The sequence below is a fragment of the Anabas testudineus genome, chromosome 7 (genome assembly GCF_900324465.2).
Source record: "Anabas testudineus chromosome 7, fAnaTes1.2, whole genome shotgun sequence".
Taxonomy (NCBI): Eukaryota; Metazoa; Chordata; class Actinopteri; order Anabantiformes; family Anabantidae; genus Anabas; species Anabas testudineus.
In genome coordinates, this window is record NC_046616.1 from 11,124,171 (window position 1) to 11,268,349 (window position 144,179).

At 40.7% G+C, this 144,179-nt stretch overlaps 6 protein-coding genes and 1 long non-coding RNA gene across 10 annotated transcripts; 3 read left to right on the forward strand and 4 right to left on the reverse strand.

Moving 5' to 3' along the window:
- Positions 1 to 424: 424 nt before the first annotated feature.
- Positions 425 to 20,495, reverse strand: ctnnbip1 (catenin, beta interacting protein 1). The gene is made up of 4 exons (XM_026368435.1): positions 20,365 to 20,495; positions 12,557 to 12,671; positions 11,320 to 11,410; positions 425 to 3,396 (listed from the first exon to the last, which is right to left on the reverse strand). The coding sequence occupies exons 2-4, from the start codon at positions 12,650 to 12,652 to the stop codon at positions 3,338 to 3,340; spliced, it is 246 nt and encodes an 81-aa protein (XP_026224220.1). The 5' UTR covers positions 12,653 to 12,671; positions 20,365 to 20,495; the 3' UTR covers positions 425 to 3,337.
- A 1,020-nt stretch (positions 20,496 to 21,515) lies between these two features.
- Positions 21,516 to 42,687, reverse strand: pik3cd (phosphatidylinositol-4,5-bisphosphate 3-kinase, catalytic subunit delta). Of its 3 annotated transcripts, none has more exons than XM_026367819.1 (23): positions 42,560 to 42,687; positions 36,380 to 36,561; positions 35,298 to 35,526; positions 34,278 to 34,507; positions 33,762 to 33,938; positions 32,451 to 32,606; positions 31,992 to 32,081; positions 30,787 to 31,008; positions 28,660 to 28,756; positions 28,355 to 28,485; positions 28,221 to 28,271; positions 27,933 to 28,100; positions 27,605 to 27,726; positions 27,365 to 27,508; positions 27,187 to 27,286; positions 26,922 to 27,088; positions 26,453 to 26,562; positions 26,213 to 26,291; positions 25,940 to 26,107; positions 24,535 to 24,658; positions 24,115 to 24,260; positions 23,892 to 24,024; positions 21,516 to 23,799 (listed from the first exon to the last, which is right to left on the reverse strand). In XM_026367819.1, exons 2-23 carry the CDS (start codon positions 36,518 to 36,520, stop codon positions 23,662 to 23,664), a joined length of 3,123 nt encoding a protein of 1,040 aa, XP_026223604.1. In that variant the 5' UTR covers positions 36,521 to 36,561; positions 42,560 to 42,687; the 3' UTR covers positions 21,516 to 23,661. The 3 variants fall into 3 exon arrangements, with proteins under 3 accessions (XP_026223604.1, XP_026223605.1, XP_026223603.1); XM_026367820.1 differs by lacking the exon at positions 42,560 to 42,687 and adding an exon at positions 37,550 to 37,882 and having other exon boundaries at positions 31,992 to 32,078; XM_026367818.1 differs by lacking the exon at positions 42,560 to 42,687 and adding an exon at positions 37,550 to 37,881.
- A 1,702-nt stretch (positions 42,688 to 44,389) lies between these two features.
- Positions 44,390 to 53,703, reverse strand: tmem201 (transmembrane protein 201). Its single transcript, XM_026368379.1, has 11 exons — positions 53,468 to 53,703; positions 52,838 to 52,958; positions 52,519 to 52,713; positions 52,255 to 52,434; positions 51,322 to 51,686; positions 51,018 to 51,218; positions 47,683 to 47,900; positions 46,732 to 46,794; positions 46,317 to 46,607; positions 46,050 to 46,178; positions 44,390 to 45,569 (listed from the first exon to the last, which is right to left on the reverse strand). The coding sequence occupies exons 1-11, from the start codon at positions 53,587 to 53,589 to the stop codon at positions 45,472 to 45,474; spliced, it is 1,983 nt and encodes a 660-aa protein (XP_026224164.1). The 5' UTR covers positions 53,590 to 53,703; the 3' UTR covers positions 44,390 to 45,471.
- A 1,117-nt stretch (positions 53,704 to 54,820) lies between these two features.
- Positions 54,821 to 58,190, reverse strand: zgc:194189 (forkhead domain-containing protein). Its single transcript, XM_026366853.1, has one exon. It carries the CDS (start codon positions 56,323 to 56,325, stop codon positions 55,372 to 55,374), a length of 954 nt encoding a protein of 317 aa, XP_026222638.1. The 5' UTR covers positions 56,326 to 58,190; the 3' UTR covers positions 54,821 to 55,371.
- A 1,310-nt stretch (positions 58,191 to 59,500) lies between these two features.
- Positions 59,501 to 61,443, forward strand: LOC113167736. Its single transcript, XR_003299303.1, has 3 exons — positions 59,501 to 60,120; positions 60,470 to 60,718; positions 61,317 to 61,443. It is a non-coding gene; the product is annotated as an uncharacterized LOC113167736 (long non-coding RNA).
- A 28,782-nt stretch (positions 61,444 to 90,225) lies between these two features.
- Positions 90,226 to 92,087, forward strand: her9 (hairy-related 9). Of its 2 annotated transcripts, none has more exons than XM_026366924.1 (4): positions 90,226 to 90,550; positions 90,673 to 90,768; positions 90,876 to 90,963; positions 91,074 to 92,087. In XM_026366924.1, exons 1-4 carry the CDS (start codon positions 90,443 to 90,445, stop codon positions 91,655 to 91,657), a joined length of 876 nt encoding a protein of 291 aa, XP_026222709.1. In that variant the 5' UTR covers positions 90,226 to 90,442; the 3' UTR covers positions 91,658 to 92,087. The 2 variants fall into 2 exon arrangements, with proteins under 2 accessions (XP_026222709.1, XP_026222710.1); XM_026366925.1 differs by having other exon boundaries at positions 91,077 to 92,087.
- Positions 92,088 to 140,132: 48,045 nt separating this feature from the next.
- Positions 140,133 to 144,077, forward strand: perm1 (PPARGC1 and ESRR induced regulator, muscle 1). The gene is made up of 3 exons (XM_026367922.1): positions 140,133 to 141,387; positions 142,988 to 143,104; positions 143,300 to 144,077. The coding sequence occupies exons 1-3, from the start codon at positions 140,157 to 140,159 to the stop codon at positions 143,410 to 143,412; spliced, it is 1,461 nt and encodes a 486-aa protein (XP_026223707.1). The 5' UTR covers positions 140,133 to 140,156; the 3' UTR covers positions 143,413 to 144,077.
- The last annotated feature ends 102 nt before the right edge of the window (positions 144,078 to 144,179 follow it).

Sequence of the window (144,179 nt, forward strand, 5' to 3'; positions counted from 1 at the left end):
TATGAACTTCTGAAAAATGGTTCAAAGTTGTCATATGAATGGGAAGTTTAAACTGACAAACATAAATAAAAATCAATAATATCATTTTTAAAAGCTCAAGAACAATTTAAATATATTTTTTATTAGCATCAGCAAGAATAATCTAAATGGACAAATTCTGAATTACTGCGTTTCTCCTGTAGTTGTGTGTCTTCGTCATTGCACCTTTCCGCAGTTATCCCCCAGCTTTGTGTACATTTTTAACTTATTAAATACTTACCAGATACCAGATACATTTCTTATGTGCATGACAATGAGACAATAACAGGAAGATCATCATTCTTTTTTTATTATGACTTTGCTGAACACTTTCTTCACTGGATGAATCCTTATCTGAAGACATGTTTGTTTAACTTGACTCTAGAGAAAAGAAGGAAACGCAACGTTTCACCGTTTAAATTTTCTTTAATGGTTCAGTTGGTATAGGATTTGGAAGCATTAAGTCAAGACATGGTCAGCAGCCATACAAAACCAACTAATCAATGTTGACTAAGAGGAAAATAAAATACGAAAGCAACACACACACACATACACACACACACCTCGAAAAAAGGACAATCAGGCAATGTCAGGTCATCACAGTAAAAACATAAATCGAGCTGAGTCAAACTCAAAAGCATGCTAAAAACAAACTGGTAGCAATTTCAATGATGATCTCACACACACAAACACACACACACACACATACTCATTCACAACTTGAACAAAGGCTGTAGAACAACCCTGATAGGTAAAATGTACAGTAAGACACATTTTAGAGAAAAATAAAACAAAACAAAACAAAACAATGCATAGGCAAATAAAGAATGTTTAAAATAATAGTAAACATAAAAAGGCAAATGTCTTTGTCGTAAGCGGACAGTGTGACAGATCTGTTGGCTGTTTACACTGCGATGATTGTTGAGGACATTCAAATTATTGCCAACAACTATACTGAAATACACTTACCCATACAAAAAAAATACAATTTTTTTTTTTCCTGAAACATTTTAAAAGACCTAGTAGCTCCCACAAACTCAGCTCAAGAATGTACAAACAATGGTCATTGTGGTAAGGCTTCGAAGATCCTCTACTTGAATGAGCCTTAGAAACCACGAGGCGGACATGCTTGGCTTCAAAACATTACGTTACAATTATTTTAAGTTATACAAGTTAATAAACTTAAAACACATTTAATATTCAGCATGTCACTAGAAAAACATGTGGGTTGTTAACAAATATCAGATTGAGCTATTCCAGTTGAGTCAATTGACACACAGAAGCTGTTGTTTCGTATTTTTTAAACCACAGAAGATTAAAAACATGGTTACAAAGTTTTCATTTACTTACTGAACCAAATATAGAATCTCTGTGCTAAAAATCCAAAATGTATTTTTTGCAAATATCCCATTGATAATAGTGCAAGAGATACAGTACAGCCGTAAATAGCACACAGCTCTTATGTCTGGTTCCACAAGTTTAGTTACAGGTAGTTAAAAATTAGAGTTTGTTTGATTTTTAGTGTGAACAAAGAGCCACTGCTGATGATATTAAAGAGCGACTTGTGTGGGGGTTCCACTATCTACTAATTCTCCATCTTTACTGACGCGTTGGAGGAAAAGTCAATTCAGTAGACAATAAATTACAACTACAGTTTGTCGCTCAATTTCCTTAATCCATGTAAATTTTATCTTACAGATTTAAAAAAAACAACAAAAATTACAATTGGCACAGTCAATTCATTATTGTATTTTCCCAAGTATCTGTACAATAATAATAATAATAATAAAAAAAAAAGGTTTTACATGTCACAATAACCCAAAACAAAACCGGTATTTGTTTGGGGAGAATGTGTACACCTGTGTTTCATGTGAATATGTCTGCTAGTGTCTTTAATTCTCTCCGCATGAGATAAGCTTTGTTGCACTCTCAACAGCCTACGGTTGAAAATAAAGCAGCAGAAAAACAACTGGAGCCTCATCTATAACACTGTGCAGCGATTCAACACGAGAAAAAAAACCAAACTATAATACTCTGAATACTCAGAAACACCTTAATGCAGTTTTCCATTTGTAAATCCCATCGATCACATCGTGAGCCTGGTTATTCTGGCTTGTTAACTCTGGTAATTAAACATGAATGATTAATGACAGGCCTGTTGTGCGTGTTGATACACACATCAATCAGCCTGTCAGCCTAGGATTTGTACAGGAGCACAAAGAAGTCAGACTGGAAACTACAAAGAGAACAGATACAGGGTGTAAAACGCTGCAGACCTTGAGCGAGATAGAGCAAAGCGGCGCGTCATAGCAACAGTGAGCGCCACAAGGTCAGACAAATTACTCTGAGATGAAAACATCATCAGTAAACACAACAGCCAGAGATGAGAGTCAGAAGTCATGAGAGCTCCCAGATAACGGTGTCTGCGCCAAACAACTTATAGCAAGACAGTGATAAAAACTGTGTGAGATTTTACAGTTACACTTCAAAGTCCTTTAAAACACACTGTAATGTCTGTGTTCACATCTATAAAAACATGTTTACGTGTTTGTTAATGTACAGTACATTATAATGTGTCATTTTAACAGGGGGACTTAAAGGATGATGTCTCTGATTTGATTTGTCTGCCTTCAGCACATAGCTTCCAGCAAATATGCATGGGAGACGGCATACACACCACTCACTGTGCCTGTTATGCACACTAAATGTTTATAAATGAGGCCCCAGCTGTGACAAAATCTGAATACAAAAGCCTTTATAACACAAGCAGAAATATTAAAATCTCCCCCCTAACACGATCAATTATCACACTCGCTGCTTGACCAAAACTAGATTTCTCTGTGCCTCAATCAGCTGCTGACTGGTCAGTTCCTCCAGTGGCCACAGAGGATTTAACACGTAACACTGCCTAAAGTCTCAACACAGAACAGATAATACAAAACAAAACTGACCCACCCACCCACGCACGCACAGAAAAACAAAAACTACACTTGACGCTCATCTGACTGCTCACTGACTGCCTTGGTGCCAAGGCTTCAACCCACAGTGACCCACTTGAGTGCATCTCAGGTAATGGTGTGGCAGCTGGTGTGAGGAGGAGTCGGGATGGAAAAGGATGGGGGAGAGCAAGGCAGCCACCTCCTGGTGTCTCTTCCCCTCCTCCTCTGTCCCTTCCAGGTGCCCCTCCTCTCCTGAGCTCGTCAGTGTTGTGTTTGTGGAGTTTGGGTCGTCGTGAATCACGTGCGAGGCAGAGCTGGGGCGGGGTGGGGTTGGGTGTGGTGGGATGCGATGCAGCGGGATGGGATGGTGGGGCCCAGGGTCACTGCCGTCGATCCTCCGTCTCTGACCGTGAGAACGCCATTACCACGTCCTCTGCACCTGAGAAACAACAGCAGGACGCCATGTTACCACACATGTTTTAATGAGTCAGAATATCTGCTTTATCTTGAATGGGATCCCCGATGCACCTGAGTTTATACTACATCACATCGCAGACCTGCCTGGATGTTTCTTGAATCACTGGATCCCAGTAAGTCTTCCACTTGTGATCGAATCCACCAAAACAAATTTTAAAGCAAAATGTGAACGAGTCAACTTTCTCCAGCTCTTTGGATACTGTCAGTATCCTGTAAATCCTGTCAGCTGTGACTCTACAGCCAAGAGGGAATACGTCGCCATGAAAATCCTTTGAGTGCATGCAGGTAATTTCATCTACCCCTATATTCACCTGTTGTGGTCTGCTGTCGCAGCTCCCTGATGGGAGCTGAAACACACCGAGTGGCCCAGTGACAGCAGCATCCTGCTCTGCCGTGATAACACTTAGATCTGAGGCTTCAATACCATTCAATCTTCCCTGCTGCTGCTGCTTTGGCTGTGATGCTCAAGACTCATCTGTGAGTAAACAATACTAGATGGTATGATCGTATCTGATTATATTAACCTTACTAAGCTGTGGGGAAACTGAGTCCAAAGGAGAGAGAGTGACACGATCAACAGCACACAGGGGCCTGATATCTTTCTGCTAAGTTAGTGAGGACCAACAAATAATTACAGCTTCATCTGGGTTGAGCCAACTAATAGATTCTGTCAGCTACACAACAGGACTGTGTCAGCTGGCTTTTGTTTAACAAGGAATCATTCACCAGTCTGTTTCCAACTGTGATTCATCAAGCCGTTCGGGCCTGCCTACACCTGCTGAGACACTGATAAATGAGTACACATTTTTCAATTCTGTTTGAGTAAGGTGAATTAAAATTACACAAAGCTATTTCAGCACCTCATACTGTATATTTCAATAGTTTTTTTTCATTCAAGCATAATTTATTTCGTATTTTTCAGCAAAGCTAAAAACTGTTTTTCCAGATTAAGCAGGAAAGTATCGAAAACTCCCTTTTACTGTCACGCTCAGCACACACGTGCTTCTTGGTAATGGAAAAAAAATGACAGTAAAATATATAAAACCATGAAGCAGATACAGTAATATTTCTGGACTCCTCAAATCCTCAACTAAAAAAGCATCTCTTAGAGATAAGGGGGTCAACAGCTCGATCAAATGCTGAGATAGAAGATATCAGACAAGCTACGATAAAAACCATTAACACCAAGCTCCACACCTTTACAGATAATCGAAAAGAATTGGCACCTCATGCATGTGTGCTATAAAAAGAATTTCTTGACTGCAGCCCCCCAAGTACTTGTTAGATTTAATTATTGTGGAGATATGAAAGTAGGCCAGGCCTGTGAGCTTCCACATGTGTTTGGCACAAACTGTGTGCTGTCTGCTCTCATCAGACGGCACAGACCCTCCAAACGCCAAAGTGTGCGTTTCATGCGGCTATCTCTACAGGATAAATATAATTAGCATGTTTCTGTGTTGCACTGAGATCGTCTTGGGACTGGCGGGATCAAGACTTTTGGGGGGAGGGCGTCTTTTAATATGAGCTTTCAATTCCTCTTCCCATGGGAGCTCATTGGTTTACCAAATGAGGTTATGGCAAAGAAAAAGCCAACAGGCAAAATCAAACACCAGGAGAGGAAACTGGAGACAAAGTGGGAAAAAAAAATATTGGCAGAGATGCTGTTAGATTTCAGTTTAAAACATCAATCTTATCTGCTTGGAGACATGCATGTAGGGATAACAATGATTGAACAAGAGAGGGTTATATAATAACATACAAAAGGAGACGCGGCCTGATTTACACCACAGCCGAATAGTACTTTTGTTTAAGATGATGTTCTAGTGCAGCAAAAACATCCATTTATCATAATAAAGAGTCATTTTGTGGTTTTCTGGAGGAGTTCACCCTGTCTACCAGGCAGTTCAAAGGAAGGACATGAGCTGCCTTGCAACTGGAGCCGAATGACCGGCAGAACCGTTCTCAAAATACATCTCCAGAGCCAGGCTGGGATATATCTGTTTTGCCTGAGAGTCATGTTTGGACCTCGCCCTGCTACAAATACACGCGCGCACACACAAAAACAAGCTCGAGCCATCACTATGAAAACGTCAGGCCCCTCAAAGCTGTTGCCTAGCGACTGATAAAAATCAGCCAGCATTAGTGGATGGCAGGTTCCTGCTGCCTATGAGCTAACTGGTTTTGTTTCTATTTTTTTTTAACACAGCTCAGAGTCTGGTCATTCTGTTTCCCCTCCCTCCGCTGTGCACTGATCCCATCCTCACACTGCACGATGGGGGTAAACAGGGCATCTCCGGACAGTGGATTACATAAATAACACCAACAACAGCCATGTCATCCGATTTGTCCTCCATAAATACTTTGAACGAAAGAAAAGCCTCAGTATTTATGACAGAAGGGTCCAGGAAAACTCATAAAAGTCGGTTTCAAAAAAATACAGCGCTGAGAATATTAGTGGAAACTAGGGAGAAACACAGCAGGCAGAGGTAAAGCCATGTCTTGCAACATCACACATATTTACTGCTGAAACAACTATCGAATTTGGTAATAAGTTTGTTCATTCATTAGGCAAGAATACCCTAGTTTTCTGTAATGTGGGGTTTTAATCTGTTTCTTCACTGAAAATGCAGGAGACATTATGATAAACATCTTGGGAAACCTCTTAATACAGAAAGCATTAAGACAAAGGAAGTGTGTTTGAAATTAAAGGCACCATGCTGTGTTCCTCCAGTCCCTCCTGAGAGAATGAAACAGAGTAGTAGCTATATGATGACTATAAAGTAAGGAGGCTGAGCAGCATTTGAGGTCACAAGCTGTCCACGGTGAGCTGAGAGGATAAAGACAGGACCACCTCCCACTCCCCCCAACCAAAAAGACAGCAGGGGTGGGTTAATAAGCACAACATAAAACAGGGAGGGGTGTGTGGTCCAGCCCAATACGTTGACATCGATAAACACAGGTTTCTTTTAATGTAAAAAAATTGTGTACATTTAACCCTATTTAATTTCAATCTTTATTTCCTTTCTCAATGATCGTTACTACAGTTGTGCGATTTCTATCCTGATTACAATTTATGCTGCTCCTTTGGTAGTTTACTATCATCCACCTCTTCTTTAAATGGTGAGAAAAGAGAGAGACTTGTGAATTTAAGTCTATTTGATCATAACAGTTAAAAAAACCTAACTATAACTTAAACATATTTTTAAAAAATTCCACAGGAATGTTTGCTCTTCTCTCCATGGTGATATGTCTAATATGTAATGAGTAAGAAACAGGTTTAGACAGTAAATAGTTTAAGTCATTGGAGAGAGTCAAATTCAGAAGTTAAATTAGATTATAATGCAGGAGAGAGCCGGTGAAGAAGTCAAAATTACTTTACTTTGACTTCTGTTGCACTGAAGAACTGAATTGACACTGGTGTATACAAAAGCATACACGATACATCTGAGACAGAGATGAGAAAATATTTAAGGAGAAACTCTTTAGAGAGTTGAACCAGGCAGACATGGTGGTTTATAAAGCGGAGTGTCTAGCTTTCATTGATGCTGCAGCAAGGAATATGATAAGAAGTAAGAATCAATACCACTCTGACCCTGACAGGTCGCCGAACAAAGACAAGTCCTTGCTATTGCTCACATGGCTTTCACTTGAAATGCAGGTTTAAGGATTATGTGATACACAGAAACAAAACATCATGTATTGACTGTGCGGGACTGTGGCAATATCTGAAATGAGAGAAGCCATATTTAAGACGGGATAGTTCTGTCAGAGAGATTGGAATATCACACTGTTGCTGTGTAATTAGCACTCCAGCTTGCCTCCAGGCTCCCTAATGACATCTGCTCCAATCTACTGATGCAGCACCTTGCAACAACACCAAAGCCCACAGGGAAGCTCAGCTTTCCTGGGACAACTGAGGTTGCTATGGTAACCCCTCGTCATCTCTCCTCCTTTGTTGAGGCACTCAGATGTCCTTCCAGGAGGAGTAAACTTTCCTCATCAAATCAGACAGGATAACAAGTCCTGAGACAAGTGGCTTTATTTGTGACTCTGGCAAACTGCACTGTTTAAAGTGACATGATGTCAGTTATAAAAAGCCGTGAATAATTATAATTGTCACAAGGAAAAATAACAGCTTGACTGTACAGACAACACTAATGCATTCACCAAATTATGCTGTGACTACTGTGCCACAGAAAACCCTCTGCACCACTGAGGCTCTCAGTTTTTATTCTGTATTACCAGAAAAGGAGCAATTTATACTGAAACAGAGCCCCTGAAAACCCAAGAATCACTTAATGAGTTCACACTTCATTTCCAATTATAATATCATTTAAACTCAGCATGTAAAGTCATGATCGCCCACAGTCCTCTCCCGGTTCTCTGTTCCACCAAAATTCAGCTACATCAAGGTATTCACAGCCAGAAATTTGAATGAATGAAGAAAGAAAACATTTCACTGCTCCAAAGCCGTTCACAAATAATTCCTCTTAGCCTGATTAAAATTGGAAAACTAAATTCTGCATTTGCACATATGGTAATCAGCCAATTAAAGCTATCTAACATGCAAATCCGGTGACCCATAGTGGTAAAAGAAATACTGTATGAGTAACAACCCCCATGCTGGTTTTCTCTCGATTTGCACTAGGAAAAAAAACACAAAACACACAGCTGAGCAGAGTCTCAGAGAACGATTCAAGCGCTGGGCACCATTTTCAATCAGTCCAATCAGATGTGATGAAGGATGACAACATTTGTGGATAGATTACCCACTTATTTGTTTTCTTACCAGAATACACTAAGCTGACAACAACATGGTGTTATCCATTCATTACATTAACTTTTAGGGTGTTCTTGCACCTACACTTCTATTTAACATTTCCTGCATACACCCCCGTCTGGACTTGGAGTATTCAATATGTGAGTGTGTCTCCACTACACCATTGTGCCCTCAGTGCCCTCTGAGCATGCTGCTACTCGATCAATGAGGTTGTGTCTGGCACGTGACACTATCTCTCCATGCTAAGACCCCCTGAGAACACTGGTTTCAAGGCATGCTGAATCGGCATGTTCAAACTACGCTCTGTTTCGCAGTGCTTGGGGTGGATTTTGTGGCTAAATGGGCTTAGTTTCACACTAAAGACGGATCAATTTTGTTGGCTGGGTCCATAAGACTTCTATATATTTAATTCATACTCACACGATGTATATTGTATAAAGTAAGACAGAAGATTCTATAAAGCAGACTAATGGCATTACTTGACTAGCTGAAATGGGTGAGTCATCCACTCTAGACTATTACTCTTTAAACCATCTGGCTGTGCAATGATAAAAAACAATGTGCTTTTTATTACAATCAAAACAATATTACTCTAGTTCCAGCAAAGGAAGAGGTTGGTTAGATTTTTAATACCGGCAAAACCCTTTTGGATAAATGGCAAGAAAAGTCAAGGTGGATTCAATCTTGACAGCTTTTCAAGTCATTTCACACAATTTTCCCAATTGTCTTCATCACAATGGAAAAGTATAGCTTGACCTGTAAAAGACAACAATATTTCTTATGTGGAGCTAAGCCAAGGTGTCTTCTGCACAAATCGGCCAGCATTGTATAAAGTCTTAGGGTTGAGCTGCTGTGAGCAGGAAAATTGATGATACAAGATTGGACACATAGACATCTCTTTCCTGGAAAACTGCTGGCTGGTCACAGAAAGTGTCTGTCAGGCTGCTGTACTGTCTAATGGTCAAGCGAGACAGAGAGTACTACTGCTGCTTTCAACAGGATGAGGGAAAAGGTTCACTGTCATCACGATGAAGTGAAGCACAGAGAACAAGCTAATTTATCTCCACAACCCTCTGGCACAGATGTCAAAAATTTGTCTTGTACAATTACCAGATTGAAATCAATCAACTGCGAATCACAGAAATGAATGAAGTTCACACAATTTTTGAACAGGAGTCAAATTTAATTTTATCTTTACATTTTTCACTCTGGTTATTTGCTGTTTGAAGCCTGTGCTTTTGTAAAATTGCATTTTAACATGCACAATGATTGTGCGTGTCGCTAGGCAATAAAATGTTTCCTTTCATCTATTTCTCCCTTATTACCAAGTCTAAACGAGATCAAATAGAGAACTTCCCTCTTCATGTAACTGAACCTCTTCACACCACCTCAAAGGATTCCCAATGTTCCTACAAACAGCTTTCCTTCAGTGCAGCATTCAGTTTTTAAAAGTGATCAACTCTCAGCTATTACCACATGCCCAATCACAGTACTTTAGAAAGGATGCACACCACAAATAATTTAGTGGCACACTGACAAGATGGCAGGCAGCCAAATTACACTAAATGTATCTGTTTTTGTAATGTATAATGCAAACTCCAAGCACCTTTCCCCAGTCATATGTGTCTATAATTAATGAGGCTCCTCGTAGCAGTATTGACCCAGTAAAGACAAGGAGTTCTGTATCTATTAAAGGGCATGAAGAAACAGAACAAGATGCAGCACAGATACTTTGCAGTTCTTCAACGACAGAAAACATCCATCATGAATTAATGACTAGATGCAATGATTTATATTCTGTAAAAATTAAATCTTAATCTGATTCACTGAGGCACATTCAAACTCTTGTGGTGTACACTTTACTGCAGAATGAATCTAACTGACTTTAATAGTTATATGATGCATGTTAAAACATAGAAGGAGAAAAAAAGCAGTGATTTTTACTTGCCTCCCTATATAATCATATACCTGATCCAACCTAGAAAATCACATAATAATCCATTCAAACAACTCAGATTGTTTCTTTGCAGCAAAAGGACACAGACAAGGACAGCAAGAAAACATAACATCTCTTTGAAGGTAAAGCGTCACAGGCAATTTTCCCAACTTAAAGCTCCACTGAGGGACTAATATAATATATAATATAGGACAAAGAAAGACCTGAGCTCCAGCAGGTTTACCACATGAAGGCAGCAGGATTTGTACCTGGAAGTCTACTTAGAAAATATAATCATCTGGAACAGTTTGCTCCCGATTTTTCAGACCACTGCAGTGCCTCTCCCCTTCAACTGTTTTTTTAAATCTAGCACCCTCTTGTGTTTTCAACTTGTGAAAACCACAGAGGACATAAAGGAAGGTCAACAGCACCCCCTGGTGCCTGGAAATAAGCATGACCATCACATGTAAGGTCATATAAACAAAGTCTAACAATAATGAATTATACTTGATCCCCTTGAGGAAATTGTTGTTTAGACAGCTGCAGTAGATGACAGTGCTACTGTGGGGTTTAGGTGTCTTGTCCAAGGACAGCCTGCCATATAGAACCAGGAATCGAACCAGTAACCCTGGGTTTGCAGATGACTGATGTACCAACTGAGCGACTGTCACCACAAAGAACACACATTTGGGAAGCAGTGGTGAAACTAGCAATGCACTCATGTTGAGATGAGTCACTTGGTTCCAGTCAGCCGCAGTGTTTGCAGTGTGAGTAATCTCACAGTGCCGGTGGGCCGCTGAGTCGGCTCAGTGCACAGTCAGGGAATCCTTTAGGCCTGTTGGGGTACAGACTAGAGAGGCGCTATGTGTGCACAGGGACTTTCCCTTGTTCTCAGGATACAGTAACACTGCTGTGACATGTGAGGGTGTTTGTGGGTTAAAGCTGTTTTAAACAGGGTTTGTATTAATCCACTATTATAAATATATTCTACACTTTAAACACCAATAAATAAAAATTAGAACCAAAGAAATTGGAAAAATATTGAAGTACATGTACCGACTTACAGTGAAAATCTTCACATTTGAAAATGTTAAAAACACATAAATGACTATATGAACTATAACAACAAAACAACATGTGTGCACTTTAAGTGTGTGTGTAATCCTTACCCTGGTCTATGTTGTGCTGTGGTAGCTGGCTCATCTGACTGTGGACCACACCTGCATAATTTCGAAGAAAAGCCTCTTCACTCGGCGTGAGCTGAAGAGGAGCAAACAAAGTGAAATCCTGAGTTGTAAAACAAACTCGTCTTGAAGGAGAAGTCAAGTATGTGTTGTTAATGCTGACAAAATTTCTATCAAATTAATAAAAGGTAAGCATGTGACACTGGATCCCACATGTTTGGAGTTTTTACATTAATTAATTCTCCTTCTCTGTTTTGTACACATCTTTCCTGTTTAGAAAGTGACAATTTGTTTAAATATTCTATGAGAAAACTTAATTAAAATAACATTCAGTCTGTATTTGAGTCACTGAAAATGGAACATAAGTTTCATGTCTCTGGGAATGATAGAGTATTGAACAGCAAGCTTAACTGTATAAAAATACCATTTATAGCAATAAACCTAAGAAAATTATTACCTTCAAGCTATTCTACTCACAATAACCGTTTTATTATTTTTTCTTCTGTAAGTTGCCGAAATCATAAAATGTAACTCATCAGTCATCTGACTCATATGCTGCTAACGACCTGCACCTGAGTGACTTTGCTGCTCAGAGTGTCAGGACTGTGGACTTTCGGTTTCTCCTCCAAACTGGTGCAAATATATCCTGCATAAACAAGTCTTTTTGACCTTTTATCTACTTGTTATACCTGAAAAAAAGTTTGAAGAAGGACACGTTTGCAGGATGCTACAAATATGTCCTCGCTTCTGTATTGTCTGTATAAACTCCTGTCTGCCCTGATATCTGATTTATTTACTTTTTGGCAAGTGATTCCGTCTTTCCTGCACAGTCACCTCTTCAACAAAGTAAGATTTGCTAATCTATAGTAAAACACACATTTTTTGGATAAGGGACCTGAAATGTGTCCAGAGTGTCCAGACATAAAACTGTCTGGTATGCACTCTTCTTGGCAGATCTATAAAGCGTCTGAAAAAACCCATCTTACAAATGACTTTTTTTTCATAATGATAGTTTCTAGCGTTGATGGGCAAATTGGTAAAGTTGCCTAGGTGCAGATTTCAGGAGATGATGATGTCTGACTTTGCTGAGTCAACAAAAGAACATGGTGTGTATGAGTATGTGCAACAGGCAGCATAAAAACTTGAATTTTAAAAAGGTGCATACTCCACACTGAAATATCACATGAACATAATTTGTGTTGTGCTTAGAGAACGTACTCACATTTGATCCCATTTTCTTTAGCATGAGCAAGACCCGAACTTTCTGTTGGATGTACATGTCTTCAGGAGACTTCCCCGGGGCCTCCTCACGGTTCATCCCCCCTGCTCCTGTAGCTCTGGATGGGCAAACAAAGCCACGTTAAAAGACAACACTGACTTAGTTTATGAGTAAACTAAATAAATAAAAAAACACACACACACACACACACACACACACACACACACACACACACACACACACACACACACACACACACACACACACACACACACACACACACACACACACACACACACACACACACACACACACACCTCTTTCAGCCACACTACCTGACTGGCTGTAAGCTAATATAGTAATAAAAAAAAAAGTTTGTTTTCTTTAGGATGACTATGATATTACGAGTTCAGTACTGGGTACAGCTCAGACAAAACCTTTCATATTATCCTTCACACTGTTATTTAGCAGATATAAGTTTCAGGCACATATAATCAGCAGCACAGAGCTAACATCTCCTGGGGTATTACTAGTTTAACATAAGTCTGTCTTTCAATTATAAAGTGTTTTCTAATCTAGATCTAGATGTTTTACTATTAGAAATTGACTGTGTGATAAGTGCTTCATTAATACAGTTCAAACACTGACGGTATTAGAAGTCAGGGGGCCTCGCCTCAATGCAGGCACTTTGCAGGTTTGGCACTTCACAGCATGAATGACTGTCATTAATATTGCATGGCAGTTTTCACGCAGATCTGGCCCCTGCCTACTCCATCCATCTCTTATTCAACATCTAACTAATGACCTACTTTCACTGTCAAGTCTGAAGAGATGCAAAATATAGGCAAAGGGGTAGAAAGAGGGAGGGAAAAGACGGCGATAAAAGAAGCTGCCAACGCTAATGTGGATGACAGAAAAGGGATAGGTTCCGCTGTGATAGCATACACTCGCTTCAAGGTCAGCTGCTGTCGCATTAGATCTCTGCTGTAATGCACCAACAAGACGATGCATACAGCACCGTTTGATATTCTAATCTTACTAAATTTTCTTATTAAAAATGCTGAACATGCAGTAGAAACATGCAGAAATGAGATGAATACATTTTAAAAAGGAAGTTTTTTGTGGAAAAAAAAAAATCAATGGAGAAAATCAGTATGCAAGTCACACTTGGTTCATTTCTAAGGATCTTTCATAAAAACCCAATAGGAGCCATAGTGACTACGATAGCCCTGGCAATTTATTTTAGCTTCTTGTCTATACAAAGGCGGACTAATGCATGTTGACAGGCCGTTTGATGTAGGGTTATATTTAATTGAGACGCTGGCTCACCGTCCCTCCTTTCAAGCGCCCAGGGGTGAAGGACGAATGTAGCACCGTGAGCCATTGGCAGGCGTTAAGGTGCCACTGTGAGTGTGTGGATTCATCCAGATCAGAGCAGCTGGACAGCATACTACTAGCTAACGTCACTGTTATTACGGCAATCTTTAGTGTCCGTCTACAGCAAGCAGCTAACAATTGACTTCGTCCTCTTGTCTGGTTTTCAGCCACACAAAGTGATATAGCAGGATCCTTAACAACAGGCTCATGAATACATTAGTTATTCACCTCAACCTGAGCGTCAGAGGTAATTTAATTGGAGAGCTAAAAGAAAGACAAGCATGAAAAAAAAAACAGAGCTTGACGGAGTCAGTTCAGTTGCTCAGTACACCTTCAAGGGATTGGCGGTAAATGTATTTGGATGGGGGTAGTGGTGGAGAGAGGATGTTCGGTGGAAATGGCTTCAGATCAGCACGAGTGACACGTTTGATCATGTCTTCAGGCTCTTCGTTTCATACAAACGAGAGAGCTGAGACTTAAGGCAGAGAGGCGACACACACGAAGAACGACAAAAAGTCAGAAGCACCAATGTGGTCGTCTCAGAAGCACACGGGGAATAAAATGGCCACTGCGTATTATTGATGAGGTTGAGTGAAGAACAGCATTTCTCTAGCTACCAGAAGGTGTCGTCTTGATTTGAGATTTTAAAAAACTGAAAATAATATACAACAAAGATCCATTAACATTTCAAATGATTTTGAGACTTGACAACTTGAACATTTTCTTGTGTGCTGCTGCACAAAAGGCCAATATATTCTACATTCATCTTCTGTATAAATAGGCCTACTGCTTTCATGGCTGAGGCATTTCTGATCCTCTGATGTTCGCTTTTGAAGTACGAAAACCAGCCATATTTAGCACCATCTCTGCCCAGACTCCTGACTGTTTTTAGGGTTGCAATTTGTATTTTTACTAGCATGAAAAATTGTTTTATCTTACCCTACTTCCACAGTGATATCTGCTATAAGAAGAACAAACACAGTGCATCAAAATCCATAGGGAGCATCTCTGTAAGAGGTAGAAACAAACTGGAATTGTAAATGAGGGTGATCAGTGATGTTCTTGTATAGTCATGACATGTTTGTGAGTCACGGGGAAAAAAAAAAAAAAAAAAAACAGGAAAGGGAATAGAGTCAGATCCTTTTGTGGATTTCACTGATTCTTCAGACCGCGGGAGGTAGAAAGACTGACTTGTAGATGACTATTTTGAGCAGCAGAGTAGCAATAGAACTGGAATCATTACACTTCTGGTAGTCAGTGAAATGCATGAGAGCATGTATACAACAGTAGTTAACATTGCTCATATGATTATGTAATAGGAAATTTCATCCATGAAATTCTACTGAGACATGCTCACTATCCAGCCACGTTTAAAATTCCAACAATGCTCCAGATGGTACTCGGGTGCCTGGCATACAATACCTCCCTGGAACAGGCTTAACCTCTAAATCAAGGCTTCCTGGTTATTACTGCTACTACAACAGCATGTTAAACACACTGGGTTCAGCTGAGGATAATTTTAAAGCAAAAAAATCACAGGCACGTGTACAATCAGTGGCCCATATGTTGAAATATTATACAATACAGTACAAACACCACTAACCAGTAATGTTAGTGTCATTGTTCTATATGTATATATAATAAAAAGAAAAAAATAATAATGCATAAATAAAATGTGAAATCAGGAAAACATTTTAGAATAAATAACACAAATTACAGTATGTGAAAACAAATGAGGTGAAAAACAGGTTCATTAAAGCTGTAAGGATAATCGTGACCAGGGAGAAGTGGAATGACAGGTACAAAATGTCCTAAAATGTCTTCAAATTAAGTTTGATTAAACTCTTCTGGTACCACAAAAAACACAAACTCTTCTATGTACAGAGGCCCATGACAGTTTAAACCAAAACTGTATATTTGTCTGATCTGACAGAGCAGAGAATGACTGGGGTTCTCATGTCTATTTAATAAACATTTTCAAACAGCAAGATATAGAAAAAGAAGACATGCTCATATCCATCACAATCAATGCACTGATGCAAGAAGCAGTGACAAAGAGAGTTTATACTATATTAGCAAGTTTATAAATAGTGTTTAAAGAAGAAGCCCTGCTATATATAACCTACTAGATTCATTCGAACACCATTCTGATGTAGCATGTCTTAAATCATTTCAAGAACCACAATAAGGATTCTGTCAGACTCCTCTGAGTGTGCTTGATGTTAGGTTCTAGAGGTGGGCAGGCTCAGCACTAATCCCTGGAGGGATGCTCAGCCAGCCTCAGACACATGCTGCTAATATTCCAGACATAATCAAAGGCTTCTTTAATGCTGATCTAGCCCCAATCCCCCCTCTCTGACCGTGTGGGGCTCTTGTCAGCGTTGTTGTGATGCTACGCTGAGCTGAGGCATCAGGCTCTTTGAGCAGAGCTAAACCAAAGCAGCAGAACTGAGAAAAGCTGGACACATGGTAATGGTGGGAGACATAATTGATATGGAAATATATTGATTGTAAATGTATCATGTATAAATTGTCATTACTTCTTGGGTTTCTTTAGAAGTACTATTTGACCAGTTTAGTTAAAACCTAAACATATTTAGTTTAATGTGATATATGACAAAGAAAAGCTGCAATGCTTTGAAACCTGTCAAAGAAGAGAAAATTTAGAAGAATTCATTTTAGTTTAACACCAATATGTAACTTTTAAGATAAATGTATACACAATCTTTTAGTAGTAAACCATTACAGGTAACATAAAATATAAGAGACAGATTTCTATATAATAACGTGATGAATAAAATGAACCATGGTCAACTATTGACTAACTGACATAATACATTCAGCAATGCCACTTTAAAAATAGAGACAAATCCAATCGGCATATGGCATCTGCATGTTGGATTACTCGTCTCTTAGAAACAAAAACATAGAGCGATGTGGCCAATCCTGGTCATCGAGAGCCACTGTGCTGTTTGTTTTTTCAACTCTCCCTGCCCTACCCAGTGCTTATTACCTGGATCAGATGTGTTCAGCCAATCAGAAGCTGTAAGGGCAAATTTGGTTAGAAAACAAGACAAGAGGCCCTCGAGGACCAGGATTGACCACCTCTGACACTGACGACTTCTCTAGACAGTTTTAACACACTGAGTAGGGCCACAAAGTGCAGTGAGGGTCTGCTGCCAGGGATTACACTATGCAATGTGATAGGCCTTCACATTTTCTGAGAGTCATGAAGGGCAGAAGCTGCCACAGCACGCCAGTCCAGTCACACACAGTTCAGATCCACTTATTGAGTTTATACGGGGCTGTGGAATCAGTTGATCGAATCGTTCAACAAATAAAAGAAACGGGGACACAGTCCTCTGCCACTGAGGAGTTTAACTTTACTCAAATGTGGATCCTAAGAGGTCAATAGTCGTCATGGAGAGAAAAAAAGACATCTCAAGCTAATGTGTGAGAAACTTAAGTAGGCTATGAGCCTGGTGTGGCTGCCAGCTGAGCTGCCAACAACCTGGCCTCGTTCAGCAGAACAGCTGCATCAGTGCAGGTACACACACACAGTCTCCTACTGACGGCTAACCATGTCCTGAAACCTATTAAAACAAGCTTCTGTATGACAAACACATCAAAAATTGAGAGAAATTGTAGGGGTATAGTAGGGGATTGTTTTGGAGATGGAGGGGATGAAGTCAAGCTTTTTAGCAGCTCAGCAGACACTACGCTTATGGGTTGTTTTTAGAGTTGCAATCAGTAAAAACAAACCTGACAACTGTTTTGATATGGCATTTGTCAAGCAAAAATAAAATTTGGTTCTATCTCTCAGCTTCCAGCATCTCAAATATCAGACCCAAGTATGTTTGGGGCTGTTTGAATAAAACAAGTCAGGTTAACACATCATGTTGCCTACAGCAAACTAATGATTATTTTCTTTACCTATTGATCAAGATATCCAATTAACATTCATTTCTGCCCATCACCTGTGATCCTCATGACTATAATCTAGCCATACTGCTCAACACAAAATAACTTATACATTCAAACCTGTAGAAAATATAATAAAATCTGTTTGACCAGCCAAACACCGAGCAGACTGACTACCTTTAGCCCAGGTCAGCATGGGGTCCTGAAACAGTGTGAGCCAGACAAGCAGATCAGAAACACTCTGGTTTGAACTTAATGGATGTCTACATACTGCTTTTGTGTGAACAACCTCATCACATGTAGAGTGCCCACAACAATAGCTGCAGTATTTGGGGACAATGGTGATGAACTGGATTGTGAAAACTGATTGATAAGTAGGTCATGTCTTGTTGTCACCTCATGAGGCATGCATTCAAACAATCCTGCTCAACTGTACAGGCTTGGGTTTCTACATGTGCTTTATTGTCCTTTGACTATTTCTGACCAACATCAGGTTGATAGTAAAACCTCTAGAGAGAGAGTTACAGTAGGCCTGACATGACATTTCAGAAATGCATATGTAGTGCCATTGGAAAGCTTTTCCTAGTTTAAAAGTACTTTAAAAGTAAAAATTTTGAGGTTCTTTTACATTATGATTCAGGTAACCTAATTTTGACAATGTTTTTAGGGGCCATACTATATAGCATAATTAAATCTAGTCTATGATCACAGAACATCTTTACCCACTCCTCAGGGTCTCTCAAAGGAATTGAAACAGAAGCTGCAGTCTTAAGCTGGTCCCTTGGGGGTGCGACTGCAAGATTTCAAAAGCGCCAGCGTCAAGGCAGGGCATAAAATTCTGATTCGCAAACAGTTATATGATCTCTGCACTTGGGACAAAGAAAAATGCAATGCAGTGAAATTGTGCAGGATGATATGGACAAAGAACTGTAAACAGAAAAGACAGCTATGGTTTTAGGTTGGATTTTGAAAACAGGTGAATCAGCCTGGAGGTTGTTTTTAATCATAACTCATCTGAAGTGAATGCATAAGCCAAGAATGGATGCAAGAAGCTCTTGTATCATTGTGTCAGGCCACAACTGCCTCCTCTGTGGCCTGGTTAATGCCGACAGGCTGACAAGTGCTTGTGCCAAACACAGAGCAAGAGACTGTGAGGCGAACCAGCCCGCCCTCCCTTCCTAACCCCTACTCGTGGACAGCTGATGAGATCCTCTCGGGGTTCAAGGGGGTTGAGCAGCCAGTAAAGAGCACCTGCCCTCAGCGTGAGGAGGTGAGGAAGCGAGGGAGGCGAGGCCATGGCGTCCTCTTCTCACTCCAAAATTTGGTGTGCATTGGGAATGTGCAAACTAAGGCAGGCTTGACATACTGTGGTCCACGAGCGAATCTACTAGTTGCCAGGAGGATTCAGAGTGCTTGCTTGTGGCCAAGCCCTGACACCCACTGGCTGCAGCACTCATCAATGCCCTACAGCTGGCAGGGTGCCAGCATCACCACTCAAAGGGATGTCAGCTATCTGACATGTGGGATGGGAGGGGGGGGGGGACACTGTAAAAGGCAAGGTGGCACAATGCATCCATGGGTGGCATGATCCAAAAATAGAAAACCAATGAAGCACTTAGGGTGAAAAACACATTTTTAACCAAATGTTTTAGACAGCTTTAGAGGCTGGAGCACTATTATAAATGTTAGCATCAAGCACAGCCTTGGCTGTGCTGTGGTAGGTGTTTGGGGAGTGGGACAAATGGGTCTGTAATTTGTACTTCCATGTAGGATTGTATCATGTATGTGGCATGCTACATTTCTTGTTAAAATAACATGTGTGTCGCTGTTTAAACACACTCTTGCTAACATCACCACTGCGGGAACAAGTAAACCAAACTATAACGTTAATGTCCGCTTCACGTACACTCACGTTAACCGAGATTTTCAGTTTTGACCGCAGTTTGCAGATTTTCTACCAACAACTTGAGTGAAAAATAACGACAGGATACAAAATACAGCAACACAAAAGAGCAGCAAACTAAAATAAAACGTGTTTTTGTACGAGATGGAAACAGAAGACTGAGAACAATACTTGTTAAAATCATGTTGCGGGACACAGGCTGCTCAAACTGTAGCAGCGCTCCTGCTAGCAAGCAACGAGCCCTCAACGCATTTTTTTTTCGATATGAATCTTAAACAATATCCTTCGTGGATAAATGTAAGGACGTTATTCTTTAGTGAAAAGTCGCCTACATGTTAACATCGGCGAACATTTCATTCAGTCCACAACAAACCCGCAATACCTTTGGCAAAGCAGCCAGTGCTAACCAGCAGAGCTAGCTAGCTAGCATGCCCGAGACAAAAGCCTGAATGAAGTTCCTATGGGTGCAAACACCATCCAGGTGCCGCTGCTCTGCCAGTGGTGTAAACACCGGGATTCAAACACACGGATCGCTACTAAAAACAAAACAAAAACAAAAAAAACCCTGACAATATGCGCCTCGTCAACAAAGCGACGCGTACGAGCTTACCCCTCCTTGTCCAGCTTTTCTTTCTTCTGTGCTCTGTTTGAATGGTGTGTTGTTGTAGCAGGGCGTCCTGTTCCTGGGTCACATCCCTCCAGTCGGCACAGCTACGGCGGACTGACTCAACGCTGCGAGTCCCTGCTGCTGGTTCAGCACCGCGTCCGACCACCGGAGGCGCCACCGGCACAGCAGCGGCCGGCGGCTGGGATCAACCGGGTCTTCAGCATGTCTCTAATGGGACCTGGGTCACGGACGGGCCGTGACAATACAGGACGGTGGGCACAGACAGAAAATAGCCCCCATCGTCATGTGTAGACGATGGGACCACTAGACTGACGTGTGTTTGTTTTTGGAATTTAAAATAATTAGGAAATATATAGAATAATTAAAATAATTAGATTAGTGTTGTTTTATTTTCCCTTCTGCTCACTTAATGTCTGCTTTTGGCCTTTTGTTCATTTTGCCTCTCTGTTAGTTAATGTGCAATGTTTTCTGAAACATTTCATATATTACCTGCTTTTTATGTATTTGTGTATTTGTGCTCAGAGATTCTCAAACAAGAAATATAAATGTCACTTCACACAGTGAACCTGACCACTGGGGATCCCGGGCCCGTTCCCAGTATCTACATTCAGTAATCCAGAGATGCAGGCCTGCATGAGGCCTACAGTGTTTTGTTTGTTAAAGTATTTTGTTATTAATTGGAATTGTATTAAGATTAATTTAATTTAAGTAGTTGCACTTACACCCATGCAGCCAGTAGTATGATTAGTTGATTATCCTCTTTTCTGCGATAGTAATCTTATCTTCTTTTCAGACGTGGTAGTGGTAATGATAATAAGTTGTTTCTGACTATTGTTCTGACATTTTACTTATTGAACAATCAACTGATTAATAAAGATATTAATTGTCTTGTGTATTGATAACAAAATAGGTAGAGTAGTTTACAAATTTACAACTATAAATATAAGTTCTACAGCCACAAATACACAAGCCATATATATATATATATATATATATATATCCCATAGTGTAGCGCTGACATACTGTCTAGCAGCTGTCCAACCACAATTTCCCCAAGGGGATCAATAAAGTCTTCATTATTATTATTATTATTATTATTATTACTATTATTATTAAATACATAAGCCCCAGTGTGACTGCTGTTGCAAACTTTTTATTTAGTATACATTTCCCTCCCAACAGAAAGTGAAGCAAATGTAAAAAAGGATGCAGATAAAGAACAGTTCTACCTGTGTTGACATGTTGTAGCTCCACACACGCAAATCAGGCCTGAGCGTTTTCAATTCATGAATTCAAATTAAAAAGGCAACAGCATACAGTATATTTTATTTTGCTAGATTAGCTCATAAACTCAACAGATCTGCTCCTCCTGGCTTAAAGCAGCAATGATTTGCTGAGTACATATTAAGAGATGTTGATGAATTATGTTTAAAGTATATTCCACAGTGATAATTTCAGTAGTTTAAGGTATTTATGCTGTGTAATCTACAGCTACACTTGCTCTTCTGTAAAAGTCGTTATTTTACAGAGACTTTTACAAATTGTAGAGATAGTTATAACTGTTATGCAAAACAAAAAGCTATGAAAATCACGACTGACAGCATGTGAAGTAATCTGAACACACTATAAAATTAAATCATCCCGCACACAGCCTCACTTAAATAAACAAAATACCATTTTGCACAGCATTGAAACAGTATGCAAATATAGACATGTTTGACACCACAAGCATGAAATCTCAATCATGAAACCTGGCACATCAGTTAAGAATGCAGTACAAATCACACTGCATAACTTAAATATCAGAAAACAACACAGGAACACACACATACACACACACAGCAGGACACACACACACACAGTACATTATTAGACTAGTACACACCGTCTTAATCAACACTTTAACAAGGCGCATGTGAACAGTACATATTTAGAAATGCAGTGATGTGTTTATGGCTTACATGAGTCCACAGCTTGTGTTCAGTATTTTGTTCTTTTCAACACACATCTGTGAGTTCATGTCTTTGTCTAGTTGCTAACAGTAGTTGTTGCATTTACGCACATTAAATGTCATTAAACATTTTTGGAGTAACTCTTTTGACAAGAGTTGAATCTATATCAGTTGTTAAACAAGAAGCTGGAGCCTGCAGACTGTTGGCTTAGCATAAATGCTGGAAAGGGGGAAACACTGAGCCCGACTCTGCCCAAAGGTAAAAACAATTTACTTAACAGAACCACTAAAGCTCACAATTATGTCATTTTTGAAAATGATGGCAAACACATTTACCTTCGGACAGAACCAGGTTATCTGTTTCCTACTAGTTACACTCTTTGTGTTCAGCTAAGCTTCTGGATGCTGCCTCCAGATTCACATATCACATGATTAAGTGTGCGAATGAACATCGCATCTAACTCTCTGCAAGATATCAAGTAAGTGTTCCTTCCAAATGGACAGTAGCTGTATGGTAAGGATCTACTGGGTATCACAGCCACGTACGCGGGGCTACTATCAAAATAAAGGTCCCATTCAAGGTTATTTTTAATAAATTGTAAATGTTAGAATGCTTACTGGCTACTGGCACTCCAAAGGCAACATACTGCACCACAAGGCAATATTACACATCAACAGGTTTTAAAAATATCCTTCATGACTTTGTACAAATACTTCAAAATTACCAAATTAAATAAAATACATTAAAATAAAATAAAATAATAAGACACAATGGCACGGAGGCAGTTGAAATCAGAGGAAATGACACAACCATGGAGGATTGTAAACTGTACAAAAGGCTTGAGGTGAAACTGCTGCCCTGTTATTATCCTCGTTGACTGAAGTTATCACCTACAGTCATCATAAAGTTTGTTTGCAGTTTGCGCTATGCTGAGTAATGCAGTCGGTGAGATGAACTTTCAGTCTCCGCTTCTGCTTCAGTGATGTTTGACACCTTTGCATAAGCAGGTGGTTTTCAAGTAGCAATTTTAACAAAAGATCTGATTTGATACTGTATATCATGAGGGCAAAGATCCTCCATTCTTTGATGGGAGAAAGACGAGTGTGACACATTACAACTGTATTGAGATGATGATGAAGAGTTGGCTCCTTGTCCTTGGATGCCTCCACTTAGTTGTTATTTACAACAGGCAGGCCCGTCGGATGTAAACATTTTCAGAGTGTCTTTAAATTCCACAAATAAAGTAAAATATTTGATTGTGTTTGCTTCCCTTTTATCCCATGTCATTTTTTTGGCTGGTTCTCATGTTTTATTGGTTCAGTGTTTTTCACGGTCTGTTATCTTTGGCCAAGGAGTGCATCATCCAGTTGACCTTGGTCTTCCAGCTCTCTCGCAGAGCTTCATTGAACTTTACTTTGAAATTCTTCAGTGCCTCATCGTCTGATTTGCCCAGGCACAAAGAGTCCTTTTGAAAACAAGAGACCAAAACATTGTCAATATTATTAACACCCTCATCAGCAGCAGCAGTAGCATCATCAGCATTAGTTTGTTGCATACCTTTAGATACTGGATGTCTTTGAAGGAGGTGAGCTCTGGTAGTCCTGCTGCTTTCATCATAGCAAAGAGATTCACGAACAGCGTCCCGTTTCGACACAGGATCTTATAGGCTCGCTCACAGTACTCCCTGAACCTGATAACAGGGATATAACAATAAATCACTGGTAAAGATATGTGAAATGAATCATGGATGAGTAAAGAGACTGATGCAAAGACACAGTACCTCTCAAACTTCTCGCTGTTGTTTGTTCTTCCTTGTTGGATCACATGGACAAAGTCATAAGTCAAGATGAAAGGCACACGCTCCCTATTGATCCCTAGTTTCCGCTTAAAGTTACCCAGGAAATGGCCAAAGTCAATGTGGAACAGCTGAGAAGTAAAGGTTAAACAGTTACGTTCTGTAGTTTGTGTCATTTACATAATTAAAGACACTCAAAAATCGTGACATACAATCAATACTACATTTGTTCTAGTGACAATACTATTACTTGTGTAATAAGTGTTAGCAGAGAACAGGTAAATTCAATGGAATAAATTATTAAATAAATCCCATATCCCTCCTTTCCCCCCTAATCGCCCCCTTGTGGTAGATTTCAGTGTTATAATTCGTCCTCATGAATAATATCACTGTAGGAGACCCCACCTGTCCAGTTTCCCTGATCATGATATTGTCATTGTGACGATCTCCAATGCCCAAGACATAAGTAGCTACACAGTAGCCAGCACACGACAGAGTGAACACTTCTATTGCTTGATCAAGTTTGTCCCTGTTGACAAAAAAGGTCAGAGAAAGAGGGAAGCAATGCATGAGTGGGTTTTGTTATTACAGTACATTTACACTTCTGCTATCTTTATATAGTCTGTATAACTACCAGACCAGACAGAAACTCTCTCTCACACACACATACAGAACGGTAGCGTGTCCCCATTGCAACATAAAACATTTAAAGAGTAGTTTCTGTGGCTGAATAAAAATCAACTGTCACGTCTTGTCATGGTCTACATGTGTATGACATTCATCGCGTTAAGCTTCATTTTCTCTGCTTCATTTCAGGCACTGCAGCATTTCAAGCTAATTACCTTTCTGTTCTGTCGTGCAGTCAGCTGGGCCTGTCTTGCCAATGTGATGTACAAAGGCTTATTCATTACATTGAATGGTTCTCTCTCTTCAAGAAGCTTTTAGAATAGACAAGACCTTCAGACTCTCTGGCACCAAATAAAATCGACTCTCACTTAATGTTGCTAAAGTTATAGCCGCCCATGCACTTTGTCTTAGTTCATTGCCGTCTTAAAACACAGGAAATATATTTGCAAACAATTTAAAGAACACACACATCAGAGAGCATTTACTGAAACACAAAACATGACTAAATACGAGGCTCCTGTGACAGATTTACTGTCAAGCAAAAGCTGTACCTGCATGTTTCAAATAAGGCTACAGCTTATTATGCATAATATATAATAAAAGGAAAAAGTTGAAATTTAACTAAAAGGAAAGCAGGAAATACCTAGAATTGTAACATTTAAAGATAAAGCATATAACACTCTAATTTAGCTGCCATTATCTGTTTATACACAAACAAGAGGAGACAGTTACAGGTCTTGACAAATAAATTAATAAAACCAATAAAAAAACATATTTCACATGATATTATACATGTGTAATTGAGGTCTCGGCTATTCTGATGACTCTGTCTAAACGCACTCATCTAAACTGACAAAACTTTAGAACCAGCGCACTAGAAGTGATGCATTTCACACTTGAACTGTGTTTTCATACTGAGTATAGAAACGATATAAAAATACGATGTATAAATACTATAGTTCATGACAGAGCTGGATGGATGCACCAACCAGTGGCTGGGCGCATTTACTCACTCTGTTGCCTTCATTCTCATTTATTGAGACAAACAATTAAACAATAAACTAATTCTGTGGCTATAAACATCTTTTGTTTGCAAATACTCAGTGCGGGATTGTTGGGTATAGTACAATATCTAAACAGAAGAGTGTTTGACTATTGTTCTGACGTAGTTCCTCATACTCACCCAGGATTCTTTGATTTGAGCCAGTTGAGCAGAGCGTCCTTGTTGAAGGCAGCAGTGGCGGCACTGTTACTGCAGTTTCGCTGGATATTGGCAATGGTGTCGGAGTTCTTCACTACTTCAATGAGCCCTGTCTTGTTCCCAGTGGACAAACAGCCATAAGGGATCATCCTGTGAGTGTAGGACAAACATCGACAGTATTACTGTAGGTTGTTGAAGAGGATATCATTATGCAAAATCATCAGCCGCTGCTACAGACAACTGTTCCTACTGTACCTGAGATCCAGGCCTTCTTTCTTCCATAAATTCTCCATAAGCTGGATCATCTGGATGGTCAACATGTCCTGTCGTAGATCTAAAGGCGATGAGTAAAAACAGTAACATTTTATGTAATGTACAACTGTTTTAAACCTTTAGCGTATCACTTTCATGATAAACTACAGTTTAAATCTTTATACTATTTGGCTCCTGTTTCTACAGTATGTGTTCATATATTCAGATTTTCTTGTATCTCACCATCTCCATTCTTGAAGATGATTCCCACCATGTCTCCTTGAGTCCCGGGGTTCTTGTACATCAGCCAGAGTGGCTTCATCTTGGAGTCCATAAATCTGCACTTATCTGCACTGCAACGGTAAATACACTCATTATCAACAAATGCTCGTCTCTGCCAGGTTGAGGACAAAATGAACTTGGGAGGTCAAAAATACTCTTTTTACAAACTAATGTACAACTTTTAGTTTTCATAAGACTACAAACAGCCTGTATTATATAATATAAAACAATTTAAAAATCCCTGATCAGTGTGATGAGAATGACCATCCGCAACTGTCTGGTTTAGTAAATATACTGTTTACTTCAGTTATATAAACTCAGAAAGAGGCCAAAAATGGCCCAGCGAATCATATTATGGAGGCAAAAAAATTAACTGCCAAAAATGATTATCCTACAGTACGTGTGTGTCTGCTGTGTGTCTGGCACTAACCAGATCCCAGAGAGGATAATGCTGGGGTTGAGTGGTGACAGAAGGTCTGACAGTGCCTCGAGATAGGATTCCTGTCTGATGCACAGCTTCAGATCCTCCACTGTCATTTTCTGGGAGCCCGACTTGACAAAGTCACTCAGGCTCTTCATTTTGGCCAGAGCCTCATTCTGTGTGGCAGAGAATTAAGAGATTAAGATTAAGACAAAATAAATACACACACACACACTTTCTGAGCTTGATGACAGTGTGTACAAGTAATGATTACCTGTTTGGTTAAGAGTCTGATGTGGTGGATGTTTCCCCTGCAATAGGCCTCCAGGATAAGGCCAAAACGCAAACTCACAGAAGCCACATGGATCTCTGACCTGCAATGGCCACAGATTATCCAGTCAGAGGCTGCAGATGCACATAATCATGTTTCTTTCTCATGGACCGTGTCTAACCTGAGATGCCAAAACAGGAAGTGTCCTATCCTCCTGTTGGACAAAGCCCTCTCTAGCAGAAAAGTGGTGAGGTCACAGTCTAGGTAGGACTCATACTTCAGGACCTGAACCAGCTGGATTAAGTACTGCAGCAGTTCATCGTCACTGTGTGCACAGACAATGTTTGACATGTGATTATACTATTACAACTTGAAATGTGAAACATCTGATGGATATAATAAAATATAAATCTCTGTGTACCTGAGGTTTCTGAGGCATCTGATAGTGAAAGAACGGACAGCTGGGTCAGGAAAACTGTAGTCCAGGAGCTCCAAGGCGTGGATTGCAGGAAGGTCCGGCCAGTTTCTCAGTAAACTCACCATCTGAGAAGAATCAAATATTTATATAGTATTTGAGAACAATTACAACACTGATGTGTAGTAAATGTGCAGATTAAAACTCTCTTCCATTAGCATTAGCTGTACTATGTGGTTGGTGGTCATTCGCAAATGTTAGCAACAAACACACAGGAAAGGAAACAAAATCGAGCAAACTGGGTAAACTTTCTTACGAAATGCTCCATTCCTACCTGAACTACGTCCTCACGCTTGTTCCACTTAGTGATGAGGAGCAGCTTGGACAGACTTTCGGGGTAAGAGCTGCGCACTTCAGCACGTAGTTTCCACAAGAGTTCCTTCTCATCCTCAAAAAACTCAGTGTAGTTTTTGTTGTCCATGATTTCTTTTAATTTCACGAACTAGAAAGAGAGCAATAGTTACACAACAGAGTCATGAACATGTGTGGTCAGCAAGTAACAGTTGCTGTTTTCTTTTTTTACTTTAACTGTGTAAAATATGAAATATACAGAGTTACTTACCTCCTCTTTAGTGCCAGTTGTTGCATCACCATTCCTCTCCACGTCACTTATCTGAAAACAGATTTAGTTTGTTTTTGACACAGTAATACAAATAAACATTTCAGACTCTGATAAAGCGTTTTGAGAACAAGTACCTTATCAAGTGGAGGGTAATAAAGAGGATATGGGCGAATGTTGGCGAAGCGAATGAGAAGCCCTGCAGCACTGTCCACATTGGGGTTCCTCTCGACTGTTCCCATCGGGTTCAACAGATCACTTTTGTCATCTGTGATAAAAATGTAATTTGCCATTTGACAGATGCTTTTAAGCCCTTAGTGAGTATATTCATAAATTTCACACCTATCTCTAAAAGTGACAGTTCACATTTGAGTTAATGTTCTTTCAAACCAGAGAGAAAGATAAATTCAATTGACTTGATCAGGGCAAACCCTGACAGTACCAGGAACAGATGGCCATGTGGACAAGAGGAACTCCCCAGTCTTCAGCTGGTCCTTGTAGTCAAACACCATGGTGTTTACCCAGGCTATAGGACAATCCTGAAAGAGAGAGGAGAAGGACACAGAGGATTAGGTTTGTTGATTTGCAAACCTCTTGTTCCTTCGTTAGAAAAAGAAAGAACATAAAGGACAGAAGGTGAGTCCTCGGAGTCTCTTCAATCTTCACCATATTCAGGTGAAATTAATGTTTGTTAGAAAAACTAAATCAGTATAATATAAAGCTGAAATAAAATAATATCTGCTCTTTCCACCCTAAAAGTGAAAATATGTCAAAACAACCAACCCATATTTGCAACAAGCAAAACAAATAAAAAGTCTAAAAAGATAAAGTATTTTCACCAAAAAAAAACTAAAATACTATGAATTAAGAATTCTCTTTTGCATAACACGTTTTATTTTGGAGGGCTTTATGATTTATAATGCAAAATAATAAACCGTGCAGCAAAGAACTTATAAATACTCAAGAGCGATGTTATATTTATAAGGTCTCAAGTGGCTAAAGTCGGAATGTAAAGCAGCAAAAATGGAAATGAGTTCCAGGCAGTGGTGCTCAGAAAAACAACTTGACCATCCAATGTGTTATACACAAATGAAGCACGTTTCGACTAACAGCATCAGCTAAAAAAGAGGTGTGCATAAACCAGAAGAGCTAAAATAGCTCAACTTCCGTCTGTCTTTCTGGAGTCTGACTGCAGGACTTCTCTTCCGGGCAAAAAAGAGAGAAGTGGCTCCGAAAGCAGAAGTGGCCATGAAGCCTGTAAAACACACCTGGGTGCCATGTTTAGGAGGTTCGCCAGCAGCCTACAGCTACGGCAACACTTCAAAACAAAAGATGCTGAGACCACAGCTGCAGAAAAAGGGGAATTTGTTGTACTCTACCTCTGTACCACTGTACACTGAGTGGGTTTGTGGAGGTTTTTTTCAAAGCGTCTCACAGTGCAGCGCTACACAATTGTTCACCATTAAACAGGATTTAAAGAGAAATAAATAAATAGTAATTTAATTTATTTATACTAATTAGTTTGAAAAGAATTACAGATATTTATAAGATGATCTTGGACTGGGTCACATTGTTGAGGCCTAGTTTCATACTTTTCTCACAGAACTTGATGATCTTAAATCAGCCTTCGCTGTATTATCTTGAGGTGTAATTTACATACATTTCAACCATTTTGACCATTTTTATTATATCATCATCAATAAATATGACACTGTCTGTTACATATTTTGTTCTAATCTATCTTTAACATTGTTCAGACTCCTCTAAGTACATCAAACTGACCCCAGGTAAGACAAACAAGTCTTATTATGGCAACACACATTACAGCTGTATGTCTCACTGCTACTGCCTCTTTGTGGCATTTCATTTTTGCATTTAGTGCATGCAGCACATACGCATACTGTACAATGATGTATAATCATAAACTAATAATTTACAACTGCAGGTTGTAAACGAATGGATGGATGGATATTTCCAACTGTACACAGGCACGCTGTCTACTATATTACACAATGTTGTGTTGTGACTGTTGCGGTGCCCGGCAAAAACATTTGCAATGCTCTAGCGCTGTTGTTTCTGATTTTAAAAAAAAAACATATGATAAAGATAACAGTAACAAATCAAAGGAGTGCTTTGCAACATTTTAGGCCTCCACTCTAACACGGCCCCCAGTACAGGTCTTTACGCTGAGGAGTAAAATAGTTAACATGCACATTGCATAGTGGCACTGAGTACTGTGACTACGAATGGTGACTGTGAAGATGAATTTAGAATTCCTTGAAAATGTTTGCCAATTTCTTCCTTCCTTGGAGTGATGTACAGATAAAAGGGTTAAAGCGGATGAAATGTTAACCGCAGCCTTGCCACTGAACACACTTGCACAACCAGACGCATCAGCAAAACCCACCCACACAGCACACACTACTGACTACACGCACTACACACTAGAGAGGAAGCAGATCTGTTTTTGCTTGCTAACAAATTCACACCCACCAGCCCAAACACTCGCCCGCTCAATCACAAGTTGTACACTTAAGACTAAAACGGCATGAGTTCCTGTCAGACTCACCGCTTTCTTATTCTTCTTTTTGGTGCCACGGGGTTTCTTGGCTTTCTCAATGACAGCATAGAGCGCAAAGCACAGGCGGCCCATGCGTGGCAGGTCAGCCACGTTTATGTCAAATTCCAGCTTTTGATCCCAGAGCGGCTCAGAGCAGACTGTCACCTCAGAGCTCGTCACCACCTTACAGAGCAGCTCGCTGCCATGGAACAGTCCAGCCTGCACCACAAGCTGGAGGGGAAACACACATGCAGACTAGTGAGGACATGAAGGCATGGCATGTGGTTTGGAAGCTGAATAGTTTAGCACATCTGTGAGGGAGACTGTTTGTGGAAGATGTAGAGACACTAGATGATTCAGAGTTTCCTGTGTCACTCAGGCGATGAGTCAAAGGGTTTACACGTTTATAACGTAAACAGGTCGCAATACCCTTGCGTGTCATCCAGATCGTCGTAAAAAATCATGCGCTGCAAGGATCAAAATTCAGTATTGTATGACCATTAAGCTGTTAGTTGCTGTTCTCCCCCAGGGTGTGCTTTCAAACCTACGCCTGCCAACAACAGATTGATAATTATGTGACAGGACAAATTAGCCATGAGTCATGATATGCTCTAAAGCAGCCGGAAGTGCACTTACACTTAATAACCCATCTAAACAGTAACATAATTTGTTATGAACCCAAATCACACACACATTGACAGAGTTTCCTACCGATATCCTCACTCTTTTCTCTTGTTAGCGAAATTGGCTGAAAAAGAAAAAAGGCCACAAAAGGGGAATTTGGAGTATTAATGTTTTTTTGTATTTGCAAGTCACTTACAGCGAAACATTTCAGTTCTAATAAACACTGACACTTTCAGCTTAGGTTAGGGCCTATCTGCAATAGTAACAATGCATGCATCGCCTTCAAAAAAAGAAGTGCATTGAAAGCGAGAGAGGGAGAGAGAGCATGAAGTGTGTCTTTTTTCTTAGAATCTAGGCCTCAGAATGAGACGTAAAAAACAGATAGGCCCTCCCCACTTCCTGTTTTGAAGTTTTAACCAACCGCCTTGATGAATTATGGGAAACGTGTGGTCTGGACCATGTGAGCCCCTGTCATTTACATGTCAACCCCACTGTTCCTACAACTGAAATTGAGATATTGGTAAACAAGTGAATGCCACATTTCATTGAGCAGCAAAGTGAGAAAAAAACCCACGCAAAACCACACCAACCTTCATTCCTTCGTCTGCATTGACTCGGCTGCCCTGCACTAAGTGAATGCAGAAAGGCTCATTGATGGACCATAGAGAGGAGGTATTCTGCTGTGGGAAGGATAAGGAAAAGGAAATTAAAAATTTCATTCCTATTCTTTTTATTAAAACTGACTTTATAGCAGTGAGAGAAATGTAAAGACTGTTGCTACTATTTCCTGTTTGGTAACACCAAAAAACAACAATGTACACTTTCAAAAAGGGGAACAAGCTTTGAAACTGGAACAAAATTAAAGTAAAAATATTTAAAGGCACATTACTGAAATCTAAAACACTTTTCACTATTCTATTATTCTTTACTGCTTATATTTTTGTGTGAATCACTGTGTTGCACAGCATGTTTTCATGCGTGCCAAAGTCCAAACGAGGAAGCGTTCTGCTCTATTTATGAAAGACGGCCACAGTCCTCTGACCTCTTACCTTTTTCAGTGGCAGTGGCGGGGGTCTGGACAGGGAGCAGCTCTTGTACACCTGGTTGCACATTCTGCCCTGTTCCTCCTGATACTTGCTGATGGTGGAGTGGTGCACCATAATTAGATGAGGGTTCTGGCCATTTCTTAAACACGAGAAAATGTACTGAAAAGAAAAGACAGAAACAGACATCAGGAGGGGACAGAAGAAGAGTTTTTTTTTTTTTTTTTGTTTACTGGCGCAGCCATCAGTCCATTCACCCACAGATATTTCCCAGTGTTCTGATAACACTGGTTAACTCCTGGAGGCTGTTCATTTGCTGTAGGTTAATGCAGCTGAAATCTCATTATGTGTGGATGGATGCAGTTCCTTTCTGCGGGGCTGCTAGACAGATATGAGTCACCCCTGCAGGTAGCTGGAGTTTCAAAATTAACAGTGGAGTCTCCTGCCACCCAAATCTTGACTCACAGTGTCCTGATCTGACAATGATTTCTGCAATCGTGTAACAGCTGCAAGTGGCAAAACTCATAAATTCACATCCACTGATAAAATAACAGCTGTAGTGCTGAATAAGTTTGCTACTGCGTTCAGGTTTAAATTTTTACAAAACTTAGAAACACAGATTAAAAGAAAATCTTTGAAGTCAAAGCTTAATCTTGAACATATCTAAATGAAGGGAAATTAATCGGTTGGAGTTGGAGTTCTGATTTTGTAACAGATGGCATAATACATTGCATAAGTATCACAATCACATACAGAGACTGGTTCAATTCTCCTTTATAAAAGCCTTACAGGTTATTCTTAACAAAAAAAAAAAAAAAAAAAAAAAAAATATATATATATATATATATATATATATATATATATATATATATATATATATATATATATATATATATTACACAATAAACACAAAGGGAGATATGCACTAGATATACTGGGCGAAAGTTAAGTTAATCATATTAAGCAAGAAAGAAGTTGCACTCATAGAAGATAAAGTTTTATGTGCTGATGAAACCAAAGTATCTTGCTCATGATACTAATCACTGTTTGGTACAGTCAAAAACCCCACAAATCAATCAGACACCTTCAACAACCATCACAACCATGATGTATTGTGAAAGCAGCATCATGCTGTGCAGACACACTCTGCAGTAAAATGACTGCAGGAGGATAAATCAATCTACTTAGACCAAAATTTAATTTATAAATTTCCGTTAAACCACCTAATTAAAACAATGAAACATTAAAATGAAAAAGACAGCTCTACTTCCATATAGAACAGCTCTGCTCACAGAGGCTTGTGTTGCGGTCACTCACTTTAAACTGGCACAGGGGGTGGTTCCCATAAATGAACTCCCACCTCCCGTTGACCTGTAAGGTGTAGTCCTCGGGCTCCTGTCGCACTGAGCGAAAGACGGTGGCCTTCTTCTTCAGGGCACTCCTCATCAGAACTAATGGAGGGTCCTGAGGATCCTGCTGCAGCATGAAGCTTTCCTGTCACAGCCACAGACCACATAATTCAAATTCAGTGTCTGCTTTACAGAAAATAGCATAAAAAGTTGTTTTTCATCTGTGGATCTTGTTCCTGAATGATGTTTTGAAAGTGGTGTTTGATACGTGGGAGGGGGATTTCCAAAGGTTTTCACATTTACTTAAAATCATCCTCCACAATTTGTCGACAGAAGGTGGAACCACAGTTTTTCCAATTTAAGCTGTTGTGCTGTTTGTGCTGTTCTACTGTTGCCTCATCATAACACAACACTTGATCTGATTTGCCTGAACAACCTTGCTACCAATATGACTCACAAAAACTACATCAGTGGATCTACTCACATCGCTAGCCTCAAACTTGATGTTGATCAGAATTTTTTTGGTGTTCTTTGACCTCGAGCTCCCACACTGTGGAGAGCAACATGGCTCCAGGTCACATGGGAAGCTGTACTCCATCCATTGGTGCCACGGCAGCCTCTGCCGCTCTTGAGCCTTCTCTTCGCAAAACACACGCATCTTAGTCCGAAACTCATTCACCTCATGGTTCTTCTGGACCTCAAATTCATGCAAACCTGAAAAAAAAAATCATCATTAAAGAGTAAAAAAACTTCTTTCCAAGACAAGCAATGTAATGGATGAACCAATGAACCAACAGTGTGTTTTGTGAGTTCCTTTTTTTCACTCAAGTGTTAGTCTACTAACTTTGCTAATGATTCAGCTCAAGATTTTAACTCGTACTGCTAAATTGCACTGCTGTTGTGCTTGTTGTGACAACTCTTTCACTGAAACAACTGAGCCTATCAGAGTTTAATAGACAGGATTAAGAAAACAAAATTCAATGCTGGAACATGAAAAATGGCAGCAAACACATTTAAGACCAAAAGTGGATCAGACGTACAGGTAAACTCGAAAAAATAGCAATTCTCAAAATAACATTTTCTTGTTCCATTGAAGGTGAAAAACATGAACTTCTCCTAGCAACAGCTTCCTTTTTACTAAAAAGTAATGATGGATTAGTCACTTGTGACATATGAGTGCTAATTAGAAAGTTGCTAACACAAACACAGCATCAAACTAAAAACTAAGTGCAGACAACATACTATTTCAGGTTAAATTATCATTTTCTTCATTATCGAGCTGAATATATTAATCTATTCATATGTCTGAATTCCCTAAATTTTAGAGATGGGTTTAAATGGTGCCAACCAGGCTATAGCAGCTCTGTCTGTGAGAAACATGCACAATTCCAAAGCTCTCAGAAGACTGATTCTTGTCTTTAACTAACGTCACAACAATACCACAGACAGCCGCCACAGAGGCTGATGGAGCACCTCAGCTTGATCAGAAAGGGATGCGGCTGACCTTTGCCTATTAGGAGGCTGATCTGGGCGTTGGTGAGCTTCTCCACTCTGTCGCCTTCCCTCGCCACCAGCCTCAGAACACACATGAAGGGCTGCACATCGCTTATTCGCCTCGATTCTTCTTCCAGTTCCTCCCTCTCTGCTGTGTGGTTGATGCAGGTGAAGACGTATGCGTCAGGATCACCCAGTGCAGTGAAGAGGGCCTCGCTTCTGGCATTTTTCCAAACCATCTGAAACAAGAAACACCATTAATACACAAGGCTGAGAGCAGAGTATTTATGACCTGAGGTGTACAGTGTGTCCTCTGGAAATGTAAAATTTATACTGAAGTGCTCATGCAACAGGATGTATTAGAGAAACAATGATTTCAAACACCTTAACCAGCGTTACTGTTTCCTAAAGCAAGACAGAACTGTCAGTTACAGTGCTGTTGGAGAACAGCATACATGGCAAATTAACTCAAATTAACTGGAATGATAACCTATTGTGCAAAAAAGTAACCCCAGCAGTTTCTGAACATTCTTTAAAATGACCCAAACTGGAAAGATGTCTAATCTCTTAATCATCTTAACAGCCTCCAAGAGTATCATTACTTAACACAGCTAAATCAAACACAGCCTGAAGTGGCAGGACTGTTGGCATAGAAACTGGCACATTCACATTTAACAGCGGATCTGCTTCAGCAGAGAGCTGGCCGTGGATACCAAGGAGGAAAGCTGCTCCTTCTTCAAGAGTTGCATCAAAATGTTCACGACGGATCGCTTTCACTTCTACTGTAAAGTAGAAGCAAGCATTGTTCGGATTATGAGGTGTTTTAATTAATTTAATGTCTGAAGAAAATATTAAGTCAACCAATTTGTCTAAAAGCCTATTGAGTAAATATTGTAAATGACAAGAACAGTTTGCAGCTGTGGTCATCTGAGCCGCAGCGCTATGCTGCAGTCAATCAATTACTTTCTATTAGTAATACAGTGCTCTCCTATAATAGACACATGTGCAATTTGTCATTATATATCACACATCAGTGAGGAATCAAGATTTATCGGATTTCTAAAAATACACTGGGATGTGGGGGGGACGCACTCTTTTGATGGTTTTGATGGTGTCGTTGCGAGACACAGGGAATTTGAGGAAGATCCCAGTAGGCAGCAGGAAGTCCATCATGATCTCGTGGTCCCCCTCCTTCTCCCATTCCCCCTGCATCCCATACTTCCCTGGGGGCATGGTGACGGCCTCTCATTTACCGTCAGCTCCTCTGCTGCTCACTGAAACACACAGAGCGCACAACACAAACACAAACACAGACACAGACACAAACACCGTCAACACAGAGAAAAAACCACCAGGGTTAACATGTCCATTATTAACATGTGTGTGTGTGTTAGATGGTGTATCATCGTGTTTGTTCCTAAAACCCTAAATGATAATGATGATTACAAAGCCAAAATCAGGAAGTCAGGAAGGACATGCCAATTGTATATGATAGGTATGAATGACTTGAGTGCAGAACAGTAGCCTGTTGTTGAAGGGTTGTGCATCTAATCCCTATCTTCATCTCCTCACTGCTCAGCCAAAGGTGTTTGATTCCGTGCATATAGGAATATATAATAAATTAGCTCTTAAATTAAACTGAGACAATAATATTGACTTAAGTGAGTTGCGTTTTTGTGGAGCTGCTATCAGTTTAAAAGCTGCCATTTAATACATGTAGTCATGCTGCACATCTCCACCTCGAGGGATCTGTTAGGAAGAAGCACTTCAGGCATTTCTCAGGGGTCAAATAAGGTGAAAGCACATTACATGAAACTTCAATATGTGCTACAAATATTATTATTTGAAAATGTTATGTCTGGCTTTCTACAAAATCTATTCAACTGGCCGCGCAGATAGAAAACAGGAAAATTGTGCGCGTAATTTCCAATAGCGCACCTCGAAGTAATTCTACACTATTGATCTGGTAATAGGAAACTTGTGCTGCATGGACAGCACTGGCTGTAGGTTGATGTGAGACACAGCTATGTTAAAATGTATGTTAGCTGTGCGAATGAATTACAGAACAGCCACAGTGTGGGCCAATGCGTTGTAAATGAGAAATAGTCTTAAAGAAGAAGAAATGGGAAACGAAAACCCAAAATGCACACACAGCAATGTAGCAGTCCCTGAAGAAAACGAGTCCTTTCAGTGCCAAAGTGAAACTTTAGGCTATGTATATCATGGCGAGAGCCTCTCCAACCTGTTAGCGCAGACACTTGCCTGTCAGTTCTACAAGCCGGTCATCGCTTCACGGTTTAATTCCGGCGAAGATGGAGGCTGGAGCATCACGGTGACATGTGTCGCTCCGGAGGCTGCAGGCTGCGGATCTCCGTCAAGCTGAGCTCGCATATGTGAATCCAGCTCAAATGAAAGGGAGGTGTGGGGTGGGGGGGGTGGGGGGGCTCCCACGGTTCACGAGAAGTGGTGAAAGTGTTTCCCTGCGTCGAACAAGTGCGCTGTCATCCGCGCAGTGATGCTGCTGCAGTGACCGACCTGGACTGAGCGGCTGCGCTCTGCCTCACCAGCTCCCCGAGGGCCAAGGGACCGTCCACCAAAAGTTGAGTTCGCGCGAAGTGAAAGTACATTTCTCGACTGAAACTCCCGCCCCCGCTTCCTGAACACTTGAACACCAGGGCTCCTCAAGCGTGTGTTGTCTTTGTTTTATTTATCTTTTTTAAAGTTTAACTCTCTCATGTTGAGATGAGGTTATTAAATCCTTCAAGGTGACACTTAAAACCTGGTGCCACGGCAGTAAAGTAGTTTAAACAGATATTAGTTTTTCTTTTTTCATTCAGGATTTTTACATAATCATGACCAAATGTATTGTCATTTATTGTCTGTCTACAGCCTTCAACGACCAACAGGAGGAATTATAGTTCTTAATTAATTTTACTCTCTTCAATCTAATTTTAACCACTAATAATTAGACAATTAAATGGCAAATATGTCCACAAGCTGTTCAAACCTCGAAACAATCAAGTTAGAGAAAGTTATTATGAATAACTTGTTACCCATCATCGACTGGTTTTAGATTTGTAAGCTACTGTTTTATGAACAATTTAGTTATGTCCAGTTTCTGAAGTGTCAGAATTTGGTGCCTTTTGTTGTCATTAAGCCTGTTTAGCCTCAATTGCAATAAAAAATATTACCAGAAAACTTCAATCAGAAATGACTGGTATTCCCTGATTGGTTAATAGGATGAGCCTCATTCAAAAACCTTCCAAAAGAAACATCTTCACTGGACTGTTCAATGAGTATAGGTACCAGAAGCCTTTGACCACATCTCTACATATTATGCATTGTTTTGGAGACTATTTCTACTAATTATATATTTAAAAAATGTTACATCTTGTAGCTTTAAGCAGAAGTGCACCTTTGATCACAGGGCTAATATAATGCCTCATCATTATAATATTTATGTATAAATAAGCAAATAGCTTACGCATAAATGTTGTGTAGCATAAAGAGCACTATTTTCCTCATAAATACTGTGGAATAGAAGTGCAAAGTGGCAACACACTTCACGTTTGAGTAAATATACTGGATTAAGGTTGGTTGGATAAAACAAGCCATTTAATGTCACCTCCAGGAAATTAGATTATACTGTGTCTCATCATTCAGTTTATAAAATATACAGACTGAATTATTCTGTCTGTATCTGATATTATTTCTACATTGCTAATACAAGCACTAGCACTCCTCTAACGGACAGTGTCCTAAAATGATGAGACATTCTTAAGTTTGTGAATGACACTATGATATTATAAAAAAAGGTTTTATTTCAAAAGGACAGCAGTTACTTTCTGCTGTTTTGTCTTTTCCTTCCCCCATTGCACATTTCGCAAGTCTGACACAACGTGATCCCAAATAGACCACTGTCTACTAGTTTACAAAATTCTTGTAACTGAGGTGGAGGTTAAGTTTCCACGAAACATAGCGTGAGACCTCTCTACCATGACAGTTTGTGTTTTATATTAATAACAGGTTCAATTGCATACGGGCATATTTGTAATATGCATTGAAGAATATGCAATCCATTATAAAACAGAGCCAGAAGCTTTTTGAAAGAAAAAATATACATTTTATAGGGATTAACAGACAAAATGTTGGGTTGTGTTTAGGTCTCAAAATGAATTTATAATAAATGTAAAAATGAAAACAAATAGACATGCAATAATTCTATGCTATAGGCAGGTAAAGTATTCACAGAACCCCTAATGTTCACAGTTTCCTACATAAACCTTCCTACCAACCTTCATTTTTTTATTTTCAACAGTTGGAGATTGGTTATAAACCTGAAACTCTTCAATGGGAAACCTGCCTTCCTTTTTCATATTTCCATAGGTTAAAAGACCTGTGACATATTTAGTTTTGTGGCAGGTAGTGAACAATGACACCACTCTCATGGAAGTAGAACATAAACCACAGTAGTTGTACTGCAGAAAGGGGAAATACAGGGGCCAAGATCGATAGTATGACACTACAATAATTTACTCAGAGGTATTTGATGCACAAAACTTTATATTGCCATATGTATTCAGTATGTCTCTGACATATTACAGGTAAACAATTGTGTTTGTCAGTTTGGTTTGCAGGTGTTTGCATTTGTACTCTCAGTCTTGGTGGGTTAATACCTCTGAAAACTATGGTTTCCTGTTGAACAGAGTCTTAGAGGCTATTGCCATGAGCCTATGAGAGCTGATAGACTCCGCTCATGTGAAAAACACAACAACACAGTGTGTTTGTGAGTGTACTTCAGACCAGCTGGTGAAAACAGGAAGTGATTGTGCAGAAGAGAAACTTTTGGCCAGCGCAGCAGACTAAAAGTATGAACCTGCCACAAGAAACCTACCCCCCACTCCCCCAGCCCTGAACACATGAACTTTTTTCAACTGTGAGCCAGAAAAACTCTTCATTATCTGGCAGTAAACAAGGTGCAGAGTTTAAACCTTTGTCTGATACATTATATAGCTTCTAAAGAGAACACAAGCATGAACTCCACTAATAGTGCTGTAGAGATTAAGTTTACAGAATTATTAATGCTGGGAGACAAATAAAACCTAAAATATAACAGTAATAACTGTAATGAAATTGGAAACCAGCTATAAGATCTTCACTAAATGTTTTCAATGCAGGAAAACACCAAATGTTGGGATCCACATAGATTTATTTCCCAGTAAGCGAACTCATTAATAGTGACCCGTTTAGTGTCTGAAGGCTTTGCTGCAATTCTGTGGAAGAACTGACCTGGATACCCCCCCCTCCACATTTGCATCTAAAAAAAAATAAATCATTTTTTATTTTTATTTTAGTCAACATTCGCCTTCTCATTGCAGCTCTCCTATCTCTCTGGTTGGATTGTGCAATGCAGCAGCGTTGCTACTATTATGAAAATTCTAAAGAAAAAGAGATGTTTATCGCAACAGACCAACCATTCGATATGAAGGCTAAATAAAAAAAGACACGCTGCACACAGGGTAGATTATTAAGTGAAGAGTAGAGCGATTGTCATGTCATACTGATTTAAACAAACTAGATATAATGTGTTAAACGGAGCGTTTTAGAAGTGTTAGTAGTTGTAATATTGAACAGACTCATGTGTCTCGCAACAACAAATGGGATGACCGTCCTTCCCAAATGTCCAGCTATTCATTTAAAAAATCGTTATTGATCCTAGCAAATCTTTTTCTGAGTTCCTAAAACTGAACCTGCTTCTTATTCCAACTTGTTTAACGGGCAGAATAAACTATGAAAAGATTTTTAACAGCGGTGCAACATGAGATGTCTTTAAACTTTTACAACCAGTCTTTATGTAACACTGAGTTTGGTTAAAGAAGGATATAACAGCATGATAAGAGCATCAGTAGTCCTAAGAAATGCAAAAATTAGTCATGAGTGGTTTCAAAAGGAAGGGGCATCCCGTGAGGGCTTCAGAGAGGATGAGAAACTCTCCATTTACCTGAGGAAGTGTGGTATGTAGGAAAGTAAACAAGTTCAGCACAGCGGCATAAACACGACTGCTCTCTGAGGTTGGTGAGTGAGGATGTCACGGCCCATCACATCGAAGAGATAAGTGGCTTCGCTTATCTGTATCATGAGCTATAAACGGGAGAATTTGAGTCATTATGTGCTGATTCACATGTGTTTTAAGTTCCACAAACAGGGGAACAGCAAATTAGGCAAAGCTGGTTATTTATTTTTTGTTGTTCTTTTGGTTTGAGGTACGATATTGATCCAGACTGAAACATCCCCATAGAATGAATCCCAATCACTGTCACAATCCTCTGAATTTCTTTCTACGGCCACAAGATAGTTGACTATTATGGCTCAGGGATAAATGTCTCCACAATGTTTGGATGACTTGTCACTAAATTTGATATAAAACATTTACATATCTCATATTATAAAAAAGTTGGTTATCCTGAAAAGATTTATGTAAAAAGTTTAATTAAAAGTTTGTCCTGATAAGTTTAATTTGTCCTGATAATTCCTCATAGCTCTCAGATGAGAGTCAAAGACAGATCTGAACAGCAACCGAAATAATTCTTCTCTTAAAGATGCTTGATGTTTGGCAAATTAATGACAACATCACAGAAATGATCTATTTCCCGATAGATGTTTTATAACATAACATTTGTAATTGGTTGAAGCCTTAGTGGTATTATTCACAAGAGCAGTATGGTGGTTGTTGTACTGAGAAAACAGAGCTCCTCTGAGCAAAACAAGAAGACAGGGATGCTGTAATCAAACAAACAGGAAGCAGCAAATGCAACAGGCAACTATCTTAGAACGGACGACTTAACAAAGTGAGTGTTTAAAAAAACACACAACAGTGCAGCTCGGGGTTAACAGGTACCAAACAACAATTACTAATACAAGAGATACTAACTAACTAAGCTGTGTCCAGTTTGGAAAATCATCGGCAACATCATAGAGTTCACAAACAAATAAAAACAGTAATTGTGTGCGTGCAGAAGTTTGGATACTTTCTACCAAATCAGTACTTAGCACCCCTACACTTCATGCAAACACTTTTCTGTAGACTGAAGAATGTTCACCCACTCTTCCTGCAGATTACTTAAGGCTCAGAGCTATTTTTAGCCTGCAGTGCACAAACAGTACGATTTAGATCAACCCACAGATTTTCAATTATATTATACAAGTGGTTCATGAAGTTTTGGATTCATGTCCAGTTGTTGAAACCAGACTCGTTTTCTTTTGAAGACTTACTGGTTGTGTGTAGATTTCGCTGTTGTCTGTTCCATCTTTAAAGTGTTGTCTGTGCCACTGGTTGTCACATAATGAGAATATCTAGATTTCTGCCCAGCAGACGTGGTTTAGTCTTTGTCTCCTGGATCTCGTGTTGACTTCCAGTTACCCTAAACATTTCAGACGGTGGAAGTTTCGAATAGGAAGTGCTTTGATATTCTTTTATAGCCTCTGCTGCTTTGTAGGAATCGGTTTGCTTCATGTTCAGTCAATTGCTTAGAGAAGATTAACTAGAGATAAGGCTCATAGTGATTTAAAATTAAACGTGCATTAGCTGTTGAATAAAATCATTTCAATGCATCTATTTATTTGCATTACTTGTTTTCACTTAACATTCGATAAACTGTTTAATTTATTAAAGTCTTTATCCAAACCTTTACATACTGATCCTCTCTCATCAACAGATGTCCTATTTCTTATTAGCAGTGTAGCAGAACGTGTCTTGCTCAGGGCTTGAGTGGGACGTGTCTTGCTCAGGGCTTCAGTGTAACCTCAATAATGAAAACCTTAGATTTACTAAGTGAGTCATCACACTGCAGGGTTCCAAGAGCAAAAGTGCTGGGGATGACTTACAGATTCAATGTGCCATTTGTGCCAGAAGGGGGCGACTTTAGCCAAGTTTACAGAGCATCTACTTCACACAGAACTGATATTTGTATCTGGACAGAGAAGGAAAAAACACAAAGATCTTAAAAAGGAAAACTTTATTGAAAAAGGATTGGTCCAGACGAAACAAGCCAATGTTGTTCATTACAGTCACACAGAGAAAACAGCTTTTGAAAGACAAACATTTTGTGTTGCTGAACAGAGTGGGGTAATTACCCTTCAAACCATTAGTGAAAATATTAGAGATAACATAAATTCTTCTTGTCAAAGAGCCACATGAGCACAATATACTTTAACTACACTTTTAAAACAAATTCCAAAATAAATACAAATTCCAAAATAAATCCATTAAGTTTTGCACAAATTATGCAAAAATGATGAGGTTTGTCTCCCCTTCAGGAAAATTCAGTATGACTGAAAGAAAACCTTTACTTTTCAAAATGTACATGATTTTTCAATTAGTGACTATTATTCAGAGAAGAAATAAACATATCAGGTACAACACAATGTTCAAAAGTCGCAACAGCTTAAAAACTATTACTACTGTTTGATAATTCTAAACCCATGTCTGTGATTTAAAGGTTTATCGGCAGCAAATTAAATTCTCTCTGAAACTTTATTTTACATTTGCAGCATTAATGTATATTTTGGCTCAATTTAAGAAAACTAATTTACAACTGCACTTTAAAATTACAACAAAAAACAAAACAAAAACACATATAACCCTTTAATTACACTTGAGGAACAAAAGCATTCCTCTCACATCAAACATGCTCACTCAGCAACACATTACTTTTCAAGTGAAAACAGCCAAAAACCAAACATGTTATTTTTACATGAGAAACAACACAAGCTCATTATAACCTGTCTGTACACATATTACACATAACGTACCACTTCTCATCAATCAATGTCCAACTCACACACAACAAACATCTGCGCTGTCCAGTTCTAATAATTGCAAATCACACATTCAAAGTAAAACTCAGAAGCGTGTAAATCATTCTAATTTGAAGTAAAAAGAAATGTCACATCTAAGCATATTTTAGACTATATCTCTTCAGTCTGTGCCTTTTTTATGCAAACATCATGTAAATGTGAACAGGATCTCTTCTCCTACTTTTTTTTTTTTTTTTAAATATTGCACTTGACCTGAGGGGCTCTGCCCTTTTTCAAACAAGCCGGTGACCAGCATAGCAGTAAGAGAGTTTGCCGAGAGAACTATTTATGTAGTGAAATATTGTGACATGCATCACATTGGTATGGCATAGAAATGAACATAGAAAGAGAATGGCAAAACCCAGTGCTGTGAAAATATGACATTACAAAATTGAAAAACTGTACAAATTTCAAAAATGCAAAACTTCCACAAACAGAACATGCTGCTTTCTATTGTCTTGTTTATGGCTGTTGCACAAATGTTATTCAGTTCGCAGAGGTGTTAAATGAATCAAAATCAGAAGTCATCACTAGAGGCAGGTCCATCTCCCATCCCATGTTCTGTGGTTGAATAAGGTAAACTCAACACATGTTCAATATTTACTTGTTGCTGTCGTGTTAAAAGACAAACTGTTTTCCTTTAGAGTGGCGAGTATGACAAGAGTGTTGTTCTACTAACGTATTAGTGCTGTGGAAATGACGCAGATTTACCATGTCAACTGTTGTAGTGACTAATTCCCTCAAAGTGTTCTTTTAATTCAGACTTTATAAACGACCACCTCTATACGTCATGCCTTGGAGAGCCCCTGCTGCCATTTGAGTCATATTGTATTGGCTTTTGTGTGGGAATTTACAGTAAGTAGACATGACACCGTGTTTCCAAGCGGCATCGAGTCAACAGCACATTTCACAGCATTGTTTTTAAAAACCCATTCATCATCAGTGCAAGTATTGAACAATTCAATTGTTATCATTACACATGCGCCTGTATTCATGTAACTGGAGCTGTGAGAGACCAAAAGACAAAACAAGGCCAGATCACAAAAGCCAAAATATTTTTAAGCAATCATGAAACACAAATTCAAAGGCTTCATATTTGATCTCCGCCTATAGTTTTCTGCAACTTCAATCAAAAGGCAGGTACGCTTTCGAAAACCTGTCAGCTGGCATCTGCATTTTTATAAAGCACCACCAAACAATAGATAACTGCCAAGAATGTCATGGTTTCTGGCATTTCTGAACGACCACGGATCTACAGACACACAGAGTTGTCCATATTGTTGTCACTCTGTGCAGATCACAAAAACAGCACGAGACCCATGAACAGTTCATCTCCAGTAGTGGTACATACAGAGCCAGGCGAACAACAGGTTGCCGGTCAAGCTCGCTATCAAAAGCCCTGGTAAGACAAGCCGCTTCAGAAAACCTGGAGATGTGGAGAAACAAATTCATGAAACAGGATTCTTCTAAATCCATAGCACTGTAAACTGCGACTATTTCTAAATATATATCTTGTCAAGAGATCTCTTGTCAAAAAGTTAAAAATGATTTCTTGTTAAAATGATCCCATTTTGCCTATTTCGTATGATTTTTATTAGGTAACGCCGGTTATTTCTGCAATTTGATCAGACTCAAGATAACAAAAGCTATTCAAGGACAGAATCCAAAAAAATGTTAAGGAGGTGAGTTCCTGATCTAATGCACTTGTTGTTTGTCAATTCTAATTATATTAAAGGTAACTCTAATAAAACTTCTACCAGAGTAAATATCAAATAATATTTATTGCTACTAACCTGCCTTACAAGAACAACTCTCCAGTGACTAAAACTATGAAGTTTTAGATTTTAGACATTTTATAGGATTTCTAACAATAACAAAAAAATATCCTTTTTATCAAACTACATACCTTTCGGAGGAGGGAGGCTCTCCAGCCCCTGTGTTGTAGTGCCAACCAGGCATGCAGAGGACCCAGAGGAGCTGCCTCTCTCACTTTGCTCTTCCTTATCAATCTCACTGCCGTCTATCAAACTCAAATCTGCAAAGCAACAGAACCAGGTAAATCATGCAACAATGAACAAGAACGTCTTTGGTATTATGAATCAAAGTATGTTAGATGCCAGTGCATGTTGTACTGCAACAATTTATTTTTTACTGTATAATCTCAGGTGTTTACCATTTTGGCTTTGGTAGGGTGATGTGTCAGGTGAAAAGTAGCCACTATAACTGGGAGATGCCGACTCCACGGTGGAATATAATGAAGACACAGGTGGGGGTGCGAGCTTGAGTTCGGGCTCCGTGGAGAACCACTGAATTTTCTGGGTGCAGATGTTGAGGCGAGCAGGGCTGATGAGTGGACGCCGTTGTCTGGCAGACCCTGAACTGGATGTACCTGACCCAGCTACTGAAGGAGGTGGAGAGGGGCTTGGGGATGATTGACAGCTGCCAGACTTGAGTGAAAAATAGTCTGTGTACACAAAAAAAAAAGAAAAAAGGCAGAGCTGAGAAAATGATGACTGAGAGCTATGAAAGGTTTAGAAACTGTAAAATACAGAGCTGAACGGAGATCTCAAAACAAGGTATTTTAATACCTGAAGGTGGGGAGTCTTTGTATTGTGAGGCTGGTCGACTTCCGCTAAATAGATAACCAGAGTCTGGGAAAAAAAAAAGAATAATAATAAACTTTCACAATTACACCACTCACATCAACCACTTCTTCTTCTTCTTCTTAAATTTGCATCGGTCAGGTGGCCAAGAACCCAAATCAAAATAAAAATCTTATAAGACTGTGACATTCGGATGTGGTCTGTCAGGATATTTACATGATATTTACAAAAAACAAAGCAAAAAACTGTCAATGACAATTTTCACTTCCACTCTAAATGCAACTTTATTTCTAGATGAAATCGGATGATTGAGCAATTTATTGCAACGCCATAATATGTCAATTGTGCAATTTCAGCATAAAATAAGGAATTAAATTGGACAGGCTGGAAGTTGCTAAAATAGTAAGTTATAATGATATAACCATCCTGGTAAATCTAGATATTGCACCATAGAAATGCCAAACATTGCATACAAGCATGTGTGAGGTCAGTTAGATACACAATTACTTCTACAAAAAGTCCAGCTCTTTAGACCACTTTAACAATGAATCTTTCTAGCACTTAAAAACAGTAACACGACTCATGTCGTGCCAAGCAACAGGAACTGAAAATAAAGCTGTCACATTTTATCTATCATTAGTCATGTCAATATGCAAATTATGACACTACAAGAAGCAACTCAAGATCAAACACGTCCACAGCTACTGTGTGTGATGTCAGTGCAAGACCTGCAAGCACAGGTGAGCTAAATGTTTCCATCTGCCCCAGCTGAAGGCAGTGCCCTGCTATCTGAAAAAGACCCCCAGTGTACCTTCAAAGGAGTTTTTTTCTTTAGGCAACTACACAGCAAATATATATAAATATAAAATATATAAAAAGACACTGACATTATTAATTCCTGTTTGTCAAGTTAAAATGAAACAAACTGTACGTTACCCGTCCTTTTGAAGGTAGGGATGGTGCCTAGGGAGAGGGCTCGGCTGAGGCGCCCAGGCAGAGAGGACGGAGAATCACCCTTATGAGGACTGTTTTGGTGTTTGATGAGTTTGGAGAGGTTGGGGGGCGGAGTGGGGACAAAGGAGTCACTTAGATCAGGAGACCGCAAAGGAGGCTGGCAGTTGAAAGGTGGAACCGCTGAGTTGCCTGCAAGGTATCTGCAACACAAGGGAAACATAATGGTCCAGAAAAATATGACAAAAAGGTTTTTCCATGTGACATTATGTGATTATCTGTTCCACACAAATGTCAATATACAACACTGTTGAAACTAAAATATAAACTTGGATGCGAGCACTTTTTAAATGGTGGCAGTATGTGGCAACGGCGTCACTGAAATGCTGCTGCAGCTGTCAGACAACATGCAGCTGTCGATAGAACAAAAGCTACAGGGGAAAAGCTGCCCAGCAATACAGTCCATGGCCCAGACGTGTTATGTGTCAAAGTGCTTTATATTAATTGGAACAGAAAGAAGAAATCATAGCAGTCTTGGCTAACCTTAAAGCTGATATTTTCCTTTAATTCTAATGCTGCCTAATACAGCCACTATTTTACTAATTTTACTATTTAAACTGAAGAGCTACGTTTGAGTGGACAAGGCTTTTCCTGTTGGCGAAAAACAAAACAGAAGACATATCCTTTCAGCAGTAGTTTATTGCATTCCATGTACAGCAAGCATGCCTACAAAATCTTCAAACTGGCGCCTGACATTAAAAGAAAGACACCATTTCAGCACGTAACACCCAAAACACAATATGTTCCAATAGATGTGTTGCAGGAAACATTTTGAGCAAGGTCAGAGCTTCACTTCTGAGGCTGCTACGGAAAACAAATACACAGTAGCTGATCGAATTGAGAAACATTTCATTAGCTTATTTATACTGTAGCTTAATTGTGTATGATGATTTCACATGTTTGTATGTTTCAAATTTTTATATTACGTATTGGATATTTTGGTGTAGTGTTTACTATTATTTTAGTGTTTCTGCAACACACACATGCTCCAACGTTTAGATCTGACAATCACATTTCAGCTACATACTCGGTTACTGTAATACACCGTGGTAAAAACAAATATTCACGAGTTATAGTTATAGTTCCAACTATAGTAAACTACAATATAATTATTAAAACACCATAAAAATGGTAATGTGCTTCTAGAGCTAAATGACTAACAAAAATACAAGTAACATTGTTACAGGTTCAGGTAGATAGAAAACTTCTTATCAGGCTTGATATTATGTATAGAACATAGTATAAGAAGCATGCAGTGTAAAACTTTGGCAAAGACAATACACTTAGGCTGTATATTGTATATACACACATAAAGGTACTACTAAACTACTAATGAAATAAACTTCTTACTTCTTGAGCACACACACATGCACACTGCGAGGTACGGACCAGTGTGAGCCACCTTCATGAGTTTTAAAACACTACAGCTCTTCTCCAGTATACTGAACACTGAGGCTAATTTGCCTTCGTCAGGGTGGATAGGGATTTGTTTTAAATCAGTTATTCACATGAAATATTATAAGAGAGAAAGAATAAAAAAACAACTGTAGGTCCTTACTGTGATGTTATGATACAGACATTTGATGTTTTCAGTGGGGAAATCTGGCTTCAAAATTTTGAAATTATACTTTTCTCATTACTTATAACTGCACCACTATTGTAACATTTGGCAGCAGTTTTTAGAAAAATAAATCATTTTAAAAAATCCCTTAAGCTTAAAGAATACTACAGAGAACATAAATCCATCTACGGGACAGCACAGTAGCTACTTTACTCCACAGCTACAGTACTCGGCTCACTAAATACAACCAGCGTTCATTTGTTTATACCTGTTTGCATTACTGTCCAATATCTCCAGCACATTTCAAAACAACAACACCTTTATAGAAATAAATAGATGGCAACAGTTGAAATATTAGCACATACAACTAACATTTCTGTCTGTATTTTAATTAGCAAAGCACTTGCCTACTGACTGCAGTTTTAAACGTTTGTTTAAGCACTGGTAGTAAAAAGGTTGCCAGAAGCTATTAGTATGCCTTGATAACCTTAAGCAAATACTAACATCAGTCTGTCACCTGCCCGATAGTCATCCAGAGGCAGAAGTATCAGCTTTTGGCACAGCAGCAAGTAACAAAAACAGTGTCCCTGTGCAGATCTAAGGACTAAGGGTGTGTAGATACTATATAAAACCTGAGGCAAATTAGTGCCATTGTATGTATTTTAATATATTAGCTTTCTTTTACCTGATACAAACAAATGGTTTTAAAGTCTGCATAATTCACTCAAATTACACAGAATTAGTTTGGAGTAGTTGACAATCCACTTCACTACAAACATAACTATGTATCACACTCGTGAGAACCCTTCAGCTCGACCATGACAACTACTCGGTTACTTCAGCACTGACTGTTGTATTGCTCAATGATTTCCTACAGACATCAGTTAAAAATACAGGCTTTCCTTTTTCAACTAATGCAGAACAGAAGAAACAGAAGATATAAAATCATTCAAAAACCACATATTGAGTGTGGCATGTAGTGTCTCCACAAATTTGTATTTTATGCAATGAGCTGTGGTTAGTCTATGACTTTCAACCCACAGCCGATAAATAAGTACATTCAAAGATGAAGAACACATTGCTTAGTGCTAGTTTAGTATGCAAGTGTGAAAAATAATTTAAAAATTACAGTCCATTACACATTTCTTATAGTTAATTAGTAATTAGCAGTATAATTCATAATAAACAGAAGGAACTTGAAAGAAATTCTGCACAAAACACAACGTGTAGAGTGGATTTAGATTTTTTGAGAAGTGATAACTAATAAGAATAATACTATATTAATAGTGTTAGTTTGTGTAGTACTACTATTAATGAGTTTATCCTCCAACATCAGGAAGCTTCAGACCAAAGCATTAAAATGTATGTAGGCCTTATAAATGTTGTTGAATGTAAGGCTTTGATTAAACCGATTTTTGTCCTCATGTCACACGAACAATAATGTACCTAAGGTTTGCCATTCACATATATATTCAGTCATTTATACACAGCAGTAAAAGTAGAATTATGAGTAAAAAACAATGACTTAAAATGTGTGAAGGGAAAATAAAAATAAAGGAAACTGGTAACACTTAAATATTCTAGACTAAGGTTTTTCTCGTGTTTTGATCAGGTTCTAATAAACACAACTCTCACTGAAAAAGGAGTATCACACAATTCCTAGTTTCTAACACAGTTTGAACATCACTCAGATTCTGACCTTCGATATCTGCCTCTTCGTAGACTTTGTGGTTTCTGTGTTGCAACAGCAGCAGCAAAGCTGACTAGGCAACAGAGGGAGATGGTACTGCACTTGGCTGTGTCGGTCCAGCCTGAGGTACCATTCAGGTAGCTCTCAACCAGGTAGAGGCACAAAATGATGAACCACAGGACAGAGGCCACAGCATCAATTCTCCTCAATCTGAAATGCAGTAACAAAGGAACTTGTAGGAATTGTTTTTTTCCTTGAATAAAACCTGTCATGTAAACTTCCCAAGGCAAATATAAAAGTGGTGACTACTTACCTCACAGGTCCTGCTAAGAAGATAGCAGTGAGACATGTCAACATGCCAAGAGAGACTATAGCCAGCTGGTTGGCTCTTCCATGCTGCCACACCAATTTGGCACCTTCTATGGCTTTGTCTGGGACCAGGTCCAGCAGACCGTGCCATATAGGCATGTTTCCACTGCTTTCGTTGTTCGGAATAGATTCATTGTACAGTTTAAGTTGGGGAGGTGTGACCCCACCATTTAATGTTTGTGAGCTACTAGGCAAAGCGGGCTGGTCCAGCAATTCACAGAAAGATATTCCAACTAGGAAAGCACAAAAGAAGAAGGCAAGGGCTCGCAACAGTATGACTCCTATGGGAGATGACAGAGATTTGGAGCTCTGGAGGGGACAGAGAACATGTTTTTAATACTTAACCATGACATTTTTACAACAAACATTGATAAACTAAGTTAAAGTAAGTTTTAAACATTAGAACAGGAAACAATCTATGAAAGGTTAAATTCCATGATGTTTTCACTTGAATGAAAAATTGCTGTAATTAGATATAAAGCTAATCTTGATTTCTCCAGGAAAACATTAGTCTGTCAATGTAAACAAGTGACTGGGTTTCTAATCTGCTTTCTCCAAGAGCGCATGCGCATGACAAAGGGTGCAGACACTCATCACTCTACTAATATCAGTTGAGAAGTGCTGACAAATAAAAGGAGAGATCATTACAATGATGTGATCTTGTTTTTAATCAAGTTTGTCCAAAATGTTAAAAAAAGACATCCAAATAAGTCACTTTTCACAGTGCATTTTAAAATCCAGAGACTTTGCACTGTGACTGCCTGTCTGTCACTGTGTGTGTGTGTGTGTCTCTCACATTGCTGTCAGTCACCTCTCCGACACAAGCATTAATACTACTAAGTAGCTTGTCAAGCGTCTTGTTTTGAACTTCACTGACCATTGCAAAGTTGTTGACGGTGTCTCTGGTGCGTCGAAGCTGATGGCTTAAGAGCACAGTCCGCAGTTGGCGATTTTGATATTTGATGTAGTATTCCACTGCTGTCTGACATGGCTTGCATAACTTATAGGTCTGCTCCAAGTGGTGCTTATAGGCCTCAATTTCCTCATCATAGTTCTCCTACAAAAAAAATAAAATAAATTTGGTGTTGAACATCATAACAATATCTGGAACACTACACTAAATGGAAAATGCATTACATACATCATCCCTTGGGATAAATGAAGCCAACTGCTTGATCTTTGCAGACTGGTTGTTATTGCACTTCCTACACAGCAGCATCTGGCAGTTGACCCACTGCTGTATCTTGGGTGTCTCAGATGTGAGAACACTTCCGGATACTCCATGGTTTAGATGTGCTTTGTGCTGAGCTGGGATGATTTTGTTGTAATCTCCATTCTAAAAACAAGACAAATCCACAAAATTAAGAACATAAAAACACATACCCTTCATAATATCAGCAATAACAACACACTAATTGCTGAGATGCTGTGGTAACTTTTCACAAGCAACATGCTCTTACCTCCTGGAAGCCATTATACTGGTCACAGTTGGGACAGTCCCAGCAGTTCCTATTGCCATAGGGCACCACAGTGTTCTCATTACAGAACCAGCAGTTCACGGTTACATGGCTTGGCTTCTTTCTGTAAACAGCAGATGTAGTACTTTACATTATGTAGATTCACATAGATAATCACGCTTGTTGATATGTTTCCCCACAGTGGGTGCAGAGGCCCCACTGTCCGGCAATCAATTACATAAATTAGTAATTATTTATCTTATATATTGACGACTTGGAGTGATTTGGGTAAGTCATTGATTGGCATTTGGTAAGTCGGTTGTTCAGGTAAGTATGTGCACACACGTGAAAGACACAAGTAAAAGACAAAATTTAATAGCTCTGCACTCGGACTTTGACGAGTTAATGTCACAAAATTAAGTTAACGTCAATTCGTTAGCATCAAGGCTAGCACCCTTAGCCACTACGCTAGCCTAGACAAACTGGACCACTGTTATCAGATGTTATCTAGGTAACATTTACTGGCCACGATCTTTTCTTGGCCGAGTGCTAATTTGTTCTGAAGTTAAGGTCCAGCTAGCCAAGCTAACACTAAACACAGACACGGGGCAGCAGAAGTTAATTCAACCGTACCTGGTAGCAATTTTGTATATGAGCGCTCCACCGGCGATAAATGCCGTAACTCCAACTCCACCGTACATTAATTCAGGATATTCCACCATGAGTTCATTAAATGCGTCCATTTTCATCGACATGTAGCAAATAAGTTAAGTTAACAAAACATGAGAAATGAAGTTTAACGTTAGTGTTTTAACGGTTTCACAAAACACGGCGCGAGAACACACGCGGCAAGTGATTGTAGTCGTACACGCCCCACAACGGATACGGAAATGACGTAACACCGCATGGATACGTTCCAATATTTGTATTCACTTTTTTTGTCTACTACACTAGGCACTAAACACGAAAAACTAAAATGTGTATCAACAAATTTAGTGTTTTCACTGACGTATAGAATAATTCTGTCACACATTTGTTTGACTGGCGCATATTGTAGTAGTTTGGAGGTATAATAACTCTATAGCTATAACGAGGGAGGAACAGTCCGGTTGTCCGTTTCCTTCCTAGGGTTAATGTTGCATTCAGGTACTGCAGGGAGAATGGGAAGATACCAGATTCAAGCTCTGTAGTGCTAACCTCGCCGTCAAAAAGATGTGCAGTTTAAATTAGCTTCTATTACGTATTTGTAGTATTTATTTACCACCTGCAACCAAATACAGACACTGTATTGTTCCCATTAAAGTATCACAACTGACTACATTACATCATACACATCATTATTGGATTGATGAAACTGAAAGAACTGGTGCATTTACAGCCAACAGTGTATGGACATTATTTTTAACCAAGTGGGAAATATAGTAGTTGTCAGGAATGCCCTGTGTCTGCAAGAAAGAATTACTTTTGATCCTGTTGGGCTGCTGATAAGTGCTTTTTAAATGAAATTACCTGAATAAAACCCATGATACTGAACCTACTGAATATTTTCGGAGCAATTAAAGAGAAACAGTTGCAACTCTGCACTAAGTCTGTCACTAGTTCATCTTTCAACCTCTATAGTATAATGGCAGTAACCTGATGATCACGGTTGTAAGAAGTAACTAGTTATCAAATAAATGTCGTGGAATAATAGTAAAATTAGCCTCCAAAATTAAGTGAGGTAATGGATAAAGCACCTCAAAATTGTAGACTAAGTAAGTACCTACATTCGTGTAGACTAAAGGTGATGCCAAATATAATAAATATATCATAAGATAGCCTGCGTTAATATCTCGTGAAAAACTGTGACATTTCTGCATTATTACTGAATCCACATCCCAAACTATTCTCAAATTGATTTAGCTTTCGTTTTTTATTTTTTATATCAATATCACATTGTTTGTCTATTATAATAGATGGCAGAGGAGTCAAGGAATGAGATTTAAAAAAAATGCAAAAAATAACATTTTATTTGAACAAACATTATGTATTTTGGGTCAAGATAACATTCATAATCGAATAAGAAAACCGATCAGTGCTTAAGTGTCACAAACTGTTGCATAGCAGCTCAAAGTATTTGATAAAACCAGAAGTGAAATAAATAACATAGGTACAAACATAAAGGGCCTATTAAAACATAGTAGAATTGGCAAACAATTAAAACGTAAATAAAAAAAAAACCCAACACGTTTACATAGGTTGTAAAATAATTCTCAAGTTCAACAAAAGATGCATAAACTAAGTCTCAGACTTAAATCAACTGTCTTCTCCTTGTTCACACTTGATCGGGGCCATTTCCGATCCAAAGTGCAGCGAGTAGATCAGCTCAGTAATTCTCTGACATGTGAAACTGTTCAGTCAGACTTTGGTTAACGAAAAGCTCAGTGAACAGTCAACAAGTGGAAACGTTGTCAAACTACCAGACAGATGGCAGCCGAACTGAAATGGATCAACTCTGACTGTGTGAACTGGCTGTCAGCTGTCAACAGGTCGAGCTCCTACTGATCGAAGGAAGGACCGAGCTGCGCCTCCGCCTGCCGGGTGTAGGAGGTGAGCTGCTGGTAGCTGCACGGCACGGACACGGTGCCTCCCTCGGGGCTCATCGGATGGGTCACTCCGCCGTAGGGACACCCGTTGTGAGGGACCAGCACCGGTGGGTGTCGGTGGTAAGCGCCGTAGGGAGGGTGGTGGAAGCGTGTGGGCGGGCAGTATGAGCTCACCGGGCCGCCGGGGGACACGCTGCGGGTGTGCGCACTGATGACCTGCGGTGTTGGGTATCCGCTCGGCTGAGACGAGCTGGGCTGGCACAGACCCCAGGAGCTGCTCACGAAAGGCTGCAGGTAAAACGACTCGGGGTATTCCACAGGAGACCCGGCCAGGTAAGGCACGCTAGGTGGTCTGTAGGGCCGCCGGACCCTCCTGCGCCGCCGGTAATTCCCCTTCTCAAACATGTCATCAAACGCGGGGTCCAGCATCCAAAAGTTTCCTTTTCGGTCCCCTCCGCCGTCTCTGGGCACCTTGACGAAGCATTCATTGAGAGACAAGTTGTGCCTGATGCTGTTTTGCCAGCCTTTCTTATTCCTCTCGTAGTAGGGGAACTTGGAAACGATGTAGTCGTAGATCCCGCTCAGCGTCTGCCTCCTGTCGTGGCTCTCCTTGATGGCCATGGCGATGAGAGCCACGTAGGAGTAGGGCGGCTTCTCCAGCTGTCCGGCCTCCTCCACCCCTTTGTCCTCAGTAAGGGGCGAGTTGGAGCTGATGTCCAGGAGCTGCACTCCCTGGTCGGAGGTGGGATTTCTCCTCTGTCTCCATGGGCTGCGCTTGTGCGTCCTGCTGGGGGAAAGAAGCTGCAGTGAGCCGGTGAGCAAGCGGCGCAGTGACTGTGACCGTGTCTGCAGGTGCAAACACTCCTCCCACAGGTGCTGAGCGCGGCTGTTGTCGTCCTTTTTCATCTCGCCGAGTTTCTCACACTCTTGTAAAATCACTGTGATGTGTGTTTAGCTTGAACCCGGGGTCACAGCATTGTGTCTAATCAAAATAGGCTACACACACACGCACACACACTTTGGAGTGAGATGATGAAAGGCTGATCAAAGAGTCGCATGTCTTTGCATGTTATTCTTACTGTTTACGTTTGTTAATAAAGTCGTTTGCAACAGAAGCTACAGTTGCACATTTTTATAGGCCTAGTTTATATAATAAAAACTGTGTTTAATTCATAGTCTAATGATGCACTGAACAGATTTTTACCACCATATAAAAAAGAACTGCAGACTCCTTCAGTACATTATAAATTAAAAAACGTGTTTTAGATTATCTGTGCATGTATTAGATATTGTTTATAACTTATACATGCACATGCATTATATATATGTTTTTAATAATGTTTGTCCCTTACAGTAAACTGGAAGAAACAATATGGATGGACAGACATACACATGTTGTTTTTTTGCAGTTTTACCTACTGTAACAACTCAAAAGCACGGGACAGTTGGGTATTTCCGGCACTTGCAGGTATCAGAGCCCAGCATACCACCCACATACAGTGAGGCATGAACAGCAGGCCTGTTTGTCCGCTGAGAATGGCAGATAATGATCACCTGCTCTCACCAGACAGTCTGTCTCCCCTGAACTGATACAGAAACACGGATCTCAAAAAGTGAACAACCAGTGGAAAAGCAACTCTATCTCTGGCTGCGACTCAGGGGCCTTTTGCGTTGACCACTGTAATCGCTCTGAAGGTATTGACTGGAAGCAGCTATGACGAATTGAAGATATTCGCCATTCACATTTAGAATAAAGTTCAATATTTAAGAAACTGCTCAGAAGAGATTCAGAGTTTCTGAGCTGTTGTTGAAGACCAACAAGTTCTCCAACTTTCATGCCCATGTACTACTGGTCATTTGCCCCTAACCTGTCATCTGTTGTTAAAAATTGACATGTTAAAAATAGAAAAAAAAAAAAAAAACCCTCAGAGAACATGTTTCCTGTGTTTTAGACCAGTATTAAGATTTACAAAATGATCCAGGTTCAGGTCTCAGTGTTGTTCCAGGGGGCTGGACTGTCAGTTCACCTGTGAAAATATCTGACCATAGTTTTTTTCTTTTCAATCTGAATTTGTAAAGTTTAATATGTGTGAGTTATTCATAGGCATTGATTATTGCTATTTATAACACATATGCCTGTTATTTTAGAGTTTCATGATGCAACTCCTCCACCTGAACTAGTTTCTGACTGATGGTAAATAGTTTGACAGCCCTGCAGATTCCCATGAATAGTGTTTGTTTTTATTGTTTTTCGCTTTGATTTATGTATGATCTGTGAACAAGGAGGCTCTTTTTGAAATGAACTGAGTGGCATTTTTACTGTCATATGACTTTTACTAGCCACCTAGATTTCTCTCTGGAGTAGAGTCTGTAATCGGTAACCTGCTTCCCCAGCAAAGATAAAACTAAATAATTTGTCACTGTTTGACTGATACATGTGGTCAAAGTAAGAATGAAAATGGTGCAAATGAATGTGAGTTGTTCTTCTTAATGTTCAGGGTTTTATTTTTTTATAAATGTATTCTTCCTGACTGAATTTGCAGGACTCCAGATACGCTCGTGTCTCTTTTGCTCTGAACTTCTCTCACTGATACCTCCGTTTTGAAAGTAACAGACAGAAAACGACAAGAGGAAACTGGACAACCCGCTGTCCTTTTGAAAGCTAGATTTACCCCTTGATGTCATGTTAGTGAAGCGAGGCGCCAGGCTAAACACAATCTGTGTAGTTTTAGCTACCTGAGACTAAAGAAGAATGCAGCAAAAGTGCCAAAAACAAAGACCATGAATGATGGTTTAGACAACAGAAGAAATGAAGAGTCACAGCCTCCAACAGCGCTCAGATTAGTAGAGTTTCAAGGTTGTTTCTTCCTGATGGACAGCTGCAGCAAACATGCCACCATTAGTAGACATAGAAAAGATCAAACTGATCAAATACAACATGAAAGCTTAGAAACGGTTACATTTTAAACATCTGTTATCCCCTCAGGCAAAATAATACAAATATTAGCATTTGAACAATAGTGTCATTATAAAGATAACAAACAATTCATTATTATCTACGTAAGGAGTATGTTATTGGTATTATTCCTAAGTGACATCACTGGATTATAAATCCAGTTTATCAAGATACCCATGGTGTACAAAGTATCTCCACATTATTCTCACTTGCAAATATACACTATTACATTTAAAAATATTATAGTGTATATATATATACACACTATAATATTTTTTAATGTGTTTAAAAATACACATTTAAAAATATTATAGTGTATATATATATACACTATAATATTTTTAAATGTGTAAGCCAGCTCTATAAACACTATAATTCTGTTTAAGTATTCTTATATTAAACATATACGTATTCTTGTGTTGACTTTCATAGTTCCAATGTGGTAAATTATGACATTTTACTGTTGTTACTCTGAACAATACCTCTGCTTAGGACGAGCACCTAAAAGAAAACACATTGACTTTTCTACTTACTTACTTCCCTCAGTCATACCACAAATACCTTTTATGCATAAAGGGTGAGTGCAAAGCTGCACCCTTAGTCCAGAACACCAACTGCTCTTAACAGATCAGATGGCTCAACACCTTCACTTCTCTCCTTCCTCCAAGCTGACATGGGTCGAAAAACTGAAAGGTGTGTGTGTGTGTGTGTGTGTGTGTGTGTGTGTGTGTGTGTGTGTGTGTGTGTGTGTATGTGTGTGTGTGTGCAATGAGGCTGCAAATAGTCCAAATCCTAAGTTAAGTTTGTGGCAATAGGATACTCTGATGCTTGTAAGTGAGATGAGTGATGCCCAGATGCAAACATTTTCTCAGCTCTGACCTTTAAAGGTTTTACTCTCCTCACTACATTTCACAGCACAGAGCACTGGGTGGATTCCTGTGTCACAGTCTATTTCTCACTTTCACAGTTTATTTCAGTACAATAAAGCAATGTCATCTTGAAGTTGGGCTAATAATACATATTATTTTAGTTACATCTGTACAGTAGATGTTTATATTAGCATTAACAATGTGTCTTCTGATCACTGAGTTCAATCCATGTGCAGAAAATAAATGTGTGAACGTACTGAAACACCTCTGACCACCAGGGCACCTGCAAAGCTGCAATCAGTGATAAAAGGAAATGACAGTATGTGTTGTGGCTTGTGTCTAAACACAAGCACACGTAGTGCTCTTGGACCTGGAGTAGTCATTTTCGGCACCACTCCCAGTCCTAGACCTAATCCATGGATTACAGGAAACCTGACTTCCTTCTATTAGTGACAGACCAAACAGCACACTTCATCTGATGTGATGGCTGCTCAGCCCAACATGAAGTCGACATCAGAGTCAAAACGAGCAGGGCTGAGTTCAGCTTTATGAAGGACAAGTGCTGGTTGCCACATTTTACATGTAACCAAATAATCCTGAACATGAACATGAGTCTGTTCAGAAAACGGGTGCATGTGTGCACATTTGACATTTCACATGACAAATTGGTATCACTGTTAGTGCTCTGATGCTGGTTGTTGGCTGAATTCCACACTAGGCGAGGCTCTTTCTTGGGTGATGAGATACTTGACTTCATTGTTCAGTTTACATGTCACTGACCCGTACCTCCTCCCACAGTGCATCTCTTTGTGGCGTTCTACATGACAGCCTGTCAACCAGCCCTGTTCCAGTCTGGCCCTGCAACCCACATCTCAAGTAAACCACTCCCATCTCCAACCTCCACGTCTCTATTGTTTGCTTAGTCTACCTAAAGAGAGGCTATCACAACCTCATAGGAGACAGTACAAGTTCATGTATGAGATTATCACGTTGTCACATCTTCTTTGGTGATTCACATCTAATCTCATGTGTAGTAGTTCATCTTTTGAATGACTCCATACACATGTACTATGTTTTCTTGGAATGTGTTTATAACTGTTCTAATTGGCCTACAGCAGGTGTCAGCAATGCTGAACTTGCCTTTACTGTAGAAACAAAATGTCTCAGTGTCAGCTTTAAGGTAAAAATAACATTGTTGTACTCATCTGCCAATTGCCAAAATAAGGTCTCTGCCAAGATAAAGTCAACAGGGATTCCTCAGTGACAGACTGCATGCTGACGACGTCTTTGTTTCTGAAGGATCGTCTCCCACGCAGAGGTTAAAAGCTTTAGTGCATCCTTCAGTAGCTGTATTTTATCACCTGTTTTTCACTTTACACTTTTATTCACTCACACTTTTCTACATCTCATTCAAATAATTACTGGAAAGACCCAAACTGATGAGCTTCCTGTTGGACTCGTTTCCTCACTCAAGGTACAACCCGGTGCCACATGAGGCCTTTATTTGAAGCTGTTATGCAAAGTGTTTCTACAGTACGCTCTCGCCTCTTTCCAAATAACCGAGATAGTAGATTGAGATGTTTGACATGTTGGTGACAAATGATTTCTGTCTTACTCAACTGAGCTTCTCTCTTAGTTGGCATGAGTAATGTGACTAAGGTTAGATCACTTTTGCATGATAAGGACACTGCCAAATACCAACCTTGCCTGAATAATCGTTGTTTCAAGTCCACACTTGAAAGTATTTTTTTTATTCCTCACTTTCCAAACAGTCTTTAGTCACATGCTTTGTTACTTTGGTTGGTGTTAACACACAGGTTGTGTTCCCCAGAGAACCTTCTACTACTAAAAAAGAAAACTTGACCATGCACTAAAAATGTTTCAGTGTTTTCAAAAAATGTAGAAAAGCAGTCGTTACTGTACTCACTGTACGAAGTGCTTGTCAGACAAACATTCATTCAACAAGGGGGAGGTTATAGGTAAAAACGACTCCCTCTGCAAATATGACATAGTAAGATGAAATGTTCATGTTATCTGACTTGTATTTGATTGGATTTGTGATTTACTTACAGTATTTATCTGTTACCCTCTATCGCCATCGTGTGGACAATAAATGAACGACTGAACCACTGAGGTGAGGTGAATTGTCTCCATCCCGTGGATGAACGGATGAAGTGGAGGGTCAAACACTAATCTAAAGGAGGCCTGAAGGATTAAGACTTTTAAGGATCGTTAAATCAAATAATTTTTTTTTTGTTTGTTTCAATCACGTTTGGACCTTTTTCTGCAGTAAAGCATATAAAAATCTTTTTTTTTTAGTTAAAAAAAAGCTAATTATGTTGACTTTAAGATGTAATTAGAGCAAAGCAATAAATAAAGAGCAATAAAATAATGCCAATAAGCAAAATTACAATACTGATGATGCTGATTAGTAAGTCAAACTATAGTTAAGGCTTTTTAGAGTGTGATTGATGGATGTTAGATGTTTTAGATGTAGATAGATGATAGCGGATCACATATGACATAAAGGATTAGATTAACTCTTTTTAAGTCTAATTATAAAAAGTTTTAATGGCAAGAAAACTAAACAATATTAACTGTATGCAGTTCAATCTGTTCAAATTGATATTCTATTATTCAAATGTAAATTGAGTTTGCTACTGTTTTAGTTGTATTTCTAAATTCTGGCAACAGATGGCAGCAGAGAGAGACTTTTCATGTTTGAGACTTAATTTCATAAAGTTTGTTATATACTTAACATAGTATGTGCCACCTATTAAAACAAGAAAGATCATCACAGTAAAGTAAAACATTCAGAAATCTCATAAAGACCACCCCCCAATAGATACTTGCAGTATTGTTTTACATTGTGGTATCATATCAGACCTTGGCAGAGTCTCCTGTGTTTTGACTTCAACATCTATGCAGAAAATGTAGCATCTTTCCGTGACCTGAGCATCAGTAAATGCCAAAAGAGCTCTATTTTTATGTGTTGGTGCACGGTGGGGTGTGGTTTTCCCTAAAGTGTTGTATGTTACACTAGTCAGGTCCAGAAACAAGTGCTTGAAAAATGTTTGGCGATCTGCTCCATGGTGACCCCATTGCGTTAATGCTCCTTGACTTGGTAAACAACATCCAACATTGGACCTGGTGACCTCACAGTTTCTTCATTCCAACACGTCCCGTTCCAGATAACTTTGAAGTCAAAGACAAAAAGAGGAAAATGTATCCCTGGGGTCTTTGGAATTCATGCGAGGAACCACAAAAACAACACTTCATCAGGGACACCATTCAGAAGGGTAATCAGCAATATATGGGGGAATTCAAATGAGAAGCATTGTGTGAGGGAAACGCCAAAGAGATTTGTCTCGTCCCTGGCCCCTTCCTCCTTTTTACCATCCTCTCATGAGTGACTTTGATGTGGACAAGATGATTGAAAAACAAAGCGGCATGGCTCGGTTTAATTCCAACGGAGAATAGGTTAGTGGGATGAGTGGGTGGGAAGGGGGAGTATGCTGTTTCATAAGAGAGACACAAGAAATTCACATTTTAGCCAGTGTATCAATCTGCCAAGGAAAGGGAGGGGGTTACAGAGCAGGGTAAAATGAACAGGGTGTGAGAAAAGGAGCTCCAGTTGATCGCTCTTTAGAAAAGGCCCCCCACTCTCCTGCTGGGTCCTGCTCAGCTCTTGTCCTCCTGGTACAATGCTGGTGGAGCGCTGCCCCCCACCACTACCCAGGAACCCACCTCCTCCCCATGTGTCCCCCAACTGCCCTCCATGTGCTGGAGCTACGCTGACAGCCTGGACCCCAGACCGCAGCATATGGAGGTCGGACCAAGGGGTCTGCTCTCCAACTTGCTCCACAGCTGGGTCTCTGCTGGAGTGAGCAGCGGAGCTTCATGCCACCACATGGTCTCCCCTGACTCTGTGCTAAACTTCTTGATTGGTGTAGACCTGCTAGAAATTACCACCTACAAGGTCCCATCACCCAAAATATGAAAAGAAACACATTTTAACTCCAGAAATAGAGTTAAAATATTGGTTTAACTTGAAAATTGAACAGTATTCTTCAATTATCTAAAACTGAGGCATTACAATGTAAAAGTTGTATTAAATACATAACAGGTGTGACTGTGCAAAACCTGCCTGAAGTCTGAAGTTGAGACTGAATTGTCCAGATGTTAAGTCTGACTTGAGTCCTAGTCTGACATCTACAGCTCTTTAGCCCATTTTACAAAAGCAATACACTGCAAATTGTGACTGCAGCTCTTTTCACAAATCATTGTCGCTCCAAAATACTAGATATAGCCAGAACAAGCAACAATACATATATATTATATATATATTATACTGAAAAACAAAGTGAAAATGTAAAAAATAAAGTTTAAAATAACCAGTTACATGTAAGTTTACATCCACTGGAGGAACTGACATTCATATCATCCAGCTCCAGTAACTCTTATTCACTCTTAACACATTCACAACCCACAACTCAAACCATGAATCAAGTACACCTGTCATTTGCAGCAAGAGCTTTAGTTTTTGGCCTGTCCTCAACCCCTCGATTCTGATATGAACTAATGTTGACTCATGCCAGGAATATGTGGCTATTCTAATGCAAATTACAGCTTTAACCACCTACTTAACCACACGGCCCTCTCTCTCTATACAACTCCACTCAACCTGATCCCAGTGTGTGTGTGTGCGTGTGTGTGTGTGTGTGTGTGTGTGTGTGTGTGTGTGTGTGTGTGTGTAAAAGAGAGAGAGAGAGTAAAGGGCAGAGAGACGGAAAAGGGAAAGGCAACACGACGAGTGTGCTGGGAGGAAGCATTTGTTAACTTATACTGAGTCTGAATTCAGAATAAAACTGCAGCATATTAATTAAGTTTTTAAATTTTTAACAACAAGGAAGTGAATTAAGTCAAGCTCAAGTCACTCTGTTTATTGTTCTGCCTCTTAACCCCCTCTTTTTTTATTACACACAGCGATTTGGGCAGGTTCACAGTGATTAATGATCAGAGTGGTTGCGCTTGTTACCTGTGTGGGTGGCTTTGGCTGTCAGGCTTGTGTTGGCAGAATCAAGGGTCACCAGTTAGCATTATGACCCTTTAATACCAGGGGAAGCTTGCTGCTTGGCCTGGCATGGCACAATACAGTGCTGGAGCAAAGACAGGTGGTCATTAAAACTGCTGTAATCCGCTCTATGAATAGCTCATGGGCAGGAAGACAGAGAGGGAGAAAAGAAGGAGCGAGAGATGGGAAGAGAAAGACAAAGAGAAAGAGACAGACAGGGCAACACCAGAGAGAGAGAGAGAGAGAGGTGAGGGAGGGGAGTGTTTGATGCTTGGACCGTGGGGCTCTTTAGCACAGTCTGTGGGCCATGCTTCAGAGCGGATGTGTTAACAGTTTCAGGCTCAATGGAGGGAGAAATCCCCACAAAGAGAGGTGTACAAATATTGTGGGAAATCCCTCCGCTCTTTAATATTTCATGAAGGCCCACAATCTATTCATGGGACTCCATTCCTTTGGAGGGGCCCACATTCAGGCTCACTCCGTAGGCTCAATGGGCAGCCCTTAATTGAGTGCCCGCTCATTCTTCGTCTCCCTGGCAGATTGTTCCCCATGAAAGCCCCTGCCTCTTCATCCTCCTCTTCTTCTCCCTGAGAGTGGCCAAAGAAAAGGGGGCATGCCTTGCTGGTGGTGCATGTGGGAGGGTGAAATATGTAAAGGGGGGTTAGTTGTGGATCAAATATGATAATAGGGCAAGAGGGGATGGTAGTGCATGAACAAGTGGGGGTAGGGGGCTAATCCTTGGGGTGGGTGATGGCGGCAGGAGGGGGGGCTGCATTCCCCAAGATGGCAGGAGTGTGTGTTTGTGTGTGTGTGTGTCTGTGGGGAATGGTTGTGTGTTTATGTGTGTTTGTGTGTGTGGTGGGCAAGTCCTGGTTCCGTGGCACAGAATAAACAAGTGTGGTTGAATTGTCTTGTCATTTATGCCTCTATTAGATTGAATTGGCAAAGACTCTGAGCAAGAGACAGGACTGACATGTTGGATCTAAAACACAAAACCAAAACCACAACTTAAAAAAACAAAAACCAGGTGCAGGAGCCAAGATTCATAGCAAAGTAAGGTGAATCATTTCTGGCTTTTGTTTTATCTTCCATTGCATTTCATTTCTTTTACAGCGGCAGCTCAATGGTGTTTGTGGTTCTGCTGTGAGACAAAATGTCCACGTGTTTAAATGGACACAAAGATGACTCATGAAGATGAGTTTACTCATCAGGAGGATTATGACTGAGCCTATGAAAGCAGTTTTATAACGTGATGTGTAGCTCTGCTTAAATATCGAAGCTTAAAACAGGCATTTAGTACACAAAAAGGTCTAATGAAAGATTTTACTAAAGTGTATTGTTGGAAATGTGTGTGTGAAGTCTCTCAACCTGGTGAGAATGAATTACTAAATCTCAGTTGTTATTAATTTAATAATAACTAAGCAATCACAAGAAAAACGCTCGACTGCTTATCCTACGTGTTTGTGAACTCAGTGCTGATGTATTTGCCAAATACTTCAACTCCCAAAGTTTGGATCTTTCAACATCTCATTTTAACATCTCTCCACTCTGATGCATCCAGCTGTCTTGGCACGACTTTCAATGGTGAAAGCGAGTTCACCGATTTCTTTTTAAATCAGCCAGAAACACTTGATTTATTGCTTAAGATCTTTCATTGTGACACATCAAGTGTAACATTTATCAAAAACCTCATGTGTGAGAGTGCGGCTTGGTGTAAAATATAGAACAAGATCACTGATTGATTAAAAGCCTGAGTTGCTCTGATGTTATTTGAACTGTGGATGAAGTACTCGTAGATTAATATTCAGACTCGATCACAAACGCACCGACTGCACTGAAGCTTCATCTGACCTAAGGCAGTCTCAGCGTTCTGGCTCAAGGTGGTGCTCTGGTGTAATCGTGGCTGCTGTGGGACTCCATCTGCATCCCGAACTCCTGATCCCTGATTAAAGACCATCCTGCTCCTTCTAAGGGCCTGTAAGACCCTGGGAGCAGGGCTCACTCTGAGTGACTCCCCTTTTCTGCTCCAACGTGTGTCCAACAGGCTTATGCTGGCTCATGAGGGATGGAGAGAACCTGCAGAGAGGTGTCCCGGAGAGAGAACAATCCTCTACACCCACAACACACTCACACACACAGAGAAGCAAGGACACACAGACAAACACTAGACGCACAATTTATCTCTGTGGAACCACTCCTGGTATCCAACCCAACCACCCCCCTGGTGGAGTGTGGCAGAGCCATGTTAAATGGATTCTGCAGAGGAAAAGATTTAAAGCTCTCATAGAGCTCAGTGTGTTCCAGGCGACTGAATATTAAGGCTTTGATGGATTGATCTCAGCATTCATTTACTGAAGGATTTTGTGGTGGCAACCTGGTCATTGACTGAGTTTTGTACAAAGATGGGATTCAATTTTTGTTTTAGGAGTTAATCTGCTGTATGTATTATTTACAGCATCAGCAAGACCCTGTGGAGCGTCCAACGGGTTTTGGTCCTTCAATGCAGCCGTCCCTTCTTGCAGTAGGTGTATAGGAAAGTGTGGGTCTGTTTCTCTTTCTAAAATAAAATAAATGCAATATTGATGGTCAGTAAATAATATTGTCAGTGAAACATATTTATTGAAAATTAGGAGAAGCAGTATCATGAAGGCAGCCTTCATTATTTGCAGGTGATCCGAACAGACAGTATAATACTGTGCATTCAGGAGTCTAGTCTGAAACTCACTGTGCTGGACGTGAGTTTCTTTCACTGTTAAAAAAAAAAAAAAAGCACCTTGACTGATTCTTGCAACATGATTGTATTTTGCTTGTTAAGCTAACAAGTGGAGATGATTAAATTTACTGGCTTAATCCCTGGCGACCCATGGTCTCAGGAGGAAGTGGTTCAGGAACAGTCTAATCCAGTCATATCCGGATGTGGGACAGTGTCACCATGCCGCTCCACTGGGTCTTTGTATCAGCAGGTATTAACACCACAAGTGCCGCCTGAGACTGAGATGGGCTCATAATTAGGAGAACTGCTGACCAGCATGCCTGAGTGCTCTGAGAGAGGGGTATTAAGAACGGGTTTCATTCATCAGTGTGTAACTTTGCACTATTTTTAAGTTCCATGTGTGAATTTACTAATCAAAGCAAACTATTATATTAGTCAGTAGGGTACAAAAAATATCCTGAAATTAGGTTTTTGAGGTGTTCGAGATTCATTTTGCCTTTAAAAGACACTACGGATTGTTCCAGTGTGTCTAAGTGCTGTGTGCCAGAGCGCTGGTATATAAATGAATTCTGGTGAGAGGCAGCTCACGAACCCCCAAATTATTTATACTTTTACTACTGGTCAGGGCGTCACTTAGATAAACACAGCGGAGGTTCATCTCATCTGGTCCACAAAAAGCCAGAGTGTGCCGCTACCAATAGGTCTGCTGAACTTTGCCCCTGATGGGTCACAGAGAGCATTTGTCCCTCGGTAATTGGACAGAAGGGCCCTTTCGCTCTTCATTTAACCTTTGGGGTCCCAATCCTTTTTCTGCAACTACCATAAAGCCCCTGGACTCGACCCAGTGTTTTCAGGCCTATCTTCCCACCCCCATCACGGTCTTTTGAAAGCCGGAGAAAAGCTGGAGTGTGCTTGCCCTGTCAGAGACAATGGCAGAGTTAGTGACCCCTGACCCTGTAGGCTGAAGTCTTTCTTGCTGGATCAGGCACTGCCTTTCGCTACGGTAGGTTATTGCTCCACAACTTGGCAACAGAAGGAGGGTAAACACTTGTTAAGATTCTTCTTCTCTAGACTCTCTCCTGTTTCTTGTCTCACTTGGTTACTTGGCTTTTATACTTTTTTCTCCTTTGCTGGGTTTGTGGGTCTGTTAAATGATGCAAAGGAGCTGAGTTGTTTGAATTTTAGGCAGCAGCTTTATAATCCATCATTCTGAAGGGTCTTTGTCACCAGTCCAAAAGGCACAGGAGTCACAGTTGGTCTCAACATGCTAGCTAAAGTAATGTAAATGGTTTAGACATCCATCTGCTTGTGTGTTTTGAAACATTTGGCTTTGCAAAAAAGAAGTTTTTCTGAGTTGCGGATAGTCCAGTTTTGACTTATGTAAATGTGTAAAAGTCTCCAAATGCAACCTCATGAGAATGCAAAGGCACCTGGAATGAAGGGATGATGTGCAGGCTGTCACTAGTTTGCTAGTTTAGTCCAAAATGTGTACGATTGACTTATTATTATATATGACATTAGTGTTAAATTCTGATGTGGATCATTATGTTTTATCAACACTAGTCGGTTTCTTTTAACTAAGCCAAGCTTGTTATCCGCATGGGACTAATTGTGGATTTAGTTCTTCTTGTTCCCAGTGTTTCAGTTCTGTTGGGGCTTTTGCTGTGCGATCGGTGACTCTAAATCCAATAAAATTGGGATTTCATTCCATCCAGTAGTACTTCCTTTCCATAATCTCTTGAGTGCTGCTCCGAAATCCTTGAGTATCTCTACAGTGTTGCCACGGAGACCCTGCTGCCCTCCCCAGTGCTGCAGTGGTCACTGAGGAGAGACGGTGGACCTCATGTGTCCAGATGCTGAGCATGCGGCCGCGGCGAGAGGAGCATCCTGTAAGGCAGCCATAACCATATGGGCTGAAAAGAAGGCCTCCTCTGGAGCTGCTGGCCTACTCCTCAGGGACAGAAGCCCATTGTCCTGGGTCCTGCCCTCCATGCCACTTAATGGTGCAGAACAGCATTGTACAGTATTGTAAACTGCTCTCTGCTCCTTTTGCCCTGTCGGGCCCTCAATAGCAGGGCCCTCTCCCTCTTTCCCTCTCACTCCCTCTCACTCAGTGGGTGTTTTAGTGCCCTCTTCTTTCATCCCTTTCTTCAGCCACCTCCTCCCTTTGCTACTTTTGCTGGGATACTCAGTGTTCTCTTGAGTGATGGTCTAATTGTCACGGAACAATTAAGCCATCTGATTTCTCCCCTCTCTTCTTGTCATGTACGCTTTGTTTTAGAATGGGACCGCCTGAGTACAGGAAAGGGCTGGAGGTCACTTCAATATCTGTCTGGGCTTTAATGTAATGCCCCTGCCATGTGCTCCTAAAACACATACTTCCCAGAAAAAAAGTAAATCCAAAACTTGACACATTAATTTCTTCTTGCTATTAACAATAAGCTTATGAATTAGCTGCATGCATCGTGATTATTATCTGTTTTCTTTTCTGATTTATCCAGATGGTCAGGGAGAGTCTCAATATAAGAGGAAAAGTGATTTATTGCCCATTGTCCTATGATCAGGCGTCTTCTTGTAGGCCCAATAAATCTGTCTTATCTGCAGGAGACAAGAAGAAATATGCTCCCTTTTAATAGACAGGTGAACTAAACAGCTGGGAGACAGCTTTGCCCAAGAAGGGATGTCTACACACTTTTACCCCTGCCACTCTTATTGTTGATATAATGTCACATCTGTGACCCTGTCTGCCCCCTTCTCCTGTGTTGTCTTTCATCCTGTTCTCTGCTCATACCTTCCGCTCCATTTCATACTGTCTGGGTTCCTCCCTACATGTGGAGACAAGTCTCTGCAACAAGACAACTAGACCCTCTTGTCTAATCCTGATTTAATTTCCACAGATGCGCAGCTATTTCCTCCACTGAAAAACAGAGGAATTTAACTCTTAGGCATTTGGTTTGAGACTGTATATGCCCAGTCTTCATGATATTTTCTTTCTGTTTTGATCCTTCAGTGACACACACTAAAAGCTTTAGATCAGAGATGAATTTCCACTGCGATTAATCACAGCACTAGCACCTAAACCGGAGCAGCCACAGCAATCACTTCCTGTCAGCTTCGTTACTTGACGTCTGTACCTGTAAATTGACCTCTATATTCAAGGAAGATTAAAAAAACATGACCAATTAAAGGAAAAAATAAATAAATGAAAGGGGGAACAGGAATGCAGCTGATGGAGAGTTTCAACATGTCAGACAGTGCTTAATACCTTCAAAACAACAAATGATTGAATAGCCTTTGGAAGAAAAGTGTTCATCCAGCAAAGAGCTCCTGAGACTTGGAGAATGTTGTTTTTGTGGCTCTTCTATCATACTCACTATGAGATGGGAAAGTGTAAATTAGCCATGTTGCTGCTGAATTCTTCTTACAGGTGCAGACAGGCCTGTATGTCAATACTTCTTTCCAGTGGTGAATGACGCTTCACTTTGACCCGAAAACCTAAAAGTTTGATCCCTTAAAGAAGTACAGTCATCAGCAGGTGTCATTTGTCTAAAATAACATGGCTCTGTACCTGCTCACTCTTAAAAGTCTCTCAAGAAATATACTTGTATAATATGATGGAGTATAATTCAACGTGTGGGGATTACTACCATTACTGACAAAATGTGATGCTCGGTAAAGATAAATCCAAAAGGCAATACTTCACATATTCTACACATATGCATGTGGTGTCTCTTATTTCCTTTGTTTGGATTGCCCACCTAATAATACTGTTACCTCTTCAATAAACACAGTTTGTTATGGTTCTCATCTAGGTCTACAATCCCTCTCGCTCACTGCGCTCTGCAAGCGAACAATGTCTTGTGGATCCTTCACCTCACCTCAAAAGATCCCAGGCAAAACTTTTCAGCTCTGTGGTCCAACGATGGTGGAACGACCTACTCAACTCTGCACGCTTAGTCTGTCTCACTCTCACCTTTCAAAAACTTGCTGAAAACAGAACTTTTCCCTTTCCTTCTCTGCATTGAAATATTTCTCTGCACTTAAAATAAATTAAAAATAATACAATAAATAAAATCTTGCCCTTTCTTAAAAGAAGCCAATCTTTGCAAATCTCTGCCAAATAACTAAATACAAATGTATATGTTAAAACATTAACTTAACATTTTCCACATGTTCTTCTGAGCGGTATATGTCGCATTTCAGTCTACAACCTGGTCACAGTAAAAGTAATAGACCTGTGGTGCCCAGTAGCTGAGAATACCCCCTTTTTTTAATAAAAAATGCCAGGCTGTGTTTTTTTCTCATCCCAGCTAGTGGTTAATGATCTGCCTGTGAGGGCTCGCTGTGTGACAGCAGTGCAGGGCACTGTGGTGCTAATGAGAGAAGAGGACGGCCAGGCCTCCCCTCCTACACATACAGCTCTTTGTCTCTCTCTCTGCCCCCCATCATTAGCTTAATGTGGCCCTCTCCCTCAACTAAAAAGGCCACTGCCACTTTGGCAATGGGTTCACAGATGCAAATCCCTAACCAGTGCTAATGGAGGTAAATGAAAATTAATTGATTCTCATTCAAAGGTCCTTTCAGCTGGCTGTTCTCCCTCCGTGTTTTCTTAATATGCAGACCTTGCCTCTATGACAATACACATTCACCCCTCCTCCGCCACAATTCAAACATATCGCAATGTACTTGCCATTGCTATGCAGAGTGGACAACACAAAAGCGAGCAAGGGAACACATCGTCCTGACACCTTGGTATGTATGAGATGCGCACCTTTGCTCTGTGACCCAAACCATTAGCCTGGGGTGTGGTCTCCTTGTTAAAAAGTGAAAGACAGCCATTACTTGCTTTTTGTACCTGGGACCAGAGTTTAAACTTACCCTCTTTACGTACCTGCCAGGGGAAAAAACTCCCCCTATCATTTACTTCATGCACCCAAAATAATGCAATGCAATTAGGAAGGAGCTGTGCTGTGTATTAATGTCAAACCTAATCCCAATTCATATCTACAGCATCAGATTTGAAGACTATCTTGAATTACATCGATGAAGCCATGTATCTTTCCAATGAAGTGACAAGAAAATGTGGCGAGAGGCTTTTTGTCCCCCAGACAGATCATAATGCATCATCACTTGTGGTCACAGGCTGCTATCGTGTAACAATATATTAAAAGAGAAGGCTCCTTCACAATTCCTGTTTCAATTAAATTATATAGCACCAAATCACAACAGAAGTCATCTCAAGGCGCTTTACAGTGTTTTACGGTTTAAGACCTTACAAAATATAACTGTATTCAGAATCATATAGAAAACCCAACTACCTCATTTAAGCAAGAAAAAGGCTCAGGATGGGCGGCCATCTGCCTTGACCTGTTGGTGTGAGCGGATTCTTGAACAATTCTTGTTGCAAATCAGTTTCCCACAAAGAAGCACAAAACTAAATCAGTGTAATCTTTTTAATTAGGATTGCTCTGTGGTTTGGATAAAATAAGTAAATGCCTGGGTGTCAGAGCGTTCTGTGTGGGGTTAATTAGTTGCGATGAACTATATCAAACGGTAGTTTTTTTTTTAAATCAGCATAAATTATCTGCGACCATCCTCCACTCTGCTGATAAAATGTATTTTCTACAGCTTCAAACAGCTAAATCCTCCATCTTTTGTAACATTTTGAGATTTAACAGCAGACAGGTTATCAGCACTTCTTGATACAGCTATGATAATAAGGTATGATGGATGGAAATGTCACGTGTGGAAGATAAGGAGCCTCAGCTCCCTGGGTCCTTCTGCTGTGCCCCTGCCTTCCTGTCCAGCCTGTTTGTTTACCAATCAATCGATCACCCTCTGTTTTCCTTTTGTGATTAACCAAGCCTCCTCTGCTCCTTTTCCTTCTCCCCCTCTCATGCAGCAAAAATATACAGGACTAGTGAAACATTAACCAGAGAGAGGTGAAGTGACAGTGATGAAATGAGCCTGGAGGGATGATGCCGTTGTTATCTACCAATGGGACGATTGTTCCTAAGCCTGTAAACTGCTGCCCGGGGTCAGCTGAGGGGTCACAGCGGACTTTCAACCAGGCTTTATCTTCTCAATGAGACACAGGCTCATTATGCTGATATACGAGAGCATATTAGACAAATATACGACTTTAGAACTAAAAAGACAAAAGCAAATGCATGGGATTTTATTTCTCCGAACAGGATGTTACTCGCAGCAGCAATGAGAAGAAAGGATACACAGCCATTGAAAGGGTGTGAAAGTTGTGTTCCTGTGTATCTGGTTGAATTTATGGAAAGCTGTGAAAATTGCACACATGGTGTTTATCTCACTGAGTGAAAAACATCACGACCTCCCAGAAGTGCTATTCATATAAAACTGAATCACATTCTCTGTCTTTGACCAATGACAGAGAGCTTTACATCACTGCATAGACCATACCGTGAGACCACAAAGCCCATCAGTCCAACAAGGAAAAATGTAAAAAAAAAAAAAACACACACCCCACCCCCCAAAACACTACCAACACACACACACTACCCTATCCTACACCCTGCACACATACAAAATCAGACAAAAACCAACACGTTTCACAATCTCAAACCAATCAAACCCAATAAAATTAACGAAGCTGAGCAAGTTTTTTGAGTAGGGTATGAAAGAGAACGAGGGATGGTCCTACAATGAAAGCCAGTGAATGGAGGGCCATTTGCTAAGCTATCATTCATGAGGTATTGGTCCCATGCCTGTACAAGCTTGCTCCCAGCTCCACACACTTGTTGCCATTGTGACACACTGGCAGAGAGAAGCCTCTGTAGTCCTGGGGATCAATTCAAACCCTGACAACACCACACTAAACCAGGGTGCCATTTGTTCAGAGGAACCCCCCAAAACCCCATCTGTCAGGGGGCCTCTGAGGCACTTTGTGTCTATGTGTATGTGTGAATGTGAGTGGGTGGGAAAGAGGGAGTGAGCGAGGAGGTTAATCAAGAGTTGGATGCTGATGGGAGCGGGAGAGTGAGGGAGTGAATGTGTGGTAGGGGAGCACAGTCATTATGCTGATTTTCCTTTTTCTTTCAAGACATTAGAAGAATACTTTCTTTTACGTTCTTTTTTCCTTCAGCCAGGCCATCCTCTGCCACCTATGCTGCCCACTTTTATGCTGCGGCAAGGGTGGTCAGAGGGACAGAAATCTGGGAATCAGGTCAATTATGGGTGGTGGCTTGCTGATAAGAGAGAAAGAAAGCGAGCAAGAGAAAGAGAAAGTACCGCAGGAAGGGTGTTTTTTTTTTTTTTTGGCTGTGTTTTTTCATCATTTGGTTGAATACTGCTGGGTCATTGCTGCAAGCTTGGCCTGACCCGACCGCCCGTTTTGTTAGATCTGTTGTGGCGCTCCTAACTAGATCTGTTCTCACACAGACCTCCCCCTTGAGTGCCACATAAACTTTTTTTTTTTTTTGTGCACGGTCATACTTCCTCCAGCAACTTCACACGCATCCATGCACACCTGCAAATTCTCAAACCACAGCTTTGTTTTCTATTTGTGTCTGCGCTATTGAGGATGCAGAAAGGACACGACAAAGCAGGATACCTTTTCGTTCTTTACTTAATTAAGAAACCTGAAGAGTCCCTTTCAAACGCTTCCGTGCGGCAAGCTGCCTCAAAGCACAACTCCTGCTCAGTTCACACATCCATGGCCCTAAAAACCAACCGGGCACTGTTTCCCGCTGACCGTAGTGTTCGATGGGGGTTCATGTTGGTTCTAGCTCACAATGGGACAAGTGCTGACCTCTGATCTTGGCACTGACCCCTTCTCTTCCAGGGGTTAGGTGCTGGGACAGATGTGGGTAAACTTCCCCATTTGAACAAGAAAATGGGGCCCACTTGTTAAAGGACTCTGTTTTCTCCCTCATCTTGGCGTTAGTAAATCTCAAAGTGGAAGGTGGGTCTAATTGGAAAAGGTCTGGATATGGGGTTCAAATAGCAGTGGGCCAGCTGAAGAGTACAATGGACATGAGTGAGGAAATGGGAGACACGTGAAAAGGTTTTGCTGCTTCTAATTGGAAGTATGAATGTATAATGAGCATCAAAAGAGGCATTCACTAATGATGCAACTAATTAAACACCTTTCTACTGAGCAGAAAAGTAGTAACTTTAATTTAATTTTTACCTGGAACATTTATGGATATTAATAAATGCATATGTATGAAGCTTTTAATATTTTACGAGATCTAATCATCCTTAAAGCCAAATTTTAATACTGAATACAATTGAAATTCCCAATAGTTGAAATAAAATCCATCTGTCAGATGAAACAGCAATTCATTGTATTCCCTGCTTTTCTGATGCAACACCAGTAGGTGGCACTCAAAGTCTGAAGGACGCCTGGTTACTGCATTGAGTCACTGGCTGCAGGCTGACTGGATCATATAACAAGTTCAATCCCCCAATATACATAAATAACTAATAACAGTTAATATATAATATAAAATAATAATGTTTGTATTTGTTTCCAGCTTGTGAACTATTAAATATTACTAATATACTTTCTCTTGTGCATATGTGTTAGCTTGTAGACTTTCAAACAAGTTTTGCAGTCAGTTAGTCTGGGGCAAACATAACAAACAAAACACTTTATTTTATCAAGTAATTTGCATTTAGCTGTACACTGTGTCTACTCACCCTTTCCTCTCTCACAGCTAGATTTTAGTGGACAATATTATATATTTTTCCCTTTAGTTAATAGAATGAAGTTTTAAAATACAGTTTAGAGAAACATTCAGTAGATGTCAGTAACTGTTGAAATTTCAATGAGCCAACAATATTTTATCATTATATAATAACACAACTTCTTACATATAACATACAACGTGCAGAATATTTAAAGTCTGTATCAAGTTAAGTTTTCAATAAATACATTGACAACTTACTACTTCATTCTCATGCACAATGTTATTAATGTGGAAGCCATTGAATAAATTAAACAGCGTTCTCAAGAACATGTTAAATATTTTAGCTGTCACTCGTTCAGTATGAATTAAAATATCATTTTACTTATATTAGGGAAAAATACAGATGAGCTCTCGATTTACATACAGCATTTACAGTACTAGATTAGTGCAATGTTTAGTTCTTTAATCTGCAATTGTTTTTCTCATGGAGCAGTTTTATACTTTGTACATGTGCCTGAATTGGCCCAACAAATGCAAGACAGGCTGGATTTTTCCTTTAGGTTGCCAGGGTTCTCACTAGTAATGTTGTATATGCTAGTGAAATACCAAGGCAGAAATCGTCTGGCTCCTGCTTGATGAGTGCTGTTGAAGGTAATAATTAAAGAGTTGTATGACTGGGATACCACTAGAGAGACAATGGCTGAGAAAGGTAATAACAGGCCATTTAAATCACTTCCAATGGGACAGCCTGGTTGGATTCAGGGGAGACCTTTTCTTCAGTCTTTCAGACGTGGCCCAAAAATGTGAGGGGTGTCAGTCTAGAGTCGCATCGTTCCCAGTGTGTCAGTGGGAGTACGAGAGCCTGAGTGTCCTGAGTGTGAACCTCTCATTTTTTCCGTGGCCAAAGAGTCATAAATGTCTTGTTCCTATTGTGTGGGAACTCATCTTGGACATTGTCCCTGTGGCTCTGCCCACCAGTAGCCAATAAGTGAAACATGGTCTCCTATCGAGTAGCAGTCTAGCATTCCTGGCATTTCTAGTCGGCTGTCTGGCATAAGGTCGGAAGAGACTGTCAAGCCGAGAAAGCTTGTTTTGGTCCCTTTTCCTGATTAGGAGGCATTGGTTGTCTCCAGGCTGGAATGTCATTGTTTTCTGTGGAAAACCAACACAGATATGTTTTCATCTGATGCAGATGAAATGAATCACTGCAACCCTACTTCATATATTGGTGTCATTTTTAATGCGATTAGGCACTGTTTTAAATTTAAATCTCTGCTTTTTCGTTCACGTTTTAGCTGGATTAGAATTGTTGAGGAAATCATCTGATATAAGATTTAAATTTGTGCCATTTGTCTAAATTAAACTAATTTGGAGGCAAATAAAAGTCACACAACAGCATTCTTGATGATTCTGCAGACAATACATGAATTAAAATCTAAAAAAGAGCTTTCTTGGTGTTTTCCTCTTGCTCTCAGTCGTCATACTATGCTAAGCTGACCTGTTCCTGACCATGGCTTAGCTTCAGTATGATGATGCTGTAACATGGTATCAACTATCTCATCTAAGCAGATTAATTATATTACCACTACAAATCTTATACTTTTCCTTTAAGAACTAGTGTGACAGTGCGATCCTTCTCTAAGACTGTGTGTTGTTATGCTCTGATCAACAATTTTGAAACTTTGTCACTTAATCATATTAACTAAATTTGAGAAACTCATGAATGTTCAAAACAACTGATGTTATATAACATGGTCAAATAACACCTGATGTGTGTTTTCAGGGTGGATTTAAGCAGTCACAATCTAATATCACAGTCTAATATCTTCCATCGCTGGGGTTCCTTCCTGCCTCCGCTGCTTCGGCTCCAAATTAAATGAGTAGAGAGGAGAGATGGTGCAGCATCACAGGCTGTGTTGGGGTCAACCATGAATTACAGTGGATGAATGAAATGAGTCCCCGGAGGGCTGGAGACGGACCTGATGCTTGGTCTTGCAGCTCAGAGAAAGCATCTCCCTAATCAACACTTCAGTGGGAGTCCTTGTTTCATTATGAACTCAACAGTATTTCCCAAGAAAGGTAACCAGGGGCTTTCTTTCTTATGTCAGCATGAGTTGTAGGTTGAGAACTTTGACAATTGTGCAATTTTACCACTTCTTTGAAAACAAAATAGCACTCACAAGAACAAGGTGCTTATTTTTTAGTCAAGCAACAGTACAGTTCAGTATTTTCACTCAAGTGATGCAGTATTTTCGTTGTTTTGACTGATAAAGGCCACAGCCATGCTGGCACCTCTGACACTGCACAATGGGCACAGTAGGCTAGTGCTTTTAGCTAAATGCTAATACTAACATTTCGCTGGAATACCCCAATGTCGCCCGGATCACAGTTAAAAAATGATCTAATTAAAGAGATACAACAGTTCATCCTGTGGGGAACATCAACATGAAGTTTGATGAACCATGATGTTTTTTATAATGGGATTAGTGACATTTTAGGTGTGGCTGCTGTCATTGTTTTCCTACATATAAAGGACTATTTAAAGTGATTTAAACAGTCTGACATGATTTCTAACATCCTGTAGTGATGTTCCCAGCTTTCTGTCATTACTTTGGTGAGAATAATCTTAATATAATGAATAAGATAAGTTGCAATATACTGCAACTAAGATGGACCCATTGGTTTCTAGTTACCACAAGTCAGTCCTGCAAATTCCCATTAGTGGAATTTCTGCCTATTAACAACAAATCATTGGTTGTAGATGAGGGGAAAGTTGATGAGGGACATTAACTCTTACTTGCAGTCATAAAATAAAGTGTTAAATGGAGAAACAGCATGTGCAGTGCATGGGTGCACCCTGAGGCCCAGTGTTTTACCACTCTAGATTTAGTCTCGTTACTGGGAGATTATTAGATTTAATCTAATAAAGAGGAGCGTGAAGTTCCGATCACCCTAAAGGCTCCTGAGAAACAGTAGGGGAATTCATCCGATTCGGCCATATGCTGCTTTCCTCATGCCGCCTCTCTGAGGGGGGAGAGGTGTAGCTAATTCTGAAGTGGGGACCATTCAGACATCACCTGAGGCACTTTGTTGGCAGGTAGTGCCTCAGTCAGTGCTCAGAGCAGTTCCATGCGTTGTCAGTGGGCTGGGATGTTGTTGATGGAGCACCAAGAGTGGAGGAGGGCGAGCTTTGCCTCAGGGCAGGTGGTGGCTGGATAGCAGTGGAGCACAGAGGTGCTGAGAGTAACCATCATGGGAGCCCTTTGAACTGCAGGCTGCAGGTGGAATGTGCTTAGTCAGCAGGTCACTTTTTTCATCCTTCTTAAGGGGTGAGCCTGGAGAGTCAAGCTAATGCTAATTGTCCTTGATGTGGTGGTCCGTGACTGAGATTTACCAGTCATCATGACCAATCCATTGTCCACATTCAAGCACCAGCAACCCAGACTCTTTGATCTGGCAAACAAAATACTCACTACATTTAAGAACTTGTTCTAGATGATTGATAAGTGACTGCAAAGAAGAAAATACATACATATAAAACTGAATCTGAAAAACTTCAGATTCAGTATTTGCATCCTGGATGACCTGAATGTGCATCTTCTTTACTGGTTTTACTGGATAGGTTCCAGTGATTACCCAGTGGGGTTTCTTTCACCTTACTCAGCACAAACTCAGTATCCAGGATCTGAAGGAAGACAGAGCCTGAGGGCCACAGCCACTGTTTTTAATTGATGAATTGATGAATAAAACTGCAGAGTCCTGCATTCAACTCAAATTTTAGGGTTTTCCTAAAAGTAATGTTGAAATGAGATTTTAAAGATGAGATTCGTGTTTGGAAAGATTATTATTTTTGTGTAAAGTAACTATATCTTTGATTATGTTACATTACTGTGTGTGGCTGTGGATAAAACAATGGCTTAATAATGAAAAATGACTTCACAGTATTGAAAAACAACTTGTTTTGTTCAGAAGTTTGATGCTGAATCAGATAGAAGTGGGGCAAGACTGAAATATAATTTCTAGTGGCATTCTTGTAAACACAAGTCACATGACAAGAGTAAATAGTGACACTGACACAAATAAATAATTGTTGCTTTGTTTGTGAGAGTGTTGCATGTTGTTTCTCAAATCCAGACAGCTTCTTTTTTTTTTTACAAAAGTTGTTGTTTAGATAGCGTGATGCAGGATGCAGGATGTAGTCTGTGTGACTGGAGCCACATGAGTCAGGAGACTTGCTATTCCTTTAGTGGAATCCCTTTGTGTCTCCCCAGACTGAGGGCATCTAACCACAGGGGCTCAAGACATCACTATATTACAGCATACTTTAGCATCACCCCCATAACAGGAACTAACACAAGTATGTACTTATTCACTGCAAAAAGTTCCACCAAAACGAGGGTGATAATAAAGGGGTGCAGTCGGTGGCTGATGAGACGCTGAGTTTGCATAAATTGTCTTGACCCCTGACTGAGGTTTATAGACGACTGCTCTACCAACTGAGCTTCTGCCCAAACATTACTTTTTAAGAAAATCAACACACTCAGCTGATCGAGGAGAATGACATTTGTCTTAAACAATACTAATATCATATTGAATCTGTGCACTTTGCTTTTAAGGCTACCTTTACACCAACTTCACTTTACAGAGGCAAGAACCTTTGTCTTTTCTCTAATAACACAGTATTATAGGTGATTTTTTTTCCCACCTATTTGTTTAGCAAAAACATTATTTAACACGTGTCCTGAAATTTGTGCTGAATGCAGGGCAGCGTTGTTGGCTTTTATGAGAGGATTAAAAGGATTCTGAAAGGAGAGAGGTGTTCATCTGCTGAGGGAACAATTAGACAGATTAAGCTCAACCAATTCAGAACTGTTGGAGCATATACGGTGTATCTGATGGTGCACTGCACCGGACACGGTGCTGCAGCAGATCTGTCCCCACTCTGCGTCACACCGCAACTCACAGCCAACAGATCAAGGCCTCAGCCCCTGTGGACCCCCGTTAGCCCCCAGCCAGCCTCCAGGTGGGCGCTGCTAATGAGCCCCCAGCCATAGCTCCAGTATGGGCCTCTTTTTCCCAGAGTTGATGGAGGCCACAGAGGGGGCAGTGGGGGTCTGCTGGTTGGGTCAGCACCAGGCAGGGGGCTGGGGATGGGACAAGGAAGAGAAACACAAGAGAGAGAGAGCTGAGAATCTCACATTTTAAACCTTATTAATGGTGAGTTTGTAATATGTATGAGTGTGGGAAGACAGAGCGTGAGGGCTGTGTAAGGAAAACGGTTGTGAAACAGAAGTCCATTTTGTGATCTTTGATCTGTCTTTATTGTATATCGACTGCACAGTAGTCCACTTGTTTCTGTGCTTGTTGAATGGGCCAGGCGGTAGGTTCTCTTTGCCTTTACAGTGTGAGATATTCCAGAGTAAACAGCCCCTCCTTCAGCCACGATGTGATACATGTGAAAGAGAGTGACTAATGGGAGTGTTTGTCTGATGCTGCCAGCCTCTGCTTTTGTTTCCTGGTCTTTTGATGTGATTAATTCATAGTGTTTTCAAAGACAAATTGTCTCCTCTGCTATGTTTGACCCAAACCAAACGTTTAAGGGAGTGTACGCACTGTGAAGTGTCTGTATCTCCACATCAGAGGGAAAGGGAAGGGTGGTGGTTTTAGGGGTTTAGAGGGGACTTTGATGATAGGATGACGTTTGAGGTGACCACAAACATGGAAACTCTGTAAGCCCCTGGCCACTGGTTTAATCATTGTGTAGGCTGGTTATTGCCATAGTCAATTTCTTTTACAATGAACAACGCTAACAATGGTTAACCTTCCCATTTTATTTTATTCTGAATATAAAAGAACCTCAGCAACCTGTCTTGCTAGTGCAAGTCCTTTGTTTTACCTCTTGTGCAAGAATGTGCTGAGCTCAGCCTCAGCTAGGAAACTGTAACTTAAATGAACAATTTCTGCATCTTGTAAAGTTAGCATCTACTGATATTGGTGGAAAATGGTTTGTCTGTAGTTAGTTACAAACTGACACTGCAATCCTCTAAAAGAAATGAATAAGTATGTACTGCAAATATATAAATAATATTACACCAGAATGTGTGGTCAAAGAGTTTTGACAACCAGAGCAATGACACCAATGTAAAGGTGATATAGAAAAACATGCTTTGTTTTTGTTTGGCTGCTAGATTCAGCACAATTTAATGCTGTGTAATGGTTTATCGCCATTATCTGACTCGAAAAATAAAATAAAATCAATACAGTAGCTGCAAGCATCAAACAAAGCATCACATTTTTTAAAATCTTCAACCCCAGGCATTTATCACATTTTCCATATAGCCCCCGAAGGAGCCACAAAGAAGCCTCATACAACTTTTCTTTCCCCACATATGCAGTAAGATTTGACTTTCATGTGCACAACTCACCTAAAAAGGAAGTTACTGTAAATATGTAATACATTAATCATTAATAAAAATACTGATTCATTTCAATCTTCATGTTATTTAATGACCAAATTTAAGTAAATATTCCTCAGCTGGCAACACATAAGTAATGACTCTGTCAGTGTCGCCTGCCCTCTGCAGCCCATCCTTCTCTGCCTGTCACTTTACCCATGAGAGCGTGAGCTCGAGAATGGACATAGATTTGGGCTTTTCTGGTTCCCTAACCTCTTCTATTTGTGTAAAAAGAGTTGGTTTAACTGGGGCACTATTTTTGCACGTGTTGGGTCTCCTGTGGTGCTGGTCAGTCAGAGTGGAATACTCCTGTTTCATGGGTTCACACCAACACCATAAAGGAGCCTTTTGTCACCCAAGAGCAGGGTCATCTCTCTCATCCACCGGCCAATAAATGTTCACATTCTCCACCTTTCTTATGATTTAGTTTAGCTCACGGGCCCCAAACAAAAGTGCAAAGACGTGAATTATTCAGGGGGAAATGAATAAAGGATTAATTTGCATTGATTTTGCTCACCAACAAAAGGAGTCATTTTTCTGTCCAGATGAACTAGCGAGCAAAAGCATTTCTTCAACCAACAAAACTGAACAAAAAGATCAATGGCAGCTTTTAATATGGCTATCATGGAGGGAAATCTTAAAATTGGTGCTTTGTTATATTAGTTTGAGAGATTTTCCACTTGGTCTGTAGACATAGATTGACGGTGACTTTTGTATAGAATCAACGTTTTGGTCAAACATTGAGAAAAACTGTCTAGAGTTGAACAATTTCGTCTGTGACGGTCTGAGATCCTTTATAAAACAAAATTGAGGAGTCATATGTTAATGCGGTGACAAATGTGCCTTTTGCTAGTTTGTGCTTGCCTATTTGACGTATTCAACAGCATTCACCACAGTCTCTGAAAACTCCTGTTTTCCTTTTACATGTCTGGTTGGGCTGAAATGGATTATACACAAGCTCAATTTAAACCAGGAGGGGAAAAAAGCTGATTTTCTGCCCGATTTTGCTGTGTGTTTATTAGTTATTTGCAACTATGCTGACATTTGCTGTGAAGGAAGAAACTAAATTAAAATGTAAAAAAGCAAACCTCATTAGAATGTGTTTGAAAGCAAAGACAACAAATTGAACTGATTTCACAAAAATAAAAGGAAAACAGTTGCACATGGTAAAACATCATATGTGAAATGCTGATGTTTTCTTTTAACTTATTAAAGAATATAATAACACAGATATATATATATAATAATAAACAGGTATGTGAACTTGAGTGAAGCTAAACTAGAGTTAAATCATCATAAAAACATGTTTGTAAACCGTTTATGTCATTAATTATTTGACTTTGTTAGGACAACCTCAAAAGATAAACTGTAAAATCTCTTGCACATGATGTCATGAAGACATAGGTACAGATCAAGGTTAACAGGAAAATATGTGTTGCACTACATTTTTAAGTTTTCAGTGCCCTCCATGTTTGATCCTTTGTCTTCACAGTGCCCTCCCTCTGTTTTAAATCCAAGGACTTGTAAGCAGAGGGATGAGGGGGTTGCCAGTCCCATGGAGAGCAACCTTGTTCAAAAGTGGCCAAGAGGGTCATATCTGTCATAGCACATTCCACTGTGGAGCTATGATATGAATGAAGTGCTGTGGTGTGCCCAAGCTGCAAGGCGTGGAGCTCAAAGGGCTTCTGAAATGCTGTAATGTAATTATGTAGACAGTCTCTCAGATCCATTAGCTTGAAATTGTTCTATAGCCGCCCCCCACCCCATTCAGTCAGTGGGCTGCCATGTCTTTTCTCAGGGGACTCTGAAGTCATCTGAAAAGACCTCCTCTGTACTCATTGTGCTCATTGTCTTTGTAGGGCTGTTATTAGTGGGGGAATCAAGTTACAGCACACCACCTATGAGAACTTCAGAGATTTTACAGTTACAGGTGGGGGGTATATTCTACACCCGGCATCTGTGCTTATTAATCAAATCAAATTTGAAGAAAAATAATTGATTTCACTGTCAGCTCAGGAACCTCCCAGCATATCGCCTCCTTTAATGATTCGCTCCAATTACAAAGTCTGTTAATATGTGAATTATTTTGGGTTCTTTCTAATGAAGAACAAAGTTGTAATTAAAATTGGGTAATTTTACATTTCTGTCACTACATTGGTTTTGATCATCTGAATCTGAAGGCCATAGTGCAAATCAACAAAATCTAATTATTTAAAAAGAAATGCATTATTATCTTCTGTAAATAAGATTTTTTTCCCTAAAACACAACGAAATTGATGTGAGTTTGAGTTTGTGAGTGTGTGTGTAATTGCTGTTTTAACCCATTGTGCCTAACATTGTAAAATCTAAACTCTAAAATTGTATTTAATTCCCTTAAAAACTATTTAACAAGTTGGCCCTGAAAACACTTCTCTCGTCCAAGTGTCCACATGAAAGTGGAGATTGCATTAGCCTTGTAGTTTACAAAACATCCCTCAAACATTTATTTAGGAATCAAATTAGAGGTTCCAGCAATTTCTAAAATTTGATTTAGTGCTTTGTGTTTACCTAATCTTTGGCATTCACGCAGACACCAGTGGAAATGTACAAATGCGTCACTGCACAACTTTAAAGGCCTTTCCCATGTATTGCAGTCTAGTGACCCATTCTAAATAACCTATATCATTGGGGAACTGTGGTTTATAAAGGAGTCCATTGGGACCTCTGCTGAAAAGGTTTTTTTGGGTGGAAGCCTGGATGAAAAGTGCAAAGAGGAGGATAAAGAAAAAGTATAGAAGATGTCAGGGCGCCTTTGGAAGGAAAACAAACTGCAGAGACCAATGTGAGTTGACTTAATCTGATTAGACTAACCTCATCAACAGCCCACTTAAAAGGGAGAAGAAAGCCCTGAATTGGGGCGAGAAGCAAGAGAAAAGGGTCTCTCTCTGTTCAGAAAGCCAAAGAGGCTCTGTGAATACACCACATTGTACTGGACATGCTGGTCTGCAGATGGCAAAATGACAACACACGGCTTGAAAAGTGAGGCAAATATAATTGATCTCAGGGTTTTTCTTTTTTTTTTTTTTTTGCAGGTATGAAAACAGTCAAGAAGTAATGAGATTAAGGAAGAATAAAGTGCATGAAAGTCCAAGTCCATGAAAAATACCACTTTCCCTCACGTTTGTGGTGCAAACATGCAGCTTTGAAGCCTTTGACTGAAAGCACCCACCCCTGTAATGCCATGAGAAATATTTCCAAATTCATATTAATTTATTCAAATTCTAACCTCTTATAAAGCACCCTGCAGTCCCGGTAATACATCAAACACTGAATAGTTGAACAGGAAAATAGTAGATTTAATACCAGCACAATTGTTGGGTGTAAAAAAAAAGAAAATAGAATACATCTGGCCACTCCCAAATTTCAGAAATCCCTAGCAACAATGCGCATGAAATACCTCGTCGTGGCATGGGAAAATTCCTTCAGATCTTTTGCCAATGTCTGCGAGGAAAGAGCACATATTTTTAAACAACTATGTGCTAACCTTAATTCTTCAATATTTAGTTTAATTAGATTCCATAATGAACCATCAGCCCTGTGTTTTTCCTATTCTGCAAATCCCTCTACTTAAAGTAGGGGGGGTGAATGCGGCAGCCACAGGTGCCCTTTCACTCAGGAGCTTAGATCTGCTGGTGTTGAGCTTCTGGCTCTACTTGTTTCAGAAGCCTTGCAGCACTAACTAGTACTAACAGGACCTCTGAAGTCCTGCTGTCATCTCTGATTTGGAAACAGAACAACAAGTGATTGTGTCCTGATCGCCTTCATGTGGCTGGATTCACATTGTGTCACCGGTGTTGGAGGAAGCGTTCAGATCCTGGGGTAAAAGCTGGAGTACTGTCTCGTAAAGAATAATCAAGTATTGGAAGTGTTACTCAAGTAACTGGTCCACTCTACTCAGTGTTGTGGCCTCTGTATTCCTCCTCTGGGAGTGAACCTGGTGAGAGTTTACATGTTAATTTGATGAAAGACCTGATGGGTATGGGCTGAGTCCGGCATTATTATTCTCAGGATGCTAAAGTTGAAGTATTCTGCATGTATAATCTTAAATAAAGCTGTTGTGCAGTTAAATGTACTTTATTTACCTCTTAAAGCTAGAGAAGAAGTTTAAATTAACATCAAAAGTACAAGAACTAAGTGAATATACATCATTACAACTACACACATACACACACACACAAATGAAAAACTTAAGTAAAGCATAAATCTTTCACAAATCCAACAACTGCAGCTTTTTAATCATTATTGTATACTAATGTGAAGTTGTGGTTGCATGCTTTTGCGCCACTGTCCTTCCTGCTTTACATTTAGAAAACAGCCAGGGCATCTGAAACAAAGTGCAAGCCACCCAGACAGACATTGAGACTGTTCAGAGTTGGGGATTCATCGCGGTAAATACATGTACCAGCACTTGATTGAGGTTTGTGTGTAAAGGGATTGCCCGGCCGACACCGGCTAATACAGATATAATTGACTCTCCTTCTGCATTCTGCACATGGATTTGGAGAAGAGCGTGGGCTTATTGTACAACAACAAATTAAGCAGGCAGCAGTCAAAGGGAGCTGCTGAGCATTCACCAGATCCGGACAACAGAATACTGAACTCTACTAAATCTGCAAACACAGCTTGTCCCTCCTTTTGGGGCCTTTGATCTCCCCCGACATCCCCTCTCATCAAGCTAAGTCAAAAAGCAAGTTCTTTTGGCTCTTGTCTGGTGAATGTTGATTGTGTCTTAAAAGCAGCAGCGATTTCTGTTCTCTGCATTCTTCAGGTCAGCAACGTCGGCATCAGATTTAATGATGCTCTAATGGTGGAGTCATTCAAAAACCTTCTTTGAGTTGAAGTGGGAATTCATGTTCTCTTTGTTGTCTGAGCCCAGATCTTTGAAATGCAGGAATAGCAAGTGGGAATTATTATTATTATTATTATGAAATACCAAGAGCTGTCTGACTTTGTTGTCCTGACTTTAGATGAGCTTCAACAGGTGCCGCTCCACCTACACCGAATTCTTAAACCAAAATCACACTAACCCCACTGCTGCAGAGGAGCTGTTGTGTCATCTGTGTGGCGCTCTGTGGAATTAGATCTGCATCATTTGGGTCAATCTCAAAGCAAATAAAAGCGATGTGAGCCCAAGCACACACAGCTGGCCCTTGAGTCTCAGAATCCTGGGTAAACAAGTGTCCAGCATGCCTCAGCACAGCTCACCCATGGAGAGACATGAGCCAGTGAACAATGACTTCTAGTCCACTAGAGAGTGGACTGAATCAGGGCTTAAGCACATTTTTATTACATTTGGTCTGTTTCAATAGACTGCTGGCCAAAAAAGAATTACAGATTTTGTCATCAGATTACTATAACATCTATGTCACCTTAGACTTTGCACTGCTGCTATTGTTGCAGTACACCTACCGATTTAACACAGAAATCTGGACGGTTTTCATTTGTGTCACAGTTGCAGATTCAACAAATGTGACCAGCAAGTTGTGAACTGTGTGTTTGAATTACTCCTTCTATTCATCAGTGCGGTTTATTTATTGTCAGACATCTTTCTGTGTTGTGTTGTTACAGTGTTAAAGTCTTTACTACAATTAAAATGTCAAGACTACAACTACAAATACAAATGTTATATTGTAATACTGCAAATATAAGCACATGTTTTATGTGTTTAAATTTGCGTTTGCAACATAAATGATATAGTATTGTATTTAAGTACAATCTTGAGGTACTTCTGTTTTACTTGAGTATTTTCTGTACCTCCCACTTTTATTTCACTACAATAAATTTTCACTACTCCTCTGCATTTGTTTGATAACTACATTTACTATTTTACTTTTTTTACATTTACTATACATTTACTATCCCCACTGTGGGATCAAATAAGATCAGTAAATAACCTCCATAGTTACCAGCTTCAACACTGAAGTGATGAACATTGTGCATCAGAAGTTATCATCCAGTAATATCATATTCATTATTGTGGATATGTGTCAGTCTGTAGGAAGAGTCTTTTTACTTTATGTATTTTTGAGCTAGTATTTTGTGTCGTTATGCTACTTAAGAACTGTGTTGAATGCAGGACTTTTACTTCTTAACTATTTCTACTGTGTGGTAGTATTTCTGGGCTGGTGTGCTACTTTAGCTGTTTCCTCTACTTTTTTCCTTATAATCCCAAGACTAGTTTTCTATTTAAATGTGAACACACATGTGCCCCCTTGTGGTAATTTTAATATTAAAGTATATTCCTTGTCTTCATGAGAGCGATGACTCAGGTTGTTTTTTAGGACTCGTTTATGCAGGACATCAAAAGCAAGCTCTGGAATTATTAATGATTTTAAGATTAAATTCAATAAATGATGGAATTAATTGCAGGACATAACGACTAGAGCAGACTTATTCCACTTAAAGCGTCAACAAAAACTTAATTCAGCTGATGCTTAGATTACACTGGGATTACATGTAGACTATATTTAAGTTGCTTTATAACGATGTAGATCTTGAATATAAGCGCTGACTGACATCTCCAAATGACCTGAGAACCATCATGTTAAATCTATTTAGCCTTTTTTTTTAGATTGGTCGGTAGATGGCGCTCTTCTCCTTCAAACACCATCACACGTCTAATGCAAAGAGAGAAGTGACGATCAAATGTTAGGAAACTTGTTTCAGTGTGTTTTGATGGTTACATGTGCATCTGATGACTCACTCTCCTTAAAAAATCTACTCTCTCAGACTCTAAAACTTATTTCAACTACATTTGAAGCTGTTTTTATTAGGCTTTGATTCCTGTAGCCTGCGTTTACGTCACTGACACTGTGATTTCTTTTTTTTTTTTTGTCTTCTGAAAATTCAGTAGCAGAGATTTCATGTAATTAGTTTTACATTAGTATAATAACTGAACCGTTGCCTTGTTGTGATAAGAAAATGAGCTGCTGCAGCTCAGGTTTATTTCTCATGCAGCTTAAAAGTCATGCAGCGTCTATTCTATTCTATTCTATTCTACTCCAGTCTAGTTTATTCTATTCTGGTCTGATCTTGTTTAATTTAATGTTCACTGATTCCCATGCTTGACATTTTACGCTCTTTGGTCTCTAGCCTGTAATCTGCAAGTTCTGGCACGTGCTCCGCATGGACCGGAGAAGACTGTGCGCGAATGGCACGCGGACAGATGTGACCCCCCCCCCCCCCCCCCCCTACTCCTTTGAGTTGCTCCCGCGCCGGGATGATTGACACGGAGCTGTTCACGCAGCCAATCAGAGAGCTCCGTGCCTCATTTACATAAAGTGGTCGCACGCCATTGGCTTGGTGCGTGCTGCTGCAAACCGCCTCGCGTGCCATTCCAGACGTCTTGTCCTCGGTGGAGCGGAGGACTCGGAGAGAGGCTGGACGTGGATTTGTTTTTCATGTTTGGCCGAGACACTGTTTGTTCTTCCAATAAATAAACGTGGCTGGTGTCACAGCAGCAGGCCACACAAGTTCACGCAGAAGAAATCCAATAATAAATACTAATAAGTGGGTTTATTCTGGGGACACTTTGCGCAGCGCACCAAAATAACCACCAGCCTTCTCAGGGGGGTGGGGTGGGGGGGTGAACCCATATGCAGCCAAAAAACAAAGTAATTGTTTAGTTTAATATTAACAAACAAAAACAAAACAAAACAAAACTAAACTAAACAACTCACGGCCACGAGTGAGTTACAGGCTGCGCGCGTTCCACCAAACACCAAGCAGCTTGCCATAGTGCGACACGTTTTGGAGACGCGAACATCCATCGTAAGCGCGCTCCCGCCCCCCCCCCCACCGGCCTGTTATCACTTCACAGGTCCGTCCGCCGCCGCGCGCTCTGCTTTGTTGTTTGTCCCTACAGGACTGATTGAGCAGCGCGTGACTGACGGCCCGCGGGGGTGTTGTCCAATCAGCGGTCTGCCCCGCGCCCAATGGGTGAGTCCTCTCTGCTATTGGCTGAGGCGAGTGTGGGAAAGAATGCAGAGAGGGTTTCACACGAACTGGGAGCACGCGGGCCGGCTATAAGTACGGCACCGGCGTGTGTCGGCGGCAGAAGCCGAGAGTCGAGCCGCACGTTCCTCCGGGCAGATGACAGCCAAGTGTTAACAAGCGACGTAACGCGAACTGATCGGTGGGACCCGACCGCCGGGCATCTTTCATTTCTTCTGCAGTGGCGCAGAGAGATTTGATTTTTCCGACGCCTGCAAAAGGGGATTTATTTGTTTACGCTTATTTCCTGGTTTGAACAATAATGCCAGCTGACACCATGGAGAAGCAGACGGCATCCCCTATTGCCGGTGCCCCTGCAAACGGAACACACACACCGGACAAGCCGAAAAACGCCAGTGAGCATAGAAAGGTAAGAATCTTTACGTGCAATTGTGTCGTGGCTTCTTAAATAAAGTTGGTTTTGATATAATCATGTCACATTGTGTGATGGAAGAGCAAGACATTTATGCACAACTGTTTATTTTTTTGCAGTCGTCTAAACCGATCATGGAAAAACGACGCCGAGCGAGAATCAACGAAAGTCTTGGACAACTCAAGACACTCATCCTGGATGCACTTAAAAAAGATGTAAGTTGAGACCAATTCTGATGATTTTGTCGAGTTTTATGTCTTGATGCATATGTTGTTTTTAGGTTTAAAACACTGATTTAACTTGTGATGTTGTTTCATTGCAGAGCTCCAGACACTCCAAGCTGGAAAAAGCAGACATCCTGGAGATGACAGTGAAGCACTTGAGGAATCTGCAGCGCGTACAGATGAACGGTAAATTAATTTAATCTAATAAGCAAACATCAAAGTTCTGAAGTCACTTCCTAACGAGTTACAAAGTCGCAAAGCGTGTCGCTAATACTCATCCTCTCTCTTTCCCCCAGCAGCGCTCTCTGCAGATGCCACCGTCCTGAGCAAATACAGAGCGGGATTCAACGAGTGCATGAACGAGGTCACCCGCTTTCTCTCCACTTCAGAGGGAGTCAACACGGAGGTGAGGTCGAGGCTCCTCAACCACCTGTCCAGCTGCATGACCCAGATGATGTCCATAAACTACCCCCAGCAGGCCTCGTCGCAGCAGGCGCACCTGGCACAGCCTCTCCATGTGCAGCTTCCATCCACTCTGCCCATCAGCGGCGCTGCCATGGGCTCCAAACTCAGTCCTGCCGAAGCCGTCTCCCCAAAGGTATTTGGTGGCTTCCAGCTGGTGCCTGCAACCGACGGACAGTTCGCTTTTTTGATCCCTAACCCGGCCTTCGCCTCCACCACAGCCCCTGTCATCCCCCTTTATGCAAACGCAGGAGTGCCTGTTGCGGTTAACGCCAGCCCGGTGCACGGCAGCTCAGCACCGACCGCAGCATCTCCAGTCCACGGCATGACATCCTTCTCAGGGGGGTCCCAGGCGGTCAGCCCGGTGGGGGTCAGCACTGGCTCGGAGAGCAATGAGCCTGTGTGGCGACCCTGGTAGCTTAAAGGACTACAGACTTCTTTTCAGATGTAGACATGTATCTGACTGCGCACAAAACTGTTGCGGAGGTTTGATTTTCCGCTATGGGACGGTAACCCGAACTCCACATCAAGCCTGCAGCAGTGCTCGTTGTTTCGTTTTATGGAACAGAGGTTGCCTTAAATGGCAAATGTTTTTATATTAATATAATTTATTGTCTGATTCCAACATTTGGATGTCGGTGATAAATATGCTGTACATGCAGAGGATTTATAGGATTTTTTGGGGATGAAGTACTTTTTATGAAAAGGTTTTAGTTTTGTACAGAGTTGTTATTGATTGTTACACCAAAGCTGTGTTTTATATTCTTTGTTGTTTTGTGTTGAAAAGACAAAAAACTGAAGTTGGGTGTTGGCCCATTGTTTCAAATAAATGCATTTTCAGAAATTAATATCTCGTCTGCAGCCTGTTTCTATCATGTCCTTATCACTTTGTTATGCTTTATTTAAGGTTATCGTGGCTCTTGTTGTACCTTTGGGGCGTGCGTAAAAGTTGCATTTCGTGCGTAAAAGTTGCATTGAATAAGCGAAAGCAAGTTAGGGTTTATAATCTAAATATAACTTAAACCAAGCTGCAACATCTCGACTATATTTTCAACATAACCCTCAATATCTGTTAATCTATTAAGTTTTAAGTGGCCACTTTGTCACCAGTTTGGCGGGAGCTCTTTACATCTGGTTCAGTGGAGAATGGTCCAGCGGACAATGGGGGTGTATTTTTCTATTGCTATATAGGTAATTAAAGGTTTGAAAAGAGTCTCATCCTGTATGCAGCGGGAGCTTTAAGAAGTCCTAAACCCTATTCATGAGCCTGGGAAATGTGCTCAGGGGTTAATGTCACCAACAGATTGCTTCAGTGAAAGGAGAATATGGACGGATCCGCGCTTCCTTTTGTGTATCAATTGTTCGATTCTACTCACAGTGGGCCTTCACCTCAATAAAGAAGAAAACGAGAGAACTTGGTCAGAGTTTGGTTTGAGGGCAGAGAGAGATTAGTGGGGGCAGAAAATAGACCCCAGAAACTGCTTGTGTCACTCAGTGGCAGGATCATATGTGCTGGCCTGTTATTTGTCCTATATACAAAATGTGGCTTACACATCTGGGCAGGTGTTTTCTCCCTGCTGCTTCACACACACACACACACACACACACACACACACACACACACACACACACACACACACATCACTGTGTCTCGAAGATATCCCTGCCTTTCCTTTCCAATGCTTCTGTTTATCCCTGTGTGTAAAATAATCTTCCTCGGGTGAGACGGGTCCGAAACAGAGGGCACTGTTCCTGCGTCGGGCAGCGTGGCGCTAGCGGTGTGTCAGCCAGTTGCAGTCAGCAGGCCCCCTTCACTCCAGCTTAGGTTTCAACCTGGTGACCGCTGGTCAAACCCCTCGACATTTAATACTCCACCGACGCGCTGTGGGTGCACATGACAGCCACAGGCCAAAAGTCGGATTTAAACTCTTTCTCAACTTTCGTGCGAGACAGGCAGACATTCGTGTTTTCCTCAAGACGTTTATGTTGCACAACATATGTGCACATCCTGCGTACAAACATGGCTCATCCATGGTTAAAACATATCCGTCCACACAATTCAGCTTAGTATTTTTTAAATATAACCATGATAGTAGGCGTTTGTGTTGATTTGACCTTTCACTGATATAAAGATGTACAGTAAAACACAATGATTTGTGGGAATGAGTGCGCACACTGGAAATACGCCATGGCATTAACCATTAGAGTTGTTGACACGTCAACATACAGCCTATTTACCATCGGTTTCCTCCGTGACATGTCATGTGAGGCGCTTTGCATTGATAGCTTATAAAACTGATAAAATCTATCTTTAACAGTTGCACTGCCTTGTTCATTTCTGTAGTTGCGTTCTCACTTTCACCCTCCTGGGTGCCAGTGCCCTGCAGATGACACCGTCAGTAAATGGCATACTGAAAACCCCACAGCTCGTGACGTCTAAGCAGCTTCCTTCTGCAGGGATGCAAACTGAAACACCAGTTGGCAGCGTGTGTGGGTTCTGCGGTTGTTCCTACTGCCTTCGTGTCTGAGTTAATAGTTCAGAGATGCCTTTGTGTAGCTGAGGTCGTGAGAACCAAGCGAACTAGTCTGTCTGCGGCCGGGCACAGCGCCAGTCAGTAAATCCCCGCTGGCAGGACGGGTCGTGCAGCCGCTCTGCGGAGGTGAAGAGGCGAACACACACGCGTGGGGGACTCGCATCCAGCGGTACACACTCCCAAGAGAAGTTGGCTGAGTCCAGTCTATTTTTATACGGCAGCATGTTTGCAAAAGCAGCCTGAAGCTGCTGCGTCTGCCCTGTGGTTGCTGCTTGTGTTGAGAAATAAGCATGAATGTAAATAAATCCTAAATTAAGAAAACAGGCAACAGCAGCATGTGAAACAGATGTTAGAACGCACATAATTACAGATAATATGAACGATTGCGCGCACGAATGAGGCGGGACATGCTACACAGGCTATAGATGACATAGTTTATGTCCAGATGTGGGCTAAATTGAACTGCTGGTCTGCTCCACCTAACCAGGTGCAGGTTCAACAGAGTACAGTAGGTTATTGGAGACATTTGAATCATCAGCATTAGGCTGTGTAAGACGAAACAGTCGAGAAACCCTGTTTGGTGGTGAAAAGGATTCCTTTAGAGGGCTGGATGTCCCTCGGGGACCTACACCATCACGTCCCTTGGGAGAAGGAGCCATTGATGGGGGTAGGGGTCATCAGAGGAGCCACAAATTATCATTCTCATTAGCGACTGAATGGAGGAGCGGGCGCACAACGTTGCCGCCAAACGTGTAAGATCACCTTTCCCTCCAAATTCACAATCGCTATTGTTGGATCAGGCACGGTTTCGCAAGCACTTCTTTTTTTATGTAGTTTCCACTGCAGCCAGTTTCAATGTGTGTTTCGAGCAGCACGTCAACACTGCAGGAACATTTAAAAGGACACATCAGGACAGCTAATTAGCTAATTATCCAACCTCCAGACATTTAGAGGGATCAGAAGCACATTCAGGCCTGTGGATCCTCCTTCCTACCAAACTCTTAGTAAACTATAGGCCATAAGAAAACATGCCAGAGACGTGTCCATAAAGTAGCTCACAGTGTTTTCATTAAAACCAAACACATAATCAAATGCTTGATTCCTCATCTCTGTCAAAGGAGAGGGTTATGAGACAACCACTCATCTCCATTTTTCCAAGTTAGTTTTCCCAGAGGTTGTTCTGTGTACAGACAACATTGCAATCATTCTCAAGCAGCAGATCACTTCAAGCACATACAGGGTTTGTTCTTAGGCAGTTGCTTTTCTGAATGATTTCAGGAACCAGGCCACGCTGTTGCTTGTGGCAGTGGGTTGTTTGAGAGCTCCACTCCTCTGACGTTCTCATGGACAACAGGCTGGACATGAGTTGCTCCCCACGTTGGACACTACAGCTACGAGGACAGAAGGAAATGTTCTGCATGCTTAAGCTACAGGTTGTTGTGGCTGAAAGGAGGGGGCTGGGGCAGGCATCGGGCATGAAGTTTGGACGCTGGACACTTCTCCTTGCACCTGTTTTCTTGAGAATTAAAACGGGTGAAAGTGGGAGGTGGATAAAGACGAGACTCAGGAGAGAGGAGACACAGTAAAAGGAAACTGGCAAATAAACAAAATAGTTCCTGCAGAATGTGTGATCAGTGATGTCTCTGCAGCTATTAAAGTGAAACAGTACATTACCTTAGATTAAGCTGACCTATTGTAAACTTGTCACCTCACATTTGACTCATTCACACCTTATCGACAGGCATTCACATTTTAGTGATTCTGGCCTTCCTCTTCCCAACATTCACTTCATTTGGCTCACTTCAAGCCTCCATCCAGGCCCTATATTTATAGCATGGGACCACTTATCCTTAGGACTGGGTGTGAGGTGTTGGGTGTGTGTGCAGATGGAGAAGGTGAGGCAGAGTGGGCAGACGCAACGGGATGCGTCAGGCCTGATCAAATATCACAAGATCCGGGTGTCGTGAGGGCTCTGCTGATCCTTACTGCTTGTCTACAGAACATATTTCTGAGGCTAGGTTTGGCTTTTCACCAGCTTCTCCAGTTTCAAGACACGAAGGCTGTGGCTTATAGCCTTAGCAACTGGTGCAGATTCCTCAAGAGAAAGTAAAGCATCCTGTTGACAGGGCTACAGGTCATCCTGCAGACTCCTAGGTGGCCTTGAAGGAACCCTGCCTTTAATAAGTTGGACACAGTTTATTTATTATCTATCAAGGGGTCGTCCCTGTCTTTGCCTCGGAGCTTTGGCAGCTGCTGCTCTATTTTAGCTCTGGTTCAGACTTCAGCAGCACCAGTATCAGAGATAAATACTTAACTAAAGATTTCCCAAAGTCGGAGATGTGGAAATCAAACAGTTCATAAATGTAATGATTTTGTGACCCCTGAGTTAAAAGAGGAGTTTTTTGTTTTGTTAAATGTAATTATAACAAAAACGGTTAAATGGTTATTATTGACAAATGTGATTAATGAGGCTGGATGTGTGTTTTAAATGTATAAGTATGTTTTTATGTTTAAAGTAAACTTTATAGGCTTTATTTGATAATATAATAGTAGAAGAAATATTCACCAACAGAGACTATTTATTATTTTCATGCCATTTAGAAGAAAAGCTCAATATCACCACCTAGTGTATGAAACCTCCTAGGACTGCACACTCTGTGTGTGTGTGCGTGTGTGTTTGTGTGTGTGCGTGGTTGTTTGTTTGTGCGTGCACATGTGATTCACCCGTTGTCTTACCACATGCCCAGACTTGGCCCCAGTTTGACACTTGAGAACGTCATGCCCACTGATCTCTGACTCATATCCCTTTTTAATATGCCACTATCTGCATCTGTTGTTTGTGTGTGAGTGTATTTTATTCTCTTCCTCACCATGTGTGTGTGTGTGAGTGTGAGTGTGTGGTGGGTGAAAGATGTGTCTTTAGGTGTACACATTTGCATTTTGTGGTTTAGCACTACTGTGAGAAAGAACCATTGACACGTTTCACTGTTGGATAGAGTATTTTTACTGCCACTACAGCTCTGTTGTATTGTCTGCCTGTAGTGTAAAAGACAAACTAAGATTATTAGGGTTCAAACCAATCAATCCTCTACATTTTTATTTTGCATTTGACATCTTAACTGTACGCACATGTGTTACAATGTTTTTTTTCCATGTCAATGACATCTAAATAAATATTGTTGTCATCGTTATCTCTGTTGTCTAAAAGATGCCATTTTCGCTGTGTTTCACTTTTGTTAAGCAACAAACCCTGTGACATCTGATTAAAATCTACCATGCCGTTTTAGCTTTCGTTCCAGTGCACAAATATCAAGATGACTTTGAACTCACTTTCATTTTGGTTTGTCGTTCTGTTTTTAGTGTCTCTCTCCTTCTCTTCATGCCACAAAAAAATCTACAGATTTTCCAATCACTGTAATCGAAGCTTAAGGAACTGCTCAGTCAGTGTATTGTATTTAGCTGATCTATTAAACACACACACGTGTTTCACAGAAGGATGTTCTACTTTGGGAGGTGATGAAAAACCTTCTTTCCTGACCAGTTACTGTATCCCGCTGTGCTGAGACCTGGGCTCCTTTCTGGACCCAGGCTAAGCTAGGTGGTGACAGGCGCTCTGTTTCAAGAGCATCATCACTTTAGCACTGTAGAGGGGGGGTGGGGACACATTGTCCCTTAAACAGGATGTCCTGGTGTCTGGTCCTATTTCATGCGGGCTATCCTTTGTGTGTGTGTGTGTGTGTGTGTGTGTGTGTGTTTCTGTCTGTGGACATTGGGGCAAACCCCTAAAGCAGATGTGACCAGGATTTTGAAAAGGTGCCATCACCTTTTCAAAATGTTAAACTCTTCCTTCCCTTACCACGAAGTTTCCCCACATATAGATGTTGATGGAAAATGCCAAGCAGACACAGAATCTGTACTGTAGGTGATGAGCGGGTGTGATTGTGTGCGGCAGGGAGTTGAACTTATGAGATGAGCTCTTGTCTTTTTTTTTTTTTTGTTTCTTTTTCTTTCTTCTTCCCTCTCCTCCTCTTTTCATGCCCTGGGAAGGTAAACACTCATCCTCTTCGCTCTTGTTTTTCTAATGGTAACTGTTGAACAGTGTGTGCTCCACTCGTGGTTTTATTGCCTAGATTGTCATGCAGGAGGCAGGGGAGACAAGTGTCAATAAGTGCATGGGCTCATTCCAAACAAATGCGCTCGGAGAACAGGCAAAGAGGGCCGAGAATGCAGCTGGGTACACACACGCACACACACATGCACACACACGTACACACACACACACACACACCACAGGCAAAACAAATGGCTTCTTAATGCACAGCTCCCTGTAGATATTAGTTAAACATCATTTCAATTTTTTTTTATTTAGAATTGAGACATATTATTCTAGCAAAATGTCCTGGATGTCTGGACTCATGTTTTGAAAGTTAAACTACTTTAATCTGATCAAGTAGCTGAGATGTCCAACAGCTTTCATGACGTATTTACCATGAACTACTAGACTAAAATGAGATATAAAACAAAACGGTGAGTGTTCAGCAGCTTGATATGACCAGTAGACAGATCTAGTTCAGCTGCTGTATATTGTGCATAAGTGGCTAAAGCCACTTCTTCACGATCATGTCAAATGTAAAAAGGTAGTTGGTTTACATATTACAACCCACCCAACAGGAAATTTTTAAAACACATAATCTATCAACACTTTTAAACTCCCCTGCACACATCAGTCACACCGCTGTCATACTCTTATCTCTGCTGATATAACAAACAGCTTTTAATGGTACTTAACAATGGACTGGCAGAAGGTAAACAGTGCCTCTGCAGCCGCCTTTTGGCTCTGCCTGTGTCTTTCTGTCTGCTGCTGGTGATCGCTCCACGATGGATCACCCGTCCAGCGCGACCACTCATCTCCAGCCATGCGCTACTTTTCAGAGCTGAAGAGCCTGGGCCTCATGATGAATACATGAACCCGAAGATTAGCACGGGGCAAACACACACGGGACGCTGTTTCTCATGTTATTCTCAGTCTTAGGCCATTCATGAAGAGATCCCTCCCTCTGTGAATGTCTGGCCATGTGTCTCTTATTGACACTCTCACTTCATGTCTCCTGTTTTATTTGGATTGTTTAAGCAGGTATGAATTGATTGGATCATTTATTTCTACCTCCATTCCAGTAGAATAGAGGTGAATGTAAAGGCCCGTTCACAATTTCTTTGTCTGCAAGTCTGCTACAGTCCTAGTGATGTTGGTGAGAGTCAACATAGACTCTCTACAGATGACTGTGTGCATGTCATAACCTGACATCTTCCAGAAACAGGTCTTCCTAGAACCAATTTTCACATTACTCCTGATAATCAACAGATTTTAAAATGACCAGTTTTTAAAACCGTCTTTCTTCTATACATGTGGGTGGATCAGTGCCCATTACAGTGCCCAGTACTGTCTTGCTTTCAGCAACAGTTTTGGAATCAATAGGTTGTACTTTACAGTGAAACTAATAATCTCTTTGCATGCACTCTTTGCTTCTCTGCAGCAGCTTGATATCAGCAGTGTTTGCATGTGTGCTGCTCCTACCTCCTGCGCTTTTTCCATTACCTTAACTTATATCTAACTGGAAGAGAACAGGCATGTTTACTTTCAGCTAATGAAACCATCTACATAGATCTCACTAAAGCTCTGAGGGATTTTTTTATACAGACTTGTGTAAGCTGACATTTTAAAATAATGCAGAAGTTACTGAACTAAGTACATAGTTAGTCAGACGAAGCGCTGAATCATTTTCATTATTGTGATCAAAAGATATCAGTGTACTAAAGGAGTCTTACCACTGTGAGGTCTGAGAATAGGCTGAGGCTGGGGCTGATTTGAGTGTTGGTGTTTATGTCTGTGTTTGTGTGAGAGATGCTCAGCCACCCCCTGTAGTGTTGCCCTGCATTGACTGACAGCACCAGTCCAGCTGTACAATAGCTGATCTTTGCTCTGTGTCTGACTGTATAAACACAGAGTGGGTTGGCTTCCTCATGCAGAACTCCAGTATTGATCACTTTGGCAAGATCCCACAGCCACACTCATTGTCTTCTGCCCCTTTCTCTCCTGCCAATCAATGGCTCTTTGTGTTGAATTTTACCCATTGACAAATCACTCTGCCCTATTGGCTTTGTTAAACTGTCAATCAAGCAGAAGGTATTGCTTATTTGATCCTCATTCAGTGCTTACTTTCACATTCCAAGTGGGAAGAAGTACAATCATTTCAAGCAGTAACACTGATACTGATGATTAGAAATTAATATAGTTTATCTTGTACAGTGTGTGGGTGTTTTATGTTTGAAAACTAAGAGACTATATTGCTGTTCAGGAGAGCATGACTAATACATTGGTGCATCATTAGAACAACTTACACACATGCAGAAACCATAAACTACTTTGTGTACATACAGTGTTCAAAAATAAAATGAACTGCATGCATTAAATGAATCAGATGTTTCTAACCCTTTGCCCTCATGTACTACAAGAACAAAAATTCCTCAACAAGGCTAACTGGCTAATTAACAACTCATATTATTATCTGCATCCTGTGTGTCTGACAATGTCGGTGCCCATCAAGTTGTCAGCAAATAAAAGTCTTGCGAGTCATTAAACACCATTGTCTAAATGAAGCAGCTCTGTTCCTGAGAGCGTGACCTGATCCCTGCCGTGCCCACAAATGATGATGATAAAGTTGCCCAGAGAGAGAAAGCTTCCACCTATAACATTAACACATCACATAGATGAGTCGGTCTGATTTGAGTCAATATGACTCAGGTGCTTGGTCACTTTTAAAGGTCCATTCTGTATAATCCTTTAGTGCTTTTGTACAAACTTTACTAATTCCAAAAACAACTACAACAACCTTGTCGGTACATTTATACACTACTAATTTGGAGTCACAATTACGCTTTGCAGGGAAAAACTGCTACCTGGATGATGTCCTCTGGCAACGTTTTCTCAAGTGTGTGAATCTACACGAGAGCTGTATAAAGTGATTGTATAGTTGAATTGGTGGCTGTACAAAGTGCAGGACTTTGACACTAAAGACCAGGTTTAGCATCTTGAGTCCTGTGTGTGTTAGTTTAGGCCACAAACCCACTTTATTTAGGGCAAAGAAAGTAGTTTTGGTTAAATGCTGATAAAATAGTAAAGTAAAAATACTCTCTGGGTGTTAATGTTTCTCTTAAATATATTTCTTTTGCAACTCATGTTACTTAGTGGTTACACACTATAAACTCTGCCTCAGTTGCAATATTTCCTTAATCACATTATTGCAATGTTTTCTGATGTTCTTATGACCATGGCCATTGTCTATAAACAAGATGAATACGGAAGCTGACTCATGAAATCACCACCTGCTGGATATCATGGCTTTTGCTGATATGAACTGGTTTCTGTTTATTAAATTGCAGTTTGATAATGACCTTTTTGTCAGTTTTGCAACCACAAGAACCCTCCTGCCGCTGACTCTCTCATGCCTTAACCATCCCATGCCAGTCTATGGATACATCTGTGCCATTGTGAGTGCGGGTTGGTTTCCCAGTGTGTTTATCCCATGGTGCAGCCCATTCTTTCACATATGGCCAGCTGCCATGAGTCAGCAGTGGTGGTCAAAGATTTCCACTCCTAGACACAACAGTCTATCCGGGAAACACAACCCTCTGTTGCCTCAGTCTTCCTATATTGTCTGGGATGATTCCGAGTCAGAAGAGGCTTATTGTTTGGATGTCTTTGTAGTACAGGTTCATCATTGCAGAATGTGGGGATTTCCTCTCTTGCGGGTATTTTTAGATCTCTGTGTGAATTCAAGGGAACTCTGCATAGTGCTGTGCAGTGCGGGGTTGAAGGGTGGGGTCTGTGCACATGTGGGAATTCGTCTGTATGCTCATATGATCACAGGAAGGATGTTTATATGTATGCATTTTGGGTGTTGGTCAGAAACATATCCTTGTTGTCACAAACTAGGATCATTAAGGGAAATGCTTGGCTTAAACTCGAGTAAAGCATCACACTCAAATGATCGGCCTCTCTTTCATTTCAAATTTCATGGTGCAGCTACCCAATGTTTCCGGTTTGACATCTCCTGATTGGGCTGCAGCGTGCTCTGGAAACTGTTTATTCACTCAAGTGTTTCAAAGTTGGCTCTACTGGGTCACCTGGGGGTCTCTGACCTCACAGGATAATGTTCTCCTCCAGGACGCTGTCTTTGACAGCAGTCAATGGAGGCGTCCATGCAGGGGACAGCCAGGCTGATGGCTGGGGTGAAATCAGGGAATAGATAGGTCATATCCACAAGGACCTGTCACCTCCGAATCAAACCAAGTGAGATCTCCTTCCGGGTCTCAATCACACCCTGTCACCTTGGCTGACATCAAGTGACACTTTGGCTTGACCTGTCTTCTCCAGAGGACAGTTGTAGGAAGCATTGTATGAATATGTGTGTGTGCATGTGTGTGTCTCCACAGTAAATTGCTAATTTAGGAATGTTTGAAATGAACTTTAAAAACAGTACAAGACTAAGAGTTGGATCAAGCTCCATCAGAACCTGTTTGCCCCATCACACTGGAAATGTTGTGTTTATAACTGTTCCAAATGGCCATAGTCAATATTGTGTGAATATAGGAATAACAGCACACATTGTCTGACATTTTCTCCTGGAGGACATTTAAAGTATTACACTCTGTAATTTACGCTAAACTTAGAGAAGTTCAAATCCACACACCTTCAAGTGGGTGTGAATGTTGGGTTGTCAGGTTCAGAAAGGTACAAACATTACCAGATATACTTATCTGATTTTGGAACTTTTTGGCAGTCAGACAAGAAATTCTGATGGATTTCCTGGCCCCACAGCTAGCATGGCTAGCTTTGAGTGCTTTGAGTTTGAAATGTTAACACACTGACATTCTCATAATGTCCATTGTACCATTCTAATGTTTAGCAGCAATAATAATCATCACGTTCCCCATCTTAGTTTAGTGTGTTACATTGCTGACATTTGCTAATTTGCACAAAACAAGTGTTTAACAAATCAAAATATCACCCCATAAATTAAGCTCTATTAAAAGTTAAAACTACAGTATAAGTAGTGCATTGATTTTCAAGACCTAACTGAATTTCATGTCAATCAACAGATAGGATACTTTCTCTAAGAACCACAACACTGGCTTTAATTTAACCTGCCAGGGGCCGTAGATGAAAAGGGAACAACAATGTTGGCTCCATCTTCTGGATGCATTTTTATCTGGATCAACATGAGGAATCACCTTCAGTGTTTCTGTTTAAAATTAGAGCAGCTGCACTGTCTTAAGTAAGCGGTTGCCCCCGTATAGAGTATAACAGCCCTCCCACCATTCAAAGCTTGTAATGACATCATTGCATATTTCAGCGATGAGTAATGAAACAGGCCCGCTCTTAGTGAAATTAAAGAAGGTCTCACGCCTGTTCTGAGGGATTTCCCCTCAGACGATTGGCAGGTCTGTGTTTTGATATCATAACACTAATGATCTTTATCTTCAAACTTCACAGGGTCTTCATTAGAGCATAATTAGCTAATCAATAATCTGACAAGAAAAGCAAGTAAAATCTTTATAAACTACACACTTTAATGATTATAATGCTTGTGCATTTTGTGTCCCCCTGTTTACTATATGATGTAATAAACTGACCATAATATTTTAAAACACACATTATAATGTCTAAAAATAATATAAAGTAGACACTTACACCATACATTCTGTAATAAAGTTTTACTTTAAGTATTCTATATGTTATTAGTTGATTAGATATAAACTTTCTTTCTAATGGAAAAAGCTAAATGATGCTTGCAAGAACAAAAATATCTGTAAGTGTCACACGTATAAAGTGTTTTGGTTCTATAAATGTTGAAACTCCTGAAATATGCTTCTTTGAATTAACTCCTTAAGTTAATGCTTTTTGCCTCCATCTCTTTTCTTTCTCCTTAAACAAAAAGAGGGGCCTTTAATGTCCGTATTAATGTAAAAGCAGGTGGTAAAGAAGCCTTTGTTAATCACTTAATGATGAATTCCCCCCACTTTACATGGTGGCTTTTTCACCAGCCGTTTACTTCTTGTGCATGAGCTGTGGAAACTTTATAAAAAGTTTATCTTACCATGAAATGAGTAGGCACAGATAAATGGCTAACGTAGGGTTTTGTCTGTCAATGCACTGAGCCTATTGGGGGTCCACCGACTGGGCAGGTTTGCACCATATGTCATCATTCCGACCCTTTGTGTGGGCGTGTCTCTGTGGCAACCGCATCAGCTGTGGCCATTGTGCGTCGGGATTCAATGGCCCATATATTCATTGCAGGGCTAGTGTGGGCCCCGCAACAGAAACAAATTGATACATACAAGCCCCAGCCCCATTTGGCTCGCATGACACATTTCAAATAGACAAAAAAAGGACATTTTAGTCTGTTGAAAATCTTGAGAAAAGCTTGGTCGCCATAGTGACTGTGCAGTAAAAGCAGCCATGGGCCATTAAACTCCAATCAGATGTAAATTTGGGCTGCCCCTGGGCCCACGGATGGAAAGCCTCCTTCACACAGCAGACACAAATTAAACAGTTTGTTTGCCAATTCACATGTCATCTTAATGGGTTTTTATTCGTTTGCCCTTTGTTTAAATGAAGAGAATTACAAACCACCATTGATTTATAATACTGGACCACTTCAGCTGTCTGCATAGTGTATTCATTACTCAGTCAGATGGTTAACGGAGATAGAGAACACTTTAAAAACATGCAGCTTGTTAAGGAGGAGACAATAGAAAAATCATTTTGTCTATGACATAGACAACTATGACATTATAGCAATAAAATTGTCAGACAAGATTTTTTATATAAGAAAAAAAAACATTACTGTTGTTTGTCTTTTTTCACACTTTAGTAGTTGAGCAATACATTTACATTTAGTCATTTGGCAGCTGCTTTTATCCAAAGTGACTTACAAGTCAGATACAAGGTACAAAGGCAGGCAGGGTAAGCCTAAGGAGGTCTTGTCTAAGAACCTCTACTTGAGGTAGAGCTTGTGATTTTAACCGCGGTCGCGGAGGGCGTGGCGGTACCATTACCACACTACCTGCCGCCAATACATTAAATGTTAATACTACCTTGATATTTATTATAGACCTGCTGCACATTTTACTGATGCAAGAATGTTGGACCAGAAGTAAATCATGATCTCTCTTTATCTGTATGTTTCTACCAGGGCCACAGATGATCTATCAGGTGTTAAGAAGGTGGTTGTTGAGATTTGCAATAGTTGAACTTTATGTTAGACTATATTCAGAGCTGTCTCGCTGAAAACTTTTGCAAACCATGTTAATAATAAACTCTATGCAATAGTGTTAGTGGCATAAAAATGCCTTGTAACACAGGAAACAAGGTTTAGGGAAAACAAGGAGCCACTGGGTGACACTGTCTCCAGGACAGGAAGCAATGTGGCCTTGTGATTGGGCAGAGAAAATATTTTGCTTGACTTAATGGCTGGAGATTTGTTAGAGCTTGCCATGCCTTTTGGTTCAGTTCAAGGTTACATGCAGTGTCTGATGTTATTGTAATAATATAAAAAATATTATGTTTCACAATGCCGGGCGTACATGCCAACAAAGAGGAAAAATGCCTGGAGGTCTCCAGAACGAACTGTTGCACATCTCTTTGACACATAACGTTAAACTGTTTCACTTACTTTCTATTATAACAGTCATTATGAGGGCAAATTCCTGTATCTTGTAATTACTATTAAACACATATAGCTGTAAGACATATGAGAAGAAAAATGACATGTAATATGATATGTAATAATTTAAATGTTGTACAATGTTTGTGTAATGTCCAAATAATAATGGATCACTTTATTACAAATTAAATTTCTATAAAAGTTAGGACTTTCTCATTCAGTAAAATGCAGTAAAAAAAAGTCAGTCAAGCACATGTAGTCTGTGACTATGAAGCCATGCTGTTAGCTGAATGACACCTGTTAGCTGTACTTTCCTGCTCAAATGTCCACTTCCCTCCTGTGAAAAGGTGTTGTCTTGATGGCAGCATGTCTCTCTTAATTCCCAATAAATGCCTTAGTGTTCTCATGTAGGGGACCTTACACATGTGCAAGTTGTCCATGCTGTGGGCACTGAAGAACTGACATACAACCTCAGGTCCTGGTCTTTGCACATTTCGTTGATTACAGTCATTTTGTGTTTGGCATGTAGAGCCTAATGTCCATTTTTTCCTGGAGACTAGCTAAAACTGCAACCCATCCAAACACAGAACACATTTCGACTGACTTTCTGTCCATCTGAAATGAGCTCAGAGGACTCATCAGTGTTTCTGAATAGGAATTATGTATACAGTAGCTTCCTCGCTGCGTAGTAGAGTTACAGGTTGTATTTCTGGATGCAGCTGTAGAATCGTTCAAAGGACTTGAAGGTCACACATTTCTCCAGGGACCCTGAATACTATTTACTGTAGATGGTAAAAGACCTCAATTCATTGCAATCTTGTCTTGAGAAATATTCTTTTTGAACTGAATGATAGTTCTCTGGTGATTTATCATTATTTCTTTGCACTTTTAAAGGATAAATAAAGGTTTAAGCAAGTTGATATTCTATATATAGATACAGTTCCAAACAATTATTTCTTTATAGTTAATTGTAGGATTAAAGGAACAATTACTATACTCCATTTTGGAATTAACTTTCACCCTCTGGCAGAGTCATTTCAAATGCACTACCATTCTTGTTCCCACTCCAAGTGGGTCCATGTCGGAACATGTGGAGGAGAAGGACAAAAGTCCAAAACCCACTGCTGCTGTTAATGAGACACGACTGTATAGTCCTGTTGTTCTGTCTGTTTTCAGGAGGCTGCAGTCGGTCTGCTCTCATACAGTAAACTGCTCCATTATGACAGAGTGGACAGGCGGATCACAGCATGGGCTTCCACTGGCTCTGGACCAAGCTGACCTGGGACCTGACATTACCAGTATAGCTGCAGCCTCCCCATTGCTGGCCCTTTGTTGCACAGTGCGGCTAATGATGCCCTGTCTATCTGCAGTGGTGTCTTCCAAGTAGGGTGGGTGGGGGGAGGGGGGTTGCTAATTTGACAGAGGGATGATTAACTGCAGCAGTTGCAGTAGCAAACTGCCTCATTTTCATGTGTTATTGTTTCCAGTGTCCCACCTCCCAGAGAGATTTGACTGCTCTATTAACAAGTTATCTTGCGTCTCAAGGGGATGTTTGTATGACACAGCAACTCAACAAGTAGTTAAATAGTAATAGAGAGCCACTCAGGACCACCTGGTGTAATTATTATTTCACTGTTCAGTGATTTGAACACTAAATTTCAAATTAAAATTAAAGCAAAATTACAGTCAAATTACATAAAACCTAAATTGTGCCCCTGTTTTGGAGCTATAAAAAATGGACTGGTGGAGGCCACGAGGCCATGAGAGGTGTAAAGAGAAAGATTGAAAAGAAGGTAGGATGGAGTAATGTCTGGCTGTCTGGTGTCCGCACAGAGCTGCGTCTTGTCCACTGGTGGCTGTGGAAGATTCATTAAGCTCCACATTCACTCCCACTGCACGTGAGTGACAGGTCCCTACAGCCAGTGTCATCCCTCTCTCCAAAGCACCAGATCATCCCACTCCTCTCTCGCCCATCTGGCTGCCTGAATCTAACAAGGGGCGTCCTCCAGTTATAAGAGGGTATAGAGAGAGTGAGAAAAAGTTAAAGACTCGAAGATCCCATCAGATTTTCCATGGTCCGTGGGCTCCAATTATTCAGAGCTTATCTTTTCAGCTTGGCTGATCTCCAAATGAATAAAGTGCGGGCCATATTACTGCCGGCTGGGCGCACTTCTAAAGAGGCTGAAGGAGGATCAGGGCTGTGGGTTATGGTGTCAATCTGGCTCTGACCCCTGGGGTTAGGGAGGTGACATTATGTAGTGACAGCGCCTAGGCATTCCCCTGTAGCACCTCCATTTAGACCACGTCTGGTTAAATTGCAAAAGGAAATCGCACTAGAAGAGGTTTCTTTCCATTTTAAAACAAAAAGGAAAGAGAGAGAGAAGAAACTCTAATCACAAAGAGCTGACTTTAGAGATGACTTTAAAGTCAGCTCCAGGCCAGTGGCTGGAAAGGGTTGAAGTCAAGGGGTTAAGCTTCCACAGTGAGCATAAAGTGGTTTTAGATGATAAAGCCTACAAGCACCATAACATATAACTATTTTAACTCAATGGCAGCAAATGCTATATTTTAGTGAACAGAATTGGAAAAACATCACTGAAAAGTAGCAATACATGTTTAGGATTTTGCAAACAGATAGGGAGCTGAAATAAACTGACCCAGTGAACTAAGTGATGTGATATCTGTATGTGTTATCTTATCTTATCTTATCTTATCTTATCTGATGTTACACTGACTTCTCTTCATGGTGCAGATTTTTCTCTGGAATTTTTCACAGACTAAACACTAGGCCTCACACTGGGACAACACCTCTCTCTCCCGTTCATCTCAATTTACACTCTGATTTTGAGTGAGAGAAAAGATGAAGCTTAATCCAACAGAATCCCAAACTACCGAGACAGTGTCAAATACATTTTCACCTTACTGAGTAACACTCTACCAGGAACCTTTCCAGTTTCCCCTGTAAGAGGGTTTCATGGTTTGTTAGGTGCTGGGATTTTACTACACCTTGAGGTTAAGTGAAGTGACACCCCTGGACGAGTCCCACTCTGCACTTGGTGCTGAGCCGGACCACAATGACGGACTGGTGGTCTTTCGTTTCACAGCGGCCCTTCCATCCCTGAGAATGTCCAACTCTCAGATCTACCGACAAGTGTTGCCGATGCTTCCCTTTTCTTCTGCCTTCATGGAGATGGCTGGGAGATTCTCATGCCACCACACAATGCCTAAACAAGCGGGTATGTCTAATTCAATTAAGTCCACAAGGCTGTGCCAAGTGGGCTCTGGTCCTGTGTGACAGGGATAATGAGCGGGCAAAGAGGAGGAGGGGGGTGTTGTGGGGGCTGAAGAGGGAGACTTGCCCTCATTCAGATGTTCATACTTTGTTCTTTTTATTTCCTACCCACGCTTTAATGTTTCCAGGATCACCCAGTTCATTTAGTGTTTAATGGAATATTTTGAATTCCAACATTACTGTCCAAATGGACTTGATGGGAAATATGGTGAGAATGGAAATAGACCTTTGAATTCCTACGATTCACCACTTGCAAATGTTTCCAGATCTGGATTTGTTTCCACTGTTGTGTGTTGCATAAAAGGTGTATGAGGAGTGGACATTTAAATATCTGACCCAATGTGTGATTTAACAAATAGTGTAAACACCTGGAAAGAGAAGCACCCTTGCTCTTTGTGATCTCTGAGGATACATATTTCAGGATAGGTTGACCCCAAGGTGATGATGTTGTTCACATTAAATTCTTTCAAATCAAACACACAGTTGCTTTAATCACTCTGTAATCATTCTCTTAATTATTCCAATCATGATGATGACCCTTAACCTTTTAAACCAAGCTGTGATCTTTCTGTAAACACATTATTTTGTGTCACAATCTATGTAAATGAGGCAAATGACTATTCCTGGAGATGCTGCAGTGGTTCCAGATCAGATAACATCTGCAGTGTATGTGTTATGTGACATATTCTGTCATTTAGTTTAGAGGAAGTGTGTGCAGTGTGTTGTTTGCAGCGGTTTGTTTATTCTTATACAGAACAAATAGCTTCCCCATGTTTTAAGTAAAATAATGCAAAATTATGTATATGTATATGAAAGCTTGTATGCGGGTAACTTCTGTGGGGAAGGGTATATGACATCCACTTATCCAGTGTCAGTCAAAGAAAGTTGTTAAATAGCGCAGCAGTCATGGTTGACAAGGAGTTGGACAATGTTTAAGAAAATCTCGCTTTTCTGCATTTTCAACACTTTTGACTTCAGCTGGGAAGTATCTCAGACCTGAGAGGCCTTTAGTTTCACTGAAGTTTCCAAAGAACTCCTGCTGCTTCTCTGGGACCCTTGTCCCTGACCAGCACAAAAAAAGCCCCTTAAACGTTTGACTTTCTCACAGAAACAGCTTGCTAAATGGTATTTCTGTAATGGACTCCTGCTAGGGTTCATATGTGTTGTATAGCCTCATTGCACAAAGTTGAGTCAACATGATTACCATGAGAATGCTCCAAAAGAAAGGCCTAAAAAAGGTTTTTTTGAATAAAAATCTGAAACTATAGAATTCTTTGTTTTCCCAGGGAAAAAAAAGATGAAAATCAAAGACATCGATGGTCATTTTTTTCTATCAGAAAAGTGCTGCCCAATGAATGTCTTATTTACATGCCAAAAGGAAGGGCCGTGGTTTTAAAAGGATGGGAAAGCAGGGGCCTCTATTATGGTGGTGCTGGTCGGAGAGGCCGCGGCTACTAGGGCAGCCTCCCTGCCAGGCAGCGGTTAACAAGGCCTTGGCTGAATTAAAGAATGGCAATGAGTTTTTAATTGGTGACACATTATATTTATCAAGCTGACAGCGGAGTGACTGCACTGCAGCCTTTCTTGTTTTGTCCTTGTGCGCGCATTACTTCCCCCTAGGTGCCCCTGCATGCTACCCCCCTGCGTGTCGGGGTCCCTCACGTGTGAAGAAAGAAGAAAAACATAATAATTCGGCATCAAGTTGAATGATAACACTGAATTATTCATTAGGGTTTCTTAAAGTGTTGGATGAATCAACCTCCTCGCTCTTCTTTATTTAACAAAAGCTTCTCTTTGTCACTCAGTCCAATCATGCCAGTTTAAGCATAAAGCATAAAGACAAATCCTTTTCAGGCCCTTTTAGCTTTTGTGACGGAAGTTCTGCTGCAGGGCTGGAAAAGTTATTAACAAGCATTTAATATTTGGATAGGAGTGTTTGGTCACCTCTGCTATAAATGGCGTTTATGTGTGGCCTTCCTATACACTGAGCAGTTTGTGACTTAACACTTAATAATGACAATCAGTGTTGCTAATGTGACCATATGTCATGAATACGTTTGAACATTTACTATCAGGTTCAATATACACAAACACTCTTTAAAATCTTTATTCACGTCACTGGGAAGTAACAACTGTAATAGACCTGATTTGACAATTTAACCCATGTATATACATTCATATTTATTTTATTTTAATTTAATTGACTGTATGACCTCGAGAAATGATAGTTTAAATGCAGTGTTTCTTTAAGAGCAGTGTATGAGCGACATGAATGAATCACATTTGGCAGGGTAGAATGATTAAGTAATAAAAAGGATTATTTATATAGATGAAAAGCAAATGTCAGGTTCCATTTTTCTAACCAACGTACTAATTTCCATCAAGAATCATAGGTATCACAACTTAAGAAAGAGGTTATTACCCGACTATTGGATTCTAAACTGGATTTCTAACTGATCAAGAAACATAACACACAGCTTATCCACTGTTTAATTTTAAACACTGCTTGTTTTTGAGTAACAGCAGGTCCTAAACAGTTTTAGGAGAAATCCTTTGTTTTCTCCAGGGCTTTACTAAAGCAAAGGGGGAATAAAGAGTAGAGGTCCCGTCGATCTTCAAACTGGTAGTGAAAGAAAGGGAGCAGGGCGAAGGAGGCCTAATGAAATATTTAAGATTTAGGCTAAAAAGGAACTGTGAAAAACATTGCAACAAAGGGGTTTCCAAAGGGCCTCCATTGTCTCGGGACCTGGCGGAAGCAGGGGCCAAGCTGCTACAGATGTGAGGAGGGCCCATATTGAGCCGGGATGTGTAGGCTCTGCTCACAGCTGTGTCGCCGCACTCCCGCCCCAGCCACCAGCCCCCTGCCTTTGTGAGCCTTTGTGAGGGCCACAGTGCAGCGATTTTACACCGAGCTGATTGCACAGCGACGGCTTTGTGTCGCCAACAAGAACGCACCGCCTATTCCTGACCATCAGCGCTCACTCCCTGTGCTTCACAGACACTCATTCATCCCGATCCCATCAGCCCACACCATAGTTCAGCCTCATAGCTTTTTATTATTTAAGGATGACAAGGTGATGAATCCTCTTTCAGTGGGCTGATATGAACTGTGTTGGTTGGTAGGGAGAGGGCGGAGGATCTCTCACCCTGGCTCCTCATCCAGGATCTGCCTATTTAGCGCCTAACTGCTCTTGATTAATGGAGGGCCCATTCTACGTAACATATGCCATTTTCAGGGCCCAATAAGGATACCACGTTGGCTGATGTCCCTGAGTAATGATGTCATAAGGTCACAGTGAGCGGTTAAAACACAGAATGAGTAAAACAAAGGAAGAAATCGAGCTTTTCCATTTGTAAATGTGCAGTCAATTCTAGATCTGATGGGTAGTAAATGTGTTTAAGTGACTGGTTATGTGTTAAAGCTGAAGAGATGATGATTAATTTAAATAATTTAACAAGCAAACATCAGATTTTCTTCTTTGTTTGATCTTGTACATTTCCCTATTGTAGTTCATTCTCTTATTTCATATAAAGACAACTTTCACATTAATTAATGCCCCCCACATGATTTCTAGTCTTACATCTATACAGAGTTTTACACATCTGTCTTTTCTAATAATCATCTGCTAAATATAAATGATTTGCCTCAAAGGCGACTTGACCTCTCAAATTAGAGTGAAGCCTTCCTGAATGCATGACCAGTCCCTCTAAATCCCCTGATGTCACTCAGAGCTACAAGGTGACTCCAGGCAAAACACAACAAGGGCGCAGTGGCTTAACACCAACCTTAGCACATAGCTCACACCATTCAGGCTCATAAAGTCTTCCTAATGTGGCTAATGTGATGGACAATGCAGCAATGCCCCAGAGTGTGACTTGGTCAGTGACGTGGAATAATCCAAAACAAATGTGTAAAAATGTAAAATCTAAATAATTAATTGTTTTTTGTTATCGTTTATGTAAATGATAATTTATTAGTTCTTTCCACTACACTACCTTACAAATACTCTCTTGTTTCTCATCTTGTTTTCTGTCAGTGTTCTCACAGTTAATGAACCTGATTCATCCAATAAAGATTACACTCTAAATGTCAGGCTGCGTATAACAAAGAGCTACTCAAACTGACAACTGTTAAACTTATTGCAGAAAAACAGCTGTAGCAAATGCCTCATCCTTTTTGTGATGTGGAGGGGTCTGCACGGACGTCCTGGTGCGTCGAGGAGAGCGTGGGTGCGCCGAAAGTTCAGATTTGTTGAACTTTGACCGCGGGTTTTCTCACAAAGCTCAGCGCACTAATCATTGTTAACCACAGGTTGAATAGATGAAAAACTAATTAGCCTCAGTCGTGTTTTTCAGATTCTACACAAATTAAAGAGAATCTATCTACATGGCTGCATGTCTAGTTTTCTCTTTTAGCACTTGTGAACTGGTCCTCTGATTTGCAGAATAAGGACATTTGAAGCTTACATAGTTACTTCAGGTGTTTTCCACCAACTAAAACGTGTTGGACTGACACCAGGAGTGCAGCAATGACATCACTGGAGCTGGAAACATTTACCTGTTACGATCCTCCTCCAGTGTGTCTGGTTGGATCAGCCCTGTCTGAGTTATGGCTAATGGTATAGATCCAATCCACTGGGATGCTTAAAAGCCTCTAATAGATCTGAGTGTGGTGAGTCAGGCCGCATGGATCACTTGATACAAACCAGATGCAATTCCAGCTACACTGTTAGCCTCCACTTTCTTTAAGCAGGGGTATGTTGGCCACACTTTCCTGTATCCCTGTTCTTCACAAAGACCTGTCACGTTTAATGGTCTGTTGGCTGAGTGGGCTGTGAGTGTAGCCCTCTTTAGAAGAAAGCCCCATGAAGAAAGGCTCACGGTCAGTTAATGCAGCTTAATATTCTTTAAAAAGGTTTGAGGGACAATTAAGGGAGTGTTTCCCATGGTTCTCCCCCCAGCGGTGCATGGCTGCCTGTGCAGAAACTCGTCCATTTGATGGACTCTGAATGCATTTTATTGATGGGGGTCAGAGATTAGAAGCAGCCGTGCGAGGGGAAGAGAGTGAAAAGAGGGTCCCACACGGTGGCCTCAATGTGACTCGCACACATAACCACTAACAGCTCTTCCACTTGTCTGTCTGTGAATGGTATTTATCTCAGCTGAATGAATGATTAAGTGTTACATGCCTTTTCATTCACAGATACAAGTATGACAAAACAGCTCTGTTCTCAGTTCTTCACTGTTTCTTCTTCATCCTGCTCCACTGGGAAAAAAATGATAGTTTCAAGCCGTCTTCATGTGTCTACTTCTCGTTACCAGTCAGCACCTTGGACTGCACATCATGCTGTTTCTTCACACATGTGGGTCTGACTGTGTCCTGTTTGTCATCTTGTTGGCAAAGCTTTAGTATGCAGGGTGCATTGCAGACACCACCGATGATTGCTGGGTAGTGACCCCTACAGTAGACACATGCAGCCAGACAACACTTAACCGTTGAGCTAAACCACACATTTCTGATTGTTAGCACAGAGAGAAACTAGAGGACAAACAAAGACAAGACCATAACATACTTTAGGCAGTGACCTTTGTAGATCTGTAAATCCAGATTTCTTCAAACTTTCTTCAGCATGAGCACTGTAAATGTGTTGTGAAATTTGCAGATCATAGCTAGTCCAAAAACATAAATTCATGCTTGCAGTGCTGCATGGGTTACTGCATCAGGGAAGTGGTCTGACTCATATGAAGTTACACCAACTTCACCACATATCACTCTTTTTGCACCCATTTGATCATTGGCAAAGTTTGTCTGAACATGCCACTTATGTAGATACAGTTTTAGCAAATGAAAACTTCAGATAATAAGCCTGAAAAAGTACAGAAATAATTACATTCTTCAGATTTTTTTCCCAATGATGTACTATTGTATGTTTATCTTATAGTGCTGTGTGGAGCTTTTGGATTCTTTACTATAGGATAGCCCACTTACAGCTGTAGCTGACCATGCAGTGGCAATTAGAGGAGTGTTGTGGGTCAAGGAGAGAGCAAGGGTTTTGTTTGCCTGCATCTCGTGATTGAAGGCCCATGTATAGGACAATGAAAGAAAAGAAGCCAATTAAGTGTAGGGTGGTTTGATTTTATTGTCCCATGTTGTAATTAGGACCAGGCTTCAAAAACTTCCTCAAGTACCTTTTGGGTTGTTTTGTTGTCAGGCCATATCATTAGGGCCAAAATGATCCGCCCAGGTGCTCACTGCCTGAATATGTTGAGAGATTATGTAAAGAAAAACTGCTTGTGGACATGAGCTTTTGGGACTTGTAACACACTCGCTGGCTCATACACAGCTACATGAGTGGAGTCCCTAAATAATGACAACAATGACAAAAATATTTCACCGAGAAAATACGCAATCAGTGAAAATGCATGAACGTCTAACGTCTGTGATGTATATTCAACCCAAGACTCCATATAGCATACTCACAAAACTGAGCATAATTCTTTTTGTTCCTTGGACGTTTCAAAAGCACTTCATAACTTCTGTTACGTTTGATGGTGCAGAGGCAGGAAGTGAATCACATTCAGTGGCTCTGAATGTCACATTTCATTCACAACCACATCCAGTCAATGAAAGGTTTTTCCTGCTCCACCAAAAGTTCGTCAAGTTCAGATTTTTTTTTTTGTCCTTTCTGCCTCAATAAAATCCTTGTCTGAATATACAATCATGCATACATTTTTCCTTATTAGCAATCAAAACCAATTTAGCCAACCAATTTTTTTTCCTTCAGATAAACTGTGCCCCACAATGCTTATATTTAAGCATTTTGCTCAGACATAAACACCCTGCTGACAAAACAGGAACTGTTGGTATGTATATCTGACCAATTAATCAAATAGCATGACCCCATAAACTCCCCACCCTGAAGGCACACACACCCACACACACATGTTGACACACTCCCTACTCCATGACTCTGGGAGACCAGGAGTTCGGCAGCTGCTGTCAGTGCTGGCAGTTAAGGGAGGGGAGAGCAGAGGGGCATGGGAAGGATTTGGTGTAGGCTGGTGGTAACTCAGTTATTAATGTGCCACCCCACTCCTTGTATCTGAGTCAAGAATGAATTCCTGGGTTAATGGGCAGCAGTTGGATCAAGATTTCCAGGAGGACAGCTGAAAACAAGCAGACGGGAGTGATTGTGGGGAACTCCTACCACTATCATCCCCTGAGACTGAACCTGCTCCCTCCCTACTCGTTGCTTCTGTCTGTGTTTAGAAGAAGACAAATTAGAAAAGTGACTATTTGTGGTGCAACATAGTCTACATATTGCAGTCTGGATAAGACATCTGTGAGTCTCTTTAAGAAACCTCTCTGGAACTGGATTTCATTAGTTTGTTTGGCAAAGCCAATCCTACCACGATCAGGCATCAATGAACCTTTTCTGATTTAAATCATGTGTCGTGTAATTATTTGACCACCCGGTTAAAAAATATCCTTTGAGACTGTATGTAAATGAAAGACAAAAAAACAGACAAGAAACATAACTGCCTGCATATTTCCATATGTAGTGAGATGAAAACATCATCAGTTATATGTCTACTAAAGCACAAAAGAATCACCTGAGGCATCTACAAAGCACACAACAAAGAAGGCCTGTGCATTCATTTAACCAGTTCAACATGCTGACTTTGTACGTGCTGTAATTCTGACACCCTGCCTCCCTCTGAGCTACAGGTTGGAAAACTGACCCTGAGAAAAAAACTGCCCGTAGTGGTTTCACTCCATTGCCAGGAATATTTTTTTTCACAAGCACCTTCTTTCAGTGTGCATGTGTACACAAGAAGTGTGGGCTGACACACAGACCTCGGTCTTGGCTGACGACCAGCAGCCGGACCAACGTTGGCAGTAAGACCGTGAGAAACAGGGGGGCGACACCCAAATGTCATCACAGCTGCAAAACTGCTGAGCACAAAAGCCGAATTACAGAAATATGTACCCCGAGGCCTCTCGGCAATGAAAACACAGCCACGTTTGAGTGGCTGCTGCCAGAGAAGTGCAGTGGAAGTTGTCCTGCGTTATGTTGTACGAGATTTACTATGAGCAAGGAACTCCAGATTCCACAGCTGCTGGCAGACATCAGGGTGTACGCGTGGGCGGTTGTGTGGGAAATCATTTCAGGTCAACTTTGCCATTATACTGCCATGTTAATACTGATCAAGCCTTATGCCCAATGAATGAGGTTCACATACTGCATGAGGGAGTCTTGACTGCTACTGGATACACTGTGCAGAACTGCAGACATTTATCCTAATGGAGTGGATGTTTTGAATCAAAAGTGTGTATTATGAACTTTATGGAGGAAGAGAACACTATTTCTCAAATATTTTTGTTTTATGATTAGGAGCTCATTAAATTGAGCTTGAAAACTGTCATCATGTTCACAACCCCGTTTTGGGCAGGAAGTCATTCTGTGGTTAGAAGGCTATGTAAACAATAGATGGTTGGGGGTGGATGTATCTATCAAAACATCTGTATGTTGCACTTTTTTTCCTGTGTGACCAAGCAGTGGAAACTCTGGTTAAAATCCATTTTGGACTAAACTAAGTTGGCAATTTTTCTGCTCCAGTCTACCCTTTGTTCTGTAAACAAGCATGCACATCACTTAAACTGTGGCATCACAGCCATTCAAAAATGTGTTTACTGTCATGTCCTGATAAACATTTTTACCTGTTAGGCAGGTTAAACACTTAGTTAAGACTGAAAGATTGTAATAGTGAACTTTCTGCACATGGTAGAATTGTCCAATATGCATGGAAATTATATTGGACAGCTTCAATCTGTTTAAATAATGTTAAATGTGCCCAGGAAGCTGTTTGTGAGCTGACATCCTGCAACATCTGAGCAGCATTTAAAACCTGTATCTTTAATTCAGAACAAATTTACACTCATTTGTGTTTTAAAGCACCTACATGTAAGACTTGAAAATGTCTGTGGTGACTCCTAGCAGCAGTGTTTGGTATGCCACCCCTCACAGATCAGAGCCCGAGATATGAATGGGCTGAAAGAAAAACAAACATAGTACCAATTTTCACATGAATTGTTTCATCCCATGAATATTATAAATATGGGGGCTAGAGACCAGAAACAACTTTGTACATTTAGGGTAGATGGAAATAATAGGCCTGCATGTATTTACATATACACAGGTGTGTGTCTACATGTTTGTATATGCAAGTGTACAATTGTAACTCAGTACAGGTCTGTGTTTGTTTGTGCATGAGACTAAAGCTAGCAAAGTCTGAGACTGGCAGCAGCCAGGCGGGTGGCAGCGAGAGAGGTAGATTTTTGATTTGATCTGGGTTGGGGGCTGTGAGTGATATGCGTTTAAGGAGGAGGATGAGGAGAATGGGCTTGCAGAGAGGGAAAGAGTGCCTGTGCTTGTGCCTTTCAAGGTGTGTTATTTGTTCAAGGCTGTCCAAACATTTACAGAGCGCTGGCAGCCCTGGAATGCAGAGGCAGGGCCGAGGCTGAGAGCAGCAGCCGTGGGAAACCGCTGCTCTCCTCAACCTCTGCAGACTCGTTCCCCCTCGGGCAGAGTGTCAACACAGACAGTGCCAGAGATGTGTGGGCCTGATAGTGACAGGTCCCGTCAGCAGCCATACACACACACACACGCGCGCACACACACACATACACATGCACACACGTGGAGTTCCAGCAGGCACACAGCCGGGCTCACTGCCTCGCTCGCAGATTGACACACATTAACAGACAGAGGCAGAAGCCAGAGGCACCCGCCCTACTGCACACACACACACACACAGATACAAAGACACGCACTGACACATTTAATTGTTAATTCATACACCTACACACAGACACATGCATTCAATTCTTTAAGTCCTGTGAAAGATAAACAGTGGAGTTCAGTGTTTCACAACTGTTTAGGTGAGTGTTCTTTTCATGTCACATAGGAGTCCCAAATAAATTAAAACGCATAAAGTCTCCACTGCACCTGTCCACCTTGTAGACATTATGAATTCTTTCCTTGGTCTTTGTTACAATTTCGCTGTAACCAGGTTTGCACTAGTTGCACACAGCAGTTTGAAATGCTCAAAAACTGCCCATTTATTTAGCGTGACTGAGGAAAGCAGACAGTGAAGGGTTAAACATTCACCTTTTATTGCTCCTTGTCAGTCAGAGTGAGGTAACAGTAAACATGTCTCCAGGTGGGGACTTGCCAGCACCAAGCATGAGAACCATGCCTCATCGAAACCCACACCAGGAAGTCAGCTGTCACCGTGCACTGTTGAAGTGATATCCTGTGATAAGAGCTGACTTTAGGAAGCTACACGGGAGTTCATGACGTTCCCAGGTGCAGCGCAAGTTCACTCATATCTTGGTTTACCTGTTCTCCATTCAGAAGAAGTCTCAACTGAGATAATGCATGACTGACTTGTTGAACCTCACGTCTTACTGGCACACACCTTTCTAAAGAACAAACATAACCCCAATTTCAGTCAATGCCACAGTCTTTTCCCATTACACAGGGTGAAAAAGTCATATGTGTCAGTGTCTTCAATTTAACCTGATCAATTAACCATTGATCAACTATTCCACATGTTATGAGTATGTTTGTTTATACAACAAATGTGATGCACTTGAAAGCATGCAGAAGTATATTGACATTTGAGAAATTACGTTTTCAACTTAAAAAAGCAGAAACTAATTAATTTTCCAGCTCCCTTGTAAGGCAACAGTGATTGTGAGTTGAGTGGCAACCACTATCATTTGATTTAAGAGCCTTATTTGCCTACGTATTGGCAAAATATCCACTGTTTGTGTATACCTGTCTTCAGGATTGTGGAGCAGCTGCTCTACACAGAGACAGAGGTGAGGTGAAACCTCCCAAACACATACACTCAAGACGCTCTACGACGTCTCACATGTTTATGAGACTTTGAGCGGATGACAGAGCTGAGTGAAACCGGCTCATCGTGCTCCTCTTCCTCCTCACACGACTCTTTGTTCTGATGTTTGGCACACACGCTGACAAGCTCCTTGTGCCCTGCAGCCTCATACACCTGCCTGCGTTGCCGGAGGAGTGTCGTGTTTCAGCGATGAGGCAACGTTCGACCAATGAGCTGCGGTGAGAACGGTTAGGGAGCGTGGTGGGAACTCTCCTCCCATCGCTCCTCTCTCTACCTGGGAACCTGCACTGCCTCAGGGTGGGGCCCGCCCAGTCACCCGCTGTCTGAATGAACACTAAACAAAAACTCTCACCAACAGGTGAGTTACACGAGTCAATGTTGGTTTTTCTCTAGTCTGTTCCTTTCCCTCCCCCGTATTTTTTTTATTTTTTTCATTCAAGACTGGCACACTGCTTTATATTTTGGCAGGACTGAAAAAAAATGAAAGGACACAGGGAGAGAAACAAAACAGTCAAAGTGTGGGAACTTTTCCTTGTTCCTTTTTTCTTCTTCCAGGGGCTTTTATCAGCATTAAGTCTGCTTACCCAGGTATTTGTGCACCTGTGGCACTGGATTAGTGGATCAGCTTCTTCATTGTGTGCAAAAATAAGCATTGTGAGTTATTTTTCATTACAGATCTCAGCCTAAAGACACATTTAATCTATGGTTGAATAGTTCTAAAAGCTTAGATTTGTAAAGCAAACTGTATTTTTATTTTTATTTTATTTTTGTGCATTTTAATAAACTGCTTCACTGCATCGGTGCGATGAATGACTGCTGCTACAAGTCCAATATTTCTATTGTTTTGCTGGTTTGTCATGAAAGGGCCTTTGTTATAGAAGATATTGTGTTAAACTGTCTGTGTTTTTTTTTTTTTTTTAACAATATGCCTATATGACTCTCAGGTTATCCTAGACAGCTGTATGTCATTGCTGGAACTCTGAAATGCCTCCAGATGATCCAACAAATCCAACAGTGCCTCCCTCAGTACAGAAAAGAGTAATGCCTTACTGAAATACCTTGCAGTTAGTCTTTGCTTCTCCTATTTGTTTAAACGTGGGAAATCTTCAGAGACTAAAGGTCAAGAGGAACATGTCATTATATGCAGCTTATTAAGCATCAAACATAAAACATAACCTAAATTATGCATAACTAGAGCTGAAGTCATTGTTCTGCTGTCAACTCTGAGCCCATTGAGTATAAATAAATGTTTTTCTTGTACGATTGGATTAAGCAGTTGAACAGCAGCTACAGACCAGTACAGACCTTTCTCTACATGCACAGGTTTGGCTCGGACACATATAGCATTTTTGATCTGATCAGTCTTGTTGGCTGATTCCAAGTCTGTCTGAACAGTTAATGGGTTTGTTATGCGTGTAGATTAGGTCTCACAGGAGAATTACAAGGCCTATTCAATTTCTTTGCCAAATGAAATAAGCAAATCAAAAAGTAGAGTCTTTTGTGGAAAACATTAGCACAAAAAGTTGGCACAGACTCCTAACTATTCTTTTTTCTCAGTGTCACATGTGGCTGCTGTTATTTAGACTTGTTATTTACGGTACAGGTGAGGTGATTTAACACAATCCAGGAAGTCCGCTTGTGGTCTTTCCCATTTGTTGTTTTCATGTTTATAATAGTAACCTGAACAGTAGGTTATAAAATAATATGTTTGTATAACTGTAATAAGCTGCCAGTAATGTGCTTGAACATATTTTACTGGCTAACAAAGTGGTGTCAGTAAGTATCACTGTGGTACCAATCTATTTGTATACATATACGCATTTACTGCGTGTGTTTGTGTACATGCTAGTGATTCTCCCATCAGTGGATACCAGGATAGACACCTATGTGTGAACCAATCTTTACTCCTCTTTTACTACAGTTCCCAACAGAGCTACATCATCCACTTGACTGCCCAATAAAAACAAGTAAACGGCTTACATTGCACTTCATTTAACACTGCATGCACTTCATTCTGCCTCCTACTCAGGCCATTGTCATCTGCAGGGACGTGGCTTTGTTGTTAGGTTCATGTTGTCCATAAACCAAAAGTGCAGACAACAATAGATGGGCAGCTGTTTCCTGGGCACCGTGCGTTTTTGTGTTGTACAAACAGGTGCTTTTTCGTGATACATTTTGTGAGATGGGAAATGTAGCTTGAGTTTCGTTCTGACGTAGAAAACTTAAGCTGTGGTTAAGTGACTGTGGTTTGCCCACATGATCTGTAGTTCTGCAGTAGCATAGCACAAATCTATTATAACTGTCAATACCTTCATACCTGCTTTGATAAGTTCTGCTCTCAATCAAATTTTCACCATGAATCCAAACTTAAATTACCTCTCTCTTACCTCTAAATGGTAAAAAGGAATGAAGTCAGTTCTCAAAAAGAGAAGACAAACACGTCATCATATCGAAGGTGAGTGTGTAAATGGCTCAGTTGATTTGGCCTGGGGAGAATGTGAACTCCTTAGAAGATCATTCACAGTGAGGTGTCAGCACTTCCCTGGGGGCAAAACCACAACTTCATCATGCATGCTGTCTGGATTTTGCCTCTGTATGACTGAAGAGATTCCACAAAAAGAAAGTTGGGAGCTGCAAAACAATCCACAATGACAGTTGGTTGGTCACTACTTCTCATTTATGTTTTCCCATATAGAAAATATCTCTTGAACAGAGATTGAATAAAACTTTTTTTGAAGTTTGTGTTTGCTGTATTTCAGCAGAGTTTCTTTTATCTGTCTTCTTTTTGTGGCCGCAGAGGAAACAAACACAGCTTATTTACATATTCTCCCTGTTTCAACTCTGATGCATTCAAACTTTACCCCTTTTTTTTCATTACCTTTCGGACTGCTCTTCTCCCCTCCTTTTGTTCTGTGTCTTTCAGTCTTTGGTTTACAGCAGGTCCACAGGGGAGAGGGGCATGTTTGCTCACTCTCTCACCAGTAGGGACTAGCAGAAAGCTGGCAATCCCAATGAGCAAATATGTTCATGCAAACTTACCCATATTGAGGGGAATTGTGGGTTGTTTGTTGGCATACAGAGAGAGAGGGAAGGTCTTTCCAGTGTCCTGCAGAACATGAGTGCAACAATCAAACTGCTATGGGTCGCTGAAGAGGAGAAAGAAAATACTAATGTGCTCTTACCTATTCAGAAATACAATAGCGCAGTCTCCTGTCAAGGTTGTGGAGTTTAAAACTGTCCAGCTATAGCAAATTACCAAAAGACTAAATGTAAATTTCTTCCATTACTAATTGTTGTACGATGCAGTGTTGTATTTCAGTGTAACAAACTAACTCACATCATTTTCTTTGCCAGGAGCACAGGGTCAGCCATGGAGCAGCTGACCTGGACAGTATCTAGCAAGGACCTATGGTCAAAAAACACTGGCAAATACTACTCTCAACATTATTTTCACATTTCCCTCAATTATTTTGCACAAGAAGTCGTCCAAGTTAAACAACAAGCATGTTACTGGTCCGTTTTCTAATCTGATGCCACTATATACAGAACAACATGAAATATTCCTGCATGTGGTACATATCACTCCTTTTTGGTTATTTAGAGTTTCTGCAAAAATCAGTTCTTGAAGTCGGAGGTGTGTGGCCTGTTGGAGAGCAGTTCTTAGGCCCCTGCTTTCACTTGCCTCACCTCTCAAACCCTTCCTGCTTTCACCTCAGGGCAGAATATCGCTTTTACTCCTGCTGTTTCACCTTCTCATATATGACCGTCCCCTATTCCCCTGCTGTGGGCCAACCTGCCATGTGAAAAACTCACTCCATAGAAAGAAGGTAACGGCGGCCTGAGGACAAGCCCTCCTGCTGGGCCGCAACACATGCTCACACTCTCTGACCCTCTGGTGGAAGCCAACATCCTTCTTTTACAGTCATAGCACATTTGCAAGGAAACTGGCATGCTCACACACACATGCTAAAAAGAAGAATACAACCTGTTGATTGCTATGTTTATGAATGCCTGTGATGCTTTTTGTTTGCTCTCTCCACATGAGCTCTTGGGTCACCCACCTGCTACCATAAGTCTTCTTATAATGTGGGATAGGACTAGTAAAAAATGCACAATACAAAGTATGTTTTCCAGTAACATGCTGTGTTTCTGTATGTTCTTGTTCCTTTTCCACTTGCCTACAGCCTTAGCACAACATTGTCGAGTTGGGCGAAGGGACAGAAGCAGGACTCAGATGCAGACAGCCACGCATTCAGGAGCTTCCTGCTGCGTCTTGCTTTCAGTCTGGAGCTATTTCGGAGGTTATTGATGTGTCTGCCAACTGGGAGCTTTCTAAACAACTACCCTGCTGCAACAAGTTACAAGTCCAGCTTCCCGCTCATTAGGCTCTAATTGATTGTAATCTGGCCTTTGAGAAGTACTGGCCCGCTATGGGGTTGTTCTGCACATGTGAGCGCCCCCACTGTCCCTTCTACTTGTCCACCTCACTCACCAGCAGGGTCTGGAGTACAGACACAATTGGCCCTCTCAGATGGAATCATTAAAGTGGGCAGGATAGCATGAGTTCTTTCATACATCAGGCCTCTGTGGACCAGCTTGAGACAGGGACAGTGGCCACTCTGCCTACCCAGTGGGAGAGCCCCATCCTGGGCAGGCTATTGTTGGCCTCACCCCTCGACTGGCTGCCTGTGGTTCTGGCTGCATTGGCTTCATTTGTATGCCAAGGTCCCTGACTAAAGACACCCATGCAGGGGAGCTGGGTCAATATTGGTTTTGAGAGCTGGAGGAAAAATGTCAAAATGTTAAATTCTATTGACTTCCCCCCACTGCTATTTGTTTCTGTGGCAAAAGGCCTAGTGGGCCATTAGTGTAAACAGGGCTTTGTCTTAGGGCTCAGCTTCCAGCAGGAGGCTCAGAGAACAAAACCCAGAGATAGAGGATCTGGCCAGGCTTAAAATCGGCTAAGCTGTGGGGCTGAAGAGAGACCTTAAAATGACAAAGACGGAGATACAGAAAGCTGTATTGTTGAAGTATGCCTGCCATCTCAACAAATGATTGCTCTAAGTGCTTTTATGGCATTTGGCATCCAGTAAAAATAATTGCGAGACCCTTTAGTTGCTTTAACACAAGGTAAATACACTGCCTATCCAAAAAAAGTCACACACTCTAATATTTTGTTTGACTGTCTTAAACTTTGATTGCAGCATGCATTCGCCGTGGCATTGTTTCGATAAGCTTCTGCAATGTCTCAACATTTATTCTCGTCCAGAGTTGCATTCATTTTTCGTCCAGATCTTGTATTGATGATGGGAGAGTCAGACAACTTAGCAAAGTCTTCTTCAGCACATCCCAAAGATTCCCAGTGGGGTTAAGGTGTAAATGATGTGTCATGCTCCCTGAACCACTCTTTCACAATTTGAGCCAGTTGAATCCTGATATTGTCATCTTGGAATATGCCCCGTGTCATCGGGGAAGAAAAAATCTACTTATGTAATATAAGTAATAACGTGGTCATTCATTATATTCAGGTAGTCAGCTGACCTCATTGTTTGGACACATAACGTTGCTGAACATAGACCTGACCAACTGCAGCAGCCCCAGATCATAGCACTGCCCCTCCAGGTTTAAACAGTAGGCATTAGACATGATGGGTGCACCCCTCATCTGCCACTCTTCTTACACTGATGATCTTACTCATGATTTTCCACAACCACAGGATACGTCTTCAGACATGGTTGTTTAAGAAATGAGAAGCTACTCATTGCATCAGTTAGGGTTAAATAAGTTGTAGACAGCTGGTGGGGACTTTTGTTTTTTTATACAGCGTATAAAGGCAATACATAATGTGACACATTGTATGCTAGGGTTGAATATATGATATCTATTGACCTCACAGTATGTTTTCCTGTATGGGTGTTTTATGCTATTCAGTATCATGTGTATTGTATGTAATGACCTTCCCATGTGCAAATTTCACCTTTCTGTCTTCTGAGATCTGCTGGGTATTAGTGAAGAGCAGCTGTTTTACAGTGGCGCATCCCTCTTCCTCTTGCTTTCAGTTTTCTCCTGTCTCTTTCAGCCCTCCAGGAATATAGGATTCTTTTTTAAATTACTTCAGTTAAGCTAGAGCCATAAAACTGTTCCCCTTGAATGTTTTCACACCCTTGTCTCTTTGCTTTCTTTTTCTGGCTCTCCATGCTTTCTTTTGCCCTTCTCCCCCTAACTTTATTAGGTGGCAGGCTTTTGTGCTTTAGCAAAAAGTTACTTCCTCTGAGGGCAGACAGGGAGGGAACATGGAAATACTGAGGAAGAGGCATGTAAAGGTCTAAAGGGACAAGTCTTTTAGTGAAAACTATAAAGTGTGTTTCGCAAAAGTCTGACTTTTTGCTATAAAAATGTGCTAAAGTGCTTGATACAACCTGAACGTGTTGTAATCTACTAACTGTTATCTCATGTGTTGAAGTGAGATTGCTGTTAATAGATTACTTAGCATGCAGTAGTTCTGGTAACAATGCGTGTGTGTGAAATCACACATTACTGCAAGGTGATACACTTATCTCATTTGTCACCCGAGCACCAACATAGTGACTGGCACTTCTTTCTAAACTGCTCCATAAACAGGTTTACTTAACCTACCAGTTCTCAAGCAAACAAAATTTTCATTGCTTGATGGCATGAGTAGATTTTATGGTCCTCTACCTCAGTTGGTGTGATGGCGTAGTTTATCCACATTCTGTTGGTAAATCTCATTAAGTCTTGTTTTGAGCACTTATCTGTACTCGTAGACTAAAGGCATTTGTGGCTGTTGTGAATAAAAGCATTTATTCTAGCTGGGTCAGGAGGTTTATTGAGTCTCTGGAGACCTGGACAACCTGCTGGACAGGAGCAAAACTGCTCTGCTGCTGCAGCAGACAATAGAACCAGTCAGACAGTCCTGTCCGGTCTCTGTCAGTGACCCTTTTTAAACCAGCTGGGAATAAATTCATGCATAATGCAGACGACTTCAGTCAGGGTCAGGTCAATAAGAGCTCTGTCCTTCTTGTCAGCTCTAGATCAAGATAGGGTCAATGTTTGTGTAAATTGTCTCAATTGCTTTCCATCATTTCCAAATGCATGCACAGTGAGCACTAAGGATGTGACGACTTCATGCTGCTTCAAGCTGCTCCATGCAGCTCTTTTTTCAATCATTAAAAGTATCTACACTACAACAAATCAAAGTAAATAAATGCCTTTAATTCGGTTTTGTTTAAGTTGGACATCAAATCAGAAACTAATCTCAAGGACAGTTATTTAAAAACATTTTGAATGAATGAATGAATGAATGAATTACCGCAGAGAGACCTCAACACATTCACATGTCCTTCCAGACACTCACCCGACTACAGTAGATCTCTATGCTGATTTACAGTCTAGTCATGGAAAAGCATATACATGTTCAAACTCTTTGTACTTGTAGGAGTCAAGCTCTCAGTCATAAACCTAGTAGAAGCTGACAGAGACAAACTCTATCCTTTCAGTGTCATGATATTAAAACAGACCTCACCCCTTTAAATCTCAGTCTCCACATGCTCCCCTTCTCATGTTCTGATTGTTGTGGGAACACTCCCAGCCCCAGCTGATCGTTGTAATATATGATGCTGTTAGTTTCCTCATGGCAAGCAGTTGGGTACCACCGGTCACCACTGTGCTGAAACACTTTTAATCAACCAGAACCTACTGTGAAAGCCTGAGCCCCACCCAGCTCCCCACCTGCCAAAACTGAGCATTTCACCTCAGCAACCTCAAACCGACAGCTAGTATTTAGTAATATTATGTGGCAATCCAGCAGCTTCTACTATAATGTACCCACTGACAGCACTAACCTCTCACAGCCCTGGTACCCCCTTCTAAGGTTATATTACAACACAGAGGGGGATCTGAGAGAGTAGAAGAGGAGAAGGAGTGATTGTTTGGAAGTTCTCAAGACAAGCTGGCATTTTCCCAGGCTACAGTGGGGGTAGGGTTTCAAACAGCATGTGTATTTTGATTAAATTTGTGAAGTGCACAGAGTAGCTGAAATATATAGTCTTTGTTGGCTTTTTTTGTCCAGCGACCCATCACTCCGGCTTCTTCAGCCAAATGTGCCCACACATCAAAACATGCATGGTGTGTTGAGATCTTGAGATCACTTGCAGGTTTCTCCAGTATAGTTATTCTAAAAAACATAACATACACAACATTATTCTATGCAATACGGTGCAGGTGGTGAAACATTACACCATATGGTACAACTGACAGCATAATAATAACATTTGTTCCATAATGTAATAACACAGATGGAAAAAAAAGATTTTTTTTGCAACATAAAGTTTCTTTGTCTCGATCTGATAATAGCAAATTACACAGTATAGATTGCTAAGAAAGTGCAGACCAGAAAACTTTTTTCTGCTGTGCTTTAACAATCATTAGGTGGAAAATTGCAGCAAACTCGGGCAGATTAATGACATCAGCAGCAACGCAGACAGACTTTGGCAGGTGTTTCTTTCTCTTGGCTTCTTCTTAAGCTTTACAGGAAATAACTTATGTCAGGTGAAAGCCCTGTAACTCCAACATATACAGTTTTAACGTCACCAAAGTAAACTGTTCTTAGTATGAATCCTGCTCATAATCCAGCTCACACAAAGGTATAAATGCTCCTTGTGTGAAGTGAAGATTCAGCAAATGCCCAGTGCAGCATGTTGTGCAATAATATGTGACATGATGCAGTACACACCCTGTAGATCAGCCACATTTGGTTTAATGTTGGGGTGGGGTCAGCATATGAACTCTGACTGATCTGCAGATACACACCATACTGTACACTGCAGGCTGAGATGCATTCTGTTTTGTAACTTTGAATATTGTGTTTGATCATTTAAAATGTAACCAGAATTAGACTGTACTTTCAAATGGTATAACTGAAAGTTATCTCTGTGCCACGGTGTTTGTTGGGCCCGAGCACGATGCAAGTTTGAAAAATGTTGAATTTCACATTTTCTTTAATACAACTTGAATGTACACCACCAGGTGCCTGATGACATTACTAGGATTATTAGCTTTGGCATCTCTAGCCATTATACAAGTGTTTTATGCAATGATTAGCTCTAAATGTGTAACATTGGTCTAATTCCCATTCGTGTCTCCAAAACAGAAAAGTTACTATTTTTTAATAATATGTGTGACACTGACAACATTCATTCATATGGATAATATTCTTTCACATGCGATAACCCGGGTGTAATATTTACTGAATGGAATATGAAACATTTTATATGAAACACAAAACATGTAGCTTACTTTGGCCATCTATCTACAATACCAGGCTAACACTGGCTTGGTAGGCTCAGCATATTGCACTTCCAAGTTATACTGGAGGTTTTACTGTTCGTGCCCAACATTTTGAAAGCACGCTTTTGTGAATGTTTTCAGAGCTGACAGGACTGGTAATGCCGATCTCTCTGGTGTCTTCTTTTGACTATTTAGGATGCCATAACTTTTGAAATGCCGCTTCTGACTGAATGACATATTTCCACGAGTCCCATGGACTGTAAATCCGATCTCTCTGACTAATATATTCTACTTAAAGACCTCATAGTTCCTTATCTTCCAAGCAGAACTCTCCGTTCTCAGACTGCAGGTTTACTTGTGGTTCCTAGAGTTTCCAAATGTAGAATGGGAGGCAGAGCCTTTAGCTACCAGGCCCCTCTCCTGTGGAACCAGCTCCCAGTTCAGGTTCGGGAGGCAGACACCCTCTCTACATTTAAGACTAGACTTAAAACTTTCCTTTTTTATAAAGCTTATAGTTAGAGATGGATCAGGTGACTCTGAACCATCTCTTAGTTATGCTGATATAGGTTATTCTGCTGGGGGACCTCTACTGATAAACTGAGCTCCTCTCCTCTCTCCTTTCTCCTGTATCAATGCAAATGCCACCATTGCATGTCATTAACTTTGTGTCTTCTCTCTCTTTTAGTTGTGTTTCCTCCTCTCTGTCTCCCTCTCTCTGTACTTTTCTGCAGGTATCCTCGGCCTGGAGCTGTACATCTCCAGAATCCAGTTCATCTGCCCAATGTTCTTGATGCTTGTTGTTGTCTTTATTGCCTGCTGTTCTTTTCTCTCTTCTCTTTCCACTCACCCCAACCGGTCGAGGCAGATGGCCGCCCACCATGAGCCTGGTTCTGCTGGAGGTTTCTTCCTCTAAAGGGAGTTTTTCCTCTCCACTGTTGCCTAAAGCTTGCTCAAATGGGATTGTTGGGTTTTCTCTATAATTTTTTGTATAAATATTTTCTGTAAGGTCTTAAACCTTACACTGTAAAGTGCCTTGAGATAACTTCTGTTGTAAATTGGCGCTATACAAATAAAATTGAATTGAATTGAATTGAGAAACACGTCAGCCAATACTACTTATTACTCTTTCTGTTATGGAAACTACCAAGCGCATAAGCTTCAGCTCGCCTCTTGTTACCTAAGCTCTCCATTTGGCCTCTGGCATCATACAAGTGAAGAGTCTCTTTCCTTGGAGAGCTGCACTCCCCAAGACCCAGACAAGCATGGGAGCACTTGTAAGAGACCTGCCGTATTGTAATGTGAATGGTGCAGAATCAATGCAAATTCTTCCACACTCTGGGGCGGCAAAGGCCAGCATAGACTGACTGGTTGTGTTAATTTAGTTGCCTTTCAGTCCTACTTGATCCACAGTCTTGTGAACCTCAATGGCAAAAGATTTAAAAAAACATCTGAAGTGTCAGCGCAAGAATGTGCCATTCAGCCTTGAAGAGACGCATCATTAACAAATGTCTGGCCACAAACAACCAGCTGTGGTTAAACAAACCAGGGAGGTAGCCTCTACAGTTTACCTCGCTGCTGAGGCTCTGTTGTCAGCCATTGATAACCTTCTGCATTGAGTGGTTTCACAAGAGAGTCGTTTTAACACAGTGGGTGATCCACATCAGCAGGAAGCAAACAAGCTGCCGATCTGGAGGAGGAAATATGTGGCTGTTAAACACCAAACAGGACATGGGCTTGCTGTTTTTTTATTGCTTATACCTTGTCTCAGTTATTCTACCCAGTGACAAAGCTACGCAAAGGCTCAGACTGATGTTATTCAGGGGATGGCCCATGCCCTCTGCAGCACAACACCCACTCTTACCAGCCAGCTGACTCAGATCCAGGGGGCAGAAAGGGCACCACACACAGACAGCCATTTCAGTCAGGCTTGAGTGTGCGTAGACTTAAAGCCTGAGGGCGTGCACTGCCGGGCTGTGCGGCCCAGCTATAATTTACAGACCAGTTTTGACAAGGTTGTAACCTGTTTGGTACGCCTTTTCCTTTTACTGTGGAGGAGACTCCCTGAAACTGATTTCATGATCATGTTACAGCCCAAATCTAAAGATAACACTTTTACAAGGGTGAGGTGTCACTTACTTCATGTTTATATATCTTGATGCTAAACCGACTCCTGAAAAATGATGTTAAAATGACTTTAAACCCAAACCGGAAACATAAATATATGATTTGTTCTTTAACTCTGAAGCTCAGTAAAGCTAAGGACAGCTGCAGATTTCTCTACTACAAACAACTCTTTCACTGTTACCACTTTGTTTTCACATTGACAGCGTTACATTAAAATATTGATTACAACTGCTTTAAATAAAAGTATTCATGGTGCAAGAAAATGGCGTGGTCGACTGCCCCTGTATGTGCAGCATTTTTGGACCATTATGTTCATGCATTGTTTAAGAGGCAGTTTGAAATAGCACCTGAAAGTGAAGGTAATTTTGACTGTTTTGTAACAATGCCTCATTTTTTAATGCATTTCATGGAACAGATCTATATTTTGTATGCTAAATGTTGAACAGCAAAGCAACCAGAGGAATGTAAACACTCAACGAGCGTGCGTCAGAGCACCTGAAATTTGTATTTGCTGTACTTGTGTAAATGTACTTCATTAACTTTCAGTGCTGCTGTTTGCACATAAGTAAAAGTACGGTCTGACATTTATGATTCATGAAAAGAAGATAAGGGTGCAGATGTTTGTTGTGACTTACATTTTGCACCTTCTTGACAGAAATATTTGCAGATCATAATTCTGCCAGTAAAACGTTTGCTGTCACTTCCAGTAGTTTTAAATTTCTGTTGGTGAGTCATGCATCTGCACAGGTGCTTTGAAGAAACATTTGCACCATGCCATGATCATTTTCAGCCTCAGGCATCGAACAGTTGTAATAAACGACAGGTCAAAGACATGTTTTATGCCACGTTAAGCACCAACTCAAGTCGCAACAGCACCGGAGCTGAGGTGCATCACCTGTGCTGAGAGCAGTGGGCAGACAGCTCTGTTTTCCAACCACACTCTGCAGAGGTGTGTAGAGTCATGCAGGAGGTGACTGACAGTGCTGCAGTGTGATTGGTTTTAACACTTCCTATTGTTCTCCTGTCACTGATAACCCCAGTGACCTGGGCCCAAGGAAGGAAGGCCATCACTCCATTTGTTGTGGTGGGCTTGTCAGCTCTTTGTCCACAGATAACTTATTAACTCACAAGTCCGCCAAGAGAAGAAAGATTTCTCACGTGGCTCACCGTATGGTTAACTCAGAGTAAACAGGTTTTCAGAAGTGCAAAGAAACTGAGACGAGGAAATACATTTTTTACCATGGTGAACGTTTTTCTTTATCTCAAGCCAACCTGACATGAGCTGGAAATAAGCTAAGATGATGGTTGAATCATGATGTGGGAGTTGCAGGAACAGAGAAAAAAGGAATAATAATAGTAAAAAAGTGATAATAAAAACAAAAACACTGCAAACCATGTCTATATAAATAACACTCAATACTTTCAGTAATAAATAAAATTACAGCTGGTGCATGCTGGACGTAACTTTGATCTAGTGCATGTTCACAGGCTAAAATATATGAATATTGTCACTTTGGTGTCAGTAGCTATAGTTCAAAGCACACTAAGTGAACAGTGTTGTGTCTTTCACTAGTGCCCAACCTGCGGGGGCCTGCAGGGCTGTACGTGGTCTGCACAGACAGAGACCAGAGACAGACCAGAGTCAGCCAGGGTCACTCCACACCTCAGGCACAGAGCTGATGTCATGTGTCTGCTGCTTTAATAGTGTACTGTTCCGCTTTGCTAATGTGTAGGTCTCACTCAGCTCACTTTACAATGACTTCAGCTGTTTCACTTCAAAGAACCAAGTGTCAGAAATGGACTGAAATGTTTTATGTGTGGTGAGACAAACTGCTTTAAGGCTGGAAACTGAAAGAAGAATTTGACCCTCTGTCTGAAGCTCTAAAAATACCTTGACACAAGCTAATGTGTAATGATGTGGTTGTGTGCCTTATGCTACGGGAAGGAAGTAATAGAGATTGAATCAATCACTCAAAGACTGCACAGTATGAAAGACTCTTCTGTGCAGCTCTAAGTTATATGTTGTATTGAAATGAACATGGAGTTGCCTTTAGAGAGTAATCCATTTACACACGTGTTAAACTATAAGATGATTTTGATTGATTTGAATCGTATATGTTATTTTAACGGGTGCACAGTGCAGCCCGAGCTTCCTCTGTTTCAGTAGGCTATTTGAAAATATGCCATTTTTATTATACAATATATATATCATTTAAATATTGTACATTTCACTACCTCACATGCGACAGTTAGAGATGGTTTGCAGTTTATAAGCTGTTGCACACCTGCACAGGTTATTTTGACTGAACCATTGTTCAGCTCATGACTGGGTGGACCTGTACTGGGATTAGGTGAGCTCAGCGAAGTACATTAATAAAAATGATAAAAGAAGGGGCCGTCACGCCTCAAAAGGTACAACTGAACTATGGAGAGTGAGGAAGACGTCACAGTTTTCACTCCTCCTATCAATTAGAAGAGGTATAATCAGGCAGGTAATTGAACACACACCTGTGTGTCTCTGTCATGGGTGTGCACTGACTGTAAATTAGATCATATGATAACCGACTAATTAACCCAACAGATTAAAAAGTTGAATTGACTGCAAGTATTTAGACATTTTTAATTACACAAGACTCCTACAGGAACACTGGTGCTGACAGTTTTGTCTCAAATGGTGGTTGTTAATCGCCATCTCCTGGTTCACATGAAGTAGTGCAGCGAAGTCATCCAGGTGTTATTCTACCATTTCCAGGTAGGAGAGGCTCGTTTCATTTAATTTTTCCCACTATTCGTTGTCAAATGTAATATAACACGGTGCCATAAAAGTTCTTACATAAGTCAAATTGTCTGGATCTTGCAACAGGCTTTTAAAAGTGGTCATCCTGTCCTTAGTCTCGGCGCAGTAGCCTGGAGGTAGAGCCGCGGAAGATTTTGACATGATCCCCAAACAGCTCCAGCACCGATGCTGCTGTGCTGTCTGCCACATTTCAGGTGAGGACAATAATGTTTTGTTAGTCTGCCTGATCAAATCTCCCCATTGTCGAGACGCGTAATCCCCCTGAGTGCCTGTGGGCGCTCCGTGCTGCACACCGAGGGGAGGACAGACCCAGCTTGTGTCTCTCAGGGGCCAGTGGACACCGAGGTCAAAGAGTTAACCATCGGTTTCTCTCAAAGTTAATTAACAGGTGATATTTGAAAACCTGAAAAGGTCGTTATCGAACATGTTGCATGTGTGTTTCCTTGTCCAGGTCGCTGCAGACTGATATGTAGACTCATTTTCAAATAGAGTCGTTGGACTTAATTCATTCAGGTCTTTTTAGAAACACCTGGGGCACAAAAGTGATGCTAGACTAATTATGAAGTGATGAAAAGAAAATAGAAGATGGACAGTTCCAATATGTTTTCTATTTTAAATTAAGCACCAGATTGTAATTAGTTTTCCTGTCATCTTAAACAGTGACTACTAAACTGGAGAGTGATTAATGATGTGTTTTGCAGTTTTAGTAGTGGTTAGTTTATTCTTTTACACACAAACTGTGTATTATAACTTTAGCTGCAGTAGTGATGGTTACCACCTCCTGTGTGGCATTTGTAAATAGCCAAACACCCTGTGTGCTTTCCAAACAGTCCCCAAAGAACTAAAAGGGAAATCTTTGTCTACTGTTTTCAGTTTTTGTTTCCTTTTCTTTGCTATAATCAAGACTTTGCACCGTGTTTGACACAAAAGATGCCACCAGCCAAGGATGCTTGGTAACGGGACCTTACACAGACTTGTCTCCGTTTAAACAACGTGTCACTGAGCTGGTGCTAAATGTGTCTGTTTACTGGGCTTTGTTTAATTGACACTGAATTGCCGGGGCCAACATGGTAAACAATTAGGATGAAATTCTGTCGCATTAGCCGCTTTGAAACGGCCCAAGCAGATTCCAATCTTAACTCCAAGAACTGACTCAGGGGAGTCTAATCCTGGTGATGGAAAAAGAATCCCACCCATGTCAAAACGGGCCGCTGCCCCAGGTGCAGTAGCCACACAGGCCCTGGCTTGTCTCTCTTTATCACAGCTGATGAATTGAGAGGACCCTCTTGGGCATACCGCCCAGGCTCTGGTTTGGCTAATTAGAGGGTCTGTTTTCTCATAAATATCTATAGTGATGAAAATTAGGCAAATGAAGCCTGTAGTTACAGCCTGTGAAAGTGCAAGATGCAAATTCAGACCTCTGAGTGAGACTGGAGAAAAACCTTCTGTGTGTTCTGTGCAAATTTCATCTTAAAGTTGTGTGATACCTTAATAGTGTCCACATTTGAAAGGTCGTGGGGAATAATCCACCACATTCAGCACTTCCTATTCTTTAATTCTCACTTTAATTCACATAGCAGCAGTCTAGACGAGCAGTACAATACAGTATATCATGTGTGGTGTTGTTGTTGTGCGTCAACAATGGGAGACAGTCATCGTTAATCAATACATTCACCTGCAATTAAGGCAAATTAGACATCTGTTGAGTACAGTTTAATGAGATCAGGCCTGATAGGTTATCTTGAGTATTGTCGGTGACATTTTGACAGCAAGGATGAGCCATAATCTCATTGTTCCTACTAAGTCTTACTGATAGCTGTAAACAAAGGCTCAGACTCTCCTCAGATAAGCCATCCTCCCTAACAGTCGTAGATTTCACATTCTGCCGGAGAATCACTCTGACATCTGTGTCATCAATGCAATATACATCGTAATTAATGTGAGATAGATCATTATAATTCCAACTATTGAATGCAAAGCAAGACTACAGGAGAGGAAACAACAACAAAACAGTAAAAGTAAAAATCTGAACTTCCTAATTAAAAAACATTAAAATGTGTTAATGTAAGTAAAAGAAGTTCAAACTATCTAACCTCTTTACATGCAACCTTTTACATGCATTCAATCACATCAAAACCTTTTAGGAATTATTTTGTTCTTTTCTTTCTAAATTGTTCGTGCTTTCTAAGGAGTGTTGTATAAAAAGGTTAACATCAGTACTAATCCACTCAAAAGCAAAAATGTTTTTGTTGCCAGGGTGTGAAAAACACATGGCTTGTCTTTTTATTTGTCTCTTTAATTTATGAGAAAGACTTGCCTAGACAAAAAACTACAAGCCATCTGAGCCAGTTAAGAGGAGAAGAGGCCTCTAGTAGGAGAAACCTAAAGACAAACTAATATGTATGGATCCAGACTTATAGATTTAGTTATCATTGATCTGTAAAACATTAGTAAATTAATTAGGTAAGGTCCTCATCAGACATGTATCAAGAAATGTAAATTAACTCTGCTTTGGGATACATCAGTCCTTCTTTAGTTCATATTGCCTTCAGGTTTGTGCATCACACTAATGGTGCCTTTAGCAAGTAGTGTGACTTTTGTATGTATTTCAGTAGCGTCACACGAGCCTCATGTGTTCCAGCTCCAGTGTCTTCTCTCCATGTTCCTTGCTCCCCTGCAGTGTGTGGAAAGGTTTCACTGGAAAGATTCAGATCCACTATCACCCCATGACATCACATCAGTGAGGTATCAGCTGACTCACACACACTTCACATGACCCCCATATCTCCTGAAGGCCAGCAGCAGCTGCCAGAGATGCTACTGTCGATAAAGATGGGATTTGACCTAATTGTCAATTATTTGTTGACAACAGAATAAATATGAAGGCCTAGACACAGCTCAGTATTTATCAAATATAATCCTATAAAAATAGGAAAAGCAAAAATTCTGTGCAACCAGTCAAGCAGTTTGCTAGTGGGGAGTCTATTTAAAGTTCAGAAACATTATGCCTCGGTTAGAGATGACTGCCGTAAGAGCACTGCGTGCATTACGTGTTTAGAAGCACCGCTCTATATTTATCAAATCATGGGGCTTTCTGTGCTGCATGTACATGCAAAAGAACGCCTACCAGAGGACATACAACATGGTGCTGCTGAGACTCCAGACTTCCTAGACCTTCACCTCCTGTGGAGCAGGAGACAGCTGACAGGTAGGAAACCTGATGTCTATGAATAAATGCAAACGGCTAGAAGTGCAGGAATTATTAATAATTCTGGTTGTCTTTTTTGTCTGTGGTAGTTTACACTCACAGACAGATAGTTTCTATGAAGAGTTTTCCATTATGTTATATTACATTACATCACATTGCTAGAAATACTGTGAGAACACATTGTGCTGCAAAATGTATGTTTTAAACGGTTGTACTTTTATTATCGGATGAATGTCATTATTAATCTAATGATTTTATTCATATGTGGCATGTTAGTGTTTCGTATTTATGCTTTTAAATTATTATATTATCTGAGAATTGCTTCATTCTTATGTTAAAAATGACCTGAAGAAATACAAATTTACTTGATATAGATTGATCTTACATCACACCAATGTTGATTGCTTTTTGCAGGTTATATTGCACCTGCTAAGTCAAAATGGATGACTTTGAATACAGTGTGGAGATCTCTGACCGTGACTGGCAATGCTTCTTTACGGAGTGCGAGGAGTGTAACCTGCTTCCTCCTTCATTAGCACGTGTGGACGACTCAGGGATGAGTGACCTTGATGATACAGCGTCCATGCTTGCTAAGAGGGTTCAGAAAGTCAACCTAACAAGCTATTCAGAGGCTGACGGCCCCATCGGCAGCCCCCCAGACTGTGAGGACCCTCCTGTGGAGCATTATCTTAGCGAACACGGTGCTAGTGGAATGGAGAGCGTCCTTTCAGGCAGCGAGGAGGACATACACCTGCAGTCTGTGAATATATTCTTTGAAAGACTGAAAAATCTTACAGAGCCTGAGAGGCTTGCAGAGCCAAGCCAAGTGAGAGCTGGAAAAAACAGAGAGCCAACAGAGGAGGAGCTCAAGTTTAGTGATGGGCAACAAGCCATCACCAGCACTTTGCCAAAACACACCCCCAAGTTAAACTCGCTGCCTGCCAGGGGTGAAACAGTTGTTGTCAAAGAAACCTGGAGGCCTGTCGACACAATTAGCAACACAAACATAATGAAAAAAGTTCTGCCTGGTTTTAGTATTTCCCTTGAACCTGCAGCTAGTGACTGTGCAATCAAAACTAACAGCTCAGCTTACCCTGAAGCAGAGTTAATCATCAGGAAGGAAGCCTGCAAAGAAACCAGTGTTCATGACTCACTGGAAAAGTGTTTAGCTGAGAGTTTCTACTCAGAAACAACACCTCACACAGATAAAGCGATAACGGTAGACTTGTGCACACCAGTGCATTATGTTAAGCAGGAAGATTCACCAACAAGCCACTTAATTCTCAGTAAAAAGTGTGGCAGTGATTTATCAAATAATGTAGAAATGATGACAAGCCCGAAAGTTCTACAGCAAGAGGCAACAAGCACAAAAAAAACAGGGAGCCAGCAATCCTCTCCATCTGCCTCCATCAAGAGGAAGAGAAGGAAGAAGAGACGACTCAGTGTTGATCCACTTGAGAGTGGGCTTGGATATGAGAGGCAGGTTTTGGTCAAGCAGAGGACTGAGGATTCAGAGGAGGAGCAGTACACACGAAAGGGAGGAGCAGGTTTTGGTTTATCTGAGGATATCCATTCAGTTCCTTCACATGAACCACATAAAAATGCCTCTTTATATTCAGCCATGAGCAGTCCTCCTGTGAGCATGTCTGCCAACAAGATGGAAGTAACTTATCCTCCACTGACAACTGACAGTCAATACCGATACTTATCAGAGAGCATAGGGAGGCAGGGAAGGCATAAAACAGGCTTGACTGAAATTCATTCAACTGACTACAGTCAGTCAGTAAACGCACTGAGTCAAATAGATGACAGTGTAAGGAAAGCACTAAGCATCAGTGGTAATGTGGTAACATGTTCACAGCCATACATGAAATTACAAGTAGAAGAATTAACTGGACCAAATAAATACTGTTGGCTGCCACGTTCAGTTGATGCCGACGTAAATGGAAAATCTGATTTGTCAAGAGAGATTGGAAACGGTGACAGATATGATTCCAATGCAGAGAGTCTCCAGCTGTCTAATAAAGTGAATCACGTCAACATTGACTGTGAAAATGAACAAAATCTAAAATGTATTACAGCAGAGGTCAAATCAGTAACACACAGTGTTTTACCAAGGGCAGATTTAAATGACCCTCAAGTGGAAGTCAGCCAGAATGACAAACTATCTGCTGCTAAGTCAGTCCTGGCTGTAGAGGGAGGAAATTCTGACAGATATAACCGCACACTGTGTCAAAGAGAGACTGAGCACCAACAACAGCTGGAAAATGACACAGACCAATATAGCTTTATTCGAGGAAAGACTGACTTTCCTCTATCTGCAACTGGTATAAGCAGTGCTGTTGTTCACAAAACAGAACAGCAGCAGTTAAAAAGCAGCGCCTGTCCGTTGTCAAGTGAGCTTTCAATCAGAGTGACCAGTGCTAAATTAGCTGACGATTGTACTAATTCATCCTCTAATAATAACTGTCTGTCAGTAAAACCCTCTAAATCTGACATGCTATCAGAGAAAAACACAACAGCTCAGTCAGAGCCATCACAAATAATGGCTTTTCAAACAAGGAATCCCTGCCCATCTGGTGAATCGAATCCACAAAGCATCAGACAGAGAGAAACCAAACTGCCCACGTCTGAAGACTTACTAACAAGTCCTTCAGATATTACACCGCTATCATCCTTCAGCAGTGTGGATACACAATCTGTCACGTCACTCTCAAATGAGAATATCACAGACATGTCAGCAAGTTTTTGTTCATCCATCTGTCAAAATGAATCAGGAGGTCGAGACGAAATAAAATCACCAATGTTGGAAAAAGATGCTGCATTAAATGACTCAACAGAATCAAAAGTTGATGTACTGGGTGTAGAAGAAGATGCCATCACACCACCCAAAGGTGAATGTGAGCCAAAACAGCCACTGGATTCAAAGCACTCAGTGTTTACCATGTCGTCTTTTTGGAGTGAGATGGAGAAGCTGACAATAAATGACATTTTGGGTTTAAGAATGTTGGACAAAGCCGCTCCACCCAGCTCCCTTCCACCTTTACAGGAAAATGAGGAGACCGAATCATTTGTAGCAAATGATTCAGGCTTTTTAACGCAACTGGATGAGTCCAAGCCTGAGCAAACCACAGAGGACACATCGAGCGCTCCTGATTCTGCACAGTCAAGTTCAGGTTCTGTTATGGCACTGGATTCTTCCTCTTCAAGAAGTGTAATGTGGGAGAGTGAACCTGTCCCGGCGAGTGTTGGTGCTAATATTTACCCTGAGAACATGATGTTGACATCTGCAAGAGGCAATTCTCAACCCGTTCTTCCTGGAGGTGCTCAGAAGTGCCTCAAAAAGATTTCCAAAAATATAAGTGTGCACAATCTACATGCGCTGGAATCGGAGCCTTTCAGCTCCACATGGAAACACCAAACTTTACCAACGTTAGACAAAGGAGGATTAAAAAAGGTAGAGTGCTATACTGATGAACATGTGCCTAGGAAAGACCATGATATGGACTGTTCCCCCTCCTCTTTGACAGACTACACATCCTCTATTGTGGATTTATTTCGATACTTCTTTGGTGGAAAGCAATCAACACCAAGCCAATCAGAAACAGACGATGTAACCACCTTTTCCACTTATGGAAATTCAATCCCAGAAACCTATGATCATTTTTTCTCCGATTTTGATACAGAGAGTTTCTTCTGCCCTCTCATCACAGCAGAGGAGCAAGCCAAAGATGAGTTGGTTCCTATCTTTTCCTATTCTCGTTCAGCTAACAGAAATCTACAGTTTCCAGAGGCTTATGATTATTTCTTTGCATCCTCCTCATCTGATGATTCTTCTGTTGAATCTGACGATGAGGATAACTCTGGTCCTGTAAGAGTGGTGACTAGGTTCACCAGAACGGCAAGCACTTCTCAGATTTCTGCAGACGTTTATGAGAATTTCTTCACAGATAAAGATCTCAGACAGAATTTCTTTTGGAAAAACACACTCTCCTTTAGGAATTTTAATTTAACTGGATCTACAACCCAGAAAGAGGCTCTCTCAGACTCTCTGTCTCTTGTACCTGTGAAGCAAAGCAACATAGGAAGGACAGTTTGTCCAACTAATGTTCTGGGAAATCAAGACATAGTATTTCCTGATCCACTTCTCTACCACCTGGAGGAAAGGATCTCCAGGCAGCTGGTACAGCAGCCTTTCAGATATGAGGATTTGCAGACAGCTGTTTCCAATCCAAGTAAGTCCTATTCTATACATTGATGCATCAGGTTTTCACTTCTGTTGTTAACGTCGGAATGGAGAAACGGTGCAAGAAATAAGTATGCAAGTATGTAAAGAGAAGAGCCGTATTATGACTCCAGTGATGTCAGTGAATTAGTCTCATGCTTAATTTGCATTTTGTGGCTCTAATTCACAAATAACAATTTGAAATACCACAGACTGACAAACAAAGGTGCCTAAGACTCTTTGATTGTAAATATGTGTATCGCTAAAACATTTTTTAAAATTAAAGCTGTAGATTTTTCCTGCTGCTGCATTTTACAAGAGCATAAGTGGCAAGAAAAAGTATGTGAACCATCTGGAATTTCATGGTTTTCTGCACATATTTGTCATAAAATGTGATCTGATCTTCATCTAAGTCTAGAGTAATACCAAATATAATGTGCCTAAAATAATAACACAAAAAATTCAGATCTTTATTAAGAACAACTATAAAAACCTTATAGTGGTACTGAAAAAAATAACTAGTTAACCCTGACATGTCCTGCCATAGACACCCTGCTTGTTCAATGTTTTACATACTGTAGACTCATGAACACAGATGTTAGCCAGGTCCAATGATGCCTTCAAATCTTTGGCTGTCACTCTGCGTTGTTTCTTTACCTCACTGATGAATGTTTGTTGTGCTTTTGGGGTCATTTTGACTGACCACCTCTTGGTAGTAGCCACAGTCACAAAGTGTCTCCATTTGTATCGTAGGTCCTCTGAAAGCTTCTTTTGGTGAGGCATGGCTCACATAAGGGTATTCTTCTTGTGCAGAGCAAACTCAAAAGGTTGGAGTGTTTTTTGTTAAAGTAGCTCTAGTCCACACCTCCAAACTAATTTTCTTAACTTATTCTCAATAAATTATTATTTTAGGCACATTATATTTGTTATCACTCTTGATTTAGTTGAAGATTAGATCACATTTGTGCAAATTAATGCATACAACCATGAAATTCCAAAAGGTTCACACACTTTTTCTTGCCACTGTTTATTAATAGGAATCTGTTCCTCCTTCACTTAAGCTCCTCACATGTGGACAGTTATATCGTGTACGATATATTACCCCCTCAGTCAGCTGTTACAGTCATGACCGGGACAGACTCTCTTCTATCAGATGCCAGAGGACACTAGACTGCAGGCACGTAGTGACAAACAGCAAGAGGAGTGGTTGTACGTGATAACTTGACTTCCCTCAATGAGTGTGCTCTCTAAGCTGCCAGCAAAGAGCTCTAATCTATGAAGAGGAAATAAAATTATCATGTATGTGTAAATCCCTGTTCTCCAATGAGTATTAATTAAGAGTATGACCAGTAGAGCCACAAATGCAAACATCATTAAGCAGCCTTGTATAGATTAGAGAAGTAGAAACTATGCAGGTGCTGGGATTTGACCAGATCAGTGTCAGAGCAGGAGCTCCAGCATATTACTGGAGGCTTAAACTCAGCTGTTGGTGTATTGATGACAATTTTGTGATTGATCTCTGGACGTCTGTTGTTTTCTGTGTTGCATTTTTATGATTGATTATAAATAATATATGATTTTTAAATATATTCTGTCACTGTGTTTTGAAGGGTTGGATGCTCCTTTTCTGCCTCTCAGACAGTCAGACATGTGTCTGATCTGTATTGCATTTGCTTCATGGGTTCTGAAGACCACAAACCCACAGGTTGGAGATGCCTGGAAGGCAGGTATGTATGTTTAACATGTATTAATAATGTACCTGACGAATAACAGAACAACTGCACATTTAGTTTTTTTAAATATTGAGCCTGTAAACCCAGTCTTCTATTAAATATTAAGGTAAGTATTGTATTTTTTCAAATTTGCGCTGCACAGTCTCATGAGTAAGCAGTTGACTCACGCTTCTTTGGATTTTCACACAGTTCTGTTGGCAAATGTAAGTGCGCTGTCAGCCATCCGCTACCTGCGTAAGTACATCAAGATGGAAGCAGAAACTACTGAGAAGACGAATGACGCCATCACACCTGATTCTTGATGTGACTTGCTCTCAACGCAGCATGATAGAAATGATTAATTTTTCCATTAATGCTGGATATGAGCCACTGCAAGTCATTCGAAGAAAATTACTAATGTTTTATTTGTTACATTTTTGCACTATATTTGTTTAATTAATCATAAGTGTCTTTGTAGAATGGAAATTAAAAAAGGGGTTAAGTTAATGAGTTGGTGATTACACAGTTTTTCTTCTTGGGCTGGCTTTTTAACATTAGAAAACATTTGTATGAAATATAAAATGACCAAAGGCAAGACAACATATGTACATTTATTGAATTAGCTATATTTAAAATAAGATTTCAGAATGTACTAAAGGAAGATGATGCGCATGCTTTTTCAGAGGTGTACAGAGATATTATGGTCTTTGATAAGTGGATTACCTATAAGCAGTCAGAGAGGGTAGGAGTCCTAATGTTTCCATTACATTATTACTATGTGCCATATTAACGCCTTTAAATATTCCAGTAACAGAAATTGAAACTATATTGCAAAATAAGTTCATATGAGAATATTAATGTGTTTTGAATGCATTCTTACATGTATGGTTCATTTAGGGACTGTAATCTGTGCCAGTATCAAGAATATATTTTATGATAGTTATTATTTTTTTTTGAGTGATAATTTAATAATTTCACTGTACAGTATTTTGTGAAACTCTGTGAGATGTTAGTCAGTTTAACTGCAGTAAAAAGCACAGATGAATTGTGTTGTCTTTTATTTCTACGACTTTTCAAACACTAGATGGCG

Excerpts from the sequence above, each read along its gene's own strand:
- ctnnbip1 (XM_026368435.1), bottom strand. The coding sequence starts at position 12,652 with ATGAACCGTGAGGAGGCCCCGGGGAAGTCTCCTGAAGACATGTACATC. Across the intron at positions 11,411-12,556 it reads TAAAGAAAATGGGATCAAAT|CTCACGCCGAGTGAAGAGGC; the intron begins GTGAGTACGTTC and ends GCTCCTCTTCAG. Across the intron at positions 3,397-11,319 it reads ACAGCACAACATAGACCAGG|GTGCAGAGGACGTGGTAATG; the intron begins GTAAGGATTACA and ends GTTGTTTCTCAG.
- pik3cd (XM_026367819.1), bottom strand. The coding sequence starts at position 36,520 with ATGCCCCCAGGGAAGTATGGGATGCAGGGGGAATGGGAGAAGGAGGGG. Across the intron at positions 32,607-33,761 it reads ACCCCCTGTGCCAGTTTAAA|TACATTTTCTCGTGTTTAAG; the intron begins GTGAGTGACCGC and ends TTTTCTTTTCAG. Across the intron at positions 27,089-27,186 it reads TCAGACTCTTAACCAAACAG|AATGAGGCTCTGGCCAAAAT; the intron begins GTAATCATTACT and ends TCTGCCACACAG.
- tmem201 (XM_026368379.1), bottom strand. The coding sequence starts at position 53,589 with ATGTCGATGAAAATGGACGCATTTAATGAACTCATGGTGGAATATCCT. Across the intron at positions 51,687-52,254 it reads CCGTCAACAACTTTGCAATG|AGCTCCAAATCTCTGTCATC; the intron begins GTCAGTGAAGTT and ends TGTCCCCTCCAG. Across the intron at positions 51,219-51,321 it reads TTCTTAGCAGGACCTGTGAG|ATTGAGGAGAATTGATGCTG; the intron begins GTAAGTAGTCAC and ends ACTGCATTTCAG.
- zgc:194189 (XM_026366853.1), bottom strand. The coding sequence starts at position 56,325 with ATGAAAAAGGACGACAACAGCCGCGCTCAGCACCTGTGGGAGGAGTGT.
- her9 (XM_026366924.1), top strand. The coding sequence starts at position 90,443 with ATGCCAGCTGACACCATGGAGAAGCAGACGGCATCCCCTATTGCCGGT. Across the intron at positions 90,769-90,875 it reads TGGATGCACTTAAAAAAGAT|AGCTCCAGACACTCCAAGCT; the intron begins GTAAGTTGAGAC and ends GTTTCATTGCAG. Across the intron at positions 90,964-91,073 it reads GCAGCGCGTACAGATGAACG|CAGCGCTCTCTGCAGATGCC; the intron begins GTAAATTAATTT and ends TCTTTCCCCCAG.
- perm1 (XM_026367922.1), top strand. The coding sequence starts at position 140,157 with ATGTTGGACAAAGCCGCTCCACCCAGCTCCCTTCCACCTTTACAGGAA. Across the intron at positions 141,388-142,987 it reads GACAGCTGTTTCCAATCCAA|GGTTGGATGCTCCTTTTCTG; the intron begins GTAAGTCCTATT and ends TGTGTTTTGAAG. Across the intron at positions 143,105-143,299 it reads TGGAGATGCCTGGAAGGCAG|TTCTGTTGGCAAATGTAAGT; the intron begins GTATGTATGTTT and ends ATTTTCACACAG.